The following is a 123,407-nucleotide window of genomic DNA, read 5'->3' on the forward strand; positions in this document are numbered from 1 at the left end:
ACTATTTCCTCAGTACTGGCTGTGTATCGTACGGACTGAACTAGCTGTTAGACATATGGTTGAAACTACAGGCTAGTGGGACAGACAGACAGGTGACCAGAAATTGCACATAAAATGAATTAGTTGAAATTAATCAATCACAGCTGTAATGAGTGCCATGAAGACGACATTCTGGGAGCCTTGCCAGGCAGGAAGGCACAGCCTAGCAGGAGAGAGATCACAAAACAGGGTGACAACACGTTATGAGATACACAGTCCCGAGCACTATGTGGGAGAGGACACCTCAAACTCCACCTTTCTAGGTGGGCTGCAGGTGAGGCCCCGAGAAAAATTTCACGAAGGCCTAGGATGAGTGGGCTGAGTTTTCTTACAATTAGAATTAAATAGGGTTTTTATTTATTTTTTATGGGAACAATTTTTATTGTTAAAATTTAGCAAATAAGGTAAGCATTTTACACCACCTGTAATCCCACCATCCAGACATAGCCACCGACAAGAGTTTGTCACCGAACCTTCTGGATTTTTCAATTTATATATATGTATCATATTAGTATTGCATTATATGATTATATGATTATTACATTATTATATTATAAATGCCATTATATTATATGTTGTTTGCCATTTGCCTTTTTAATTAGCAAACTATCATGGGCATTCTTTCTTCCTACATGTTTACTGAGGCACAGTGTCCAGTGCCCAATGTACCCTGTACACAAAGTGCACAAAAATGTCACCTTCACAGATTTACTGGGTGCATAAATAGAAAGGAAGAAAAAAAGCAGGTACAGTGAGAAATACTACAAATAATCTAGTTTAGGCAGAAGGGTCAGGGAAAGCCTCTCCTGGAAAGTGACATTTCACCTGAGAAATGCAGGATAAGTAGCCGCTACCTGGAGTGACTCAGGGCAAGCATGCCAGGTGAGGCGAGCAGCACATACAAAGCCTCAGAGATGGAGCCTGGCATGGCTTGTCTCAAGGAACTGATCAATGGTGGGGGTGGCCGGAGCATGGGGTTCCAGCGAGGGGGTGGCTGCACCAGGCTGAGGTCATTGTGGTCTCTGGGGTACCTGGGGCTTGAGCCCCCAGGTTAGACAGAACACAGAGCCTCCACTATGCAAGGCCTAGTGGGTGGCAGGAAATTCATATATTTCTCCAAACACAATGGGACGCTACGATGGGGATTTAAGCTGAAGGGTGACACGATTTAGGTTTTTACAAGTTCTCACCCACTGCTAGGGAGACAAGATTTGGAGGGGAGCAAGAGGGATGAAGGGCTGAGGCCAATATGGTTCTAAATACAAAAACACTTGGATCTAAATCAATGTTTGTAACAGCATAGGATTCCATTATATGGATGTGCTAGAATTGCTTTGGGCAATCTGTGGATATTTAAAAGTTTTACAATGACATCTTTGCAGCTCAATTGTTGAGCCCATTCTTAATTGTTTTCTTAGAAAAATGTCTAGAAGTGAAATTTAGCCAACGATCTGCACATTTTAAAGACTTTATATGCATCACCAAATTGCCTTCTGGAGCAGCTGCATCAAATTGCATTCCTGCCAGGCATACAAAAGAGGGTCCACTTCACTGCTCGGGCCTCCTCTGGAAGTAGGAGGAGGCATCCTGAGCACCCACAGAGAAGGACACCCTAAGCAGAAGACTGGATCCCTGGGTGGATGGTGGGCAATGCAGGAGGGCCCTGTGGGCCGTGGGCCGAAGCCAGCGCCTTGTGGTGAAGACAGTGGGTGTTGGGAGCAAGCTATGACTGAGAGGGACGCCCCTCCTACCTAGGAGTGTTGAGGGTGCCTCCTGGAGAACTGGATTGGCCAGGTGACTGGGGGGACCAAGTATCTGTGGGTCGAAAGGGGAGGATGGGGAGAGAGACGAAGCCTGTGCCACACTCATCCAGTGCTCATTTCATTCTAATACCCGGCCAGCTGTCCATCCGCCCACCCCCAAATGTACCCTGCAACTTTTCAGCTCACTTGGAGGGATTTTTCCTATCGAAAATACTGTCCCTTTGAGAAGACAGTGGCAGTGTTCTGGGACTTACTGTGTGAAAAATCATTATATAGTTACAGAGATAATGATGTCCCGAGGGCCAGAAGAGCATAAAATAGGAATCTGGGTGTTTAGGGCAGGAGGAGGGGTAGGCAGCAGGGGACCCTGCTTGGGTAGAGGCTAGTAGAGGAAGGAACAGGGAGACAGACTGGGGTAGCGGGGCTCACACTGAGAAAGCCAGAGCTGGCTGGACCTGAGGGAGGAGCAGAGAGAGACGGGGGCTCAGGGTCTCCCTGCCCACCCACCTCTCTGAGATGGTGTGTTTAAGGGGCTGGCGTCTGTAACAAGGACCAAAGTCAATGCCCACAGCGTGAGCCAACAGGCACTCGCAGCCCCGGGCCAGCCCTGTGCTCTGGATGGGACTTGGCCCCTGGCCCCCAGGGTTCAACATCTCGGGGGAGACAGAGACTTCCCCAAAGCCTCTGGTGACAAGGAGGCTGGAGCGAGGGAGGGGAGGCCTGAACTGGGAGAAATGGCTCCCAGTGCACCAGCCTGCTTGGAGCAGCCCGGGCATGTTTGCTGGGAGAGCAGAGGAATGGCATGAGGGACTAAGACACACAGAGAGAAGTCTGGGGGCAGGGAAAACTCAGAAAAGTAACTCAAAACTGTAAACACTTTACAGTTACAGAGTTTTGCATTTCATCAGTGTCCACATCATGTTAAAAGTGGGGAGAGTGAGGTCGAATGGAAAAGCGCCCAGTCAGCCACCCAGCAGCAGGGCAAAGATGCCATTCTGGGTCTTCAGATGCTACATCCGAGGTCTTTCCCCTGTCCCTGGGATGGTCCCAGAAAGTCGGTGGGAAGGCGGGTGTACACCTGTGCTGGGAAGACGGTCCCTTCTAAGCCATCAGGGACCTCGATGAGGCGGGTAACCATGACAGGTGCATCAGCTCTTAGTCACCACCACTCTGATAGAAGAGGGGTAGGGTCTCTATCCCCTTTGTCCCTTCAGTGACAAGCAAAATATACCCAGTACTGGCTACAGGTTAAAATTAAAATCACTTGGGACACTACAAAAAACTTAGATCCCCAGAACTGAACTCTCACTATGCCAAATGGACAAGGTGGTGTGGTTATACAGCTTTTTATTTTTTAATTCACATATATGATTCAGGTAACCAGAGATGAGGCAGAAACATCTAGGACACTACTCTAGCACAGAAGCAGCCCAAGGGCGAGCGGGGGAGGGAGGGGAATTTTAGACAGTACGGCAAGACCAAGATACTTCAAAGTGGTGAACATACTTTAGCTTTCTTTGCTTAGTAGCATGGAGAAGATAAAGGATGACACATTACACCAATGAGTTCTTATTTTCATAATTATGGAAGTCAGAAGCTGTTGGCACAAGGGCTGATTTTGGCCCACAGATGTATTTTGCTTGGCCTACACTGGATTTTTTTTAACTGAGCCAACATTAAAAAGCTGGATATTTCACATATTTGTTTGGACTTCCAACTTCTTTTGAAAGATCAAAAGGTCTAACACTTTGGGCCCCCAATTTTCTGTGCCAACCATCAGCTGGAGCTGAGTTGCTCCTACTGCCTTTCGCAAGCCAGTAGCCCCGTGATTCTCACCCGCACGCAGGCTGGGCAGAAGCACCAGGCCTTCTGCCTCACACACACTCATGACTGCCCAGCCCTGCTGGCATCTGAGCTTCTGACCTGTTCTAGAGCCTGGTCCCCATCAGCCACAAAAGGAAATGTCTACCCAACCCTAACCTGTACTAAAATCAAGCAGCACAAATCAAGGAGCTCGTGTGGATTTCTGTGGAATACCAGAAACGTTTGTACATCTTCTATCCCATGAACCAGAAGTACATCAACGAGCCAAAAATACAACACTTTATGTCTGCATTTTTAAAATATAACCACAAACACATGGGGAGGGGTACAAAGCTGTTGTCCTCGATATCAGTAACATCCAAGTTTCCTGTGATGTGGTATTTTGTTGCTTTGGTCATCAGTGGAAGACAAGCATTAGGAAAACCTATGGAAGATTTGGCTCAGCCTTGCTTCCTCTTGGTGAGTTCGGAGGAGGGTGTGTATTCGGCAGTCCCCAGGGAGCACACTACCAGCCATGCAGGTGAGGCACCGTGTTATGGCCTTTGGAGTCTTACCTCCTCCAAGAAGTGGCCAAAATGTTCTCTCCTGGGTTAAAAAGTGGTGACTGAGAGGCTAAGTGGAGCTTTCAGAAGACACATGGGGTTTGGGGGACCCTGAAAAGCTACACTCTAAAAATCAGAGTGAAGCAGAAATGAACCAGCCGCCTGTGGACCGAAGCCCAGTTTTGAATCATCTCAATTCTTGGTTGAAGCAAAGTTTTTTTGCCTGCAAAAAGCAAACACAAATTCTCTCTAGAGGAAGACAACATCATCAGAGCCTCAAATTATCTCCAAAATTTTAATATCTAATGTCCAACAAGACAGAGTGAATAAAAAAATAAAACCCAACATTAATGGTACTTAGAAGGGACACAACTTAAAGGATGCAGAAGGTTAAACATAAAAGAATATAAGCACAAGGTGAAGGAAGGTGGTGTAGCTGTGCTAATACCCAAGCAAGGCAGAATTTAAGGCAGGCAGCGCCGAAGAGCACAAGAACCCGTGACGCTTGGATCTGCGTGCCTCTCACTGCAGTGACCTCGGCCTCTGGCGAAAACATGACCCGTGAAAGCAGAGGACTCCGACTAGAGTTCACAGAGGGGCACGAAGCTTAGGGATGTGTAGGTTTTCACCAGGCAGATGAGGCAGGGAAGGCATTCCAGACAGTTAGAGTAAAGTCACGATGGTGCCGTGCGTTTAGGAGCCACAGGTTTCATGCTGACTGGATCGTGGGGTGTGAATGGCAGACGCTGAGTGGGAGAGGCAGCCTGGTTTGGACTACGGAGGGCCTGTGATTCCATTCAACATGCCTGAACTCCTCACACCCACTAGGATGGCTAGTGTTGAAAAATAAATGAATAAATAAATAAATAAATAAATAAACGGAAAATAATAAGTGTTGACGAACATGGAGAAATTGAACCCTCATACACTGCTGGTTGGACTGTAAAATGTAGCCACTGTAGCAAGCATTTTGGTGTTCCTCAGCAAGCTAAACATAGAATTTTCATGACTTGGCAATTCCATTTCTATGTATTTACCCAAGAGAATTGAAAGCAGGGACTCAAACAATATACAGCAATGTCCATGGCAGCGTTATTCACAATAGCCAAAAGGTGGAAACAACCCAAACTTCCATCAAAAGATGAATGGATAAACAATATGTGATAAATCCATGCAATGGAATATTATTTAGCCGTAAAAAGGAATGACATTCTGACACATGGGACAAGACGGTTGAACCTTGAAAACATGCTAAATGAAATAAGCCAGACACAAAAGGAGCCATGTTACATGATTCCGTTTATCTATGAAATATCTAGAAAAAGTAGGTTCATAGAGACAGACAATAGCTTAGAGGTTTGCAGGGGTGTGGTGGGGAGAGAATTGGGAAATTATTGCTTAATGGGTAGAGTTTCTGTTTGGGGTGATGAAAAGACTTTGGAAATGGTATTGATGGCAGCCCAACATTACAAATATAATTAATACCGTTGAATTGCACATGTAAAAATAGTTAAAAGGCAAATTTTGTTATATTTTTGTTACCACAATTTTTAAAAAAAGTGTTTGAACTTAAGCATTAGGGCATAGAGACCAGTAAGCCTCCGGGACTGGGGAGCAGCTTCCTCACACTGATTTATGGGAGAGACCACAGTTGCAGAGAAGTTTTTTTTTTTTGTAACTTGGAAGAGAAGGCACTGCAGAAGAGAAGGAGGAAAGGGTCATGTTCATTGCTGAAGCTCAAAGGAGCATGGTCAGACAGGAGCATGCAGGAGCCAGGGAACCTGTGGTCAAGGTTTGAGAATTCCCCAATAGCACCCTTTGCTTGGAGAATCACGGCTTGTTTCTGGCATATTAAAAGCCCCAAGAAGTTCTGCAGTGGAGAAACTTATTTTACTGTATTTATTTTGGTAGTTCCCAAACTTACTTGCCCATGGATGAAGCTTAAATATATGTATGTATACATTAATACTTTGTAGGACATGACTGATTCAGTTCTTGAATTTGTGGCTCTGGACGCCTGGAAAGCTAAAAGCACAGAGAATCCCTGACTCTGGAATCTTTCCCAAGCCCCATGGGATGCACGGCTCAACTCTGGGCTATGGGATTAGGAATCATTGGTGCCCATCGCTCCTGTCTCTAATCAGCAGTGGACAGCAGAGACACTGGCAAAGTGCTGTGAGAGCTGCTGAAAACGGGGTGATGGAAACATAAGGGGGGGAACCTGGGTGTGTACATCAGGTTTAAGATGGGATTTCTAGGTCCAGAGGTATAGCTGAAGGCCATTCTTGTCCTTAGAAAGTGAGTCCTTAATGGAGGTGGACTCTGAGGGAAGCGAAAGTAAGCTCGAGGCCTGCTCCCAGCCCCGCTCCCAGCCCCCCTCAGCCACAGGGAAGGATGGGGAGGCAAGGGAGAGTTCTTACTGCTCTGGACAAAGAGGGAGACAGCGTCCCTACAACTTGCAGTCCCTGAGGGATTCAGGGTCCTCATTTTGGTCAGTGGAAGTATATTAGCTTCCTAGAGCTTCTACAACAAATTACCAAACACCGGGGGGGCTTAAAACAACAAATTTATTATCTCATATTTCTGGAGGCTAGAGGTCTGAAACCCAGGTGTTAGTAGGGCCATGCTCCCTCTGAAGGCTCGGGAGGCAGATGCTTCCTTGTATCTTCCAGCTCCAGGCATTCCTTCGCATTCCTAGGCTAGTGGCCTCATCAGTCCAATCTCTGCCTCTCTTTACGTGGCCTCCCTCTATGTGTATCTGCTCTGTGTCCTCTCCTCTTCTTATACAGACACAAGTCATTGGATTTAGGGCTCACCCTAAATCCAGAGTGAATTCACCCCAAGAGCGTTAACTAACCACATCTGCAAAGACCCTATTTTCAAACCAGGTCATATTCTGAGGTTCCAGGTGGATGTGAACTGGGGGTGAGGATCGGGGAGATGGTCCATTATCCAACCCACTCAAGTGGGTCAGTGACCCCACCAGCAGCTTCCAGCAGGCTTTCCAGGATGGTGGCCCCTAACATAGGCTGACACCATGTCCATGATCAGGCTGTGGGAGGATGGTCATGAGGCTCTCTTCTTTCTGGAGCTGGCTGGATTCAATCATGGCCTTTCTGAAGGGCCAGGAGCACAGAGACTCACCCAACACTGCAGTTACTTTGTGAAAAGCCACCAGCTTCTCACCTCTCAAATAGGATTTCCTCTCATGTTCCCGCTAGTGTATTAGGATCATGTCATCTCATCGGCTTACAGCTTCAGGCCTACAGACTAATTTAGGGGTTGGTCTAGTGACCAAAGGGAGAAAGTGGCGTCTGCTTGGTCCAGGCCCAAGGCCCTTTGCATGCCACTGGTTCTCTTAGGGCCAAAGCAAGCAACCCCTGATGAGAGCTGAGGCTTTACTAACTTGCAGATTAGCCTTTTGCCCTTTTCTGGGAACTGGGCAGTGAGCTCAGATCACCCTGTGTGCTAGTCGAGACTTGCTTCTCCATTTAAGGTTCCAATGACCTCCAGTGGCTTCAACATGAATCAGTTCACACCCAGCAAGAATCTCAGCACTGGTCAGGCCTCTGGCCAGCCTCACCTAGGCCAAGGTGTGGTGGGGAGGAAGGAGGGGGAAGGGGAGAAGACAAGGAGGGTAGGGGTGGATGTGGGGCAAATGCAAGGGAAGTTGGTATCCTCTCTGGAGCTTTAAGATTCCTCGCCCCACCCATACCCAAGGGCAGGCTGTGTCCTCACCTCTTATGACACAGTAGGCCTGTCTTGTTTTAGTCGTTGTTCATGTTTGGGCCCGCGAGGTTCTTGGAGGCTTATTTATTTAATTTGAGGCTGCCAGGATTCCTGGGTAGACCAAACAGTGAAAGCTGGCCCTGAAAACGAGAATCCCTTAGACCAAGACATGGATGACCTGCAGCCACTGTGGCTCGGTCCACATGAGGAATGGGCATGTTAATGTCAGGAATGGACACCGGCCTTTGCCAGCCCATAACTGAAATCGGCACCTCTGAGGTAGCAGGAAAAGCAGTCAGAGCCCTGACTGAGGAAGGGAGCAGATGCTGTAGCCTGATGTTTTGATTTTCAGCTAACAGGCATTGTTTCAGAACCCTCCCTGCCTCCACCAAAGCATCTGCTATTTGTTTAAAAGAAAAATAAGAAAAAAGATAAAGCAGTGGCATTCTTCAGTAGTTTTTGTACAAAAGGAAGGCATCTTAACTAAAACAGTATAAAAGTCTACTTAGGTATTCAAACACTCTCCATGCAAATAATTTAAAAAAATGTTTTAGAAACTGTTCTTTCCTAGAGCACTCGGCTGAGAGACAATCCTTTAATTCTCACCCCTCCTGATTTCTGTGCCTTCCTTCTTTTTCTTGTGTGCACACTGAACTCACTTTCCCACTCGAGGATGAAGAGAAAGTGCAGGAGTTGGGCCCAGCCGTGGTTCCAACCCCTCTACATTCCCCCTCCTTTAGAGAGCTGGGTAGGGTGGGAACAGCTTGGGCTGGGGTGTCAGGCCAGCCTGTCTTGTATCCCAGCTTTGTCACGTACTAGTAGGGTGACCAATTGTCCTGATGTACCCAGGACTGTCCTGTTTTTAGCATTACAAGTTCTGCATCCCAGAACAACCGCTCCTTCCGGGACAAGCCAGATGGTTGATCACCTACTTTACCTAAACCTCTCTGGGCCTTAGTTTACTCATCTGTGAAATGGGGCAATATCTAACGTGAAGTTGGATTAAATGGTGCAGGGCTTGTAGACAGAGTCCTCTTTTGCTGAGGAGCTGAAACCAGGACAGGACACTCGTTTACAGGTGCAGAGCCACTGGGGTCCACCAGCAGTTTTCCATCTCTGGCCCACTTCTACTGGCCGAACATTCTTCCCATCCATCCCATCCCGCATCTACTCTCGAGCTGCTTTCAGAGCAAATGCTGGCACCTGGGCACATCCAAGGAGAGAGTCAAATCCAGGAGCTGCTGAGGGAACTGGGCCTGAGGCAGAGGTTTCTCTGGGACTGGAAGTGCCTCTAGACGTCTGCATGGCTACTTCCAACAGGAGGGACTGAGGGTGCTTTGCCTGGCCCCCGGGAATAGGAGCATGAACTGCTGAAATCTCAGCAAAATCAAGTTTGGCTCAATAGCTTTAGAGTGCAGGAGTGGGTACGGCTGGTGGATAGGACTTGAATGTTTTCCTTTTGCTCTTTTAACATCAGAGCTAGGTCCTAGAAATTGTGAGCTCTGTTTCTGGAGGCAGTAAGGTCTCCATAATTCACCTTGGGCATAGACTTTCTCTGTTGCTGGACAAAGTAGCCCTGGGGTCCTGGGGGAAAGAGCCTGAGATAATTGTTTAGCTTTACCAGGCTCTGAGATCCTCAGATGGAGGGTGAAGTTAACAGATGATTCTCCTCCATCATTGGCAGCCACAATTTTACAAAAGATCTCCCTAGGAATGGGAAGGCAATGAGATACACAACCCTCGGGATTCCAAGTTACCAGAAAAGTTACCAGTGAGAGCAGAAAATGAGGCCAGGCCCCTAGGAGGCCAAGAACTGAAAGAGAGGGAACGGTGTTTGAGTTGGGGCCTGGGATATGGGTGTGAGAGTTGTGGACAGAGCAGGTCTCAACACAGGGATCTTTAACTGACCTTGTACCCCACTGACCCCAGTGCCATGGCTAGGCCTTGGGGAGATGACTGCCTGGGTGTGAAACCATGGGGCTGTGGGGCAAGGAGACTTAGCACCTGGGCCAGGTAGTTCTGCTGTATTCACGGATCTGTAAATGCTAGGCAGAGGATGTCAGGAGAAAGTGTGGGATTGTGGGTACTTCAAGTCATTGCAATTTAGAAATGAATCCCATCAAACCCTTGGATAGCACCATGCGCTCAACACTGTTGTAAGAGCTTTACATCACTTACTTTATCCCCTTAATGACCCTGTGGGACAGGTACAATGGATGATCCCTGTTGTGAAGATGGGTAAACGAAGGCACTGAGTGGCACGGTATGTTGTCCACTGATACCCAGCTAGTAAATGGAGCTGGGATTCTAACCTGGCAGTCTGAGTCAGGACCTAGCTTCTCAACCACTGTGCTAGCTGCTGCTCCAATGTGGGGAGCTCCCAGGAGTCATCTTGCTGTTCCACAAAGCCCTCTCTGGAGGTGGAAGCTAAGAGTAACAGAAGGGTTGGCCTGGAGGGTGGTGAGCTCCCCAACATGGGCAGTGTGTGAGCAAAGCACAGCTGGGTCCTTCCACCCTGGAGAGCCTAAGAAACGAAAACAGAATGAAAGCTGTGGTGGCATGAATTATTCAGAAATATGAAAAGGCTAAGAAATCTTGTTGTGTTTCTGTTCTCAGAGTTGCTTTTGTTTTAATTTTTTTGGCTTAAGTGTTTTTGTTTTTTTCTTTCCCAAGAAACTTCCAGGCCTGGAAAAAACTTTGATATCTAAATCCCAGCTTCCTGTATACAAAGGATTTAGTTTCTCTCTGGGAAAAGACAGTCAATCCTTTTGTATCAACCAAGGTCAGATCAGTTCAACTTGGGCCCTCAGGCTGTGTTCTGGAAAGGAGCTGCTTCTGTGGCTCAGGTGCTGGCCTCCTGCAAGGCTCAGACCCCCGGATACCCCTGGCCCCGCGAGGCAGGGTGTTCCAGAAATCCTGGGGAGAGAGTGGTATCATTGCTCTGTCCCTGCTTAGAATGGCATCCCATGCCCTGTAAGTCCCTGTGCAGCTCAGGTGACTGTGCCCATGACAAAGCACTCAGCGTGTACTCCATGGCATGCTAACAGGCAGCATTAAAAAAAAAAAAAGAAAAGAAAAGAAAAAAGAAAGAACAAAAGAAGGGAGGGAGGGAAGGAGGAAGGGGGCAGGAAGATCAAATTGAGGAGTAGAACATTCCTGGTCAAATGTGTTTGGCTAGTGTTGGTTCAAACACAGTTAAGCAGGTCTCTTTATTGCAGGACTTCTCAGAGCGTTTAATGCCTTAATGTGCACTGTGAATCTCCAGGAAGAGGTTTTAGAATGCTTTGTTTTTCCAACTCATTTGGTCACATTTTTTCCCCCAAGGAATATCTTGTGGCATTTCCTTGGCATGTGTTTGTAGCATTTCCTTTTGAAGATGATAAACTATAACATTTGGATTATAACCTATCCTCTCCAAAATATTTAAGTACCCACTGTAAGCCTGCACTTTCTGCAGGACACCGGGTAGAGACTGGGGAGAACTCAGCAAAGATTCTTTCTCCCATTGGTTCACTAAGTTCAGAAAAGTGGGGAGCCTTTTCACGGGTCTGTGTTCAAGGATGAGGGACCATAGGCTCGGTAAGGTCTTGCAACGGAGAGTCCCTGAAAGGTCATCTTACTTTCCTCTACCCTCCATCCCTGCCTCCCTTCTTTCTATCCTGCTTCTTAAAGGATTTTGGCTTTAAAATGATGGTAGAAGGACAAACGATTGGAATAAAATGAGACTACAGTCTTTACAGCAGAACATTAGTAGGTGTTTGAGGAAAAAAAATTGAGATTTGTTTTAAAATGTTCTGATGATGAAGCACCTCTTTGATTTGAACTTTCTTGATCATCAACTGAGGCCTTTCATTTCAAAATGTTAAGAATAAGACTAAGGTCAGCATGGGTGATACACTGTATATAGTTTTCTAGAATCACTGCCATGGGAACTTGGGCCTGTGGTGACAGCCAGATGGGATGCAACTCGTAACGTCCTTCTGAAGAGAGGTAGGTACTAGTGCACCTAGTTGTAGAAAAATCACAAAGAGCCTCATACCCATCTGTACCCAACAGGGCAGTCTGGACGTCTGACATCCCAAGGAAGCATTTTGGAACTAGAGCAGGAACCAGCACACTTCTTCTATAGAGGGCCAGACAGGAAATAGTTCAGACTTTTCAGGCCATACGGCCTCTGTTGTAACTAGGTACCTCTGCTGTATGAAAGCAGCCATAGACCACACATAAACAGATGGCAGGTCTGTGTTCCAGTAGATCTCTAGTTACAAAAACAGGCAGTAGGCCAGATCTGGCCCAGAGGCCGTGGTTTGTTGACCCCTCAACAGAGCACACCCTACAAGAGGAACAGAAGAGGCCCCTGCTGGTGGGGCCCTCCTGACTTGGTTTTTAAAATACCATTACTACAAAGAGAAACAGACCCCTTCTAATTACCTTTCTCAGGCAGTGACTGAGGAATGCCTCTTCATCTGATCTTAAATTCTCAACTACTTGCTTAAATCCACTGTTTCTAAAGCAGTACATCACAGTGCCTCGAACAAGTCTCCCTTCTTAACTGTGACTGGCTTTGCTAAACATGGAAAATGGGAAAGCTAAAAATCAACCCAAGTTGCTTATGGAACCCAGAAAGTTACCTATTCCTTGACAAAGTCATATTTCTCAGTTCCCAGGGGAGGGGTTACTTATTTGGTCTTTTTAGATAAGAGAGCCAAGCACTAAAGAAAAATGTCTGAAATTGCCCACAGTGAGTCATCTGAGATCTTGAGAGCCATGGAAAAGCTTCTGAGTGGGACAGCAGTAGGGCTTTCAAGGCATTATTTTGCAAGTGTGTTCTGCATGGCTGACCAAGCAAACACGATGGAGAGAAAATGTTCAGGATCCTTTAATAAAAGGCAATATAATTTGGTTCCAGCACTTCTCAGAACTGCATTCCTAAAGCCAAGCTCCTTCCATTTCCTTCTTTTGAATCACCAGCAACATAAAATGTGATCATTCAAAATGCCTTTACATTTTAATCAAAAGAGTTCTTTCATACACAAATTGTTTTGAATCAGTCAAAATAATTACAAGCACGCTGCCCAAGAAAGAGAGCCCTGTCAGCTGGGTTATTCCCACTTGTCTGTTGCTTCTGCCTCAAAGAATTCTTCTATTTCAGCAGCACAATTACACATTTGTGCATTAATGCTTTACTTCAATCACAGACCTGCTGCTGAGGAGTGAGAATGAAATATCACAGGTAATAACAGAACCCAGGACTCAACTGAAACATAATGCTCTCCTTGTGCAAGCAGAAATCTCCAAAAAATCAGTAAGAGAGAAAATGTTTTCATTTCAGTGTCTTACTATGCTGAGAATTCCTGACCGGGCACACCTGTGAGGGACATGAGGCTTCTAAGATGCAGCTCTGAGATCTATTTTAAAAGAACAAAATGCCCAGCTACCACCTCCCATGTAATGTAAAGACTCAAAGCAAGATTGTGGTGAGGCCTAAAGCATGTTGCCTTTAGCAACAGAGAGGGAAAAAAAGAATTGTGAGGGAATGAGAGGACCAGCCATGAGGAAGCGCCTAGTACTGGGCCTTCCTCCCACTGAAGCCCCCATCTCAGGAAGGTCTGGCTCCTCCCAGGCTTTGTCACAAGGGAAGGGCCAAGACTCCTGCGGGGGCTGGTGCAGGGAGAGGCCTTCTGCTCTTAAGTCATTCTCAATATTCTCAGTCCCAGCTGCTTGGTTCATCCTGTGCAGCCTCCTCAGGGGACTGAATCCTGCACCCTGGGCAAGTCTTCCTGAGTTCCAGGTGGGAACATGGCACTGTGTTCAACCTCTGGAAGCAAGGAAGTGGGCATTTCTGTCTTTCCCCGCCTGGATGTCCAGAATGGCACATATCCTCACACCCACTCGGAGCTACAATTTTAAATAGAACCGTAACCTCTACTCTTAGAAATCAACACATCTGACTCCCTCCAACAAGGAACTGAGATCCATGGAGAGGAAGGGCCAGCCCCAGGAATGCTGGTTCCCAGGCCAGTGTTTCGGCTCAAGCCAGGGTCCACTGATTGGTTCTGTGCTGGCTTACTTTGCTTGCCCCTTCTTTAACTAGGTGGTTTACATCCAAATTTCTAAAGGCCGTGGGCAAACACAGCTCTCTTTATATTGTTTATTATTTAAAATGACTGTTCAGATATATTTTATTTCTCAACTATCAACTAGCTAAAGAAAAAAGAATGCTGGCCGTAGTAAGCAGAGAGGAAAAAGAATAGATTTTCTTCCAGAGTAAAGCATTTTGAAAATTAAATATACTTTGGATTTGAGGCCCAGCAGTAGGTAATGTGGCAGTGCCTGGCTGTGGGAACAAAGAAGCAGGACTAGGCAAAGCAGCTGGGTTAGGAACTTGTTGAGCAGACAAGATCATAAGCCTGGACTTTAGTCACAGTGCTGCTGATTAGTTTAGCAATGATTACCACCCACAACAAGACAGAGACCAAGTCTGTTCCAAGATCCAGCTGAAAGTCCCATCTGAGCAGAACACATCATCTCTCTTGATGGTAAATTAATGGACACAAAGCTGAAATGATACCTCTTTTAAGCACTCAAAATTGGAAGCTGAATAAGTAGGAACCACTTTTCATAATCAGCCTTTCTGAACATCAGCTGGCCTTTTCATGAGGGATCTTTAAGAACGCTGGTCTGTCCTGGCTGCACGATGCACCTGCGGGTTCCCATAGCTGGGTTTCTCTGCCTACACCTGGAGCACCTGGACTCTGGAGGATGGAAGCTGGACACAGCAGCACAGAGCACACAAAGGCCTGGGTGCAATTTCTTTTTATTTATGATTTTTGTAGGTTCCAGACTTTTAAATTCTCAGCAATAATTTATAGCAGCCACATCTGATATATAGTTCAGTTATTAGCAGAACACAAAGACAAACAAAGCACAGAGAGACTTTAAGAAACAAGGTTACTGTAATGCATCACAGGAGTTGTTAAAATCCAGAATATCAAAGACCCCACATACTGGAACATAACATAAAGCTTAAAAACGCCTAGGAGCCTATGACCCTGAAACGATCAAATTTAGCAACTGCCTAAGTCAAGGTAAGAAAACAAAGGATACTCTGGTAAACCATTTTTATTCAAATATTTCTGCCCTGTTTGAATCTGGAATGACTATATATAATCATAGGCATACCACAATTGGAGGATAGGTCTCACAAACTTCTTTTACTATAGAGTTTTAAAACATCTTTAAATTCAGCCAATGAGAAAAGCAATTCAGTCTCGTGAATTTCAAATTAAAAAAAAAAAATTAGAAGTATTTCCAGGGACTCTTAATGCTCTCTCTTGAAAATGTATAAAATGTTACACACTTTAAAAATCTCATGTTTATAATTTTCTCTGAGATAAATATATGATATAGAACTTGCTCCTAACAATGTAAATGCTCATATACTATTGCACATAATGTCTTAGAGACATGGTCAACGGCTCACAAGGACCCTGCCTAAGGAGAAGACGTATACCCACGGACGGTGTCCTCATCAATATCCCCAGGGACGGTGTCCTCATCAGTGGAGACTGAGACTGTGACCATGGCCAGAACAACTCACCCTCCTGCTGCTTCCAAGATCAGATTTTCCTGGCATATATTAACCTGTCACTCTACAGTCATTTCTTCCTTGGGGTATTCAAGTTCATTCAATAACTCTTTGCCAGCTGCTCCAGCTTTTGAAGCAAAAAGAATTGCTCCCTGTTTAAAACCTAGGTTCTTCAAACTCCGGGCATAATCTGCATAAATAGCAAAGATGAGTTTCTGTAAACCACCGTTAAGGAAAAGATGAGCACAAAGGGTTGTGACTGCGATCCACACAGGCTCCTAAGGGCAGGACAGAAAGCCCCAGCTCTGCTGGCTGCTCAGGAGGAGGAACTGAGTGTCCCTGGGAGGGCAGCCCTGGATGAGCGCAAGCCGCCCTCACTGCGGCAGGGTAAAAGTCCCGGCTGGGGGAGGGGACATCTCCATCTGTGGCTCTCCACATCTTGCACCTGGCTGAGCCCAAACCACCTCCTTCAAGATGAAGACCCAAACATGCTCCTAGACTCTTTCACAACCTAAACTCAACCACAGACTATAAAATAAAGATTACAGAATAGAAGAGAAACTTAAGAACATACCCTTGTTCCATTTTAAAGTCTAACAATTTGGGAGTAGATATAGCTTCAGTCAAAGGTTCTATGTACAAGGGCCTGTCCCAAAGCAGGGGCTCCAAATATCTGGGTGTTCAGAGGGTTTTTAGAGGCCTGTTCCTTTGTGTTCTGATATTTGAAATGGCTCATTTGAATCACAGCTATATGATCTTGGATAAATTTAAGCTCTAGTTTTGTGTAAAATATATAGGCAAAAGCAAATACCCAGCATGTAGAAATGTGGCTCAATGTAATAATGCAAGAAAAAGTGCAATGAGAAAAAATAGGACTAGGCAAACACAAGGAATTGGGAGTTATATTCTCAAACCCATTCTTTTCAAAGGAAAAAAAAATGTGCCCTAAGTGACTTCTAGAAAAAATGAAACATTCTCGGCAACCAGTGGACCACAGGGACTTGCATCCATGATATGTGTCTTTGAGGTGCTGTATTTTGTTTCCGATGAGATTTCTCACTATGTATGACAGTGAGAGTCTTTCTTTTTTATTTATTCCAGCATATGAAATACATAAAACTTTATTCCATGAAGTGCATTCCTTTGCAATCATACTATTTTCAAGCATCAGCTCCCTACACCTGCCCTAAACTATTTCTTTCATCTTCATTCTAAGTCCAAACAAACATTACAAAACCTTGGACCCCTGCCTTTACATTCCTTCCTTCCTCCCCTCCCTGTTAGTCAGAGCTAATGCCAGTGGCCCAGCAGCATTCTCTCGGATTCTTTTCCCTCTCATTTTTCCCTCTATTCTGGCTTTGGTGGATCAGGATATGGATAATTCTCAATATAATAAAGTTCCCACCCAAGCAGCACAAATAAGAGGAATTCTAAAACCCATTCATGTCATTCTCTTCCTCGCCAGCATCAACTCCTTGCAAAGGATATCTGTGTCCTCATTGACTTCAATTGTGCCGTACTTCAGACAAGCTTCCAAAAATAAGGCGGCTCTATCAAAATATCTCATGCTGATGAACAGAACAAAATAAGAACTAGGCTTGTGATTCACATCATCTGAGGGTAGAATCCAAATGGGTATTTTTCTCTATAAAGACTTACACACACTTTCCCTGGAAGCCTGGATGCTATAAGTTACTGGCACTTTTCTAAGCCATGGTTTATAGGGGGATTGAGGGGGAAAACACTCACGTGTACCTTCTTCTCCCCAAGCACCAAGCTTTTCTTTTTTAATACTTAAAAAAAAGTTTAAATGTGCAGAAATTCAAGGAGATACAATAAATACCCATGTACCTACTGTCCAGATTTAATATTTAATATTGTGTCATATTTGCCTCAACCTACCTCCCTTAGTTTAAATAAATAGAATGTCCCATAATAAGTGATGGGTATCATTCTACCAGGTTTTCAGAAAGGGGATCCCTCCATCTCGCCCCTTCCGGATGCTCTTCCTACTGCACTCCATGGCTCTTCTTGGTTGCTCCCCTTAAAGCTGAATTGTTATCAATTCTCTGCAAACTTCTTTTAAAATCTTTTTAAAATAAGTATCTATTAGGTTTGACTAATATATTGGTAGGAAAATAGCATAGCTTCTAGGCCAAGTGAAGAATTCATAAATATGGAGAGTTACACTCTCCTTTAGGTTTTTATACAAACCTTAAATGTGTTTCTCCTTTTACCCCACACTTGGATCATACCAACCACCTGGAAGAAGCTCGAGTAACTGGGCAGTGATGAACCTCGAGCAAAGCTGCGTGGCCCGGAGGGCTCCGGGTGTACCTGTGAAGCGTCTCTGCCGCAGTGGAAAAGCAGCCCAGGGAGAGAAGGACCAGGAGGGCCTTTGACTTCTGATTGACTTGTGGAGAACAAAGGTGGTCGACCCACCGCTTTAGAACATCAGCACACTCCTCAGAATTTAAACGGACCTGAGAAAAATGCCCACGATAGAAACAAAAAACATCTTGTACTTTATGCAATGGAGAGATCTGTTCCATGAAATAAATGCTAGACTTCACGTGGTTAGCCCACTGCCCCAAAGCTGCTGCTTCCCCGAGCAGCGGTGTGACCCCCTGGGTCTGCGGGACTTAGCTACCTGGCCAACACCCTGGAGTGCAGTTTAGGCTCACCACAGCATGCAGAGGAGGCAGCTGCTTTCACTTAATCTGCTAGCAAGGCAACCTTCATTTTTCAATAAGAAGAAATGTAACTTATACTCAAAAACAAGAGAAGGAGGATAAAAGTTGCAGGAAATTATCTGCAATGCAGCTATGCAGGCCAAAAAACGCTTCCAAATCATGAGTCAAAAATTCAAGATGGAACTTTCTATCCCAAATACTCAAAGTACTCAGAAAGTACCTACTTTTGCAAGCCAAGCTGCGCGATTCCACTCGCCATAGGTCTGCAGGTAACGGCAGGCATCTGCAGCTTTGTCTATCAGGCAGAGCAACTGAACGCCCTCTGGAAAACAAACAGCAGCCCCACACCCACCCCCAAGTGACACTGCAGCTACTCCCTTGACAATCACCATTTGACTTCATCTAGTCTTGTGACTTTTATACCTACTGGAAACATTAAATTTTAAAATAAAATACTAAAATAAGAGTTCAACAATGTTACCACGCAAGTAACCAGGGAGGAAGCAATATAAAACCCAGAAAATAAAAAGAAATACACATCTCTCTCATTGGTTTTCATCAGTCTAGTTTGCCCAGGATTGTCCAATTTATGCCTACAGTCCTGGCATGGTTATTATGAGTGCTCTCTTACCCTCATAAAAAATGTTCTGGTTTGGACAAATAAATTAAATGGTCATCTTCTAAATAGCTAGCAATAAGCTTTCCATTTTTCTTTAGCATGTATTTTTTAAAAAGTCCCTAACCAGCATTCAATCAATGCTTTTCTGGGAAAGGGTCTGATTTTCCAAAATATTAACAAATATACCCTCAAAACAAGCCTTACCTGCCAACTTGCCATTGGCAATCATATTCGTTGCCACCAGTTTAATGGTGCTCTGGGAAGGACCTGATGAGGTGACAGTTGTGACCAAACAGGCTTTCAGTGAGTCACAATAATAATGTTGGTTATCTGCACTTGTTTCCAACAGCAACTGCACAGCTCTATCTGTCTAATAACAGAAACAGTTTTTCCAATGATGAGAATATTTTCCTTCAACAATACCTTTGTTCCATAACTTAGAACACCAAGGTTTGTAACTTAAAGATTTCCATTTTGAAAAAAACGGTCTTGAATGCTTTGTTTACATATACAAAAATTCAACAAAAGTACTGCACTGCTTCTTTGAGACAAACATAAAATCACAGGCTGGTTTATATAGGGGCTCAAGCAACTGATCATTTTAGCTTTGCAACAAATCAGTGAATTCAGACACAAAACAAACAAAACAAATTGCCAGGCTTCATTTGACATTACGAAAGCCCAAATACAAGCTGGTTAACCATATGCTTTTGTTTCTTATAGATCTGCTGGCAATTGTTTTGAAGGAGAAAGCCTAAATTTACACTTACACTTTCAATGAGGAAATACTTTAAGAGAAAATTTTATGATATATATATGTGGCACTGTTAAGTATCAATCAACTAGCAACTCCACCAAACATGAAAAGCATTATTAAAATTGATGTACTTGACCCAAGAGAAGTAGCTGATCTGTACATTTCCTTGTATGATCATAAGTTGACCGTTTTACTTCCTGCAGATTAACTCTTTCCAGTTGAAATTTCTACAAAGGAAAAATGGGAAATGAAAGGAGACTGAGCCTGGATTATAAGAATTTTCAATTATTATATTTTTTTATTGTACACAAGTTATTTTCATAAATATTACTTTGACTTTTCAACTTATTAGAGAATCAACTCTACAGATATCTAACCATTTGATAAGAATTTGAGAAGGAAAAAAGTGAAATGTAGTATTTGTGTGTATTTTATTAGCTTATAGAAACTGGCACTCAAGTAAAACTGGATGAATACCTCCCTCCCCACCCAGTATATTTGAGTACTCTACTGGAGGTTTAAACAGTTATGAAGCTACCTTTTAAAATTCAGAATAGAAAATTCAAACCATGTGTGTTTATGAGCTTTTCAACTCCTGAAAAGCTTTTGTAATACTAAAGTGCCAAGGAACTTATTCCTATTACATGGATTTTAACTTGGTTTGAAAGTTTCTGAATTTATGAAAGTTACAAAGATAAAAGTGATCAAAATGATTGCTTCCAAGGTTTTAATATATATACCTGAAAATAGGCATTTTCACAGAGTATATCATAGCATATATCAAGTGGGTTGTTCAGCTTTTCCCGAGGAGCATCTTCTTTAGTGGACTTTTCCTGGGATAAGCTGTGTAGGTAGTGGGCAGCCACAGTCCAGAAGTGCAGCTCCGATTCATCGCCATAGAGCCTGAGAAAGGTGAGACCAATATCATGATGCAAACTCTGGCCTGGCTGAGCCTTCTGTGGTGGCCTGAAGTACCTGGAGCACAGTGCTGACACCTGAAAGACCATCTGGTACACTGGCTTTGGGGCCTGGCAGCAGCAAGTTCTCCAGCCCTGCTACTGGGCCTCAAATAAGACAGAGGCCTAAATGCATGGGCCCCTCTGCTCTTCGTTAAGTTTGATACCACAGTTCCAAAATCTGGGCAAATATTTGCCTGGTTTGCCTTCGATACATCTTTCAATTTGGACCATATCTTCACCTTAGGGAAAAGTTCCTCTGAGGTGACTATATAAGGTGTGAAAATAATTTGCTATTTATTCTCTGGGGAGTAGAGAGGAAAGTCTTTTTTTTAAGTGAAACAGTACAGGTTCTTGCTTTTGAATATAGCTTTGTATCTGATACTTTAAAACATATATTTTTAAGAAGTTGCCTGTAGAAAGGAGTCCTTTCTACAGAGATAGCCTTAAGGCCTAGAACTCATTTTACAATTAAATTAGTTTGCTTTCCTATTTGTGTTATTATTCTCAAAATTAATTATAAGTGAAATCAAAAGGATAAACTGATATCTTTTTCTAAAAGAGTTTGGCCTTAAAAACCCTTAATAAGAGAAATGAGTCAATGTGAAATTCTCTGGATCTTACACTGAAAACTTAAATCTATGTTACCTTGAAACAAGCAGGCACCTCTGCAAGAGGGTGAATTCCGGATCAAGCAAGAGTTTCTTTATGTCACTGTAAACAGGAATCCAGACAGTGGGAAGAAAAAAAATTGTAAATCAAACAATAATGCAAAAAATAAATATACTCTTGAACTGGAAAATTCCACTCAAAAAATACTTTTTAAGCTTACAAAAGAAAAGTTACTTTGCCATGACCCTGAAATTTAAAAGATTTACTAGGGCTCACAGTATACTCCTGATTGGAAAAGAAGCACCTGTTACCAACACAGAGGGCTGTGAGGCTCTGATTTTTTTGATTTATATTCTTGCAACAGTTCAACTCACATTTTTGAAAATATAAACAATCACCTAATTAAATGAACAAAGATGTTATTATTGATAAAATTATTTTGCTAGTCATCAGGAGCAGCATATACTTTAGAGTCAATGGCATTCAGAAATTACTTCAGAAACTATTCTAAATATAAAGTAAAATATTTAAGGAAGAAAGGCTAGTGTTTTTATAAACTGGTATTTCTAAAATAGCAAATACAAAATGTTCATAAATCCGAGGGGAAAAATATTCTTTAAATCTACAGTTCCTATTTAAATGTGTGTGTGTGTGTGTGTGATTATATTAACCTTTGGGCAGAGAAAACAAAGTAATTTTGAATTTCCCATCAATAAAACATTCTATTCTGGTTAATTTATTAGGTGTCATCATTATGTGTGGTAAAAATGTACTGTCATGTTTCACCGTGAACTCCTTGTAGACCTATATTTCTCTACTGCCTTTGCAATATTATTCCCAATACATAGTTTAAAATGCTATTGGCTCTACGGAACATATTAATTTCTAGCTAGAATTGTGCACACAGCACCTGAGAGAGAAGACTCACTTTAGAAGAGGAAGCTGACACAGAAGAATCACCCTGTGCATGTCCTCAACCACAGGGGAGTTGTGGTGAGGCAGGCTGAGCTACAATGACGCTCAGTCCACAGCTTCTACTTCGGCCCTGACAGCAGAACAGAGCCATTGGATACTTATTAACTTGTTGAAGACAGATGTCTCTGTCACTGTAACTATTAAATAAATATGGGTTCTACAAAACAAAGATACAAACAGAATATTCTGTTTGGGGCCATTAATATTCTCCAAAACACAACTTATTTTAATTTTAAGAAGTCCAAATTACTGTACTTTCCCTTTTGATAGCCCCATCTTCTAATAAAACATAGCATGCTCACTTAGACAATGAATTCAACTGCTCTTGAAGGAGAGTCTTTATTTCTTCATTTTCTGGATAATCCCTGTACAGAAAAAATTTTGAATAAATTCATTATCTCTTCACTTAAAACTATTTTTTTCTTCATCAGAAAAAAATGTTATGGGTCATAGTAATAAAGCAATAGCTTTTCTGTAGTCCTTGGTTAAAAACCTGATAACAGACCAAAATAGCGTCAGTTTACTCAGGAACTCACCAATCATCTTGAATGTCTGCTTTTATCCTATTGAGTCAAGGCAAAGAAATGAATAAAGAAAGTTTCTGATTTTCAAGAAACCAAAAAATTTATTAGTAAGCTTAAAATCTCTCAGATTTAATTTATTTTTAATAAGGACCTTAATGACAACTAAAAGAATTTGTTCATTCTCCTCTGCAAAAGGAACATTCTGTAAGTATCTTAGACAATATAGACCTCATGACATTATATTTTTAAAATTCCTCCTTCCCATGCTACCTGTGCACTGCATATGGTATAAACTCAGTAAGCATTTGTGAATTTAACTAATAATAGTTTCTGTGATTTTTTTTTTCTTTTTTTTTGTTTTTGTAATGAGCAGGTATTCAATGAGATTTATAAAAACATAACAGATCCCAAAATTCTCCTTGGCCTAAATCGGCCCTATTTATACTCATCCTTTTCTTAATTATGTCACATCCATATTCTGGCTTTAAGACGACCACACATACCCACAGCCCTCCACCCCTCATGCCTCCCCAAAGGCCTCAGAGAGAGGCAGAAATGAGAGGCAGATACGTGGTCCTTTCAGCATGCCTGCCTTCTCCATCTCAGCTTGGTTTCAAGGCTTGTCTCTAATTCCTCTTATGCCCTGCAGTACAGACCACTGCTGATTTTCATGGGTGTCCTTCAACCTCAAGGAAATTAAGACAGGAAAACCAACATAGCAAAAATAACTTACACATGAGTAATGTCCAAAGAATATTGTCCATTCCATGGCTGGTGTAATAAGAAGGCTTTTAAGACTAAGGAGGCCCTGGGAACAAGGAGATATGGGCACCACACAGGCTCTAGGAAAAAAAAATGGTTTTAAAAAAAATAAAGGTTTATGCTACTATCACAGATATAGAAAATTCATAAAGAAGTCAGCAGAGAGCAGTGTATAAATACAGTGGCAAATGACAAAGTATACTCAATGCAATACCTACTTTAAAAACACTGGCTAAAAGCAGAAAGATTCTCTGCATTAAAATCTGACTTCATATTTACAGTTAATATATTTTACTTTCCTTTTCTTTTTTAATTTAAATGTCCTGTGTGGGATAAAACTCTGATCCTATTTGAATAAAAGATACAACAACTCGACAGATATCAATTAAACTCATTATTTTAAAATACTAAAAATAATTAACTTGTATCATCCTATACCGCTCAATGTCTTTGTTCTTCTCAGGCTATTAAACCAAATGGCCCACCAACCTTGAGCTTGTCACAAGGATTAGACTCAGATCACTTCTGCAGTACCATATTTCCCTTCTATAAAGGCCTATCTTATAAAGGTGGTCCTTGAACAAAGTGGCTATCTTCTTAGCCTCTGCCACCTCTCTAGGCCCGAGCATCCCCCACTCCCAGTGGTTGGCTTACACTAACAAACAAGATTTTCCTGTTTTTTAAACATGTTCTAGTACAGAGAAACAGCAGACCCAGAGGCTCTAACACCCAGACAAATGGACTCCAACTACTCTACATAGCCCCACTTGTCAGACTCCTGACCTTAGATACAGTTCTCTTGAGTTCTGCTGGCTTTAACAAACTCAGCTCATTGCCCCTCCAACCTGCAGATCATCTACAGATCCCTTGAATAAATACAATTACATAAAATTTCACAACCCTACAAATGGTATTGACTTATCTAAGTGTCCCACTTTGACTTTAGACTATGTGGTCCAATTCAATAGCCACTAGCCATACGTGGTCACTGTGCATTTGAAACATGGCTCAATAAATTATTTTTAATTTTACTTAATTTTAGTTAACCTAAAATTAAAAACTAATACTTGACTCAGTTATTGGATAACTTTTAAGTATGCTTGGAACAAACTGGACACATGACTTCTTCAATTGTAAATTTTATGAAATTTAAATAGAGTTTAAGTATTTCTACTGAAAATTTGTCCTCTGAATTGAGACATGCTCAAAATGTAATATACACAGTGGATTTTGAAGACTTGGTACTAAAAAATGTAAAATATCTCACTAATAATTTTCAATATTATTATACATTGAAATGATAACACTTTAGGCATATTGGCTTAAATAAAATATATTATTAAAATTAATTTTATCTGTTTCTTTTTTTAATGTGACTCACATTAATGACATATGTGGCTCACATTGTATTTCTGTTGGACAGCACCACATTAGAAAATTTAGTCCTAAGCAGTTAAGAATTAAACCATAGGAGGCATGTGGGAACTTTTCCATTAAAAAGTCAGAGAACGCTCAGGCATATTTCTACTACTATTTTTTTTTCCACACTCAAGAATTTACACACTGATTCAATAAAATCACCTAAAATGCCACCCACATTCAAATGCTCTCTATTCTTCCCCAAATATCCAGAGAGTTGTATTCTTTTTAAGATCCTGGGATCTAGTCAAGGCTCCTGCATTGCATCTGCTTGTCATGTCTCTTGTCATGAGTACTCTAATGTAGAACAGTCCTCCTACTTTTCTATTTTTGGTCTTACACGATGCTTTATTTCTGATGAGTCCTGGCCAGCTGCCTCAGAAAACGTCCCACATTCTAGATTTGTCTGTTTTCTGAGGATCATATTCAGGTTAAACATTTTTGGTAAGAACACGATAGAGGGGATGTTGTGTACTTCCCACTGCATCATGACTGAAGGAACATATTAGTTGGTCTCCTTATGTGTAAAATTAAATTTGATCATCTGGCTAAGGAGGAATTCACCCGAACTCCCTCTTGTCAGGGCACCGTTTCCTTGTAATTAGTAAGTAGCATGCAGGAGAGAGACTGAGAGACTCTGACTTCCCTATTCCCAAACATCCCTTCACCCAAAGATTTAACATCCACTGATGATCCTTGCTGGAATCAATTATTACATTAGGGGATGCACATTGATGATTTTCTAATTCTATCATTCTTTCTACATTTATCAGCTGGTATTCTTCTGTAAACATGAGCTGCCCCCCCCACCTTATTCTGAATATTACTACGGAATGAAAGATTTTTTTGAATCCAACACTTAAATAATCAGTATAATCGTATCAATAATAATCAATAATATTGATAATAATCAATATCAGCTTTACTCTTTGTAATGTTCAGATTGCCCCACAGTTGGCAGTGGGAGCCCCATAAATCTAGGTCATCACTGTTTTTTTTTTTTTTTTTAAAAACACGTCCTTAATTTCTGGCATCACAAGATGTCCCAGGTGTTATCTTGCACCATTTCTGCCTCTAACCTGGATTAAGCTGTTTCTCCAAGGAGCCTTGGCTCCTTTAGGTCAGGAAACGGAATCTACAAATGAAAATCTGGGTGCTAGGAGTGTTTATTGCCATTGACGTGTCACTGCTTCTAGACCCCTTCAGTGGACTGAGCCAGGAAACAGAATTTTTAAAAAGTGTTACCTCCAATTCAAATCCAACACTGGAGTATTCTTCCTTACCAGCCCCATTCCACATCCGCATTTTCCTTTTCCCCCAGTAGGAACCTTGATCCCCCAAAACTGCAATCTATTTACTTTTAATTCTTTCTAGCCTGTAATATGCACAAAACAGTTTCAGAATTACTGGTACCACAGCCAACTACTTAAGTCAAGTCCAAAATTCCTTTGTAGCTCTTTTTGCCCTAGCATATAAATCACTAAAAGGGTACAGTAAGGGTTCTGTGTTTAAAAGTTATTTGAACTATGTGTGTGTGTGTGTGTGTGTGTGTGTGTGTGTGTGTGTGTGTACCGTTATGTAACTAACTGGTTACACATTTAGGCTCAACTGTTTCTTGTATTCAATTTCAGAGTTTGTTTTTCATTCATCCTTCTTATTTTCATTGTATGTTCTAGAAGTGTGAAGATTTACATGGTCCCAAAGTCGAAACCATAAAAAAAGATACACTCAGAGAAGTTTCACTGCTATTCTCTTCACACCTTCCATCTTTCTATCTACTTGCTATAACCATTTTCATTTGTTCCTGGATTATCCTTTCTGTGCTTTTTATAAAATAAACACACACACATTATCTATACACACATATAGGTACTCCTTCCACATTGTGACTTTCCCCATCCCAGTTTTGATATATCAAGGGTAGGCATGAGAAATTAAATGGGAATTGGGGGAGTTTTTGCAGAAGCTGCAGATGACACATGAAGGCCAGCAGATGACAGCAGACAACACAGAAAAAGTTTAGTCACTCAGAAATGCGTTTTATATATATATATATATATATATATATATATATATATATATATATATATAGTATTGTATTATATCAATATATTTTATCTTTTAATACCATAAATATACATAATTTCTTTTTAAAGTTAAAATAAGTAAAAAAAAAAATACATAGATTTTCCAGATCATGGGGGCGCCACACCCCTAACCCCCTTTATGTGGAAGGGATAACTGTATGTGTGTGTGTGTGCATGTGTGTATGTATATATATAATTGTTTGCCCTTTTTACACAAGAAAACCAAATACATTCTTTTATACCCTGCATGTTTCATTTACACATATCCTGTATTATTACTTCATATCTGTTCACAGAGATCTTCCTCATTCTGCTTTACAGCTATACACAGAAGATATAAATTCCCAAATTTATTGAATCAGTTTCCTATGGATAAGCAATTAGACTGTTTCCAAAATTTTGTGATGAATAACTCTGCGTATCTTGGTCACATATATGGATGTACATCTTAAGGTAAATTTTTAGTAGTGTGACTGCTGGGTAAAAAGGCAAATCTCTAGGTACTTTTGTAGATACTGTCAAATTTCCTTCTAGAGGGACTGCACCACCAGCAATGTATGCGAGTACTTGTTTCCTGATAGCCTTGCCAACAGTGTATGTTGTCAAGCTTTTGAATCTCTGCTAATCTGATAAATGAGAAATGGTTTCTTAGCCTTTTTAGTTTCTATTTTTCTTATTATGAAAAAAGTTGGACATTTTTTCATATGCTTAAGGGCTACTGGTATGTCTTTTTTCCTCTGTAGACAGTATGTTAATAACTGGCAAATACTTTTTCCCAGTTTATCATTTGTATTTAACTTTATTTATAATGTCTTTTGCTTCTATGAAAAGTTTTTTGAAAAGTTTTTTTTTTTTTAATTTCCAGTTAGTCAAATTTATCTTTTCTTTCATTCCATCTGGACTTTCAATGAAAGTTAGAGACTTTTCCTTATACCCAAGTTAAAAAGGAAGGAATGTACCCAGTAGGAATGAGGATGACCTACTTACCTAGAGAACCATTCAAAACTTAGCACTGGAAAGGATGAAAGTAGTTACCTTACTTAACTCTTTCTACTCATCCCTAATATTGGCAACCTTTACACTCCTTAAATTTTTAAGACAGCCCCCCTTCACTTTCAGATAGTAGCAGTTGCTGACATTAAGTCACAAATGTTTGGAAATGGGGTATGCCAGGGAGGAAAGAAAATCAACAGTGTAATGGCATCAAGGAAATAGAATGGTTCAAGGAAAGTTTCCATGCTACATGGTAGTTTTTTAATCAACTGACAAATGAAATAACACAAGAAAAACCTCTTAGCAAGCAGCACCCAGAGTGTTTACATAATGTGAGCAAGACAACATTCATCAAGTCTGTTTGAGTAAACTGAGGGAAAAGTCTTATTTTAAAAACAAATGTTATTCAAAATATTGTTGATAGCATTCTAATGAGCACAAACAAATAGAAAGTGATCTCCATTACCTACCCTCCACCCTCAAAAAATTTAAATATTTTTTCTCAAGGGCAAAGATTAGCCATGAAAAAGTAATAGGCAATCACCTCATCTGTTTGTAGATAACATTTACCTGTAAGAGCACATCACTTTTGGAAATCACACAATTAGATTGAAAAGGCAGTTAGCATCCTTCCTGCTACTCTTGGGCACCTACACTTAGTTTGGGCTACAGCTATCTGAGGTGTTCATTATAAACACACCCAGGCTGTTAGCTGCCTACATGATAGCAATGCAGAAAATCAGGAACAAAGCCAAGAAGAAAAGCAGCAGAAAAATTACTTCTCCATAATTTGGAAGTGGCAAATGTCAAGAATAACAGGCAATTTGGGAAGGGGAAGGTCCATGTTTTGGTGATGTCATTCACAGGAGGAAGAAAAGGAAGGAGGGACATTCTTGATACTGTGAGCAAGACAATTCTTCATTTTGCTAGATTCTTCCATGCACTTCATGCTGTTTAGCATCCCTGGACCTTCCTGCACTGACAAGTCATTATAACACATTTCCAAATGCCCCAAATGAAAATGAATGGGAATGAATGTGGTAGCTGAGGCAGTTTATGTACAAACCTGATTTTAGAAGGCTACTTTCTATATGTGCTCACTTAGGAAAAATGGGTCAGCAGTGTCCCTTAAAGTTGGAGAACAAGTTAGGTTTAATAGTCTCTAAAACCATGTCAATATTATTTAAGTACATGGAACTACTGTGTACTAGATGTTATTAAACAAGTCTCAGACTCTTGGATTCCTTTTAGATGTTGCTAAAAAGAATATTAAGATTTTATAAAATGACATGTTATGACCCTGATAAATAAGGCAAAAAGAATACTCAAACTGAAAAACAGGAATTCCAATCTTCTAAGTTTGTCTGGCATACACCCCCACCCCAGCCTGGTTTTATTTGGGGGAGAAGAAGAAGATGGCCTATTTAAGCTGTTCTGAAACACTGGAATGAAGGGTCACATTTCTTCTACTTCTTAACTGCTCATTTGGTTGTCACTTTCAGAAAGAAAATGAAGATGTTTATTATTCTGGATCAAAAGGTCAAAGAAGGACAGTACTTAAGACAATATTTTATGATTTTTCTACTTCATATCAAGGAGAACTGAAGAAAATACATTAAATGCTGATGCATCAATACATATGACCTAAAGTGATTTTATTTTTATCCTACATCAATAAGCCCAAAATACACTTCTAATTCCCTGGAGTAGAAATGTATCAAGCTTACATTTTTCCAAGGCCAAATCAGCCATGTATTTGGAGGTAAACAGACAGACATCTTTTTCCTAACCCCATATTTTACACTACCACCAGTCTTTATTCTTTAACATTTACTGAGTGTTCTTCTGAGTTACAGTTCAATTTGTGAAATGTACGCACAATTTTTTAGTGATCTTTCCACATTACTATTTAAAATTTTTCCTTTTCTGGCTAAGGCTCTACCAACTAAGACTTTTTAAAGAGGGGCTTGGATAGAAATGACTTTCTTTTTTTAAAAAAATTATTATTATTATTATTTTAATTAAATCTGACTACAGGCCAGCTGTTCAAGTACGGTATTTCTAAACATATTTTATAGTAAGTTAAAGAATATGCTACCTTGGCTTTAGGGATTTTTAGATTCCAGTTTTAAATTAAAGGTGAAAGAAAAGCTTTTAAAAACATTTAGGTTATATTTGCACACTTGCACACTTCTGGACCTGGAACTAGCAACTAAATTAAAAAAATCACTCGAAGTTCCTTCAATTTCCCTAATAGCTCAAGGTTTAAAATTAATATCAATGCTTTTCCCTCCTGGAAGTAGGACATGATACTTGTGTACAGCTGGCAAGTGACTCAAGGATGGACACAGGAATGCACTGCTCCACTTCTGGCTTCACTATGGCAATTACTGCTACATAGTTAAGCAGCAGTGGGACCCAATTACAGTGGTAGGAGTGGGAGTGACAAAGACAAAAGCACACCACGCAAAAGTTAGAGGCAAAAAGGCAGCTCAGCCAACAGCAGCAGCAGCTTGGTAGTACCTCATGCTTGAACACAGAGTGAAGGGGCAGGTTTTCAAAACTTTACTGTTTCTGGACACATCAACTACTGACTCTACGAGAACACAGATAATTTCCTGAGCTCAGAATTCTACACTAAAACTCTGGAAATGACTGAAAGGGTCTCTTATGAAAATTCTTACAGATCAGATAGCCTGAAGTGTACAGTAAAGGCCTGCTTAGAGTAATAAATACAGGAAGATCCCAGCTCTGCTCCAGTTAGGATTAGAAAGACTGTATCCCTCCAAAAGTATCTTTCAAGGATGGGCATTGTCATTCATCACACAAAAGTTGCCTTTCAAATTGACTGATGGATGCATTCACAATTTTTATTCTGGCCAAAAAACAAAACAAAACAAAACAAAAAACAAACTAAAACAAAACAAAAAAAAACAAACAAAAAAACCCACAACCCTCAAAACAGCCATACAGTCATCGAATTCTACATTGACTAGCCACTTACCAAGTCAAAAGACAGGCTTTAAAACTCACGATTCTCACTTCCAAAGTGACTTTTCAATGATATATGGTTGCAAAAGATACAAGGCTCACTATTAAAAAGCTAGCAACCAAGAATACTTTATCCAGCAAAGCTCTCCTTCAAATTTGAGGGAGAGCTTAAATTTTTCACAAACAAATGCTGAGAGAATTTGCTAACAAGCGACCTGCCCTACCGGAGATACTAAAGGGAGCCCTACAGACAGAGAAACAAAGAAAGGACAGAGAGACTTGGAGAAAGGTTCAGTACTAAAGAGATTTGGTATGAGTACAATAAAGGATATTAATAGAGAGAGGGGAAAAATATATATGATAAACATAAACCAAAGGATAAGATGGCTGATTCAAGAAATGCCTTCACGGTTATAACGTTGAATGTAAATGGATTAAACTCCCCAATTAAAAGATATAGATTCGCAGAATGGATCAAAGAAAATGAACCATCAATATGTTGCATACAAGAGACTCATCTTAGACACAGGGACACAAAGAAATTGAAAGTGAAAGGATGGAAAAAAATATTTCATGCAAGCTACAGCCAAAAGAAAGCAGGTGTAGCAATATTAATCTCAGATAAAATAGACTTTAAATGCAGGGATGTTTTGAGAGACAAAGAAGGCCACTACATACTAATAATAGGGGCAATTCAACAAGAAGAAATAACAATCGTAAATGTCTATGCACCCAATCAAGGTGCCATAAAAAGCTAGCAGCACCTTATCACTAGATTCATATCCTCTGATAAGGTCTCCTAAGTTCTCAGTCAACCATTTTTATGAGTGCAAATATCTTTTAACTTGTTGACAAACCACTCAGAAAAGGGTCAAAGAAGAAGCACTTGTAAAACCTGAGTTGGGGAAAGACTGACATCTTCAGTTACAAAGAGTACAATATCTCAGCAGTAAAAACACTCAAGCTTCAAGTCAACCTATTCACTTAAAGTCAGTTACTTAGAAAATACAATTGAAATGACACAGAAGCAGCTGTCTCCTCAGAAGACAGCAGCCTGTGGCAAAGAAAAGATAGGCTTGCTTCAATGCACTCTTCCCCTCAGAATTCCATACCGGTCAACTCCTGCTCATCCATTCTAAAACATGAAGACTTCATAGACATTTCCAGGACTCTGATACAACCATCATCTGATGCCAGGATTACTTTATCTGATGTGCACCAGTCCACATCCAATATCCGAAAGGTCACATTTCTTCCACTCCTTAAACTGCTCACCATCTGAACCTTCAAGAGTAAATTTGGTTGTTACTTTCAGAAAGAAAAGATGTTTATTATTCTGGACAAAATGGTTAAGGAAAGACAATGCCTGTGGCAAGGGTGCAGTTCAAGTTTAGAACTGACCAGCCTTTGGAAATCTATCTTCCACAAGTGGACTACATTTCAAATGTTCCAAAGACAGCAATAAAATTAAAAAAAAAAAAAAAAAAAAAAAAAAAGTTGAGCTGTCATTTTTAGAACAGAATACAGTAAAAGAAAAAATTTTTAAAAGAAAATAATTTGTTATAAGAAGCTTGACAAACCCATTATTTAGTTTTCATTTCTAAATCAGGAAGAGAGAAGAAGGAAAAAAAGCAAAGTTCAGGTGACCAGCAGCTTCATTTACATTTTATCGCCATGGAGCTGGGCCTACCTCTTTAGTATCCCACACTTCAGCTCCATCATTGTACATTGCTATTAATTTTTGGTTTCCTTTACCAGGGGCAAAGCGAATCTTCCTCACCCAACTTCGGTGTGTAGGTATTCCTCTGAGGACAAACAAAAAACCAAAACACCAATATAATGTGGCGTGAGATCTGGTCACTGGAATCAATGCTCCATGTCTCTCCCTATTTCTGTATCTGAGGAGGCCTGATGATGGGAGAATTCTTTTACTCTCTGGGATAGGAGCCACACCTGAGAGAAAAGGTCTGCCCATTAACAGCAGATTACATTCTGGCTCTTCCACATGGGCCACCTACAGCTCAGGGTCTCCTAGGAACCAGCCTGGGCTTGACTCAAGGCCCTTCTCCAGCGAGGTGATGAGGGACCTGAGAGGCCAAGCTACACCTAGCCATGTTTCCTGCTCCTGCTTAGCATGTCGCAAGCCTCAAATGGAACTTAATTTATATAAATCAAGAGGTTACATTAAAAAAAAAATAAGATTGCACTCTTGGCTCATACCTGGATACTCTGCCTTTCAAATCCCAAAAATTTAAATTTCCATCCATATCTCCAAGAACTAATGTATCACCTTTCCACGCGATGCAGGTAATACTACCCATACTTCCCTAAAAAACAACAAACATAAACTTCAGTACTTACAAATGGTCGTAACAGAAAAATATTTTTACTTAATGACTACAATGAAGTAATAGGTATTTTAATAAAACTTAATTACAAAGGGTTTTGGTTTTAGTATGAATGCCATTTAATCCCCATGGATAGATTTCAATACTAAAAGAGTTACACAGCATATTGATTTTAACTATATAGAAAAAGGAGAATTCAATTTGACAGCCATTAAGTTATCTCAGCTAAATTTATAGAGAAAGGATACCCTTTGAGGAAGCAACACCTTAGAGAGAAAAAAAAAATTGAGAAGAAAAAAAGAAGAGGAAAGGAAATCCTTCCAGAGAGCTCTTGTCTCTTGTTTGTCATAGCAAAAGAATAAATACATTCCAAGGGAAACTCAAAGCTGTTTCAAAACTAACTGTACAGCAATTTTTCTACTGAAAAAGGATCTAGGACTTCACTAGTACGTTTTGGAACCTATGGGATAATGAAAGTAAAGATACTGTTTAATTTGCACAATTTGAGCTCACAGAAAGCTTTGCAAAGAAAAACATGTATTAAAAAAAGTCAATATTGTAATAAATCTAAAGTGGGGTGAAGAGACTGGCTGGCAGTTCTAACAATTATACAGAGGCACTGTAGAATAGGGCTGAGGAGCCTGGGCCCTGCAGCCAGACAGCACGGGCATGAATCTGTGCTTTAATTTGTTCTGTGATTTGAGGCAAGTTTTCTCAACCTTTTCCGTGTCTGGGATTTATCATCAATAAAATAGGGTAACAGCATAAAACTTGAGGACACTAACTTGATCAGTGTCAGTAATTTAATACAGGTAAAAGGCCTAAAGCAATGCCTGCCAGACAGTAAATAGCCAATACATGTTAGCTATTAAATAATTTTGCTGTTTATTTATTTCTCTCCTTATTAAAAGAAATCATTTTGCATTTACAGTACTATATAAAAATGCATGTGTTTTGCACCCATGCTTATTTATTGGTATGGTAAGGGGCCAGAAAGCTCCATGAGTTAGTCAAATTGATCACTAACAAACTGTCGTATACCCCAAATACTGCATAAATCCTAGTGGCAGTCAAGAAACAAAAGAGAAACTGGACTAAAAATCAGTATTATTATAATGAATTCAATAATAAAAAAATCTAAGATTTTAATTAAGATAACTGGAATTCTGTACACTACAAATGAAGCAACACTCCAAGATAAACTTATTTCTATTTTTCTGACCTTACCAAAAGAATGCTTGATTAAAAATATGCCTTTAAATTTACTTTTTGGTCTTGAAAACTTTCATATTTATAATCTTACTTTCTAATTTCTAAACATTAGAATATTAAAGTTTAAATTAGCTCAGAAATCACAGTGCTACCTGTTTGGAATTAATCTGATACATTAATATAACTGTATAGATAAGCCAGACCTTTCTACCAAAGAGTTTAGAGACAGAATACAAAGCACATGGAGCCACCAAGGTGCTTTTAGAAGTTGTGGCATAAACATATCTGCTTTATTCCTCTAAATAATCTCAAGAGAAGAACAAATACAAAGTCAAAACCCAATAGCATATTTGACTTTGATATGTTGCCTAGGTGTAAAATATGGTATTCAAAAGGTCAGAATGCTAGGAGCCAGGTAGGAATACCCATTCTCTCATTCTTCTGGTTTTCTAAATAAAGGTGGTCAACTATAGACTCTCTAATGTACATAATTCAAAATAGCCAAGCTTTTCTCTTCTTTTTACCATTTTTATTTACTTTATGGTTCTGGAGCTGAAATCAAGAGGAAAAGTTTCCACTCAAAGTGAATGCTGAAGACTTCACATTTGTGAGGAGGGTGTTAAGATAAATACTGGTTTAAAACAAACTAACCAAATGAACCTCTGCCTAAATTCTACAATACAGTCATTAGAAAATACTTCAATTCCAGAAAACAAAAATAATGAACCCAAACCAATTGTCCCTGTATTATATAATGGATGGTCAATTCTCTTTCCACAAAAATAATCTGCTCTAAAATATGTACTAATTTCAAAGGTGGATGCATTCTTATTGCACTGGTCATTCCTTGAGAAAGCTCCTTCTAGATGTGAAACAAAAGGTTCTGGCCGGCAGAACAGAGACTTGCTATATCTTGACTTCAGGCCACCACAAAAAGAGATGGAACCTTAAAAGCTGAGTGGTGCAATTACCATCCTGAAAGAAGCACTTTTTTCAAAAATTCAATTTTATTGAGATATATTCACATACCATGCAGTCAGACAGAGCGTACGTACATTCAATTGTTCACAGAACCATTATATAGGTATGCGTTCATCACCAAAATTAATTTTTGAATTATTTTCATTACCACATACACAAAAATAATAAGAATAAAAATTAAAGTGAAAAAGAACAATTGAAGTAAAAAGGAACACTGGGTACCTTTTATTTTTTTGCCCCCATTTTTCTACTCATCCATCCACACGCTGGACAAAGGGGAGTGTGGTCCATATGGCTTTCCCAATCACATTGTCACCCCTCATAAGCTACCTTTTTATACAATCGTCTTCAAGATTCAAGGGTTCTGGGTTGTAGTTTGATAGTTTCAGGTATTTACTGCTAGCTATTCCAACTCATTAGAACCTAAAAAGGGTTGTTTATATTGTGTGTAAGAGTGCCCACCAGAGTGACCTCTCGGCTCCTTTTGGAATCTCTCTGCCACTGAAGCCTATTTCATTTCCTTTCACATCCCCCTTTTGGTCAAGAAGATGTTCACCATCCTATGATGCCGGGTCTACATTCCTCCCAGGGAGTCATATTCTACATTGCCAGGGGTATTTACTCCCCTGGGTGTCAGATTCCAAACGGGGGAGGGCAGTGATTTCTCCTGCCAAGTTGGCTTCACTAGAGAGAGAGGGCCACATCTGAGCAACAAAGAGGCATTCAGGAGGAGGCTCTTAGGCACAATTATAGGTAGGCCTAGCCTCTCCTTTGCAGCAACAGTCTTCCCAAGGGCAAGTCCCGTGGTAGAGGGCTCAGCCCATCAAACCACCAGTCTCCTTTGTCTGTGAGCACATCAGCAACCATTGAGGTGGGGAAGCCCAATACCCCTGCATTCTCCACCAGCTCCTCAGGATGGCTCTGCATATTTTTTTCATTTTTTTTTTTTAAATTAACTATTTTTTTTTAAATTAACTGTTCACTATATCAAAAAAAATTTTTAAAAATAAAAAAAAAAAACCACTTCAAACCAAAATGAGGGAGTAAGAAAAAGACAACTAACCTAAAATAACTACTTTACTTCCAACATGTTCCTGTTCTACCCCAAGAAAATAACCTAACATAGCAACATTTCTGTGAACTTGTTCCTACTATACCCACCAGAAATTAACAAACCACAGTCATTCCTGGGCACTCCCAGAACGTTAAATTTACCCATGATAGCTTATCTGTTCTTATTGGGTTATAGTTCCCCCTTCAATAATTGCTATCGCTAGTTCCCCTACATTCTACATTATAAACCATTTATTTTACATTTTCCAATGTTCACATTAATGGGAGCACATAATATTTCTCTTTTTGTGCCTGGCTTATTTCGCTCAGCATTATGTCTTCAAGGTTCATCCATGTTGTCATATGTTTCACAACATCGTTCCTTCTTACTGCCGCGTAGTAGTCCATCGTGTGTATATACCACACTTTTTTTATCCACTCATCTGCTGAAGGATATTTAGGTTGTTTCCATCTCTTGGCAATTGTGAATAATGCTGCTATGAACATTGGCGTGCAGATATCTGTTCGTGTCACTGCTTTCAGATCTTCCGGGTATATACCAAGAAGTGCAATCACTGGATCGAAGGGTAACTCTGTATCTAGTTTTCTAAGGAACTGCCAGACTGACTTCCAGAGTGGCTGAACCATTATTCAGTCCCACCAACAATGAATAAGAGTTCCAATTTCTCCACATCCTCTCCAGCATTTGTAGTTTCCTGTTTGTTTAATGGCAGCCACTCTAATTGGTGTGAGATGGTTATCTCGTTGTGGTCTTATTTGCATCTCGCTAATAGCTAGTGAAGCTGAACATTTTTTCATGTGTTTCTTGGCCATTTGTATTTCCTCTTCAGAGAGCTGTCTTTTCATATCTTTTGCCTATTTTATACTTGGGCTGTCTGTACTACTGTCATTGAGTTGTAGGATTTCTTTATACATGCAAGATATTAGTCTTTTGTCAGATACACGGTTTCCAAAAACTTTTTCCCATTGAGTTGGCTGCCTCTTCAACTTTTTGACAAATTCCTTTGAGGTACAGAAACTTCTAAGTTTGAGGAGTTCCCATTTATCTATTTTTTCCTTTGTTGCTTGTGCTTTGGGTGTAAGGTCTAGGAAGTGGCCACCTAATAGAAGGTCTTGAAGATGTTTCCCTACATTATCTTCTGGAGTTTTACGGTACTGTCTTTTATATTGAGGTCTTTGATCCACTTTGAGTTAATTTTTGTGTAGGGTGTGAGGTAGGGGTCCTCTTTCATTCTTTTGGATATGGATATCCAACTCTCCCAGCCCCATTTGTTGAAAAGACTGTTATGTCCCCATTCAGTGGCTTTGGGGGCCTTATCAAAGATCAGTCAGCTGTAGATTTTGGGGTCTATATCCGAATTCTCAATTCGATTCCATTGATCAATATGTCTAACTTTGTGCAAGTACCAATGCTGTTTTGACTACTGTGGCTTTATAATATGCTTCAAAGTCAGGGAGTGTAAGTCCTCTTACTTCATTTTTCTTTTTTAGAGCATTTTTAGCAATTCAAGGCATCTTCCCTTTCCAAATAAATCTGATAACTAGCTTTTCCAAGTCTGAAAAGTAGGTTGTTGGAATTTTGATTGGGATTGCATTGAATCTGTAGGAGTTTGGGTAGAATTGACATCTTAACGACATTTAGCCTTCCTATCCATGAACACAGAATATTTTTCCATGTTTCAAGGTTCCTTTCTATTTCTTTTAGTAGAGTTATGTAGTTTTCTTTGTATAGGTCTTTTACATCTTTGGTTAAGTTTACTCCTAGGTACTGGTTTTTTTTTTAAGTTGCTATTGAAAATGGTATCTTTTTCTTGAGTGTCTCTTCAGTTTGTTCATTTCTAGCATATAGAAACATTACTGACTTACGTGCATTAATCTTGTATCCCACTACTTTGCTAAATTTGTTTATTAGCTCTAGTAGCTGTATCATCGATTTCTCAGGGTTTTCCAGATATAAGATCATATCATCTGCAAACAATGACAGTTCTACTTCTTCCTTTCCAGTTTGGATGCCTTTTAATTCTCTGTCTTGCTGGATTGCCCTTGCTAGCACTTCTAGCACAATGCTGAATAACAGTGGTGACAGCAGGCATCCTTGTCTCATTCCTGATCTTAGAGGGAAGGCTTTCAGTCTCTCACCATTGAGAGTACTATGCGGGCTGTGGGTTTTTCATGTATGCTTTTTATCATATAGAGGAAGTTTCCTTCAATTCCTATCTTTTGAAGCGTTTTTATCAAAAAGGGATGTTGGATTTTGTCAAATGCTTTTTCAGCATCTATTGAGATGATCATTTGATTTTTCTCTTTTGACTTTTTAATGTGTTGTAATATATTGATTGATTTTCTTATGTTGAACCATCCTTGCATGCCTGGAATGAACCCCACTTGGCCATGGTATATGATTTTTTTAGTGTGTCTTTGGATTCAACTTTCAAATACTTTGTTGAGAATTTTTGCAATGATATTCATTAGGGAGATTGGCCAGTTTTCCTTTTTTGTAGCATCTTTGCCTGGTTTTGTTATTAGATTGATATTACCTTCATAAAACGTGTTAGGTAGTATTCCATTTTCTTTGATGTTTTGAAAGAATTTAAGTAAGATTGGTGTCAGTTCTTTTTAGAAAGTTTGGTTAAATTCCCCTGTGAAGCCATCTGGCCCTGGGCATTTATTTGTGGGAAGTTTTTTGATGACTGATTGGATCTCTTTGTTTGTGATTGGTTGGCTGAGGTCTTCTATTTCTTCTCTGATCAGTCTAGGTTGTCCATATGTTTCCAGGAAATTGTCCATTTCCTCTACATTATTCAGTTTGTTGCCATACACTTGTTCATAGTATTCTCTTATAATGTTTTTAATTTCTTCGGGATCTGCAGTAACTTCACCTTTCTCATTCATTATTTTGTTTATATGGGTCTTCTCTCTTTTTGATTTTGTCAGTCTAGCTAGGGGCTTGTCAATCTTGTTGATCTTCTCAAAGAACCAAATTTTGGTGGTATTTATTCTATCGTTTTTTTGTTGTTGTTCTCTACTTCATTTATTTCTGCTTTAATCCTTGTTATTTCTGTTCTTCTATGCGGTTTAGGATTGGTTTGCTGTTCATTTTCTAGTTTCTTCAGTTGCTCCAAAGTTCTTTGATTTTAGCTCTTTCTTCCTTTTTGATGTATGCGTTTAGTGCTATAAATTTCTCCCTCAGTACCTCTTTTGCTGCATCCTGTAGGTTTTGATATGTTGTGTTCTCATTTTCATTTGTCTCTATACATTTAGCAATTTCTCTTGCTATTTCTTCTTTAACCCACTGACTGTTTAGGAGGGTGTTGTTTAACTTCCAAGTTACTTGTGAATTTTCTAAGTCTCTGATGGTTATTGACTTCTAATTGTATTCCATTGTGGTCAGAGAATGTGCTTTGAATAATTTCAATTTTTTAAATTTATTGAGGCTTGCTTTACATCCCAGCCTATGATCTACTCTGGAGAAAGTTCCAAGAGCATTAGAGAAGAATGTGTATCCTGGTGATTTGGGATGTAATGTTCTATATATGTCTGTTAAACCACATTCATTTATCAGATGGTTTAGGTTTTCAATTTCCTTATTGGTCTTCTGTCTGGTTGATCTATCTATAGGAGAGAGTGATGTGTTGAAGTCTCCCACAATTATTGTAGAAACATCAATTGCTTCCTTTAGTTTTGCCAGTGTTTCTCTCATGCACCTTGATTGGGTGCATAAACGTTTATAATTGTTGCTTCTTCTTGTTGAACTGCCCCTTTCATTAGTATGTAGTGGCCTTCTTTGTCTCTCATAACATCCTTGCATTTAAACTCTATTTTATCTGAGATTAATATGCTACTCCTGCTTTCTTTTGGCTGTAGCTTGCGTGAAATATTTTTTTCCATCCTTTCACTTTCAATTTCTTTGTGTCCCTGTGTCTAAGATGAGTCTCTTGTATGCAACATATTCATGGTTCATATTTTTTGATCCATTCTGCCATTCTATATCTTTTAATTGGGGAGTTTAATCCATTTACATTCAACATTATTACCGTGAAGGCATTTCTTGAATCAGCCGTCCTATCCTTTGGTTTATGTTTGTCAGATATAATTTTTCCCCCACCTCTTTATGTCCTTTAATGTATCCATACTGAATCTCTTTAGTACTGAACCTTTCTCCACGTCTCTCTCTCCTTTCTTTGTTTCTCTGTCGGTAGGGCTCCCTTTCATATTTCAAGTAAGGCAGGTCTCTTGTTAGCAAATTCTCTCAGCATTTGTCTGCGAAAAACTTAAGCTCGCTCTCAAATTTGACGGAGAGCTTTACTGCATAAAAAATTCTTGGTTGGCAATTTTTCTCTCTCAGAATTTTAAATATGTCCTGCCACTGCCTTCTCGTCTCCATGGTGGCCGCTGAGTAGTCACTACTTAGTCTTACGCTGTTTCCTTTGTAAGTGGTGAAGTGGTTTTCTCTTGCTGCTTTCAGAACTTGCTCCTTCTCTTCAGTATCTGACAATCTAATCAGAATATATCTTGGAGTGGGTTTATTTGGATTTATTCTATTTGGAGTTCGCTGGGCATTTATGATTTGTGTATTTATGTTGTTTAGAAAGTTCGGGAAGTTTTCCCCAACAATTTCTTTGAATACTTTTCCTAGACCTTTACCTTCTCTTCCCCTTCTGGAACACCAATGTGAAAGAAGCACTTTCAAAAAACAAAAACTCACATGCTTAATGTCCAAAAGTTTTAAACATTTTTTCTTAAAAATGGCATCCCAAAAATTAGTAACTGAGCTCTACTGGATTGTTTCTACATTCTAATCTCAAATGTGAAGTGATGAGAAACCAAACAGACTGAGCTGTTTTAGAGTGGCAACAGAAGAGCTTGATATGGGGCTCCCTCCTCTAAAGGAGGTAAGATATACCTATTTATATATATACACATATATATCTGTGTCAGAAAACTGATTTTCCAAAGGACAGCTACTTTGCAGTGAAACTCTAAGTCTGTACTCTTTAACAATAGTTTTTCTTTTTACATACTTAAAGTTGGGTTACTTTTCTTATTATGACTACCAAACATCAAACTTCCATGTTGCATTATTATTTTCATCCTTTCAAATTACTGGAAAATGGGGCAATATTAGCAATATTTCAAAACAGACATATGGTCTACTGAATCTTCATATACTTCTTCCATTTAATAGTAAAAATGAAATCTCATGGTCTGTTACAGTTTAAAAAGTACTTTCACATAGCTTCAATTTTCCAGGTAAGGAAAGTTGTTTGGGGGACGCCCTCAATTCATCTATGGTGGTTAGCTGGGAAGATGTGGTAGCCAGCCTCTAGGAGGTCCCTACTGATCCTGCCTTTTGATATGGTGCTCCTTTGTAGTCATCCCCCATAAGGAAGAGGGCTGACCTGAGTAACTAGTAAGATACTGCAGAAATGATGGACTGTGAGTTCTGAAACTAGGTCATGAAAAACACTGTAGCTTTCTTCTTGCTCTCTCTCAGATCACTTGCTCTGCAGAAAGCCAACTGTCATGGTAAGGACACCCAAAGAGGCCTGTCGGGAGTTCCACATGTAGCTGAGGCCTCTCACCAACAGCCAGCCTTACTGTGCCAGTCAGGAGTGAGCCATCTTGGATGTGGCTCCTCCTGCCACATTTAACTTCAAATGACTGCAGCCCTAGCCAAACATCTTGAATGCAATCTCATGAGACTCCCCAGCTACCTATAAAATGCAGGGGAAAGCATTCTACTAAAATATTCTGTTTTTAGGTGGCAATTTAAAATAAACAGATTTTTTTTTAATTGCTTCATGCTTACATTTAAACATTATAGTAGTCTGCATTAATCAAAAAATTTTCTTCATTCATTACAAACACCCTGTGAAATTACTGTAATAATAATAAGTTAAAATTATTAACTCCAAAAAACTTAAAGGACTCCACAAGGTTATAAGAAGGATACATAGAAGTTATTAAATATTAGTAATACTCATTACACATAACAGCTGATTGCTATTATCCAAAATAATACTAGACTGTTCAAGTCAGATCCTTCAGGACAGTGCCCAAAAGAGGACAGACTCTTGAGTTAGACAGACCTGACTTTAAAACACTGCTGTGTCAGATAAGTAAGCTGGGTGACCTTGGGAAAGTTAGTTATTCTCCCTCAGTTTCGCCATAGATAAAATGGAGATAATTCCATGGATTATTGTGGGGGATAAAAATGAGTAGCACGTAGTAAGTATTTAATCAAAATAGTTATAAGGCTATTCTCTGGCAGTATGGTACAAGTTTAATCAATTCTCTTAAATAGTAAAGTTAATTTAAATAAAAGTTTTCTGAAAGAGCTTTCCAACTTAACTATGGTTTCACTAGACATGGAACCAACAAAATCTTCAATAAGAATTCTTGATTAAGATTCAGTCAAGGGTTGGACTCACATCTGGTGGAATCCGGGCACTATCTTTCACTGAGTTTCCTTCAACAGTGAGATGATACACTTGCCCATCATTATCAGTAAACACAAAATGCTCCCGGGCAGAGATGTTCTGACTGAGTTCAGATTTACTTTCTGCTTCCTGCAACAAGCTTTGGTACAGAGAAAAATAAGATTATTAATATTTCTTTTCCTAGACTGACATCTATAATTAATTAACTAACCCAAAATAGATGCATTAAGAGATTCAAAACCATTTTAAAAAAAGAATCTTTGCTCAGCTAATAATAATAATAAATATCGTGAGGGATACAGTGATCTATACTTAACTCAAGGAAAAGAACTCCCTTAGTTCTGTTTCTGCTGCAAAACACTCCTCAGCAGAGAGGCCTCACATCTACCCATCATCTCCAAAGCTTTCTATTTGTACAATTAGTGGGGTGGAGATGGTACTTAAATTTAGAATTCCCAATCCATTTTCTCTGGTGTGCAAAACTGGTAATATGGTCTATCTGTGTGTTTATGTTACTTCACTTGAATTTCAGAAGTTGAAGTTTATGGAACAGATGGGCACAGAGGATGATCCTGTTCACTTAATGGATGCTGATGTGTGGATATTTCCACAAATATTATTGATTGTATGGAGAAATACATTAATAAAATTAACATTTGCATAATCTGGACATGTACAGAAATACAAAACAAAGTATGTTCAAAAGCAGATGGCTTTGGAGGACACTTGTCAAATTCCCAACAATCATAATGGTATTATAAATGACAGTGGCAAGAGACAGCGCACTGCACCTGATCACAGACGACTCAGCAATACTCAGCTCTGTATCTGAGACCACAGTCTGGCGGGCCATGGCCTCTCGGGTAGCGAGTTGCTTCTTTCTCAGGCTCTTCAAGTTGTGAGAAGGTGACCACTCCTGTGCAGGAAGGACAAATGGAGACAAGTGCTAGGTTTCCTTCTGTCAAAGAATCCTTCCAGAAAAGCTATATATAATCACCATTGTCCAGCATTATTTATCATTACTTCACATGAATTCACAATTTTATTAGGCTTTATCTATTTATAGGAAGGTAAAACAAATGTATTTTAATTAGCACTTGAGGTAGAAGATTTTAATAATATAAACATTTAGTTGCAAACTTCTGAAAGGTCCAATCTTTTGATACTTTCTTATTCACAAAATGAAAATCATGCATTCATTATGTTATCTCTTATTCCCAACTATTCTCCCCTCCTCTCCTTCCCTTACATGCACAGGGTTGACATATTCATGATCCTCAAATTAGGGCACATTGTCGTCCCCACAAAACCTCTCATTTTAGTTATTCCCTTATATTTCCACCTATTCTAATATATTTAACCCAATACCCTCATGTATGCTTATGTTCTTAATGTATAGTTATTTTACATGCATGCATCTGTAAATTATATATATAGCACTGTGTTAAATATCTCATTCTGTTTCTTACTCTTTCCACTCAGCATGCTGTACCTAAGTCCTATCCCTGTTCTTTTCGAATGCTGCATTACAGTCCATGGGTGCATCCACCACTTTTTAATCTGTCTGTTCTCTCAGCAAAGAGCATTTAGAATGCATTCAAACTCCCATCTTGACAAACATCTGTAGCAGATATCCTTGCAAAATTTCCTTATGACCAGGAGTTGAACAGCTGGAGCACAGAGCATGCCTGTGTTTACCTAGATACTGCCAGCCTGCTCTCCAGAATCGCTGCATTGGTTGGCATTTCTCCCAGCTAAGCACAGATTCCTATATCCCTAGTCCACCCACACCTGATGCTTTACAGCTTCCAAACTTTGGTGGTCTAAAACGTGTATCATGGTTATTTCACTTTATGGATCTCTGAAAAGTGGTGAGTTCAAATATTTTTTCATATTCGTGTTGGCCTTTCAGGTTTCTCTGCTATTCATTAACTGCTCACACACTCTGCCCATTCTTCCGTTAGCTATCTTCTCACTGCTAATTGGTGGGCGTTTCCTAAATAATAATCCCCTAGAAGTATTAGGTAAGGCCGTATTGGTTTTACACAGTGGAGAATTTCTTTTTTAAACCTGAATTCAATATTTCACTTTCACAACAGTGTCTTTCACTGAACATAAAGTATTGATCTTGATGTAATCAAATTCATTGATTTATTTTATTTTATTTTGCCTTCTGGTTTGAGCTTCTGATACCCTATTGTGCTCCCAGGTCACAAAAGTAAGGTTTTTCATTCTGGTGGAGCACAACTTTGTACATGGCATTAGTATTATGTAACCAGTATTTTTCTCAGAACAGTGAGAGTTTTCCCAGTACTGTCGACTAAATAACCTGTCCTTTCTCCACTGATTTGTATGCTATTTTATCATATAAGTTCCCAAATATTCATGGTCTATTTCTGAACTCTTTACTAAGTCAGTCCATTTCCTATCCCCATGTATATATGACACTATTTTTACTGCTATGTTTTTGTACTATGTATTAAAATCTGGTAAATCGGGTCCTGCTGTCACTCTCAACTGCCACATTTACCCTCCTTTTTCAAGGTTAACTTTACTATTTAGGACCTTTATTCTTACAGAAACATGTTAGACTGTATTTATCATGTTCCTCAAAAAATCTAAGTGAAATTTTGATTAGAGTTGAATTAATGTAATATTAGGTTGAGCCATCCAAAAAAATAAGTTATCTACATTTATTTAGATCATCTTCTCTGGACACACATTTTAACAAGAAAATATGTGGCATTAATGATTTCACTTCAAACTAAAAAGATATTCACCATATATACGTATATCTAAATAAACTATTTAGTTCTTAAATTGTAACTTACCAAAGCAGTTACTGCTGGGAAGTTTTTAGACATTTCTCTAAGAAGGGTACAAGTCCTAACATCCCATAACTCCAGGGGTTTATCTTTGAATACAACTGCTAAATACTGTCTAAAACAAAATGAAACAAAACAAATTACTAAATAAGCCCATTTTTGCAATATTTTTACCATGATTTAGCACAAATAAAAAGTTTAGTAAATCAGAAACCTCAAATGACATATTCTAAACATAACAGTTTAACATTTGGCCCCTATAATTAAGAGTCATAAGAAGGTAAAGCTATAAGGTGATCTTTGAGAGCCCATCTAACTTAACATAATTAGGCAAGGAGCTCAGCTCAGACGAAAGAGTGAGAAAAGGTATGGGTAAAAATCCTGACAGAAGGTATTCAACAAATATCACTTTATCCACCATCTGTCAAGCCTGGAAGAGGTACCAAATGAGGTCAATGAATGCAATTCAACAAACATGAACTCAGTGTTGATTACTCAGTAACCACTGTGAGGAATTAAAAAGTAATCAACAAATGACCACTGACGTTGAGGAAATGTGACACAGTAGGAAGATCCCCGTACTTGGGGTATCAAAGAACCCAGACTCTTCTGCCACCTGATAATTATGTGGCTTCAGACAAGCCATGTAACCTTTCAGAGCGTCACTTATCTTTAAAATGGTCTTCATAATACCTGTCTTACCTACCTCACTAAATGCTGTAAGAATAAAAATAAAAATGTACAGTACACAGTTAAGAATTTCAAAAATCACGATGGATTACACAAATGCAATATATTATACTTTTTATTATATCTAATATAAAGGCATTTAAGGCAGGTACACAGATATTCATGTACGCAAATATCTAATATAAGTCAGAGTCTGTAAATGCTATAAAGATTCACTGTGAAAAAGGAAATTAGTTTTGACAACAGAGAAATGGCATTCCAGAGTTATAAATATGACAAATGGCAAAAGACAGGAAAGGACACAACACAGGGTGTTTGGGGTATACGGTACCAGACATGCAGACAGCTATCATGAGAAAGAAGACTAAAATGATAATTTTGGATCATTTTTGAAAGGTCTTAAGTACCATGTTAGGGTATGTAGCGATTTATTCTGCAGAGAATAGTGAATCAATGAAAGTTTTAAAGTGGATGGGGGGTGGGGGGGTATGCAATCAGCTGTTTTAGATGTACTAATTTAAGAGGCATGTATAGAGTTGAGACCGGAAACAGAAGAGACTGAAGAATCTTCTAAAAGATTCACAATAATCCAGTTCAGCAGTTCTCAAAATTCTTCATCTCAGGATCCCTTTACATTCTTAAAAAGTACTGAGGAAACCCAAAGAACTTTTGTTTATATAGATTACAGCAATTGACATTTTGCATATTAGAAATTATAACTGAGCAATTACAAATATTTTTATTAATTCATTTACAATGAGAAAAACAGAAAACAACTAGCAAGGTAACAGATTTAAACATAAGCCATATTGATAACTGCAGTAAATATGAATAATTAAACAATGCAATTAGAAAGCAGAGATTGTCAGATCACAAAGAAAGCAAGCCCCAATTATATGCCGTCTACAAAACATCATCTTTAAATATAAAGATGAAGATAGGCTAGAAGTAAAACGATAACAAAATGATATACCATGCAAAGACTAATCAGAAAAAAACCTGGAGTGGCTATATCAATCTGAGACAAAGTGGATTTATGAACAAAGAATATTACCAGAAACAAAGAGGAACTTTTCATAATGATAAAGGAACAGTTCATCAAAATGACATAACAATTCTAAATACATTTGCACCTAACAGAGCTTCAAAACACCTAAAACAAGAACCTAAGTCCTTCAAAAGAAAAATAAATAAATCCAAAATTAAACTTAAGAGATTTCAACATCCATATCTCAATAATTGACAGAACAGACAGAAAGGAAATTTGTAAGAATATAAAAGACTTGAATAGAGGTTATCAATTAACTTGATCTGACTGACATTAATGGAATACTCTAATCAACAATAACAGAATACACAATCTTTTAAGTGCACACAGAACATTCACTAAGGTTCAAACATATGCTGGGCCATATAACAAATCACATTAAATTTAAAGAGACCGAAATAATATAAAGTATGCTCCCTGATCACAACAGAAATAAACTAGAATTTATAACCAAAAAAACCTGGAAAATCCCCCACATATTTTAAATTAAACAATATACCTTTATAAATATCTCATGGAAAATTTAAAAAATATTATGAAGTGAATTAAAATGAAAGTACGCAGAATCAAAATTTGTAGGATACAGCAAATGTAAAGTAGTACTTATATAACATTAGATATTTATAATAAATTTTAAAGAAAGACCTTAATTCAATTATCTAAGCTTCCACCTGAAGAAACCAGAAAAAGAAGAGTAAATTAAGCCCAGAGTAAACCAAAAGGAAGAGAATTAAAAAAGACAAGAGTGGCAGTCAATGAAGAAAAACCACAGAGAAAAATCAATGAAATCAAAAGCAGTTTCTTTGAAAAGATCAATAAAACTGATTAACATAATTTACTGATACAAGGATAAAAGAGGTCATTACAGATCATACAGACATTAAAAGGATAGTAAGAATATTTTCCAATAAATTACCAATAAATTCAACAATTTCATTGAAATGGACAAATTTCTTGAAAGACATCAAATACCAAAGCTTACTAAAAAATAAAATAAAAAGAATAACCAGAAGAACCTCATATCTATGAAATAAATTGAATTTGTATTTAAAAACTTTCCATAAAGAAAATTTGGGGCCCTGCTTGGTTTACTGGTGAATTTTTCATACTTAGGCAAGAAACAGTATCAATTCTACACAAACTCAACAAGAAAAAAGGAGGGAATACTTCACAACTCATTCTACAAGGTTAGTATTACCATGATACCAAAACCAAACAAGGATATTAGGGAAAAGCTAAACCAGTATCTTTCAGGAACATAGATGCAAAAATCCTTAATAAAATATTTATTAGCAAATCAAATCCGCCAACATATCAAAAGGTTTGGGGTTTATCCCCGGAATGTAATGTCAACTTAACATTTGAAAATCAACCAATGTCATTTACTATATTAGAAGACTTATTAAAAAAACCACACACAATATACCAGATGATCACAATAAATGCAGAAAAAGCATTTGACAAAGTTCAATACCTATTCATGATACAAATTCTCAGCAAACTAGTAAAAGAACTTCTTCAACTTGATAAAGCGCATCTACCAAAAAATTTACTGCTTACATTATACTTAAAGTTCAAAGCCTGAATGCTTTCTCCATAAGATCCATGAATAGAGCAAGCATGCCAACTCTCACCACATCTATTCAATATTGTTTTAGAAAGTGCAGTAAGGCAAGGTACAAAACGCAGATTGGAAAAAAGACATAAAAAAAGCACCTTTATTTGCAGACAACATGATTTTCTACATAAAAAAAGTCCTAAGGAATAAACTAAAACACTAATAGAACTAGTAAGTTTAGTGGGGTCACAAGATAAAAGTTAAATATTCAAAAATCAATTGTGTTTCAGTTTACAAGTAACAAATAGTTCAAAATTGAAATTAAATACAGAAAATACTCCATTTATAATAGCATCAAAAAACAAACAAAAAATTAACAAAAGATGTTTAAGACCTATACGCTGAAAACTATAAAATATAGCTGAGAGAAATTAAAGACCTAAATGAGTGGAGAAATGTACCTGTCCATGAATTGTAAGCAGCAATATTGTTAAGGTGTAATTCTTCCCCAAACTGATCTATGGATTCAATGCAATCCCAATCAAAATTCCAGGAAGCCTTTTTTGGCTAAAAACTGACAAACTGATTCTAAAATTTTTATGGAAATGTGAAAATCCTAGAAACACCTAAACAATTTTGAAAACAATTTTGGAGAGTTTATACTTTATTTGTTCTTTTGATTGGTATTCATTCAATTGCTATTTTTCATAATCCCACTTTACATGGATTTTTCTCTTGGAATAACAAACTCAAAAAATTACTAGAAGTAAAATGAGTCTAAATTATAAATAAAGATAATGAGTTTTTTCACTCAATAAGCCCATAGTAAAGTAGAAAAATCGTAAGAATTTAATTAATAATAACATTTTCTTAGTGGATGATGTGCATTTACAAAAATACAGCAATAGTGGAACAAAAATGGGTTACTGGCTTTAACAATTTAATGAAATGTTAAGATTCATACAAAATTTCCCTCTTTTTAGAAGTACAAAATTAAAAGTGGCAGCAACTTAGTTTTGAGATCAAAATATTTTCTTTGAACGATTATATAATAATGTAGATTACAAGGGGTGACAGTGTGATTGTGAAGACCTTGTGGATCACACCCCCTTTATCTAGTGCACGGATGAGTAGAAAAATCAGGATAAAAACTAAAGGACAAATGGGGTGGGATGGGGGGGATGGTTTGGGTGTTCTTTTTTTACTTTTATTTTTTATTCTTGTTCTGGTTCTTTCTGATGTAAGGAAAATGTTCAGAGACAGATTATGGCGATGAATGCATAACTATGTGATCATACTGTGCACAGTTGATTGTACACCATGGATGATTGTATGGTGTGTGAATGTATTTCAATAAAACTGCATTAAAAAATATATATATTTTCTTTGATATGCTGCACATCACCAATTACTATCACCAAGAAATTCTATATGCATTCTAGCATATTCCCACTTACTTAAAGGTAAATAAAAAAAAGGACCCATGAGATTCCATTGTGATAAAATCATAATTTTTTTAGGGTGACACTTACTTCAAATGAGACACTTTAATCATTTCGATGGGTGATTCCTCACTGCCTCGTTCACCGCGAAAAGCAATGCTCCTACCTTTAATTGCAAATATTAAACAGAGGTGAAAATAGCACATAAAACATTGAAGAAACCAGAAGCCATACACTAATGTAATTTGATCAGTACTACCCTCTGTTTTCCTATTCATCCTTCCATTTGCTTCTTAGCTGTTTCTAATAATCTCTCTCTATATATTTAAATTCTTAAAAAAATATTTAAAGTTAATGATTGATAATATAGTAATTGTATCCAAATATCCATTTTATAAAAGGACATTTTCATTTCATTATAGGATTCCTTGAATTCCTTCTGTGGTTTCTCTCAAATAATTCAATGTTAACCCAATAATATTAATCCCTACATTTTTTAAGCATCCATGGTAAAGCAACCGTCTACTGTCCCATGTTTACAAATACTAACCAGTGGGGGAAAAACTTTTTAAACAGGTATTTCAGACTTTTTTTGCTGTATACAAAATACATAACTAAGATATTTTGACACGATTCTACTTAAAACTCTTTATTAACTGAAACTGGAAAATGACAACCACAATGTTCAAGTGTGTTGTTAAAGAACTAGTTGAGTTAGCTATCAAAAGAAGCGAAACAGTTCTCTAGGAATTAAAAAAAAAAAAAAGTAAATTCTACCTTATTTCCAAATATATTTTAATACATTTCCTCAGAATTTTATTTACATTATACAATAGAGAACATATTCAATTCAAACATAACTGTATAGCGAAATGTCTGCCTGCTCTTCAATGCCATCAAGCTGAAAATCTCATTATGCTTGATATTATTAGATGTCAAACACCCCATGTACTTTCCTAATTCTACTAGCCTGCTTCCTTCCTTTGAAAAAATAGCTATAAAGGTCTATTATCAATTAACACAAATGTTCCACTTAGAGAAGTCAGTAACTGTGACTATAGAAATTTATTCCTCAAAAATAAATCTGTGACATAGGGGACTGGTGGTTTGATGGGTTGAGCCCTCTACCACAGGACTTGCCCTTGGGAAGACTGTTGCTGCAAAGGAGAGGCTAGGCCTGCTTATAATTGTGCCTAGGAGTGTCCTCCCGAATGCTTCTTTGTTTCTCTCTCTCTAGCTAAGCCAACGTGGCAGGTGAAATCACTGCCCTCCCCACTACGTGGGATCAGACACCCAGGGGAGTGAATCCCCCGGCAACGTGGAATATGACTCCTGGGGAGGAATGTAGACCCGGCATCATGGAATGGAGAACATCTTCTGGACCAAAAGGGAGAAATGAAAGGAAATGAAATAAGCTTCAGTAGCAGAGAAATTCCAAAAGGAGCCGAGAGGTCACTCTGGTGGGCACTCATACGCACAATATAGACAACCCTTTTTAGGTTCTAATGAATTGGGGTAGCTGGTGGTGGATACCTGAAACTATCAAACTACAACCCAGAACCCATGAATCTTGAAGACAATTGTATAAAAATCTAGCTCATGAGGGGTGACAATGGGATTGGGAAAGCCATAAGGACCACAGTCCCCTTTGCCTAGTTTATGGATGGATGAGTGGAAAAATGGGGGAAGAAAACAAACAAAGAAACAAAGGCATCCAGTGTTCTTTTTTACTTTAGTTGCTCTTTTTCACTTTAATTATTATTCTGGTTATTTTTGTGTGTGTGGTAATGAAGGTGTCAGGGATTGATTTTGGTGATGAATGCAACTGTGTAATGGTACTGTGAACAATTAAATGTACAATTTGTTTTGTATGACTGCATGGTATATGAATATATCTCAATAAAATGAATAAAAAAAATGAAATGGCAAGACTAAAATAAATAAATAAATAAATAAATAAATCTGTGAGGCCCATCCAGATAATCTCCTGATTTTAAGGGACACTGATTTTGGACCTTAATTACATCTACAAATTCCCTAAGAGCGACATTAGTGTTTGACTGAATCATTAGGAGAAGATATGTACTTATGCCAAGGACCTTTTTAGACATCTGCCTAGCACACTTACCTGATATCAAAACACATTCTAAAGTTAGAGTAATTAAAAAGTGTTTTACCAGTGATGTAAAAGGTGCAAATATCAATGAAAAAAATAGAGAATCTATACAGTAATATATATGATGTATTTGAAGAAAAAACAGAAAACACAGTAGGTAGTAATGGTACTACTGTCCATACAATTCAGGAGAAAAAGTAAAGTCCCAGTATTATTCTATGTACCAAATAAATTCCAGCTTGATTATCATAAAAAATAAAAACATTAACATCATAGTATTTAATAGCATCAGACGAAACAGAAGAGAAAGCATTGACATATTTGCCTACATCAACACTCAGCTCTTTGGAAAGTTTAAAAATATCATAAACAAAATTTGAAAAAAACCATGAGAAACTATATTTAAAACATGTAAAATTATTATTTATAAAATTAAGAGACATTCTAGAATCAATAAACTAATGGTAAACTAATGGCCAAACAGTGTATCCAAAGTTCAATGTAGAATAGAAATAAATAAAACATATACACACACACACACACACACACACACAAAAGGTTCAACTTCACTAGTAATCGGGTAAAGGCACATTTAAAGAATAATGGAATGTTTCTTCTTAATCATTCTGATTGCTAGAGAAAAAAAAATCTGTGAAAGACATGTTTTAAGTTAGCAAACATTTGTGAATTTAAGCTAAATGAAAAAAACAAACAGGCATTTTTTTTTAGTGAATGACACAACAGCATTTCATCCATGGGGTATCAATTAACTAGATAGACAGCGAGTGACAGTTGCTAGCAAATCAGAAATCTGGGGATGTGTCACTGGGCAGGAAACTTCCAATGAGACAAGATAGAAACTATTAAAAATAGGGCTGATTCCTTGAGGTTCAGTAACATACTCTGATAGGTAAGAAAAACTGTACTTTTAAGAAATTGGAAATACATACTGAGAATGTAAGGAAGCAACCATATACTTGATTTATGTTACACACACACACACACACACACACACACACATACCCCTTATTGGTTAAAATCATCTACATATACTCACATCACTACACCATTTTAAGGAAACTCAACACAAATTTTGTTTAAAAAATCTATTTGAAATCACTGCATGCACTACAAAATAATTTTAAATGCTTACCTTATTATATTTTCAAAGTTCTTCATTTTGAAACTCATTGGATTTTAGGTTTTACATCACTCTGGCCAAGTTAATTTACTGAAATGTTTCCTATTGTAAAATCTTCAAACTCCTAAATTAAGTTATTCTGTCTATTCAACCAGAGACTACCGAAAGTTTTAAATTTTGAGCATTTTACAACAATCCTTAAACTTTAAAAGTTTTTAAAAAAGGTTTCTACAAAGGCCAAAACCTTTAACAGAGAATATAATAAAGTCTAACTATAAAGATTTATTTTAAAATTTATCTTTGGACTATATATAACAATGTACTTAAAAAGTAGAACTAGTATCATTTTTTTATGAATCTATCAGTTCAAGCTAATGGTATTCCATTTTTTCATGCACTTGTTTTAACAAAATTTCCAAACAAACAAGGATGAGATTTTTCTAGGGCAATTATTATAGAAAAAATGAACTTATAAACACATAGAAAATGAGAAAAAAATCTAAGGTGAAAGAAAGTACTTTGAAACAGATTTTAAAATAGTTAACACTTTTGATCATTATGAAAAACAACATTTTAAATCTTGTTTTAACAGCCTAAATACACAAACCTGTTGGAAGATCGACTAGCTGAAGTTCATTTCTCACTAATCCCATATTGTTCGGTGTTGAAGTAGCAAAAGAAAGGAAGCCAGTCAAACTTGTCCATTCGATACCTCTACAGAGAGAAATTAAAAAAGACAGATCTAACACATTTCTTTGGTTTGAAAAATTTAATTGAAAATTAAGTTTTCCTTATTAAGGCCTAAAATTTATTACACAACTCAATTAAAATAATATTAGTATGCCCTTACACATTGTTTCCAAGGTAAAAGAAGCTGGTTGGGAGGAAAGGCCCTTTCCAAATTTCTGTTCTATATGAATATATGGTACTATTTTTAAAAAACAACACATTATCTATAACTGCTTTCGCACTGCAATGGCAGAGTTGAGTAGTTGCAACTCTTTGCATGGCCAGAAAGGTCTAAAATATTTATTATCTGGACCTTTACAGAAAATGTTGCTGACCCCTGGTCTAGTCTATTGATTACTATTTTAATTTGAATGTAACTGCCAAATTTAGCATCAAATACTGCTTTTAACACATTTCTCATTTACCTGAGAAGGTACAATGGCTCCTTACTACCTCCTGCATCATATCTGAACTCTTCTCTGTGGCTTTCAAGGCCATTGAGTCATCTGCCTCAACCTACCTAACCGAGAGAACAATCGGACTCTTATTCCCTACTTTAACGACAGTAACTTTCCTCATTGACCCCTGTGTACTCACCTACTTGCCTTTTCTCACAAAGGCAAACATAATCCATAAGAGAACTAAAAATAATATCTTGCAAAGGTAGGGAATTGCTGTAATTAGTAAGGATTTCAAATCTTTCAACATAAAGTTCTATTAAAACACTGATATCAGTCTGCTTAAAACTGGGTATCCTTCGAGCCCTCTATCTTGGGGCTTGCACTTATGGAGCTCGTTACTGCAAAGGAGAGGCTAAACTTGCTTATAATTGTGTCTAAGAATCTCCCCCTGAGTACCTCTTTGTTGCTCACATGTGGCCCTCTCTCTCCAGTTAAGCCAACTCAGCGGGTGAACTCACTGCCCTCCCCCCTACGTGGGACCTGACTCCCAGGTGTGTAAATCTCCTGGCAACGCAGGATATGACTCCCAGGGATGAATCTGGACCAGGCATCATGGAATTGAGAACATCTTTTTGGACCAAAAGGGGAATGAGAAATGAAAGAAAATAGTTTCAGTGGCTGAGAGATTCCAAATGGAGATGAGAGCTCACTCGGTGGGCACTCTTACGCACTATTTAAACCGTTTTCGGATTCAATGTACTGGAATAGCTAGAAGTAAATACCTGAAACTATCAAACTGCAAGCCAATTGCCTTGACTCTTGAAGATGATTGTATAACAATGTAACTTACAAGAAGTGACAGTGTGATTGTGAAACCCTTGTGGATCACACTCCCTTCATCCAGTGTATGGATGGATGAGTAGAAAAATGGGGACAAAAACTAAACAAAAATAGGGTGGGAGGGGGGGATTTGGGTGTTCTTTTTTACTTTTATTTTTTATTCTTATTTTTACTTTTTCTGGTATAAGGAAAATGTTCAAAAAAATAGATTGGGGTGATGAATTCACAACTATATGATGGTACTGTGAACAGCTGACTGTACACCATGGATGACTGTATGATATGTGAATATATCTCAACAAAACTGAATTAAAAAAACAAAACTGGGTATCCTTGGGAATTCCCATGCCTGGAATGACTTCCCTCTTTCCTCTTCAAATACTATTTGAGTTCAAATCCTGGCTCCAGCACTTACTGCATCTCAATTTCTTCTTTTCTTGTGCAGGAATAATACTGAGTGCATAAAGGAAGCCTGCAGCATAGCAGGCATTACAGGTATTGGCAAATATTTTCATCATTATCATTCTTATTTCAAAATCTAACACAAGCCCAATTTTCTTCATAAGGTCTCCCCCATTTTCTAAACACAAACTACACATATTATGAACACTGTGCCGGTTTGAATGTATTGTGTCCCCCAAATGCCACTGTCTTTGTAGTCTTGTGGGGCAGACGTTTTTTGGTGCTGGTTGGATTTGCTTGGAATGTGCCCCACCCAGCTGTGGGAGATGATTCTGATGAGATGTTCCCATGGAGGCGTGGCCCCACCCATTTAGGGTGGGCCTTGATTGGTGGAGCTATATAAATGAGCTGACTCAAAGAGAGTGAACGGAGTGCAGCTGTGAGGGAGGAACCTCCTGGGAGAAAGCCGTTTTGAGGCCGGAGCTTTGGAGCAGACGCCAGCTGCCTTCCCAGCTAACAGAGGTTTTCCGGACGCCATTGGCCATCCTCTGGTGAAGGTACCCGATGTTTTGTGGAGGAGCAAGCTTGCTGGAGAGGAACGTGTTGCTGAGGTGTTACCTTGGACGCTTTGTGGCCTTAAGACTGTAACTGTGTAGTGAAATAAACCCCCGTTTTATAAAAGCCTATCCATCTCTGGTGTTTTGCATTCTGCAGCATTAGCAAACTAGAACAAATACCATATAATTTGTTTAACTATTCATTGGAGAAGTCCTTTGTCTTGTTTTTCCCTTCTTTCTCCTAACATGTAATAGTGCTTATTAATTTTTCAATGTAGAGTGAACAAAAGAAAAAAAAGGAATCTTTTTGGATTCTCTGTAAGTCTGATGGCTTCGATCAGATCTGCTTACCCACACATCTGCAAAGTCTTGTTGCTACCAATTTGAACCAATTCTGCTCCATTAAAGTAATGCACTATCTCTGGACACTAGGAATTCTCGTCCTGTCTTTCCCTCCTTCGTTATTTTTAGAGTTACTGTTAAGTACTCAGTATATGCTAGTGATTGTGTTAGGCACTCGGAATACAGCCGTGAATGAGACTGAAATAATCACTACTGTTCTGGAGCTTACAATCTAGCAGAAAAGAGACATTATGTAAGTGTATTTTGCATTAACTATATTACAAAAGAGAAATGTGCAGAATTCAACAAGAGAATGTATGAGCCACACATAATCCAATGTCTGGGGCCAGGCAACCTGAAGGACTATTAAAGCTGAGACCCAGAGGGTAAAAACAGTTTTAATCTAAACCTGAACAACTGGGGAAATGGTGTGACTGGCTGAGAAACACTGCCCTAGATTGTATTCTCTTTGAAGAGTGGGACCATGACTGTCCTGGGTATGTCTAGAAGGTGGCACAATACCAGGTACATGACAGGTGTTCAGTGAATTCTGTTATATTCAACAAATGATACCCCAGAAAAGCCTAGCATTCCTTTGTGGGTTATTTAGTGCCACACATACTCAGAAGTACTTTCCCCACTCATTACAAAGTGCCCAAATGTACATGATAGTCACAGAACGTGGGAGGCTGCTGCTTTGTAATCTAGCATTAGGAGCATATTGCCTTTGAACAGATTCCAGCAGCAACAGCATGTATATCCAATTCCTACTCATCTACTAAAAAAAATTAAAACGAAGCTGGACTTCAAAGTGAGGATTATCCCTCAAAAGAAAAGAATGAAAATTCTTGTCAAACACAGATGACCACCACCAGCTCTCAGGATTAGGATGCTATTGTCTAGGTTTAACTCAACAGTGAGGCCTATAAAAATATCAAGAACAACAGTTCATTTTCTGATTGGACTAGGATGGTTTTGTAGGATTCCTAACCACGGAACAATTGCAACCTTGTCATCTATCAGCATATATCTGACTTCAATAAGTTTTGACTCCTATAAGTTCTCAAGCTGGGCCAGTTGCCATCTATTGGGAATGCAACAGGGGCTACTTCTCAACATTGGGTAGTTGGGGCAACCACATAACTTCCGAAAGTTCAAGGATTATATGAAATTAACTTTTATAAATTTACAAACAAAAAAGAGATCATTTTAATTTCCAAAAATCATTCAACTTACTCAAAGCAATCCCGAATCCATCAGTGTTTGACACCCATATAAACTACTGCTATAATAATTTTTGACATTCAAAACACTACTGAACTACATTATCGTAAAGTCAATGTACTGGAAAAAGATACAAACTAATATCTAAGAAACAAAATATTCTAAGAAAACCTACATGTACTACGCTCTGTTGTTTACCTCAGTATTTTCCACTAGATGGTAAGAATCACAGGCTGTGTCTATCTATAGGCATATAGGAAATGTTCAATAAATATTTGCAAAACACAGCTAGTTAAAACATCACAGTTTTAAAACACACACACAACTAACTGCAGTAAAGCAGTTCCTGGCCATGTGTACACACATAAGTCAAGTAATTCTGAACATGTACTTTTAAAAAACACATTTAGTGCACAGTAGAAAAACAACTTTCAACAAGTTGGCCTTTTATTTACATATGAAAATCTGGAGTTGTATTGTGTTTATTGCTAATAAGTTCATCAATTTTTTGTAACACATCTGTGAAATTTTTATAATGGTCTTTAATTATAACACTATAACTGCATTAAGTGAAACACAAATACAGCAGGATTTCAGCAGCATCTAAGACATCATCTCAGATATAAAATGTGAATTATCTTGAAAATGGCAATTAGAGGAAAAATTCATAATAAAAAACGGAGCATATCTTTATGATCACTTGCAACAAAATCCCGAATAGCATGTGCCTTACAGTTATTAGGTATTCCAAGTAACACTTTAAACAATTTCAATGTTATTGAACCACCAATATTATCATAGCATATGTAAGTCAAATATTTAGTGGTATCTATGACCTGACTAAATAACTGATTCAGGATAATAAATCTTACCTAAAACTAGTAGTTAGCTGACAAACTAGATATCACATCTTTATTAAAGATTTCACTGACCTCCCCCACCCCCAGCCCCCTCAAATTGAAAGTATACTTGATTTTACAGAAGGATGCTTCAAATCTGTACCATGAATCCTGGCTCAGTCAATATTTATATTTTATAGGCATCATGTTTTCTAGTAATCTACATCCCCTTTCTAGCTGGAGATACAACACACGCACTGTAAGTAAAGAGCTCAGGCTCTGAAGCCAGAAAGGCCTAGATTGAATGCCATCCACTTCTTTCTCAGAATACTCTCCAATTCTTCTGTAAATCGGGAAAAATAATAGGGTTATAGTGGGGATTCAATGAAATGACGTATGTAAGTATCAATACTTAAGTCTAATCCTTGGAGCAAGTACTGATTAAATGGAGTTTCAAGTGGTTGGTATTAGCCATAAAAGAAATGCCATACACAAAAGCCAAAGGTGAAAACGAATGTCAAGAGAGAAGAAACATAGACAAGAAAGAAGGGAAAGGAGAAAATATCAGCAGGGGCAACAGGGATTATTGGAAGCAGTATAGGATGGCAAACTGCAGGCACTTTAATAGAGGAAGAAGAGAAAGACAATGAACAATAGCCTAAAAGGGTCCAGACACTGTGTCACTGCATCTGAAATGCCCAAAGCTTTTGAAGACATTACTATTCCACGGAACAATGCTTGGGGAGATATCAAAGGGAGATATCCAAGGGGCAAAACTTAGGGTGGTAATAAACAGTCACCTGGGCTGCACTACAAAACAATGCTCTTGAATATGGCAATGCAAACTTTTCAGAGATTTCCATTACAATTAGAAGTTGTAACACTTAAAGGGCTAACCCTTTCCCCATTCAGAAAATGCATTTACTCAGAATAATGTGTTCACTAAGAATTTTAGTGTATCATTAAATCTATAATTATATCATGTACATGTATGTACAACTTTACAATTCATCACTGCCAGAGCAGAAAAAGAAATAGGCAACCAGCAAAATAATGTTATCGAGTAGATATGTATGCACTTTAAAACAGCAACACAAAGAGGCACTCTGCTCAATTTAGCCTTCCCTCAGGTATTTCCACATACACAGCGCTCAAAATCAAAGAAGAAATCCTATGTAGCTTTGGTTCTTTTCTGATGGAGTTTAAACAAATAAATATGATTAATTAACAACTAAAATGACTTTTTTGTTTGTTTTTCATGAGTAGTTCTACTGATGGATCTTTACAGAAATGAAAAAAGAAATTAAAGTTGAACAAGAAAGCACAGTGATTCCAGTAAGAAAATGACATGGACTTTAGGAGTTTAAATAAAGAAGATGGAGCAGTAAAACTGATAAAAATGTCTCTATTGCATAATGTCTTTATAAAGCAAACAACTAATATTCCTCCTAAGTCAGCATACCCATCAGTTAGACAAGAATATTTATTATTTAAAATTTTCAGTCAAATAATCACCATTGCAGATACCACTGTGAATATTCAATGAGGAAAAGTATATGAGAACTTTTTTCTGTGTTAGAGAGAATTACTATGGGCTGCTATTTTGTGATCTCAACAGAGAAAAACAAACCACCACCACAGTGACATACTCACTTGACTTCACAGGAGTGGATGCTCAGCTCCTTGTGCAGCAGCCCACTGGTAAGATGGTACACAAGGACAGAACCGTTGCTCGTGCCTGTCAAAATGGCACAAAAGAAAAGTGTGAATTTAGTGCAAATTCCAGATCTTTCCAATAAAATACTTTCTCAAGATTTTAATCATTTTATAATATTTATCTTTTATAAAAGGAACTTGAGCTTTGTGTTAAAGAAAAATGAGTGAATTTCTCTGAACTTTCCCTTATCAAAAATGGGTCTAATCTCAAGTGCTCTAAAATTATACTTAACTCCAGGGATAGATTTTCACAGAGACTTCAAAACCTAACTTGATGCACATACATTTTTAAGAAGTACTTTCTTAAAGCTTTTCCACCTATGGGAGATTGAGACCATTTTATTTGCAGTTGATCCTCAAAAAGGTAACCTTAGCAAAGCTCATTAACCAGAATTTTCTATTTTTCTTTAAAAGGTTTTAGTGTTTGTTTTGTCTTTTATGTTAAATAAATCATAAGCAATAATGAACTGTGGATTTCATAGTTAAAAAAACCTGAGTCAAGCCCTGGCTATGAGTGATATTCTCGGGCAAATTACCAACACTAAATCTGTTTCTGTCTCTTTAAAATGGAAATAACAGAAAATCCATTTGTAGGAGTTTAAATGAGAAAACTGAAGCAAAGCACTTAGCACAGTACAAGGCACTTAGTAAGCACTTGGCTAATGACTACTCTTTCTGTTACCACTGTAATTATAGTTTGTAGTTATTATTATGTCTAAGGGTTTTAGCTGGCAAGTCCAAAATTTAATTAGAAGGGACACTGGCATACTAAGAAAGTAAAGTTTCAGTCCATGAAATGTTTTTATAAGTTAAGCAAGCAAAGCAAACAGTATAATTGTTTGAGCAATCACTTTCTTAAATGGATTAAAGGATACATACAAAGCAACAGAATGGAAGTAACAGTGCTAAGCAAATTCTAATTTTAGCTTACTTGATTGATATATCTCCAAAAAAAATCTATTGCAATAACCTTCTAAAAAAAATACAGTATTACAGTTGTTTACATTTTTCATCTACTATATAATAATACCTTATGGTACTAAGAAAGTAACTAAAGAATTACTGAAATTTTTCAATTAACAGATCTTCAAACTAATCAAATGATTTCCACATTCTCCAAGTTTTAATGGTGCTTAAGGTTGAATACTCTAGAGGCACCACAAGGAGAAGTAATTTTACAGTTGAATTCTGTTTCTCTTCCCTAGTGACTCTAAAAAACTAATTTAGGCACTTATTTTATAATTTTTTACTTTTATTTTGTTATTACAGTCAATCCAATAAATGATTTAATATTCATTATATACCAGTAGCATATTTTACAATGGATATCTCAGACCCTGACATAACTTTTATTATATAACTATTCCAAGACTTAATTTTCCCCAAGAAAAACTGTATGTTGACAAATCCTAATTAAAACCTCTAAAAAAGGTTTAATATGAATCAAGTTTCTAAAGCAGAAATTAACATTTATCTGCATTTATATAAATCTAAACACCTGTACACAAAATGCTACTGAACCCTGAAATTCAAATCACTTCCAGAAGAAAGCAATAGAAATAAATGGGAATAAGTACTGCTAAATATTAATACCCAAATAAACCATTAATATTCAAGAAACAGCCATAAACTGAGACATATTGGCCACAAAATAAATATGACCAAGTTTTCATTTAAAAAATTCATAAATCACATGCTTATGATCTGGGGAGAAAGCCAGAAGCTAAGCTAACCAACAGTATCTTAAGAAAAAATCTTGAAATTTTCAAACAAGTACACTATTTTTCAATAATTTTAGAGAAATGTTTTAATCTTGTATACTTAATAGCAAATTAAATTTTGGTTTTCTATGAAAAGAAAATTAAGTCACCTATGAAATTAATGTGACAGCAAGTTGAACTCAGACAAATATTCCTATCTATAACATAAAAATACACAACTTCAGCCCAAAAGGCAAATCTTAGTTTTTAGAGAACAGGGTCAGCCACTTTAAACAATGTTTAAGATACAATTCTTAGCAAATGAAGAACACTGCTGTTGCTAAACTATAATGATATTATGAAAGACCCAACGTAAAATGACATGCACATAAAGTGACTGGGGTGGGGCTCAAGCACTACCCAGGGAGCACCCTTCTGAAATTTCAGAAATGCAGTGACAGTGTCAGGGGCGCTATCTTCTTGTCTCAGGTAGATGAGTTATCATTGTGATTAAAAATAAATTTAAAAAGCAGGGGGATTAGTAACAAATACTATGGGTCAATAATGGGGGGGGGATGAGGGATATAAAGGGATTTGGGTTTTCTTTTTTCTTTTTCTTTTTTTCTGGAGTAATGAAAATGTTCTAAAATTGATCATGAAGATGTAGGCACAACTAAGTGATAATACTGTGAGCCAGTGATTGTATACTACGCATGGGTTTTATGGTGTGTGAGTATATCTCAACAAAATCGCATTAAAACAAAAAAGGCAGGGAGATTAAAAGAACAGGGAAAAAACAGTAAGAAGAAAAATGGTATTTGAAGATGAATACTTTACAAATATAATTTCATTTAGACTCTTCCTCCTTTAAAGCATTCTCAATGAGAATCAAGGATTTTCTAGTAACCACACAACCTAAATGACTTACAGAATGTAAGCCAGGCATGGAAAATTATGCAAGGAATAGATTAACACTCACCAACAGCCAGCAGTGGCTGATAAGTCTTGATGTTTTTCGTGGTCAGCGGTGGGCACATACGGACAGCAAACTGCGGTGAGGGCAGTCCCGACAGCAGTCCCGTCAGCAGGAATTTGAGGTGCACTTCCTGCAGTATGGAGCCTTTGGGATGTTCTTCCCCAGCTATTGCGCTCTGCCCTAATTTGTGATAAAAATGCAAACAGACTAATTTTAATGTATACTGACCTTAAAATTTTAAAGAACTTTTCAGTGGAAATACTCTTCAGGTCTAGAAGAAAAGGTACAACATAGCATACAAAGGGCTGCAGCTATTAGGGGCACAAAGGCTCTGTACTTGGCTACGGAACTTTAATCACATCCTCGTAACACCATGAAGGACAGCTTACCCCAGAGGACTGATATCCAGAATTCTGGGACCTGTGTCTTTTAAGAAACACTGTTTCAGCCAAAGTTCTTGGTGTAGGGCACCAAACAAAAGCTTCAGAACAAATCAAGAGGACTGGGTTAGAGAAGTTTCTGTGGAGCTGGAGGCTGTAATTCATTCCTCTTATTGCCTTTCTAAAGGGTTACTTTTCAATCTGATGTACTTTGTAAACTGCACATAAAACTGGTAATCACAAACAGCAGATTCAAAGAACTCATGAAACTTTCTATGTGTCAATGTAATTACAAAATTTAAACTTTACAAGAAAATACTTTATATATAAATATATAAAATAACTATAAAATAAATAAATACATAGATAATATATAAAGGGTCACTGTCAATAGTTAAGTGTTAAACAGCATTATTTTCAGATACCCTGATGCTTTGAAGCCTCAAACTAAAAAGGTGACTCCAATAAAAAACACTGAAACAAAACATGAATTCAGTAAATATCTTCTTACTGAACTATTATCAAATACTTGGATCAACTTGTCAAAAAAAAAATAAGGAATATAAATATAGACACACATTTATATTATGAAAGGGAAAGATGGAAATTACTGTGAGAGATGGGATTATGAATATAACTTTTTGAGGCTGTAAAGTTGATTAATATTTAGTTTTAATAAAATAATTGCTTTAAATCCATAAGATATATTTAAAAAATGGCCATTAATTTAATCAGATTAAAATGTCCCCTTTGGGATGGTATTTGGGAAAAAACATAATCAAAGCAAACTGGAATCTGTGGTCAACAGTAACATTGTAATATGCTCCCACAAATGTAATAAAGGCAATAAACCAAAGTTAAATGTGTACGAGAGGGGGATATAAGGGAGGGATATGGGATTCTTCGTAGTGGTGCTTTCTGTCCTTACTATTATATTGTATTGTATGATATTTTACTTTTCTTTTTCTTATCTTTTATTATTTGTTAAAAAAAAACTTTTTTCATAGTAATCAATATGTTCCAGTGCTCACTGTGATGATAAATGCACAACTATATGATGATACCATGAACAACTGACTGTACACTGTTGATAATTGTATGGTATGTCAATATAGCTCTATAAAATTGTAGGAAAAATACAAATAGGGAAAAAATGCTGGAGGAAACATGGAAAGGGATGTAGGTATTTGCTGTTAGTTAGGAGGCAGAATGGTGTAGCCTTTCAGGAGGACAGTGTGGTGGTTCCACAAGAAGCTAAGTATGTAGATGCCATAAGGCCCTGCAACCTCATTATGGGGTATATACTTGGAAGATCGAAGAGCAGGGCATGAATGGATATTTGCACACTGGGTGTTTATGGAAGCAGTATTCGTGATTTGCAGTGGCTGGAGGTGGCCTAAGGCACACTGACTGAAGAACAGAATGGAGAACTGCGGTGTACGCATACAATTGGAATACTGAGCAACTATAAGAAAAAGTGATGCTGTGAGACACACAAGGTGAATGGATCCTGTGGACAGCATTTTGAGTGAAGTACACCAGAAACAAAAGCAAACACTATAATGCCTCACCAATATGGACTAACTACAGTGTGTAAACTCAGAATTGAATCTTAGAGCACAGCCTAACAGGGAAACGATTATTGTAATGGTCCCTAGATTGTAAAGCTCTTACAGCAGTCAAATCTATTCCTGAATTGTAATGGCTATATCCAAACTCTGAAATGTTGATCCCTTTGTGTATAACCTGATTGGTCTCTGGAACACTGGGTATCTGTGTGACACCTGAAACTCAGAGCTAGAGCTCGGCAGATATGAATGTCAGTATAACATATATAGCAACTGTTAAAAAAAAAAAAAAAAAAAAAGCTGAAAAAGATCCCAGACTTCAATTAAAGATATGAATGAAGCAGATCGGGTTAAGACTAGGGCAAATCGGGCCAAAGGGTAAAGGTTGAACCTGACTGTGTGTTAAAACTTCAACTTCTATGGGAGACCAAGGGAAGAGATGTTTATCTGGTGAAGGATTTATATTTTCTAAATATAACTTCTACAGTCAGTTTGTTCAAACACAGCAATTACATGGAACTTTGAATAGGAAGCGAGATATGGTAGGTCTGTATAGGTCAGAGTGAAATAGCAATACATCCCAAAGTAATTTGGGTGGAAAATAAAAATATAAATTTGGGGGCCCCCTGAAGAGCTGGGGGAGGATGCGGAGTTGTTGGATTTTCTCACCTGGATTGTTGCTGATGTTCTCACAAACATTGTGGACTGTTGGCTTGATATGTTGAGCCCTCTGTCTTGGGGCTTGCCCCCAGGAAGCTTGCTACTGCAAAGGAGAGGCTAAACCTGCTTATAACTGTGTCTAAGAGTCTCCCCCGAGTGCCTCTTTGTTGCGCAGATGTGGCTCTCTCTCTCTAACTAAGCCACCCTGGCAGGTGATCTCACTGTCCTCCCTGCTACGTGGGACCTGACTCCCAGGGGTGTAAATATCCCTGGCAATGCAGGATATGACTCCCGGGGATGAATCTGGATCCGGCATTGTGGGATTGAGAACATCTTCTTGACCAAAAGGGAGATGTGAAACAAAACGAAATAAAGCTTCACTGGCTGAGAGATTTCAAATACAGTTGAGAGGTCACTCTTGTGGACACTCTTACGCACTATATAGATAACTGCCTTTAGGTTTTAATGTATTGGAATAGCTAGAAGTAAATACCTGAAACTACCAAACTCCAACCCAGTAGCCTTGACTCTTGAAGACGATTGTATAACAATGTAGATTATATGGGGTGACAGTGTGATTGTGAAAACCCTGTGGATCACATTCCCTTTATCCAGTGAATGGTTGGATGAGAAGAAAAATGGGTTTAAAAACTAAATGAAAAATAGGGTGGGATGGGGGGAATGATTTGGGTGTTCTTTTTTAATTTTATTTTTTATTCTTATTCTGATTCCTTCCGGTGTAAGAAAAATGCTCAAAAATAGATTGGGGTGATGAATGCACAACTATATGATGGTACTATGAACAGCTGATTGTACACCATGGATGACTGTATAGTATGTGAATATATCTCAATAAAATTGAATTTAAAAAAAAATCCCCTTTGGATTTTTCCACATTTCTCTGTCATTACTTTGGTAATGAAAGACAGGGTAGAAAGAGATGGAAAATTCAACATGTAGAACCATGTATACCAAGATTATTAGTTTGGAGTTGACTCCTGGGAACTGCCACATTTTTCTTCAAGCATCTTCCATACAAGGCAATTCACCAGGTAGGGCAGATTATGCCATAATACACAGCAGCCTTTACCCAATGAATATAAATCAGGTTTCTGTATTTAACTGAATTGATTTCAATTATCACTAGATACATACTGAATTTCAAATTAAAAAGTTTAATTAAAAGTTTTAATTAAAATGTTTTCAAGTAGCAAAGCTTTATGTATTTAATACTTTTAAATCAACGACACTGTCAAGAATTGCTATGCAATCTGTATCATTTTGTTTCTTTAAAATGTAATTTATATCATTTAAGATACATAAACAATATAAAATTTTAACCTTCTATGGGGTTCTGTGCATGTGTGTCTTATAATTCTTTTCACTTTAATATTTTAAATTTATTACAGACACGGTCAATTAACTCAGAATATTGTGTAACCAATAAACTGAATTGTGCAAAATAAGTATGTGCTAAACTTCCTCATATGGATTTAAGTCTGTAGAGTGACTGAAAAGAATTTTACATATAAAAGTTAATGCCATTGAGTAAAAGGATTTTACGACCAGCAGGAATCATAAGAAAACCAAGGCCTGGAGAGGTCAGGGTCTTGCCCAAGATGGCAGTAGAGTAGCCAGGCCTGGGGGCCACTGCTAAGGAGCACAGACTCCAGACCCGGGTGACTAGTTCACACTATGGCTCTTCTACTCATGGCTGTGATTTTGAGTAAGTTATTTAATCTCTTGGGGCCTCAGTTTCCACATCTATAAAATGGAGACAATAATATTACCTACCTCGCAGAGTTATGGTGGGGTAATATGTATTTAGCACAGGCACTCAACATAGTATGAAGTGCTTAATAAAGGTCACTTCTGATTAAGATGATTAATAAGGTAATGCTCTTTCTAGTACATCATCTATCTAGCATTTAAACAAAAAACTACTAAAGACTATCCTGAAAATGAAAATAATTGAAAATATTATACAATGTAAGAATTAATCATGATATTGAAATCCTTTATAAACCACAGCCACATTAAAAACAAAAACGATACATCAAAATTGCTTAGGATATTTACTCATTCTTAAAATTTCAACTAGTATATTTAAAATCACAAAATCTCATTCTTCCTTTAATATAAACTGGCCCCACAAATAACCAAATAACTTTAAAACAATATTTTATCTGCAAAGAAACATCTGTTGAAAGTTAAAATCCCCAACTTTATAATAAGAAAATTTTTGTTAAAAAAGGTTAAAATAATTTTTCTAATACTTCAGTCACTTTATTCCTTCAATAAACATTTACTGAGCATTCAGAATGTGCCAGGCTCCATGCTGGGGTATGTGAGTATTGAATAAAACACTCTCCCATGTCCCCCACCCCCCCCAGGACACCCACCCCCTATAACTTGTGGTGCTCATAATTCCTTGGAGGAAATATACAAAAGGAGAACATTTAAACCAGGCTTGGGAAATTGAAGAAAGCAACACAAGGTGAATTTTGTATTACAAATAGAAAGGGAGAGAGGAAGAGGGTATTCAATTCCAAGCTGAGGGCCCAGCAAGTGTGAGGCCCTGAGGTGGTCTGGTTTGGCTCAGTAAGAGCTATACACACAGTATGCCAGTACCTAATTTCATCTCTTTCTTTCAGATCAGAGTCTCAGAGTCTCTCAAAATTGAATATTTTCTAATTCCAATAACTGTAAAGCCAATCTATGCTACTTCAGGCACTTCCATGCTTAAATATTTTATACTCCTCATTTATTTAAGAGCTATTCCACATTTCAGTTTTCTCAAGTATAATTGGACTTTATAATAACTGAAAGCCAGTGACTCTCTTAATTTTGCCCTTCGAAAAGCACACCTAACATGAAAGAAAAGAAAAAAAAAATCCAGCTTACCAATCATGTTATCTAAGGAAAGGTCTGGAAGTTTATTTTGTAGCACTCCCACAGGAATTCCACAAAAAGACACTGGTGAATATAAAGGCGACACACCAGAACTACTGCAAATACATAATAATTATATAGTTTTTACATATTTAAAATCTGCATTACATGTTAGAAACCCAAATTATTAATTCCAGATCACAGCATTTTTATTTTTATAGTATTTATTAATCTTATCCTAGGTGAGACAGCGTTAGAAAGTTTACATAATCCCCTAATGATCTGAAGCCTGGATTATCATTTTAAGAATATTTTTATAGAAAAGCAGCCCCTGCTGTTTGTATATGATTCTGGTAACTTTTAAAAAGATGAAAAACAAAATAAAACAAAATCAACAAAAAAGATCCTACTGATTTGTTTACCTGTTCCGTGAATTTCTAGTACAAACAGCCGACTTCAGCTCCCAAATCATGACCCTTCCATCACTCACTATGAGGGCAGCTGCATTCTCATTGACAGGACAACACACCATACTGAACGGACGAACAGTTTTTGTCACCCTGATTGCATCACACTGGCTTCGTAAATCATAGGTAAGCTCCTGAACGGGATCGGGATCTTAACAAAAATAGTTTTCTTTTAAATATCAGAAAGAAACCCTATCAATGTCACTACTATTTGTTTCAATTTAAAAAAAAATGTCATCTAAAAAGTATATCATTCCTTCATCACTGCAAAATTTGTCAAAGATGGCTTCACTTTTTACAATTATTACTCCTTTCTTCAGAGTTTAAGAGTAATTAACTTCATGACCATATACACCAAGTTTAATCTCCCAGATAACAACTGTGATCAAGATAGCTTGTTTTGAATATTTTTAAAATAAAGAAAATGCTTTGAAAAAGGATCAACAGTGACATATGATTAAATAATGAACAGTGTAATAAAACCTTTATAATCTGCAGTGGTCTGCGATAAATCTGAAATTAACCATCCTTTACAAAAGATCTGAAAGTCACTGCCACCTTTACATAGCATATCATTTCCAAAAACATTATTTCTGTTATCCAGGATAAGACTGTAACTGATAACTGAATGCCCTGGAGACTTACTTATTAACATGTTACTTTACACTGGAAATTCCTAAAGTAAAGGAAGAAGTCAAGGGAGTGTAACTTGTTGGACTTGTGCTGAAGAATTCACAGTTTAACATCCGCTTGGATCATGGACACAGTCAAGAAGAAGTTATAAAATATTACTTTCTTTGTTGTATATATGAGGTATATTGTTACAACATATTTATAACACCAAGAAATGAAATCTTGGGTTTGTACTTTCATGCCTTTTATTGAAACAATATTCTAACACTTTCTCAAGGCAAGAATAATTATTAGGTTTATGGCTTGGCTGGTATTGGCCATATGAAGATTTATAAAATAATTCTAAAGAAAAACAATATTATTGTGAGATACAAACTCACCTGGTTCCTCATTTGAAGTGCTGAAAATACTATTATAAGATCTTCGAACACGTAAAGTTATACAACCATTTTCATGGAGGCAAAATAAACCATCACGCTGAAAGCAGGGTATTACCTTTAAAAAAGATGATATATTTACTTAAAAAACACAATAGATTAATAGAGCGTATACTGTGAATCTCATAAACTCATACTTAGAGAATATGTGCGAAAATACAAAAACAAAAACACACATACATCTAAGTTCCCAAATTTAAAACTAAATGAACATTTTAAAAAATCAATTAATAATCCTAAACAATCTTTACTTTATCCATGTAACTTAAATAGCTCAGTAAACACCTCCACAGAAGTCACAAGAATTTCCAGGGCAAAAGCAAATTAATCAAAAGTGCAGAAAAATTAGGCATATAAAATAATGTTGCTAACCTTCAAATGAATAAAATACAGAAAGTAGAACTAAAGACTTCTGTAAGATTATGGTTTTTTTCTAATAATAGTTTATTTATAATCAACTTTTGGGAACGTAATCTATAAATTATAGGTACCTGTATAAATGGAATTCCTGTTCGTTCAATTGCAATCACACCCACTGTTTGATTCACTTCAAGGTCAAGGATTAAAATCTCTCGAGGATAGAGTAACAACATGTGATTCCTTTTGGAAGGCAAGTATGCCAACTGAAGGCAATCATTAAGCGTTATGAATTCAGCACTGAAAAAGCAAACATTTACTTTAGGTATCATGAAATGAGTCAAAACTATTCCTGTTAGAAAAAGGTAAAAAAGAATATAATTTTTCACTTTTGACAAAAATTATCAATGAAAAAATACAACTACATACTTCAACGACTGATATGGGCCGACCTCCAAAACTCAGACTTGCTCAAATCCAAATTATAATGATAATTTTGTATGGATTGGGCAGAGACTTCAGTATTTCTAAAGTTTTGAAAAATTTAAAATAAAGTAGTAAGACATTATATCTGTGATATAATACGGTGACACGTACTATAATGGCATCCAAAAGGTACCAGTTTTATTTTACTTTTGTTTTGCAATTGTAAGTACTAGACAGACTGGGGAAATCAAGACTCAGAATTAAAACAAAAACATTTATGGTATTCAGGGCCACTGGACTAGTAGTCAATCTATATAGCTTTGGGCAAGTCTAACTATCTCTATGGGCCTGGGCAAGTCACTTCCCCTCTTTTGACTGCAGTTTTCTCAATTATAAATTGAAAGGATACACTAGACTATCTCTGGGATCCTTTCCAGGTTCATAAATCCAATGGTTTTCATATTCTACCTCCATTTATGTTTAAGCTATCTTAAAATCTTTTTGAAAAAAAGTAGGGTATTTATTCCCCTATATCACAGCATTCCCTTTGGTGTGAGTAAAAGAGATATAACAATATGAGGATAATAAAAGACTGTTAAAGAGACTCAAAATATCATTTAGGTAATTTGTGATTATTGCATGTTCAATCACAACCTTTTTATATTAAATATATTTCAACAAGAATAGACATAATCATTTACTATTTTCTTTTTACATAATAACTTTATTTAAAGGGTTGAAATTAAAAATAAAGTTAATTTAGAGGACTGGGAAGACAGTTTTGAATTGCATTAAATCCTGGCTCTGCTACTTCCTAGATGGAGGAATTTCAGTAACACATTTAAAACAATTTGGGACTCAGTTTCCTCATCCGTAAAATGGAAACACTACTTCTAGCCAGGATTCTGGTAAGACCACATGAAATAATGTATGTGAATGCCCTCATAGTAGTTCTATATGAAGGGGTAAATAATGTATTTTCCCAATATTCAAGAGGAACAGATGATTCATATCAGAGAAAATAAAACATATACAAATCATAACTTACAAAACTATTTATACTGTGAAATAATTATTTATGACAAGGAATCAATGAAAAATAAATAGGAAGTTCTCTTAAAACATTTAAGGGCCAATCTCAAACCATTTCGACACAGGGTAGGGAATAAATAAATCAGTAATTTTAATCAGCCTACAATTTAATATACAAAAATTATATTCACATACAAGTTCAGAATTATTTGTAGAGCAATTTATATTTTTGCCAATTATTTTTCAGATAACTGCACACACAATCTAGATAGAATAACCTTAGCATATTAAAAATAATGACTATTTTAAAACAAAGACCAAAAAACCTGCTGAAGCAATAAAAATATAAGAACAATTAGAACTCAAGGTAAAAAAAAGAAATTCATTTCTAACGCATAAAATTAATTACCTGAAATAAAACTTCATTCAGTAGCAATTTCTTAAATAATAATAGCTAGCATTTACAAAATGAATGCTTATTATCAGCCTCCACTTTAGCTTATGAGACAGCATTGCATTTAGGTCAGAAAAATGTATTTAAAAAGAAAATCCATCTGTTGTTCCAAATTCTTAATATAGTCAATAACCTCAACTTTAGACTCTTCAACTCATATTTTAGGAAGTAAAAATCAGAAGTCAAAATTTTTACTCGGTAAAAATAAGAAGGGGGAGCTCAGTACAATTAGAGCAAACAGAGGAATCAGGTTAAAAGATAAGTCTCCTCTTTAGAGAAGATCAAAGTGAGTATTTTTTCCTCATAAATTCAAAATCAGAAACAAGAAAAGGTGAGATGAAGAAAATCAATCTTAGTACAACTCTAAAAATATTTTGGCATCTGATAAGTAGATGAAATGTTGTTCGTTTTATATGTGTAACTTACCTAGGTTTCTCTTGAGTGATTAAAATTTTTACTTTATTAAGAGCTTTCTTGGCACCGGTGGCTGCAGCCAGCTTGTTATGAGCTGGGCTAGAGTGTGGGCTGGATATATACACCTTTTTCCCAGGGCCAGAAGGAGGCTTGGATGGGGAGAAGTCTGAGATGAATACAATACCCTCGCTGGTGAGTACTACATTGAGAGAAGCAAAACTCTGATTAAAGTTTAATCAATTTTAGGAGAGAGTTTTATTCCAATGTAATTTTGAGAGCAAAGTAATGATAATTTTAATAATACAGAACTGGCATGTTATACACTCATAATGGGAATGTTCTCCAAGTTGAAGAGAAACAGGTGGTCCATTACAATTCATCAGAGGCCTTCAAGCTCAGCATCCTAAATTAATTTTTTACATTGAAAAGATACCAGAAGGTTATTGGTAGAAAGAACAAATGTTTTTTCTTCAAAATAAATTCAGTGCACAGACTTTCATTAAAAACCTCCCCTCAGTACATCCCATAACTTTAAAACCCAAAGACTTTTTGGAATATTCGAATATTCAGAGAAAAAAAAAATCCCATATGGAAGAGGTTCTCCTGTGATTAACTAGATTCAAATATTTGATTTGATGACACTAAATTTTTTATTATCATTACAAGCTACTCACTCAGTCTAAACGTATTTGCTTTTTTTCTCTGAAGCATCAGATTGAACCTTACAATAAAGTGAGTACTAGTTCTTTTATACATATATATTTTAAAGTAGAGTGCAACAGTGGCTTACTAAATGTACATGAAACAAAAACACACAAGGAAGGCAGCACCACGTTCAGCAATACAATGATGCCATTAGAGAAAAAATAATCCCCCTCAAAACTGGGGTTGACTAACATAGAAATATCTGAGAAGAAAAACCTGGCTCCCAGCAGTTAGGGAGGCTGCTTTCAACACAAGGAACAAGAAAGTTTCCAAGAGTTTTGCCAACCCTAGCACATTCAATATGAGGAAATCAAAGACTCTGGGGAACTGATACTTTGAACTATATAGTACTTTCATCAACCAAACTACAGAGATGTAAAAAGTTGATGTGATGAGTTAACCTAAAGCTTTATCTCTCCTTTTCAAATCATAGAATTCACCCTTCAGAGTCTTAGCATGCCTTTAAGTGAGCAAATGAGTGAGAGTGTTTGCAGGCATACAATTATAGACATACACTTATGTATGAAAAAGCACTAACAACACTGTACTGCACTTAATTCATATAGCCATGTTTCCCATTTCAATTTCTATTTCTCTGCCCTTTTCTTCCTCCCTCAACTCACATGCCCTTCCATAAATGCTGGTGGATAAAAGTCAGGTGTCTGAGTCACACAAATCCAGGGAAAACAATCTTTACTAAAGGTGATTCCCTCACCTCCTTCAAGTTTTTGATCAAATGAGGCCTTGCTTGACACTTTATCTAATCAACAACCTGCCCACTCCTCATCCCCCTCCATTCACTTTATCCTGTTTTACTGTTTTTAATACCACTTACCACCTCTTAAGATGCTAGAACTTATTAACTCATTATTTCCTACTGTCACTACCTGACTCCCTCTCACTAGAATGCAAACTCTGTGAAAGCAGAAACCCTCATCTTGGTTCACTGATACATCCCAGGCTCCCAGGGCAGTGAGCACTACTCAAGAAATATCTGTTGGATGACTGAATAAAGATTGTCCTGAATAATTTAGCTACATCTGTCTAAAACAAATATAATTTTAGATCAGTAGCTCAGTAGAACATCAAAAGCACATCAGCATAAACAACTTCTGCAAGAAAAAATTCCCTTGGGCTTCTTCTGTTCCTTACATGCATCTGTTTACAGTACTCAAAACTAAAGACATAAATTAAAATGATTTTTTTAAAAGGAAGAACTAAACTTGGCCACAGACTAAATGATACCTTTGATTCAGTTTCTTTAGATGCTCCAGAAAAACAAATTTACTTAGGTCTGAATTAGAATATCACTGCAACTCTCTTTCTCCCGCTAATCTAATTCTATTCACAAAACAATAGAGGCGTGGCTTGCTAATTTAAATCTCTAACTATTAACATACTTGCAAATGATATGGGATTATTATTTAGGGTCTTTATTAGAAGCTACAAATACATGGCCTAGATGTGCTTCACTTTGCTCAGCTGTTTTAATATTACAGATGTATCATGTACATAAACATGTTTATTTATATAGCATTAACTATATTATAAATGCCTCATTTAACTCATTTTACACAGCAACCATTACTCACAAGTTAAATGTGAGGGATCAAAAGGGTCAAAGGAAAAAGAAAGAATGTTATCTGCATAGCTCTTCTTCCAAAGTTTGGTGCCAGTATCTGCATTCCACAGCACAATGTAATTTGGTGGGTGTATAGCAAGCAGTAAATCTCGGGAAGCATCCTGATTCCACAACCACTGCACATCTGTAAAGCCAAATAAATAAAAGTGAAATTCAAAACCCATCAACTAAGGCAAACTCATAGAGTTAGAATCTGGAATACAGATTACCATGGGCTGGTTTGGGATAGGGAATAGGGAGCTTATTCTTAAATTGTACAGAACTTCTAATTGGATTGATTATAAAGTTTTGGAATTGGATGGTGTGACGGTAGCACAACATTGTGAGTGTAATTAACAGCACTGAATTATATATGTGAATAGTTAAAGAGAAATTTTAGGTTGTATATATATGTTACTAGAATAAAAATTAAAAGATAAAACATAGGACTGTAAAACACAATGAACCCTATTGTAATTGACGGACTATAGTTAATAGTACAATTATAAAAATGTTCTTCCAGCAATTATAACAAAGGTACCACACTAATGCAAAGTGTTAATAATAGGGGGATAATTGATAATGCTGTAATTTTTACATGCTTTTTCTGTAAATCTACAACTTCTCTAATTAAAAATTTAAAAAAAAATCCACTTCAAAAAAAAGACTTTGATATTTGGGTGTTTTTTTGTTGTTTGCTTTTAAATATGCAGTACTTTAAATCTGAATGTCCCCACTCAACAAAACCATGACATGAATTGCAGAGGAAAAGCTAATTTTATATAAAAATGAGCTGTCTTGTTAAAATCTCCAAGTCAAATTTTCAAGCACTATGGAATATGACTTCAAAGAAAATAAAAGGCAGTTTACACTAATAAGTACTTTAAATGTTACAAAATCAATATTTCAAAGAATCTCCTAATAATGTTTTTGCAGACTTAATGTGACTTTGCAGTTTTTCATGATTTTTCTCAACAATAAACTAGATAAAGATCTAGTTCAGTACCTAGCACATGGTAAGTACACAGTAAAATTTTCTAAGTGACTGAAGACAGTCATTCAAAGTCCTGAGTCTAAAGAATACAGTATTGGTTTATATTAGTAATATAAATAAACAAGCAAGCGAACAGTCTGTGAAAATTAAAATAAAATTCTGACCATCTCTATTAATGGAAGTAAGCACTCAGGGCTAATTCAAAATAGCAGTTCAGGCAAGTTTACTTATAACTTAGATTACAAAATTGTTTGTAGCAGCTTAATTTTCATCACGATGTATGACTGAGGGTGACGTTGAAATTAACACGTATTATAGCCAAAGCACTATCAGCTGAGATTTCAAAAAAATATGCCCAGAAGTGTATTGCTAAGGAAAAGAAAGCTCGATTCAGATTAGTAGAACAGGCTAAACACAATCAAGAGTTGACAGTAAAATGACAAAATTTCAAATGAAGAGGCAAAACAAACACAAAAACATCCCACATCTCAAGAGTGAGTATTATCAATATAAGCACTTAGCAGAGCTTAGCCTTTCTTTACCCTGGATAGGTTTGGTGTGCTCTTGGATCTCACACTGAGCTACTCCTGCTGCCACATCCCACACGATGATCTTCCCATTGACATCAGCAGAGGCTAAGCGCAAGGAATATGGTGAGCCAATGTTATGGTGATAATTTTCCCTGGCCCATTTAACCTAGTATCAAGAAGAAATCAAATCAAATTAATATCTGCATCAGATAAAACAAAATTTTTGCAAAACATCAACTAGAACCCATACTACATTTACATTACAAAAATATTATTTAGTAAGAATAAACAGGAAACTGGTTTCCATTTTGAAAGTTACACATTTTAATTAGTTTAAGTTGCAGTTTAAATATTTTTGAAAAAAATCACAATGTTCCTGCCTTTAAAACATGAAAAACAATGCCTAGCCTTAGTAGGTTGGGAAATTCAAGGAATACTCCAGAATACTACAGAAATTAGTTTTCCTAAAATCTAATTATGATAGAACATCTAAAATCCTAAATTGCTAAGAATGTTTTTCTGTATTTCATTCTCCCAATTAAAAGATGACAACTTAGATTTATAAAAACCTTGCAGGGGTGGGGGGGGGCAGAAGGAAAAAAATCTCTGGTGATTGTTCTTTCATAAAATTGGAAAAGCTGTAACTACTTTTTCTCTTAAAGAAAGTATGCCTTTATGCTTCTAGAAACATCACAAGAATAGAATTTTTAAACTAAATAACACAGTAATCCCAAGATACCTGGTTAAATTCCTGAACAATGAATACTGAGAGTTGAGAAAGTAGGGAATAAAATACAAGTCCTCACCATGAGCCATGGCCCTCCCTGGCTGTTCTAAGAGAGGGCACTACTTCCTCTCTTCTCTATCTCAGCATCCTGCTTGTTTTCTTCAGAGCATTTACCATACAATTTGTAATTATTTTATGATTGATTGATTATCTTATCACCAACCCATGGACTGTAAGCTGCACAGGGCAGGAGCATTTAGGCTTTGTCCACATTTCTATTCTCAGACTTTAACATGATGCCTCACGCTGGGGTTCAACGAATGTGTTTAATAAATGAGCTCAAACATCAGAAAGTCTTCAAATAGACGTGTGTGTATATATACACACACAGACATATATATGTGTGTATATATATGGGTACACACACAGACACATAATGGAGGAAAGTAAGCTAACCAATTGCAATAAATATTTGTGAAAAAGATAGAAACAGAAGAGTTTTCTGAACCTCAATGTTAAAAAGCCTTAAGGTTTTACTGTGTTATAAATATATCTTTTCCTCAGGCAAGAAATTTTTAATGAATTGTACATGTATGCATCTATGTATATGTACATGTATATGTTCAAATGTGTGTGTATGTATGTGTATATATATTTTGTATCACATGTGTAATGCTTGGATTATATTTATACAACCCCCAAGCAGGGTGTGTGTGTGTGTGTGTGTATATACATATATGTGTGTGTGTGTGTGTATAATTTTTTTCTTTTTTTTTAAAGACAAAAAACAACCTAAACACATCATGATCAAACTGCTGAAAACCAAGGATGAGGAGAAAATCTTGAAGGTAGCCAGAGGAAAAAAGATGCATTACATACAAAGAATTGAAGACAAGAATAACAGCAGTCTTCTCATCAGAAATTATCCAAGTTGGAAGACAGTGGAGTAACATCTTTAAAGTTAATAAAATAGAATAAAATTGTCAAGCCAGAATTCCATACTCTGTGAAAATATCTTTCAAAAATGAAGGCGAAACAAAGCCTTTCTCAGAAAAATAAAAGCTGAGAAATTAACCAACCTCTGACCTGCACCTCAACAAATAAAGAACTTCCTTAATTTATCTGGCAAAGGTAATACCAGGCTGAAATTTAGATCTACAAAGAAATGAAAGCTCCAGAAAAGGGAGGAAGGGAGGGAGGGAGGAGACAGAAAAGGTAAACATAAGATTTTTTTTTCTCAAATCAGTATCAAAAGCAAAAACCTATTCTTAACATAAAATTCAGCAGTGAAAGGTGAACATTTTCCCCCTAAGATCAGGAACAAGGTAAGGCTATCCTCTCACCACTCCTATTCAACACTGTCTTAAAGGTCTTAGCCATTGCAACATGGGGAGAAAAATAAATAGACATGTAGATTATTCATGAAAAAATAAAGTTGGCTTTATTCCCTGATGACACAATTGTAAAATAATCCCAAGAATCTACCAAAACATGACGAGATCCAATAAGTGAATAACGCAAGATTACAGAATATAGTCAATATCTTATACTGTATGTTTCCCAACCTTACACCACACAAAATAATTAACTCAAAATGGATCAAAGATATAAAAGTAAGAGGTAAAATTATAAAACTCCTAAAAGAAGACATATGTGCAAATCTTGATGTTGGAACAGGCAATGGTTTCTAAGACAGGGCATCAAAAGGACATGCAACAAAAGAAAAAATAAGTAAGTTGTACTACATCAAAACTAAAATTTTTGTGGTTCCAAGGATACCATTAAGAAAGTGAAAAGACAACCCAAAGGATGGGAGAAAATATTTGAAATTCTGATAAAGTACTTGTATATAGAATACAGAAAGAACTCTTACACCTCAGTAAAAAAAAAAAAAAAAAAAAGATCCAATTTAAAAATGGACCAAGGATCTGAACAGACATGTCTGCAAAGAAGATATATAAATGGCCAATAAGTACATAAAAAGATGCTCAATATCACTACCATTAGGGAAATGCAAATTAAAAGCACAATGAGGTACCACTTCACACACACTAGGATAGCTATAATTTAAAAAGCCAGATAATAACAAGTGTTGACAATGATGTGGAGAAACTCAAATGCTCATTCACTGCTGTTGTGAATGCAAAATGGTGCAGCTGCTATGGAAAACAGTCTGACAGTTCCTGAAAAGGTTAAACACAGTTACTATATGAGCCAGCAGTTCTACTCCTAATTATATATTCAGGAGAAATAAAGACACATGTTCATACAAAAAACATGTACATGAATATTGATAGCAGCATTATTCATAATAGGCAAAAAGCAGAAAATACCCAAATACCCATCAATAAATAAAATGTGATATATCCATACAATGAAATACTATTCAGCCATAAATAGGAATGAAGTCCTGATACATGCTATAACACGGATGAACCTTGAAAACAATGATACATGAAAGTAGCCAGTCACAAAAGATCACATATTATAGGACTTCTTTTATATGAAATGTCCCAAACAGGCAAATCCATAGAAACAGAACATAGAATAGTGGTTATCTATGGGCGGAGGAATGAGGGAAATGGGGAGTGACTGCCAATGGACATGGGGTTTCTTTTTATAGTGAAGAAAATGGTCTAAAATTGATTGTGGTGATGGCTGGATAACTCCGTGAATATACCACAAACTACACCTTAAATGGGTGAATTTTATGTTATGAGCTATAGCTGAATAACGCTGTTACTAAAAATAAACAAATCAAAAACCTGACCCCAAATCCCCATATCCCACCCTGATCTCTGACTCCTAAACTTTGGATCATTGTAATTCAATTGCCCCAGGCATCTCAGACTCAGCACCCTGAAAGCTTAAACTCACTGACTTAACTGGCAACACTGTCAGTTACTCAAACTAGAAACCTTGGAGTTTTTCTATTCTTATGACTCTCCCTTAAATTGATCACTAAGACCTATCAAGTTAACCACTTAAATAGCTCATAAGTATTTCTCCTTCATGCCTCAGCCTTGTTTTAGGCCCTTAGAATTTCCTGCCAAAATTCCTGCCAAAGCTGCCTAAATGATGTTACTGCCTCTGGTCTTGCCTTTTTCCAGCAGATCCTCTCCACTGCTGCCAGAGTGTTTTCTTTTCCAAAAAGGCAAGTATGATCATATCAGTCACCCAAAGAAAAATCCAAACTCCTGCTTAATCTTATAAAACCTTCAGGATAGGTGAATCTCTCCAGCCACTTCATTTCACCACTCCTGCAAATATACCCCATCTTTTTGCTGTGAAGAATTACTTACCTTTGTGTTTGTACTACCTTTTGCCTGCAATACTTCTCCCAATTTTTCACTTGCCTAACTACTGTTCAACCATTCCTTAAACTACAAAGATTTCTGTGACCCTGCCCTAATACTCACAACTAGGTGATATGGCACTTAGTTGCCTTCCCACATATCATGCCTGTCTCACTTATCACACCATAAGTATTTGTGTATTTTCTTTTTGATAATTACCTGAGGGCTTTCATTGCTATCCTCAGCACACAGTAAGTGCTCAAAACTAATCAACAGAGGAATTGTGGGAAGATGGCCAGTAGGAAGCTCCAGGAATCAGTCTCTCCACCATGACAACTATTAAATAGGCAGGAACTGTCTGAATCAACTATTATGAAACTCTAGAGTCTAGCAGAACACTGTACAGCAACCAGTGAAGAGCAGGACAAAGAGACTGGTAAATGGTAGTAAATACCAGTAAATTACTGTCTCCATGCAGCAGTTATGGGCACGTATCCCCTATTCTTGCAGCAGGCAGCAGTGGGATCCGGCCCCTGGCATAGCTTGCTGGTGCCATAGAAGGACATAAAAATCCATTTCCCCAAGATCTGGGTTGAGGGGCATGGGCTGATCACTGATCACTACTTTTGACTAGCTACTTCAGTCACTGGAGTCCCAGCTCTGAGGGCAGCCAATGTTCCAACCTGCCCCAATAGCAGTGGAGGAGACTTAAAGACACATGCTCCCTTAGAACTGTGGAGGACAGCTGAAGGGCAGCATTGACAAAGTGGTTTATAAGGGTTAGTACAAAGACATACCCATTTGAATGTCTTTGTCCTAACCCCTATAAACCACTCCCTGGCACCCCCTCCTTTTGCAGAATATCTTCACCTTGACCTCTGAACACGATGCCATTCAGAGCAGCTCCTGAATTCAGGGCAACGTGACCAACTTCCCATCCTGTAGGTAAGCCCCAAAATAAAAGCTCATGTCTCAGAATGTGCCCAGTGCTTTCTTTAGTCCTTCTGTCGCAGAAGCCCTCTTGGGCCGTGACAGTATGTAACTCCTGTTCTTACTCCCTACTGGTGCTAAAATGCTAATGCATAAAAACTAATGATAAATCTATGATTTGGACTTACAATGTACCAACATATAATTTGTTAACAAGTCCAAGAAAAGGTGGGGGGACAGAGGGTTATAGAAACTGTATATGTGTGTGCTACTGAAGTCAAATTGGTATCAAATCATATATGACTGTTATATATTTAGGACATTAAATTTTAACCCCATGGTAATCACAAGGAAAATATATGAAAAATACACCCAGATAGAAATGAGAAGGGACTCGATATGGTACAATACAAAAAAATCAAATAAATATTAAAGCAGGCATTAACAGAAGAGTTGAGGGACAAAAAAGATACAGACTTACAAGGACTAAATAGCAAAATGGCAGAAGAAAGCCCTGCACTATCAGTAGTGACTTTAATGTAAAGGTATTAAACTCTCCAGTCAAAAGAAACTGATAGACAGGATATAAAAGCATGATCCAACTATACGTTGTTTACAAGACTCACTTTAAATTCAAAGACACAAGTAGGTTGAAAGTGAGAGGATGGAAAAAATACACCACACAAGAAGTAACCAAAGAGAAGAAAGGCAGCTATACAAGTATCAGATAAAATAGACTTTAAATCAAAAACTGTTAAGAGGGACAAAGATGGGTCATTATGTATTGATAAAAGGGTCAATTCACAATGAAGACATAACAATTAGAAATGCATATGCACCTAATAGCAGAGCCCCAAAATATCTGAAGCAAATACTGACAGATTTGAAGGGAATGGTTCTATATTGACAGCAGGAGACTTTAATACACCACTTTCAATAATGGATAGAACACTTGGACAGAAGTTCAATAAGGAAATACACGACTCGAATGATACCATAAACCAACTAGATCTAACAGACGTATATAGAACACTTCACCCAGCAATAACAGAATACACATTCTTCTCAAGTGCACATGGATCATTCTCCAGGACATGCCATATCTTAGGTCACAAAACAAGTCTCAATAAATTAAAAAATATTGAAATTACATAATGTATCTTCTCTGACCACAATGGAATGAAGGTATAATCGATAAGAGAGGGAGAAATGGAAAATTCACAAATACATTCACAAACATACTCTTAAACAACAAATGGGTTAAAGAGGAAATCACAAGGGAAATGAGGAAATACCTTGAGGAGAGTGAAAATGAAAATACAACATACTAAAACCTATGGGATGTACCAGGCCTGTGACAGGGACTTGTGGCTGCATTGTAATATCTGGGCCATGTCTGGGGAGCCCTTCCCACCTGCCCAGTCAGGGACTAGCCACTCCTTTGAAGAGGCCTGCATTTCCTTCCTATGCTCCATGGGATAGGGAGCACTACCTCCCATAAACTCCACCTTCAGGGGCTCTGGTGGCACATGTATCCATGAGCCTACCCCTGGACTTCCCCAGGCCCACCTCCACCCACAGTCGTGTGTAAAAATCGAGTAAATGGGATGTCTCTGAGCCCTTGTCCCCAAAGGGCTGGCCAAGGGCTTCCCACCGGCCTAGCTCCAACAACCATGCATGACCAAATGATAGTCTGTGGGCTCTGTGGGCTACAGGCCCTCTGCAACCTCCCACCAGCTGGCAAGGGATGAGCTCTGTTCTGTGAATTGCCTACCTGTGGAAATGTGACCAATTAGTGTGAAACGCATGTTTAGAAGTGTTAGGTACTGTATTTGAACCAATTAATGTGAATCTTTCTAAAAAAAAAAAATAATAATAATAATAAAACCTATGGGATGCAGCAAAGGTGGTGTTGAGAGGAAAATTGACAGCTCTAAATGCTTACAGTGAAAAAAGATTTCAAATCAGAGACCTAACCTCAAAACTGGGAAACTAGAAAAAGAACAGCAAACTAAACCCAAAACAAGTAGAAGGATGGAAATAACAAAGGTTAGAGCAGAGATAACTGAAACAGAGAATTTAAAAAAAAAAAAACAATAAATCCACAAAAACCAAAAGAATCAATAAAACCAAAAGCTGGTTCTTTAAAAAGACCAGTAAAATTGACCTTTTTGCCAGACCGACGAAGGAAAAAAGAGAAGACAGAGGTAACTAGATCAGAAATGAAAAGGGGGATATAACTACCGACCCCACTGAAATAAAAAGGACTATAAAAGGATACTATGCCAATAAATTAGATAACCTAGATGAAATGGACAAACTCCTAGAAATGCACAAACTACCTACACTGACTCAAGAAAAAACAGAAAATCTTAACAAACCAATAACTAGTAAAAAGATTGAATTAATAATCAAAAACTTTCCAAAAAGGAAAAGTCCAGGACCAAATGGCTTCACAGGAGAATTTTACCAAACATTCCTCAGAGAGTTGGGTAGAAAATTACCATATGATATAGGAATCACACTTCCAGGTATATACCCAAGATTACTGAAAGCAGGGATTCAAACACTATTTGCACACCAACATACACAGAAGCATTATTCACAATTGCCAAATAATGGAAGCAACCCAAGTGTCCGTCAATTGATGGATGGATAATCAAACTGTGGTACATACACACAATGGACTATCATTCAGCCATAAAAAGGAGTGAAGTTCTGACATATGCAATAACATGGAAGAACCTTGAAGACATATTGAGTGAAGTAGGCCAGACACAAAAGGATATATTCTGTATGATCTCATTTACATAAAATAATTAGAATATTCAAATTTATAGTCAGAAACTAGAATACAGGTTACCAGGGGCCAGACTGGGGATAGGGAATGGGGAGTTAATGCTTAATTGCTACAGAGCTTCTGTTCGGGGTGATGGAAAAGTTCCGGAAATGGATGGTGGTGACACTAGCACAATACTGTGAAAGTAATTAACACCACTAAATGCAAGACTACCCCAAATAGACAACTATACTGAACGTTTTATACATATGACTTAATGAGAATTTAGTGAAACTTAAAATTTTGGAATAGAAAATATAATGTACTACAGCCAAAGTGGAATGTGACTTACCTTGACAACATCAGCTTTATGTTTTTCTAAAACTTGAAGAGTCTGGGCAGTATTTGAATCAATCACTACCACAAGCGAATGACATCCATAAGCAATTAAACCTTGCCAGCCCCTAACAAAACAGTAATGTTAAAATTTAAATATATATATAAAAAAGCAAGGCAACAGCATCTTAAATAAATGATAAATTTAATTAAAATGTACTACCACTAATAAAACTATTATTTAAGCCTAAAGCTCAGTATTAAATAATAGGTCTAACTAAATTCACAAATGTTTGCTGTAATTCATTTTTCACTTGGATAAAAAGGTTTCTAAGGGATATGCATATACAGCCACGAGGACGTATAAAGCAACTGATGGAGCTGTCTATTTTTCTTTGAAGGCATAACCCTTGTCTTATTTAACTTTAAATCCTTAGCATCCACAACTTGCCTCAGACTATGCTCCATAAATAGCTAGTCCAGTCCTTCCAAACAGATAAAAAGACAAACACAGGACCCTAGAGGAGGTTTCAGTTCCCTTGACAACATTCCCAGAGGCCACAGGTACAGAATTTTGCTTTTACATTTGTCTAATTACGAGTAATTATTAATCTGTCAGAGAGTAATTTTACAGTGAAAAAGACAAAAAGTAATAAACACGATCTATTATGGATGGGCACGTCCTACAGAGGAGGAGCAAGATAACGGTGAGCTGAAGGACAGGTAAGAGAACAGATGGGCGCCAGGCACAGGGTCTGGGATATCTTTGAATGACACACTGCCGACTGAATTAAGAGAAGAAACAGGGACAAGACAAAGAGAAGACAGACAGGGGAGAGTAAGTTAGTAGGTAACTGAGGGTAGAGGAAGAGAAGCCTGGAGGTTGGAGGAGAGGTAAAAGGAGGGGAATGAGATGGTAAGGAAGGAATGCGGAGAAAGAAGGAAAGAGAAACAGGGGAAAGGGGCAACTGTATCTGCACGGGAAATTTCCCACACGGAAAATTCATTACTTTTATAATAATAACAACGACAACAACGAAAAGCCAGCATTTAAAAGAAAATCTCCATAGTGTGAAGGTGGCACCCCGCTGTGACGAGGCCAAACTTAAGAATGGGGTGAAACCTCTTGCTCCTTCCCCTCCCCTCACAAGCTCCGCGCTCGGCCTGGGAGGCCTGGAGCCCCGGCGCCCTCACCAGTCCACCGCCGACTTGTTGTGGGCGTTCAGAGCCCCCGTGAGGGTGCGCGCCGACACCTTGAAATTCACCGTGTAAGGCAACATCGCCCCGACGCAACCTAGCCCAGGACGCCGGCCGACAACCAGGAAGCAGGGAACGTTGAGCTTCCGTTCCAAGCAGCGTCCGGGTGGCCCCGTAGGCGCCGATCTCAGGTTCCGCTGGCCCCGCAGTGCTACAGTCCCCGGATTCCGTCGCCTCCAGGTTCCGCCGCTCTGCGCAGACTGAGGCTTTGCCTTGTCGGGAAGAAGTAGTACTTAACGCCATCATGTCTGTTTTCTCCAGGGTGGGACCGCGTAGGCCTCGGTGTCCTGCCAGAAATCATGAATTGTAAGGGATAAATTCCAGGCACTGTTGTAGGCGTCGGGAATGTAGGAACCAACAACATGGATTTACGGAATAAGTGAATGAATGGGAATTTGTTGCATGAAATGGAGAGAGTAAATGAAATGAACGGGCCAGATATAAAGGATTTCCAAATATGGAGAACCGAGGTCTAGAAAAAGCTCTCTTTGCACTTGATGAAAAAATAGCACTACACCTGAGGCCAACTGGCCATTTGCCTGTTTGTTGACGAAGCTTATTTTGCAGTTTTTCTTCTGCCCACTCGCTTGCAAGTCAACTCCCTCCCTTTATCCTCTGCACTGAGCACTTCATTTGTATCCTTTAAGACATATCCTTAAGAATCCTTTAATGATTCCTTTCCAGCAGTATCTTTGCAGATGTCAGTCTCCCAAAAGATTGTTCACTCCTTGATTAAGAAAGAGGACAAAATATTGCCAATTCTTCCATCAGAGGTCTTTGTAAAACAGCTTTCTCTAACATTATCTCCAATATCCTTGGTTGATAAAGCCAAATGAACACATTTTGACTCTAAGTTGTATTCTTTTTATCTAGACACTGTTGCTGCTCCCTCTGCCTTAACTTGCCTTGCCCCATACCCTCCCCCAGATACTTTCAGCAGCCATCCCCTATGCCCATAACCACAGATCTAAGTATATCACTCCCTGTTAAAAATCTTTGATGCTTCCTATGACAGAGATTGCTAATTGCCTCCCACAATTTATCCACTCCTTCTTTCATAGGAACAGAACTACAATTTTTACCTGAGTATATTGTTGCTGAGGTAAAAGTCTTTATTTCCCAGCTTCCCTTAAAAACTAGGTCAGGCCACAAGACTAAATTCTGGCCAATCAGATGTAAGTGGAAGTGTTATTTACTGACTTCCAAGAAGTCACTCTTCTGTGCTTTTCTTCGGTTCTATATCAATATTTATCTCCCTTCACTATAGTTACTTACAGATGTGTCTGTCTAGTAGGTGATACTAATGCATTTTTAGGTTACTGTAATGTAAGGGAATAAATACATTAGAACTGCTTTCAGAACAGAACCAAATCCCAGTCTTCCTTTCTCCTCAATGTCTGGCATTCTTTCTGGCATACAGTGTTCAATAAATGATTGATGGTACAAGAGCTCCAAATATTTCTTAAGCATAAGGTCAATCAGTCATGAGGTGACAATGAGGATTCAGTGCAAGAGCTCACAGATGGAGGGGGAACAGCAGGTGACCAGCCCTATTATGCCCCTGGTTAAAAAAAAAAAAAGGCTTTTGGAAAAGCAGGGATTAATTAGTTTAAATCTACAAGCTACCTTCAGGGCAAGAAGGGATGCCCAGTTAGGGTTGGGAGAACAATATGGCTCCCGTGGTACAAGTGTGTACAATTAAATATCTTAATGGATTTTTATGGCCTTCTCTGAAGCAGCTGTCTTGGCCAGTGTGGAAGACAGACTATTGGACACACTGGACAATTGATATCTTTAATAGAACAGAAACTATGCCCCCTCTGTATGCCTTAAAAATGACCCATTTTACCCCATGCGTGATCACATCAGCTCCAAAGCCTGGTAATGTGGGCTCAGGGCATCCTGCAACTACTATATCATTTGCATCCCTATACTGGGACAAGTTCATTTTTCTCTTTCTTTTAAAGTTGGTGGAGATAAGAGTATGTGACATTTCTGATTCCTCCTCTGCTTGAGTGGAAGGAAGAAGATGAAAGGAATGAAAACAGAGAAAATAGATATATAACAAAACAATCATTTGGATTCACAAGTAATTTTCCCGTAATTCTATCATAGAGAGCATTTTGGTTACTATGTTCAAGAAAGAATGGAGATTTTGAGGATAAAGATGATGAAGTCAATAGTTTACTATTGAACACTCACAACAAGGTATTTTGACAGGCCCTTTACATGTATCATCTCATCTACTTACAAAGAGTGTATCATCACAAGTATCCTATAGATGATAAAATTAAGGCTCATAGAGTTGCCCAAGATCATACAGCTGTTAGAAGGCAGAACCGAAGGTCAGAACCCAGGAGTGCCTGATTCTTCAATCATGCTTTTAACTACTGACAATACCATGTTGTTCACCAGGTCAGAGTCCACTCCATTGTCTGGCTGGCATGTACTTAAGCTGCCTTCATTGAGATGTAATTCACATACCATACAGTCCTCCTACTTAAGATGTACAATTCAGTGGTTTAAAATATATTCACAGAATTGTACAACTATCATCACAATCAATTTTAGAACATTTTAATCACTCCCAAAAGAAACCCCATATCCATGAGCAATCATTCTCCACTTTCTGTCCCTATGGATTTGCCTATTTGGGACATTTCATATAAATGAAATCATACAATAAGTGGCCTTTTGTGCCTGGCTTCTTTCAGTTAGGATAATGTTTTCAAGATTCATCCATGTTGTATCAGATACCAGGACTTCAATCCTTTTTATTGCTGAATAATATTGTATTATATGGTGTTCTGGTTTGCTAATGCTGCCATTTTGCAAAACACCAGAAATGGATTGGCTTTTATAAAGGAGTTTATTTGGTTACAAAGTTACAGTCTTAAGGCCATAAAGTGTCCAGGGTAAGGCATCAACAAAGGGTACCTGAACTGGAGAAAGGCCGTTGGCATCCAGAAAACCTCTGTTAGCTGGGAAGGCATGTGGCATCTGCTTGCTCCCAAGTTGTGTTTCAAAATGGCGTTCTCCTAAATGTTGCTCTTGGGGCGTTTTGTCCTCTCTTAGCTGAAGCTCCTCTTCAAAATGTCACTCTCAGTGTTCTCCAAAATGTCACTCACAGTTGCTCCGAGTTCTTTCTATCTGTGAACTCCTTTATACGACTCCAGTGAGCGGGGTAACACCTCCATGGAAATTATCCAATCAAACGTTTTACTCATAGTTGATTGAGTAACATCCCCATGGAAACACCCAATGAAAGGATTCCAATCTAATCAACACTAACACATCTGCCCCCTCATGATTGTATTAAAGAATATGGCTTTTTCTGGGGGACATAATATATACAAACTGGCACATATATATACACCATCTTTTATTTATCCATTCATCAGTTGGGGGCATTTAGGTTTTCACTTTTTGGCGATTATGAACAATGATGCTATGAACATTCTGTACACAGTTTTGTGTAGACATGTATTTTCATTTCTCTTGGATATACACCTAGAAGTAGAACTGCTGGTTCATATAATAACTCTATGTTTAACAGTTAGAGGAAATTCCAGACTGTTTTTCAAAAAGTCTGTACAATTTTACATTGCCACCAGCATTGTATGAGGGTTCCAATTTCTTGACATTCTCCCCAACTTCTCTTCTTTTCCTTTTTACAAAAAACACTAGCCATCCTTGTGTGTGTGAAGTGGTATCTCATTGTGATTTTGATTTGAGTTTTCCCTAAAGGCTAATGATGTTGATCATCTTTTGATATACTTATTATCAATTTGTATGTCTTCTTTGGAGAAATGACTATTCAAGTCCTTTGCCCATTTTTAAAATTGTGTTGTATTTATGTTATTGTACTGTAAAAGTTTTTTATGTGTTTTAGATATTAAGCCCTTGTCCTATATATGGTTTGCAACTATTTTCTCCCATTCTGTAGATTCTTTTCACATTCTTAATAATTTCCTTGGGTGTACATAGGTATTTAATTTTGATGAAATCAAATTTGTTTATTGTTTTTTTTATTGCTCATGCTTTTGGTATCATATGTAAAAACCCATTGCCAAATCCCAGGTCATAAACATTTTCCCCTATGTTATCTTCTAAGAGTTTTATAGTTTCATAAAGATCTTTGATCCATTTTGAGTTGATTTTTGAATATAGTGTGAGGTAGGAGTCTAACTTCATTCTTTTGCCTATGGATATCCAGTTTTCCCAGAACCATTTGTTGAAGAGATTATTCTTTCCCTGACTGCATGTACTTAGCGCCCTTGTTGAAAATCAATTGGCCGTGGATATATGAATCTATTTCTGTACTTTCAATTATATTCCATTTGACTCTTTGGCTATCGCTACGCCAGTGCCACACTGTTTTGATTACTGTAGGTTTGAAACACAATTTGAAATCAGGAAATGTGAGCCCTCCAACTTTGTTCTTCGTTTTCAAAATTTGACACCCCTTGCAATTCCAGATGAATTGGAGGATTGGTTTTCCCATTTATGCAAATAAGGCTGATGGAATTTTGATGAGGATTGCATTGTATTGTATATTGCTTTGGGTAATATTGACATCTTAACAATATTAACTCTTCCAATCCATGTACTTGTGCTTTCTTGCTATTTATTTAGGCATTCTTTCATTTCTTTCATCAGTGTTTTGTAGTTTTCTATATACAAGTCTTTTGCATCCTTAGGAAAATTTATTCCTAGATATTTTACTATTTTACATACTACTGAAGCTAGAATTGCTTCTCAATTTTCCTGTCAGTTTATTCATTAGTAAGATGTAGAACACAATTGATTTTTGCGTGTTGATCTTGTACCCTGTCACTTTGCTGAACTTGTTTATTAGTTTTAATAGTTTTCCTATGGACACCTTTCGATTTTCTCTATATAAAATCATGCTGTCAGCAAATAGAGTTTTACTTCTTCCTTTCCAATGTGGATACCTTTTATTTCACTTTTCTTGCCTAATTGCTCCGGCTAGAACTTCTGGTGCAATATTGAATAGCAGAGGTGAAAGCAGGCGTACTTTTCTTGTTCCTTATCTTTGGAGGAAAGCTTTAAGTCTTTTCAGCATTGAGTATGACGTTAGCTGTAGGTTTTTCATAAATGACCTTTGTCATGTTGAGAAAGTTCCCTTCTATTCCTAGTTTTATGAATGTTTTTATGAAAAAAAAGGTGCTAGACTTTGTCAAATGCCTTTTCTAAGTCTATTGAGATATTAATCGTGTTTTTTTCTTTATTCTATTTATTTAGTGTATTACATTGATTGCTTTTCCTATGTTGAACTACCCTTGCCCACTTTTTAATTGGGTTGTTTGTCTTCTTGTTATGGAGTTTTAAGAATTCTTTACATATTCTAGATATGAGTCCCTTATCAGATATATAATTTGCAAAAATTTTCTCCTGTTCTGTGGGGGGCAGAATGGACTGTGAACCATTGACTGAGCAAACATTCCCAATAACTTCAAGAGCTGCAGTCAAGGTCATATTTCCAAAGATAAGAAAGCTAGAACTTGGCTGTGGCCTGAGGAGAGCAAAGGAAATGTAATTATGGTGCATTTTTGGAAACGTAATTATGGGAACATAATTATGGTGTGTATAAGAAGAATGGGGTGTTGTCCCAGGAATAAGAAAATTAGCCAAAGAAAACATGAGTAGATCATTTTTGTTTTCTTTGTTTTATTTTTATATTTTATTGTGTGACTTTTATTTATATTTTTGTTTTATTTTATTTCACTTGAAATGGCAGGACAATGAGCAATTTCAGGCACCCTGTTGGCAGTCCTGCTCAACTGCTCCAGGTAAAAATTCATGTGACCTTCACTCTAGCCAGTTGCCTTCCTGCACCAAGTGCTTCTATGTGCGTAAGTGCAGGAAATCCGTGCACTGTATCTGGTCCTTAAAAGGTGTTGGGATGCTCTTCTGTTACTACTACCAGATATAACTTGTTGAGCACTTAATCATGTGGTAAGCAGTGAGCTTAGCACTTTCCATGCAAGTTATGCCTTTCTACTCTTTAATCCTCACACCAGACTTTATTCTCCTGACAATAGGGAGTCATAGAAATTTAGTATTAGTAATAGAAGGGCATTCACTGTGGCTTTGGGCAGATTGCTTGACCTCATTGGGGCTCCTTTTCTTCTTCAATTATTTCTGAGTGTATGTGGGGGTGGGGGGTGGAGTGGCTGCATGATTGAAAGCATTAAATAAGATAATATATTAAAAGGGCCCAGCACAGCACATCTTTTATCAGCACCTTATTATTTGTTGGCAGATTTGGGGCATAAATCTAGGCCTCCTTTTTTCAGTAATAGCACTGCACCCCCTTGAACTTGAGGAAAGATCTTTCTCTCTGTAAGCTGTGGCGTGCAAGAGAAGAAGTAAAAATAATTTGGGTAGAAATGGAGTTGATTTTGTTGGGTCAGTCACGGGAATACCAAAACCATAGCACCAGCTTTAAACCGAGAGCCTTAAGGTGTCACAACAGTGAACCCAGCAGCCAGCATTGGAGAAGTCACTGTCCGGGACAGACTGCACTGACATTGACCTAGAAGGGCTCAGTCAGCTCTTTCTAAAAGGTCAGGCTTTGTCCTCACACAGACAAAGACAACAGCTGTTTGAGCTACCTGGCAGGACCCGCCCTTCTTCCTTCAGCAGGCGCTGCTCAGGGGTTAGCTCTAAAGGGGGTGGACATGCTTGAGTGCCTTGGAGCAGGACACCACCTCAGGGCTCTTTCCAAGTCCCACCCACCCCCACTCACCACCCGCTAGCCTTCCTTTCCCAGAACTTACCTCCACTCAAAACGTCCTCCTGACTCTCCACTGCTCGGCCTCTCTGCATATCAGCAACCCTCACCATTGACAAAACAGGAACGCAGCCTCCAAGAGGAGGTGTGACTTGGGCCCCGCTCTCTCCTTCCAAAGCCAGTGCTCTGCCCAGGGTAGGGAGCTGCTCCCCTGGGAGGGGTGAAATAGGGACCAGGAGTGCACCTTTTGTGCAGTCAAAACATTTTAAAGAAAAGGCACACGGCCACATTGAAGGCAAAGTTATCTGCAGAGCAGGTAGCTGGCTGAATGAAAGAGAGGAGAGAAGTGATAGCTTAGACTTGGCATCTCTTTGTCTTTCCTTATGTTTTGCCTTAAGTGCTTTCCACCCACTCCTTACTTTGTTGTGATAATCATCAATCTGATTAATTATTCGGCTACACTCATTATTAATCTCTTTTTATTTCTCTATATAATACGGGTAATAATTACAGGGCAATGGATTAGCCTGTGTACTTTATGCCATGATAATGGAGGTTTATTAGACCAATGGGTGTTTCTGAGAGAAGTCACTGATGAAATAGATTTGTCCTGAGTAGGCTGAGTAAGGCACATACTTCACTTACATCCTTAGCATAAGGAGAGGCAGTTGGGTGCTGCTGGAAACAGCGAGGACCTTGCAATTAGACAGATAGGGAGGAGCCCTGCCCTGGCCCTGCTACCTCCTAGCTCTGAGACTTGAGGCAAGACTGTATGGATAAAAATATCACACCATGGTGTCATTGTGAGCATTACACGAAATAATATCTGCAAGGTGCCAACCTAAAGTAAGTAATCAATAAATCATGGTTAATATAATGTGGAGAAAGAGGATCAGGTTGAGAGCTAGGTGGCCAGAGTGCATCGCTTGCTGTGTGATGTTGGGAAAGTAACTTAACCTTGCTGAGTTTCGGTTTCCTCTTCTGTACAACAGGGCTAATAATGGCATCTACTGGTAAGGCGGTCATGAGGAGTAAACGAGTTCAAGTATGTAACAGAGTCTCTGGCAGGGGCTAGTGCCAGGTCAGTGTTAACGACAGTTGTTACGAGGACAGACGCTGGTCCTGAAGTTCAGCCCACATTACACACCTCCGGCCTGCTCCCTCTGTTTACAGCCACAGGCTGGGATGCTGGGGGTAGGTGAATTCTCCAGGACCAGGTTACTCTGAGTAACCACACCTCCACATCCTGCTCCCACTCTCTCATCATAACCCTTGTCCTGGGTAAAAAGGACCAGCCCCCTCAGCTCCCACCCACCCATTCTGGCCTTTTCTCTCTTTCCAGCCAGCCCCTGTAACCAGCCTCCCAGCACACCTCATTCCTGGGCCCACCAGGGGCCTGCCAGTGCATGTTTCCAGAATTATTGGCTGTTTTTAAAGGAACAATAAGCTAGAGGACTTTCTCATTTGATTTCTTAATCAGAATTTGATTAGTCCAAATAAAGGATGTCTAAAGGTTGTGCTCGTGGAATAGCATTTCACGAATTAGGTGAATCTACCAAGGTTTCATCTCGTGTGTGATCAAGATTTCTGGAAAAAACATTATTGCATTGATTTCTCTTTCTTAATGAGCTGGACCTTGGTGAAAATAGGTTGTCAGACACTCTAACAAGCTTAAAGAATTTTATAATGTTTGTCTGGTCCTTCACAGAAACCTCCAATTGTTGTGATTAAAATTAAATATCAATTTGCTGCTGTTATTTTGAATCCCCGAGTGTCCTGTTTTCTACAAGGGTAAATGACTGACTTATAAAAGTGTGTCCTATAACAAGCCTGGGTGCTAAGAGACTGAATCAAGAAGCCAACATGCTAGCATTAGCTAAAGCAGAGGATTCATGGCCTATACTGAAAAATATTGGCTTGAAGACCATATCCTTTCCCTCTTTTTCAAATATGAAGAACAATAAAACAAAAATATTTTAAGATAAAAATTCATTCACAATCTTCATTTGCTAATATAATTACTTTTATATTTACCTGTTATCTCCCAGTTCTTGACCAAAGGAAGATATATTTTACATAGTTGCATAGATTTCACACATTTTGTTAATCTTTTCCTTTGAATTCTTTATCATTATCACAGTTTAAATTTTATATAATAATCATAATTATCATTTGAGTGATTTCATAATATTTGGTGGAGTAGATATATAACAACTTATTTAGCTTTTTCATTATTATCTGACATTTGAATTATTTCCAATTGTTTTTACTAATAAGATAAAGCTACAGTAAATATCTTCATGCTTGTAGTTTTTTAAATTCTATTATTTTATTTCCTTAAGACATGAGGAGAACTATCTTTTTACCATTATTTATTTTTGAATTAGAAAATATGTAAGTGCTTATCACAGAACATATGGAAAGCTCAGAAAAGCATAAAGACGATAATTAATTACATTATCACTGATACTGATGACTTCTTTTAAGTAGCTATATTATTCCTTTTTACAATTCATATATATGTTTTTCTTATAAACTTGAAATCATACTGTAAAAATTATCTTACCCGATCGGAGGAGCTAAGATGGCGGCATAGAGAGGAGTGGAAGACTGTTAGTCCCCCCTGAAACAGTTCATAAATGACCAAAAAAAATCAGTAAATAATCTGGAATAACTGCAGGGAGACAAACGTGACTGTCCACTCATCATCCACCAACCTGAATTGGGAGGAATGCCCGAGATCGCAGCATAAAATCTGTAAGTAAAAACTGTGGACCCGTGTTGAGAGCTGAGAGCCTAGAGCCCTCCCTCACAGATGCCTCACAGTATTAGAGAGCAGAACTCTCCAAACAAGCTAGTGTATGTCAACCTAGATCCAACTGGGGTTTTAATATTAACCACTCAATGCAGACAGCAAATCCCCAACAAGCACACTGAGGCTTTTGGTGACAACTGACCTTGGGAGAGTCGGGGGACATATCTGTCTTAGGACGGGGAGCCCAGAGGATCAGGTGCTATCTCTGGCTGATGGGTGAATCTGAGAGCTTTCTGTCCCTTTCTCTCTCTGTGGAGAAAACTTCAGCCATTTTCAGCCCATGGTGCTTTGCAGTAAAGAAAGCCTCAGCCATTTTAAAATAAAAACACTTTGATCAGCAGAGTCAGAGATACAAAGAATTTATTGATATGAAGATGACCTCTCTGGAGGGGGCATAGCTTCCCAAGAGGAAAGGGAGGGGCACAGCTCTACTACCTGCCTTACTGGAACCAGATCCCAAAGCCTGGGGGAGGAGAGCCACAGGCCACACCCTCTTATACCAGCCAGTGACAGGCTGACAGGTGCACCTGCCAGACAGAAAAGCACAGGTGTGTCAATCCTCTAAGAAAAACCATCAGGGAAACTGGATACTGAATATTTCCTCATTCTGTGACCTGAGCCTGTTCTGGTCTGGGAAAACCTGATTGGGGTGGCCTAGGAGGTCAGATGCCTAGACAACAGAAAACAACACAGCCTACACTAAGAAAAATGAAGTTATGGCCCAGTCAAAGGAACAAATGTACACTTCAACTGAGATACAGGAATTTAAACAACTAATGCTAAATCAATTCAAAAAGTTTAGAGAAGATTTTGCAAAAGAGATAGAGGCTATAAAGAAAACACTAGGCATACATAAGGCAGAAATCGAAAGTTCAAAAAAACAACTAGTAGAATCTATGGAAATGAAAGGCACAACACGCGAGATGAAAGACACAATGGAAACATACAACAGCAGATCTCAAGAGGCAGAAGAAAACACTCAGGAACTGGAGAACAAAACACCTTAAAGCCTACACGCAAAGGAGCAGATGGAGAAAAGAATGAAAAAATATGAGCAACATCTCCGGGAACTTAAGGATGAAACAAAGTACAATAATGTACGTATCATTGGTGACCCAGAAGGAGAGGGGAAGGGAAAAGGGGAAGAAGCAATAATAAAGGAAATAATCAATTAAAATTTCCCATCTCTTATGAAAGACATAAAATTACAGATCCAAGAAGGGCAGCGTACTCCAAACAGAATAGATCTGAATAGGCCTACGCCAAGACACTTAATAATCAGATTATCAAATGTCAAAGACAAAGAGAGAATCCTGAAAGCAGCAAGAGAAAAGTGATCCATCACTTATTAAGGAAGCTTAATAAGACTATGCACGGATCTCTCAGCAGAAACCATGGAGGCAAGAAGGAAGTGGTGTGATATATTTAAGATACTGAAAGAGAAAAACCGCCAACCAAGAATCCTGTATCCAGCAAAGTTGTCCTTCAAATATGAGGGAGAACTCAAAATATTTTCCGACAGACAATGAGAGATTTTGTGAACAAGACACCTGCCCTACAGGAAATACTAAAGGGAACACTACAGAGTGATAGGAGAAGACAGAAGTGCGTGGTTTGGAACACAATTTTTTTTTTTTTTTTTTTTTTTTTTTTGAGCTACATTTGTGAAATACATGTTTATAAATACTCTCTTTTTTTTTTTTTTTTTTAAATTCAGTTTTATTGAAATACATTCACACATCATACAATCATCCATGATATGCAATCCACTGTCCACAGTATGATAACATAGTTATGCGTTCATCACCACAATCTATCTCTGAACATTTTCCTTACATCAGAAAGAACCAGAACAAGAATAAAAAATAAAAGTGAAAAAAAAACACCCAAATCATCCCCCCATCCCACCCCATTTGTCCTTTAGTTTTTATCCCCATTCCTCCACTCATCCATACACTAGATAAAGGGGGTGTGATCCACAAGGTCTTCAAAATCACACTGTCACCCCTTGTAATCTACATTATTATATAATTGTCTTCAGGAGTCCAGGCTGCTGGGTTGGAGTTTGGTAGTGTCAGGTATTTACTTCTAGCTATGGAACACAATTTTGGGAGATGGTAGCACAGCAATGTAAGTACACTGAACAAAGATTAACTATGAATACGGTTGAGAGAGGAAGGTTGGGAGCATGTAAGACACTAGAAGAAAGGAGGAAAGATAAAGACTGGGACTGTGTAACTTGGTAAAATCTAGAGTGTTCAACAATTGTGATAAAATGTACAAATGTGTTCTTTTACGATGGAGAACAAGAAAATGTCAACCTTGCAAGGTGTCAAAAATGGGGAGGCATTGGGAGAAGCATGCAATCAACGTAAACTAGAGACTGTAAGTAACAGAATCATTGTATTATGCTTCCTTTAATGTAACAAAGGCGATATACCAAGGTACAGATAAGAGAGGGGGATAGGGGAGGCATGTTAGACACTTGACATCGGTGGTGTTGTCTGACTTTTTAGTCTACTTGATTTAAGGTTACTTTTCCTTTTGCTGCTTCCTAGCTGTCATTTTTTCCCCCCTTTCTTTTGCCTCTCTACCTTCTTTGACTCTCCCTCCTGCCTTGTGGAAGAAATGTAGATGCCCTTATATAGATAGCGGTGAAGGTGGTGAACACATAAATATATGACCATACAGAGAACCATCGATTATTTACCTAGGATGAAATGTATGGTGTGTGAACAAAACCATCTTAAAAAAAAAAAAATGGATTGATGACAAAACCTCAAGGGCAATATACTGAGTGAAATAAGCCAGACACATAAGGACAAATATTGCAGGGTCTCACTGATGGGAACTAATTATAATATGTAAACTCATAGACATGAAATATAAGGTACCAAGATATAGGACGAGGCTTAAGAATGGGGAGCGGTTGCTTAGTATGAGCAGAATATTCAACTAGGATGAATTTAAATGTTTGGAAATGAACAGAGGTATCTGTAGCAAGATGTGAGAATAACTAACAGTGCCAAATGGTGCGTGAAAGAGGTGGAAAGGGGAAGCTCAGAGTCATATATGTCACCAGAAGGAAAGTTGGAGGTCAAAAGATGGGAATATATAAAACTGAATCCTATGGTTGGCAATGTCCATGATTAACTATTCAAACATTAGAAATCTCTTCCATGAACCAGAACAAATGTATGACAATACGACTAGAAGTTAATAATAGAGGGGCATATAGGGAAAAACTATTTACCTATTGCAAACTATATACTACAGTTAGTAGTACTTCAACGTTCTTTCATAAACAGTAACAAATGTGCTATACCAACACTACGAGTCAACAATTGAGGGGGGTTGGTTAGGGATATGGGAGGATTTGAGTTTTCTTTTTTTTTTTTTCCTTTTTCTTTTTCTTCTTTCGTCTTTCGCTTTATTTCATTACTCATTTCTGGAGTAATGAAAAGGCTCTAAAAATTGAACAAAAATTAAGTGTGGTGATGGATGCACAACTGTGTGAGGGTGCCAGGGGCAACTGATTGTGCACTTTGGATCTTTGGATAATTGTATGGTATCTGAACAATCCCAATAAAAATTAAAAAGGAAAAAAAATTATTTTACCCTCCTTTTTTCCACTCAATAATCCAATGTAATCATTTGCAAATATTTTCCTCATTTATCACCTGCCCTTTATGTTGTGTATTTTTTTAAATATATATAGGAATTCAAGATTTATGGAATCAAACGCACTGACCTTTTGTTCTGAGTGCCTTTCATGGCTCAAATGCTAGACTACCATTTGACAACTCGGTGTTCTGCATTTGTGATACTACATGGGACCTTAGGCCAGATGTTCATCACAGAAGCTAAGGAAAAGGAGCCCTTTCTGAAGTCCCAGATGATTCCAAATCTGGAGCCAAGCAAGGTGCATGTTTGGAAGGAGTCACTGCCTCCTTACTTCTAATCCTGCATCCCTCCCTGTTCTGCTCTCTTTCTCAAGGGGGCTTAGGGGTGGGCCCCACAGGGAACGTCATCCTGCTTGTACCGGTCAATTACTAGCATCATTTAACTCAACACCTAAATGTTGCCAGTCCCACCCAGCTGCCTCACCAAGGTCCTGGCCAATGGTTGCAGAACAAGCCCACGACTGTGAATTTGGCTCCCATCCCTGAAGGATGCTCTTTTGAGGATGGAGTGTCATGCCCAGGGGTTTCCAGCCAAATTAATTCTGAAAGTCATACCTGACTTTGCTATGTGCCAAGTTCCTCACATTTGTCTCATCTGCATGGAGGGTTTCAAGAGAGAGTAGAGATGGAAAACAGCAATTAATCTTTCTCATGACAGAGTATAGTGTTTATAAAATTAATTCTCTGTAGGAATCAGGCTTAAGTTTTCCTTTGAACACTTTTAAAGGGAAAACCATTATGATTCTTACATAATCGTAGAAAACGTGGTGCGCTGAGTAACGGTGCTGTTTGTTGAGCGGCAGTATAATAAATGAAAAAGTGTGTTTGTGATTGTGTGTGTGTATAAAATGGTAAGCACTGACATTTTAGTTCCTCCTACCTTGCCAACAAGTAAAACGGTAGAGCTTTTTCTGTCTGCTCACACTCTAGGGGCTCTGGAAGTGAAGGGTGTGAGTTACTGCTGAGAGGCAGAACAGAACAGGCCCACAGAGCAGCCGTTATCAATGACATTTATGGTGTCTGTGATTGAGGACACCATCGATTCTCTGCTTTATTTGGCCCATAAGAACAGTCTTTCTTTGGTTATATATTCATGTCAGAGTTTTATTGGTATTGCAGAATTTGCATTAGCGCTCATTAATCTACAACAGGAGGTAGTAGGTGCCCTAATATGAGGTTTAGTGATTCAAAGAAGTGATATCAATGCAATTGCAATTTTTAAACTGTGAGGAAATCATCCACCCAGAACAGTACCTATTCTTCTAAAGCAGAGAGTGCTAAGTACAGTAACAATTTCTTTTATGCTCCAAAAACCAGAGGACCTCCTAACAACCTCCTGAATCAAATCTCTTCTTCTGGGGAATGCTGCTTTCCCCAACCACTGCCCTTTCTACTCCCACCGGGACCCTGTCCATCCTCATTCAATGTTCCATACACTCTTGTGAAGCATCTGTTAGGTCTAGGGTGCAGCTGGAGTCCATCTGACCATCCGTGACTATTGGGGATTGTATTAGTTAGGGTTCTCTAGGAAAACAGAATCAATGAGAGATATCTATAAATATAAGATTTATAAAAGTGTCTCACGCAACTGTGGGTATGCATGAGTCCAAATTCCGTACGGCAGGCAGCAAACTGGCAACGCCAATGAAAATGTTCAATGAACTCCTCAGGAAACAAACTGGCAACTTCGAGGAATGCCTCAGGAAACACTTTGCTGGTCAGCCAAAGAAGTGAAGGTCCTCTATCTGTCTCACTTAAAAGTCTTCAACTGATTGGATTAAATCCAGCTGACTGCATTTTCTCATTGTGGGAGACATGCCCTTCGTTGACATCATCAGTCACAACTGCAGTCAATTGACTGATGATTTAATAAACCAGCCTGTTGGTTTATTAACCAACCACAAACGTCCTCGCAGCAACAGTTAGGCCAGTGTTTGCTTGACCAAACACCTGGGCACCATCACCTGGCCAAGTTGACATCACAGGGATGTTGCCGTGAAGCGGACAGACTTCGAGACAGGCTGCCTCCACCCATCCCTGGGCTTTTGCTTATGCTTCTCCCGTGGCCAGTTCTGTCTTTTGTCTTTACTTGACTGAGTCTTACTCATCTGTTAGAAAACAGATCTAGTGTCTTCTTCTCTGAAAGGTCTTTCTAGAATCTCCATATCAAAGACTAAATACCACTACTTAATAGCACTATCATATTTTTCTTTAAAAAGTATATATTTCCAGTGTTCTTCTGATTATATAAATAGCCTGCAATTGTGAATGAGATGTTGGTAAATTAAAAAATGTGTAAAAGAGAAAAAGACCCCTATTAATCCTATCTAAAAGTAACAGTTATTTTTACATATGTCTGTTTCAAATGTCTGTTCCCTTCACAGCTCTGGGGAGGGGGCATATAGTCATGCCTTATTTGTCTTGTGCCATCCTGTACCCACCCCTCTGCCTCTCATATAGTAGGCCCTGAATCCACGTTTGTTAAACTAAACCAAATTAATTCACATAAATGCCTTTATTGCTACAAAAGAAAAAGAGAAAAATGATCAAATTGAGACTTTTACTTAGGGTTTTAGAAGAGAAACACAAATGTCTTCACCCACCTCCAATGAAAGAATATAATGAAAGCAAAAGATAGAGTAGAAAAAACACGTAATTAACAAATCAAAGCACTCTTTTTTTGAAGATATAAGCAATAAATGAGTGGCCCTCTGGTAAATCTTTAAAATAGAAAAAAAAAATGCCACGAAATTCAAAACAAGAAGAGATTATAGTAATGGAAACATTAAAAAAAATCTCAAAGTACCATGAACATTTGTACGTTATTAATACAAAAGGGTCAAGAAAATGGATTTCTTTTTCTGAAAAAATACAAATTGGGATCAGAAGAAAAAAGTTTTTAATCTGAAAAGACAAATAACTAAGGAGGAATGAATCAAAGAAATACAACTAACCTCTTGCACCTTCCTGCTCACTACTGGCCTGGATTATTATTTTACTGTCAAGAAACTGATAAATACTATCATCTAGAAACCACTGTAAAATCTGCAGCCAAAGATAGTGTTTTATGAATGTTTTCAGTTGCAAACAACAGACATACTCTGGTTAACTAAAACAGAAAAGGAATTTTTTCCAAGTGTGTTTAGTCACCAGGACACTCCATAGAAAGGCTGGAAAACTAGGTTTGAAAATGAAGTGAAATGTAACCAAGATTGCATCAGGAATCTGCTCAGGACTCCATTGCTTTCCAGCTGGCACTTGCTGCTGTTGTCCCTACAACCCCAGGACATCTCCCTCCCTGATGCAAGACTCACCCCCCACCACTGGACTCATCAGTCTGCAGAAGCTACTATGAAAAAAATCACTGACTGCCTCACTCCTTCAAGAGTCAAAGTTCCAGACAGAAGTATCTGATTGGTTGTTCTTGGTCCTGTGCTTGGTATGCCCATAACATAAGAAGCAATTTTGGATGTGAGACCAAAAAATTAAAAAAGACATATTATCATAATCTGTTCCTATGGATGCCCTTGCATGCTTTCATGCTTCTTCCTATACTTATACTTCTAGAAAACTGCTTTTGCCCAAAAGTTCTATTATATCTCATAATTCACAATGCAGTAGTCCATCCACCAGTTATTGGATTGAATCATAGGTCAAAAACTGGTTGAATATCATAATTTCCATATGGTTCAATGTAACACTACACTCAGCTCCAATTTGTCTAAAAGAGCAGAACCCAGGGTGGTGGATGGGACGATGGGGCTCCTAGGACCAGTGCCTCCCATGGGTACTTCTCTCACCATGAAGGAAGTTCTTTGAACAGAAGCCATGCTACCATGATGGGCTACCATGATGTATCCAGTAAGTCCATGGACGATGGTGCTGGCAAAAGCAAGATGGGGAGGGTGAGAAAATCCAAATCCACAGGGAGGGCCTATTCCTGTAAGGGGAAGATTTCTGCCCTTCCATGATGGGAAGAGACTGGAATAGAAATCTACTGCCAGATTATTGTACCCTATTGTGGTTTAAGGTTTGATGGATGATGCTATGAAATTGTACAATCATGAGTTAATTTTTGATGAGGTGTGGGGTTTAGGTTGAGGTTCATTTTTCGTTTGTGTTGATGGATGTCCAAATGTTCCAGCACAATTTATTGAAAAAGCCTTCCCTCCTTAATTGAATTGATTTTGCTCTTTTGTCAAAAATTAATTGGGTATATTTATATAAGCCTATTTCTGGGTTCTCTATTCTATTTCATTGATCTTGGGTCTATCTCTCCACCAGTGCCTTGCTGCATTGATTACTGTAGCTATCTAGTAAGCCTTAACTCCCAGAAGAATGATTCCTCCACTTGATTTTTCCTTTTCAAAATTATTTTGGCTATTCTAGAGTCTTTACATTTCCATATATATTTTAGAAAAAGCTTATCTATGTCTACAAAGAAACTTGCTGAGATTTTGATAGGAATCATGTTGAACCTATAAGATTAATTTAGTTATTTACTATCTTTACTATGAGGAGTCCTCCAATCCATGAACATGGCATGTCTCTACAAGTATTAGGGTCTTCATTGATCTATTTCATCAGCATTTTATAATAATTATCAAACATATCCTGTACATGTTTTGTTAGATTTATACCTAAGTAGTTCATTTTTGGAACAAATGTAAATGCTATTGATTTTGAGTTCAAATTTCAGTTTCTACTTGTTTGTTGCCAGTTTACAGAAATGCAATTGATTTTTGTGCATTGATCTTGTATCCTACAACCTTACGAATGCACTTATTAGTTCTGAGTGTCTTGGTTACTAACTTCTTTGGGGTTTTCTATGCAGATCCTTATGTTGGTTGCAAACAGAAACTTTTATTTCTTAGTTTCCAGTCCTTATGTCTTTAACTTTTTTCTTGCCTTATTGCAGCAGCTATAACTTCCAGTGCTATGATAAATAAGAGTGGTGAGAGCAGACATCCTTATCTTGTTCCCAATCTTAGTGGTAAAACATTTAGACTTTTACCGTTAAGTATGATATTAGCTATAGGTTTATGTAGATGCTATTTATGAAGTTGAGGAAGGGTTACTGAAAGTTTTTTTTTAAATCATGAATGGATGTTGCATTTTATCACATGCTTTCTCTGCATTAATTATATCATCATATGATTTTTTTTTCTTTTTAACTTGTTAATATGGTGGGTTACATAGAAATACTCAACCAACTTTGGATACTTGGAATAAATCCCACTTGATCATAGTGTATTATATATTTTTTGTACATCCTTGGATTCAATTTGCTAAAATTTTGTTGAGGATTCTTGCATTTAAAGTCATGAGAGATATTGGTCTGTAGTTTTCTATTTTGTATGTGTGTTGTCTTTGGTTTTGATGTCAGGGTAATACTAAGTCTTCTATTTTATGGAAGAGATTATATAATTGACATTCATTCTTTGAATGTTTGAGAAAATGTTCCAATGAAACCGTCTGAGTAAGCCTAGACATTTATTTTTTGGGGAAGATTTTAAATTACAAAATCAATTTCTATAGTTGTTATAGGACTATTCAGGTTTTCTATTTAATCTTGGCTGAGTTTTGGTGGTTTGAAGTTTCTGAGATCAGCTTCCAGCTTCTGGCAGATCTTGCAACTGCTGGGGTCTAGGTTATAAAGCAGAGGCTGAGATTCTCTAGTAGGCCTGGGTTGGGCTTTCCATTTCCAGGTTCATTGCCCAAAAGGAGAAGACTTTTCTTTTCTTGTCTTTCTCCTTCTTTCTTTCTCTCTCTCTCTCTCTCTCTCTCTCTCTCTCTCTCTCTCTCTCTCTCTCTCTCTCTCTCTCCTATATCTGTTGGTGGTTCCAGGTTCTGGGATAAAAATAAAACTCAGGGAACTCATCACACTGTAGTCTCTGAAGTTTTAAGGGTCCTAATCTGACCTCCTTCTTATTTCCAGTTCTCAGAATCCTTTTACCATTGTCTGGTGGATCATTTCCAGGGTATAAACTGAATTTAGAGGGACAAGACAGGGAGAAATAATCTATGCCCTCTTGCTCTGGAACTAGAACTCTCAAACTTTTTAAAATCTTCTGAATTTTAAATCTCCCCCAAAAGCCTAATATAAGCCCCATACACTATAGTTGCTCAATGAATGTTACTACCTAATTGATGAACTCTACACAGACCAACGTATGTTATCTCGGAATGATATACGGTAGCGAGCAGACTTAGGGACAATGACTCACTAGCTGCCCCACTGGGTGATCTCTAGCACCATCATAGGCTTTGCAGAAGCAGCAGCAGTAGCAGCCATAGGCTTAGAGAAAAAGACCACACTTGAAACTGAACTTAGTGAGTCATTATACATTCTAGAACCAACATGATGTTCTCAGCTTTGTGCCTATAGATTGCCCAGTGTCCCAGATACCTGCAAGGTCTGGTCAAAGATATTCCAGAAGTAGCCTAACTCTAAGAGGGGTAGTTTCATCTCAGAAGGATGACAACTGTGTTGTCACCAGGTTTCAGAGAATCCTTAAACCAAAATATAAATGCCAATGGCAGAGCCTCTGGTTCAAAGGGAGAAGGGGAAGCACATGGGTCTCTACTGAGCCACAGATGTACAGGTGGGGCCCTATGCTAGGGTTTTATACATGATTTCTAGTTCTTGAAAAGATCCCCTTTTCCCCCAAAGGGATGTTTATAGTCTTCACCTTGCAGCATCAAGCAGAACCTGCAAGTGGCACATGAACAAAGATGTTCAAATATTTATCAGTCAGTTATAATCTCTGCACAACCCATAACTGTAGAATCTGAAGGCATCTGAAGTCGGTGATGGGGAGGGCACATGGTGGGGTTTACTACTGGCCCAAGTCTCCCAGGGGCATGACCTAGTCTACTCTGAGTCTAAAATGTAATTGTCTTCTACAAGTTTGGCTTGAAGAAACTACTTACCTCATGGTGCTCACCTGCAGCACACTGCAAGAATGGTTCACAGAATTTAAATTGGCTTTTAGAAAATTCTACATAATTGAAACCCCTCTCATGCATTTAAAAGATGCTTTATTCTGACGTAAGGAAAATGTTCAAAAATAGATTGGGGTGATGAATGCATAACTATATGATGGTACTGTGAACAGTTGATTGTACACCATGGATGATTGTATGGTATGTGAATATATTTCAGTAAAACTGAATTTAATTACAAAAAAGAACAGAAAAAAAGATGCTTTAAAGCTTTTTTTTAGGAACAGGCTATGCCTTAAAATCGCCTCTGGTCCCTCAAAATTGCATATCGCTTATCTAAGTGTGTCCATTATTATGAATTCGTGGGAGATTGAGAGAGAAAGAGACAGAGGAGTGAAGGAGAAAGAGAGAGAATACGAAATGTGTAGGACTTTATGTAATCTGGTTTATACTTTGCTGTAAGCAGGATTATGGTGGTGTGGTTAAGAATGTGGGTTTTGGAGCCAAGACAGAAACATTCTTCCTTGCTCTTCTGGAAGGCTTCCAGAAGCAACTGTCCCTCTCCCCTGTTGGATGTGAAGAAGGGATTATGTCGTCCTGGTTGTTACAAGAAGCTACCCTATGAGCAAAAGGAAAACCAGCTTTCAGATGGAGTGATCCAGGGCAGCAGAGCAGAGTCACAGGATGAGCCTGGGTGATATCAATCAACCCAAAGCCCACCTACCCTTGGACTTCTTCATATGTAAGTAATGGGTGTTCAAATTGTCTCGGCGAGCTTGAGTTGGTTTTCTGTTACTTGCAGCCTGAAGCAAACGGATTAATATACTTTGACACTGGAAATAAAACACACTTAAAACGTTAAACCATGACATAAAATAATGGTGCCAGCAATGTACTCTGAAGGGAATCTTTGATAAGAGCAAACGAGCAGCCCAGACTCCCTGTCAGGAATAGCATCAAGTGCAGAAAGCCCAACTGTCTACTGTTGGGGGCACCAGGGTCCTGTAAAGGTGGCGTGTGTTCCACGTTGTTTGAGCTTGGCGGACCCCGTTTCGGCCAGCATTCAGCCACTAGGGTAGTGTCCGGACACTTAGCCTTGAGTTGCTCCACTGATTCCCTTAAGATCTTGTTCTATTCTTGATTTCTCCACTGCTATCCCAACAGAAGGTCAGGGCAACAGCCACTTACCTGGAGAAGCACTTCCATTTATATTCATGATTTATTTGTGGGGATCTAGCCAGAAGACTGCAATTGAAAAGCTGTTTCCTAGGAAACAAGATTCTTCTTGGAGCTTTTCAAGAACCTTTTTTTTTTTAATTAGAGAAGTTGTGGGTTTATAGAACAATCATACGTAAAATACAAGGTTCCCTAATATTAACACCTTGCATTAATGTGGTACAATTTGTTACAATTGATGAAAGAACATTTTTATTATTGTACTATTAATTATAGTCCATGGTTTAACTTAGGGTTCACTGTGTTGTACAGTTCCATAAATTAAAAATTTTTTTTATTCTATTAATATACATACAACCTAAAATTTCCCCTTTTAACCACATTCAAATATATAAGTCAAAAGCTGTTAATTATTTTCTCACAATGTTGTGCTACCATCATGACCATCCATTACCAAACTTTTCCATCATCCAAAATAGAAATCCTGTACATTTTAATCTTTAACTCCCTATTCCCTTTCCCCACCCCATCCCCTGGTAACCTATATTCTAGATTCTGACTCTATGAGTTTGCTTATTCTAATTATTTCTTACCAGTGAGATCATTCAATATTTGTCCTCTTGTGTCTGGCTTATTTCACTTGACATGATGTCTTCAAGGTTCATCTATGTTGTCTCATGAATAAAGACTTCATTCTTTTTTAGGTCTGAATAATATTCCCTTCTGTGTATATAACCACATTTTGTTTATCCTTTCATCAGTTGATGATCACTTGGGTTGCTTCCATCTTTTGGCAATTGAGCATGATGCCACTATGAACATTGGTGTGCAAATTTTTATTTGAGTTCCTGCTTTCAATTCTTTGGGGTATATACCTAGAAGTGGGAGTGCAGGACAGTTTTGGGTACTGTCAAATTGTTTCCCAAAGCAGCTGCACCGTTTTACATTTCCACCAACAATGCATGAGTGTTCCTATTTCTCCAGACCCTCTCCAACACTTGTTATTTCCCACTATTTTAATAGTAGCAATTCTGAAGGGTGTGAAATAGCATCTCATTGTGGTTTTGATTTGCATTTCCCTAATGGCCAATGATGTTGAGCATTCTTTCATGTTCTTTTTGGCCATTTGTATATTTTCTTTGGAGAAATGTCTACTTGAGTCTTTTGCCCCATTTTAAAAATTGGATTGTACTTTTATTGTTGATTTGAAGGATTTCTTTATATATTCTGGATATTAAACCTTTTTTGGATATGTGGTTTTCAAATATTTTCTCCCTTTGTATAGATCCATTGGATTTTTGATGCATCACAAAACATTCAGCTTCATCTAAGGGCTAAGCCACCAGGATAGCCCTACCCAACAGTGCCAGCTTGCAGAATGCCAGTACCTAAAGAAATTGTTGACTTTTTTTTTTCCTGCCTCAATGTTTTCAAACTTATGAGTGGAAAAATTTACACTCTCTTCTCAGAAAGTTGGATAACTCTAATAAACTCTGCACTTACAGACAGTAACTGAAAGCAGCAAATTTTGAGGGATGCCAGACACCAGTGTCTCTCCACCCTGCTGGGCTGGTATTGACTTACTCTCTGGTATGTCTCTATTTTTCAGACCTTCCCAGAGAGGGTATCTGATAGCCCTGGACATGTTAGGCTTATAACCACCGAGAATTTCCAGTTTTCCCCTGAGGTGACAGCATGTTGCAACAGAGGGTGAATTTCAAATGTAGCATAACAGTAGGTTTCATAAAATATTAAAAAACCATGTCACCCCAAATAAAATTTACTAGATCAAATTAAAAAGGCACTCAACCTCTCTTAGGTGCTTGCTTCCAAGAAGACAAAGAAAAGAAGGAATAATAGTCATACCAAAAAGGGCTGCAGCCTCATGTAGTGTGTTAGCTGCCACACTGTACCAGCTGCTTGCCCAAAGATAAGGCCATCAAGAAGTTCATCATTCAAGGCCTAGGTGACGCTGCAGCCACTGGGGACATTTCCAAAGCACGTGTCTTTGAAACATACGTGCTTCCTCAGCTATAGGCAAAACTGAATCTCTTCATTAGTTGTACCACTCACTGCAAGATAGTCAGGAACTCTTCCCAGGGAGACCGGAAAGACTGAACATCCCCCCACCCAATTTAGACTACGGATGCTAAGCCAGGATCTCCACCAAAGCCCACATAAGGAGCTGAGATCTTAAAGATTGAAGGAAAACTAGTCTCTGGAAAAAAAATAAAATGGAAATTAAACTTAAAAAAAAAAAAAGGCACTCAAAGTCAAAGAGGATTTTTGGTTGCAAGTGACAGAAACCCAACTCAAACTAGCTTCAGCACAAAGGAAATTCTTTACTCATAGAATCCTAGGAAGGAATCATCCCTATTGCAAGGAGGAGAGTGGGCCTCTGGGGTGACTGGGACTGGATATCCAAGAAGTGGCTCAACTTTCTCTCTGCTTCTCTCAACTCTGTTCCTCTCTCTGTGTTGGCTTTTTCTTGCTCACTGCAGCCTGTTTTTCCCCAAATGGCTGGCAATTCGGCTGTCAGCAACTTTTGAGCTATATTTCATTGCTTCCCAAAGCTCTTCCTCAATTGCAGATGGACTCATGGGGAAGGGTGCTGACTCACCAGTCTGTGTCAGGTACCTGTTGAATCATCTCTGTGGCCATGTGGGGGACAGGGAATATATTTCTAGAAGAAGCTGGGGTCGGGCAAACAACCCCTTAATGGTTCACTCTTCAGAGCCTGGGCCAAGCAGGAAAATCAGAACACCAAATGTCAGAGCTGGAAGTCTCTGTAAGGCTCAGCTTGTCCAAGAACCAAGAATCACACTGACTCAGAGACTTATTGAAGGTTGCACAGCAAATTAGAGGAAGAGGTGAACTGACGTCTCTTGCTATTGTATTATTTGTTTTTCTCTCTGTATTAGAAATACAATAAAGAAAAACTGAGTGGTTCTCTTCAAAAGAGACATGTTTCTCAGCTTCTTACAACCCCCCCACCCCCCAACCCAGGACACAGTAATTTGTGCCCTATGATATTTTTGCCATTGCTGATTAAAGCGGAATTGAGAATCTCTTTCTTCTAAATTAGAAAGGGGGAAAGGGGTGGGGGGGACAACTCTCAAGAGCAGGTGCCAGCTCCATGCTTCATGATTGTCATGTCATTTAATCCTTACAGCACACCAGGAGTTGGCATCCCCGTTTTACAGATGAGGAAACTGGGGCTCAGCAAGATAAGGTAACTTGCCTAAGATCTCCTAGTGAGCAACGGATGGAGCTTGCTGGCACCTCTCCAGGGAAACGCGTGTGTGTGTGTGTGTGTGTGTGTGTGTGTGTGTGTGTGTGTGTGTGTGTGTGTTGGGGGAGGGGGGCAGCTGGCCAGGCACCTGCTCACTCTGATGTGGGAGACAGACTCCTCTCAATCATCCCTATTGTAGATTCATGATGTGTCTCTGGGGAATGTTTACAGATTAGGACTTGTCTCTCCTGCTTTTATTCTCCCTTCCCCACCTGAAGAGATAGCAGACCTTGGCAGAGGACATATACCTGGGCTTCTTCCTTCGTTGCCCAGGTAACCAGAAGGCACCTTTGGCCCCAGGCCCCAGAATCTTCCTGAGAAGGCTCTCACCAGCCCACTGTGCTGCCCGGGCCAGGAGGTCAGCAGCAACGATCCAAGCCAGTGTTTGAAAGGTTGTTACATATATATATATATATATTTTTTTTTTCTCGGTTAATAATGGATAGGCCTATTTTTTTTTTCATTTTTACATATTTGACTTTCAACCCAAAGCACATCATAATTGAAGTAGTGGGTTATCTACACTGGACCTTATTGTAATGTCTTCCAAATTATATTAAAATATGTATTTATTCCTTAATAGACTACAAGGTTGCTAAAGCCTTTCATAATGTCACCTTGTGGCAAAAATGACCATACTAATGAAATAACCCTTCTCCCTACTGCCCCTTCCCCCAAAGCAATCCTATTCTATAATCATGTCCCAGACTCTAGTCACACACAGTCATCTGAAATACTTTTGGGGATTGTATTATAAGGATGAGTTTGTGAGATAAGCGCAAAATTCAATTTATATCTTTTCAGTTGGTTGTATAGGTAGAAGAAGACGGCTGTCCCAGTATTGAATGGAGCCAGCTGTCTGTAGAAATAAGCACTAATCCAATGTGACATGTATAGACCTGTGGTTCAGCCTCATTTTCCGGCATAAGCACCCAATAAAGAACAAAAGGCTCTGGTATTAACTCACAAATGGCCACTTTTCTCATGGAGATTGTGTGACTGTCCAGGGAACCACAGGAAAGAGCCCGACTGTACGTTCTCATTGTCAAGGCACATACATTCCTGGTCTGGGGAATTCCCTTCTGTGTAGTTCTGAATTCTGAATTCTAAGTTCTGAATTTAGAGCTAAGGATGTCTGCTATTTAGACTTAGGAAAAACCCTGGTCAAGATTGTAGCTCTATCCTCATAATCTTACAGCAGTCACTGTTGCTGTTATTTTTACTTCAGTTTCTTATGGAGAAATGTACAAAATGCTTTATTGTCATTTTCTGCAGAAAACCAAGAGCTGACTATTGCTAAAGAAGCATTCAAAAATTGCTGACAACTAAAGAAAGAGTCACTCTGGCAAAGATGTAAATAACCAAAGCTGATTCTAGAAATCTAAGAAGAGATGATGTTGTGGATATTAATAATATTTGTTAATATCACCAAGCACTTACTATGTTCTAGCTAAGCAGTTTGCATCACATATCTCATTCAATCCTTGCATCTGCTGGGAAGGCAGATATTACTGTTATTTGCTTTTTTAATTTTTTTATTTTTTTTAAATTACCTTTATTTATCAAATAAAAAAACATTTCCAAACAAAACAAAGCAAAGGGGGGAAAAAAGGTTTCCTCCTTGTACAGAGGAGGAAATCAAAGCACAGTGATTTACTCAATGTCACACAGTCAGTTATGCAATCTGCTGGGTTTTTTGTAGTATCCATTTCCCCCTTGGGGAGTCCCCATCCCCCACTCTCCTTGCCTGGGGTTTGCCTGAGGTTGCCAACTGCCTCCTGCCCTCATTCTCCCCAGCTGTTGGGGTGGGCATGTGACTCAGGCCTGGGCCAATCACCCTGTCACCCACCCTGGCCACAGTGACTGGCTCAGGGCCAGCCATGGACTCATTCAGGATCAGAGTCAAGTTCAAAAATTCTATGGAATGTTAAGAAACTAGCATTTCTCTTTGGGCGGGACTCAAAGTCTGGAAGAAGTAACCCTGGGGTTCCAGGAGCCCCTGAGTAGAGGCTGAGTGGGACCACCCAAAGGAAAGCTGAGCTGCAGACGGAGAGAGGTGAGTGAGAATGAGATTGCTGAGGCCCTGGATCTAGCAATGCCCCAAGTTGCCCCGGAACTTGTCTCACTTTTTTTTTTTTAAACAATTCAGTGGTTTTTATTACATTTCACAATATTGTACAACCATCACCACTAACTCCAGAACATTTTCATCATACCAAAAGCCCTACACATTAGCAGTCACTCCCCGTTTCTCCTCCTACCAGCCCCTCACAACTACAAACCTACATTTGTCTCTATGGATTTGCCTATTCTGGACCTTTCATATAAATGGAGTGATACTATATGTGCCTTTAGGTGTCCAGCTTCATTTACTCAGCATAATGTTTTCAAGGTCCATCCATGTTGTCGCATGCAATAGGACATCATTCCTCTTTATGGCTAAGTAATATTCCACTGTGTGGATGGCCCACATTTCATCCATTCATGAGTTGATGGGCTCAGCATATTCTTGTGAATAATGCTGCCATGAACATTTGTGTACACATTTCTATGTGAACATACATTTTCATTTGTCTTGGGTATATACCTAGGAGAGCAATTGCTAGGTCAGAGGGTAATCAAATGTTTAAATGATTGAGGAACTGCCAGGTGGTTTTCCAGATCAACTGTACCCTTTTATGTTTTCACTAGTGGTATAAGAGGCTTCCAATTTCTCCACATTTTTGCTAACCCTTTTTATGATATTACTTTTTGAAAATAGCCATCCTAGAGTGTGTGAGGTGGTTGTGCTGGTTTGAATGTATTATGTCCCCCAGAAAAAGCCATGTTCTTTGATGCAATCTTGTGGGGCAGACATATTAGTGGGGATTAAGTTGGAATGTTTGGATTAGGTTGTTTGCATGGAAATACACCCCACCCAAATGTAGGTGATAATTCTGATGAGATATTTCCATGGAGGCATGGCCCCAACCATTCAGGGTGGGCCTTGATCAGTGGAGCCATATAAGTGAGCTGACAAACAGAAGGAACTCAGTGCAGCTGTGAGTGACATTTTGAAGAGGAGCAACAGCCAAGAGGGACACTTTAAAGAAAGCACAGGAGCGGCAGATGAGAGACAGTTTGAAGATGGCCGTTGAAAGCAGACTCTTGCTCCAGAGAAGCTAAGAGAGGACAAATACCCCAAGTGCAACTAAGAGTGACATTTTTGAGGAACTGCAGCCTGGAGAGGAACGTCCTGGGAGAAAGCTGTTTTGAAACCAGAACTTTGGAGCAGACACCAGCCACGTGCCTTCCCAGCTAACAGAGGTTTTCCGGACACCATTGGCCATCCTCCAGTGAAGGTACCCAGTTGCTGATGTGTTACCTTGGACACTTTATGACCTTAAGACTGTAACTGTGTAACCAAATAAACCCCCTTTTATAAAAGCCAATCCATCTCTGGGGTTTTGCATTCCGGCAGCATTAGCAAACCAGAACAGTGGTATCTCGTAGTTTTGATTTGCACTTCCCTAATAACTAATAATGGTGAGCATCTTTTTATCTGCTGATTGTTCCTTTGCCTAACCTTCTTTGGAGAAACGTTTATTCAAATCCTTTGCTGACTTTTGAATTTGTCTTTTTGTTGAATTTTAAGAGTTCTGTGTATATTCTAAATACTAGACTATTTATTATCAGATGTGTGGTTTGCAAACATTTTCTCCCATTCTGTGTGGTGTTTTTCCCCTTGCTTGATAGTGTCCTTTGATGCAAAAAAGCTTTTTTATTTTGATGAAGTCCAATTTATCTGTTGTTTTCTTTTGCTTATGCTTTAGGTGTCATGTCTAAGAAACCATTGCTAATCCATGGTCCTGAGGATTTATACCTTTTTTTTTTCTAGGAGGTTTATGTTTAGCTCTTACATTTATGTCTTTGATCCATTTGAAGTAAATTTTTATATATGATGTGAAGAGTCCCATTAATTATTTTGCATGCATATATCCAGTTGTTTCAGCACCATTTGTTGAAAAGACTAGTCTTTGCCCTATTCAATTACCTTTGCACCCTTGTCTCAAAAAATCAATTGACAGTAATATGAAGGTTGAGATGGATTTAAATGACACAGAGGTTTTTTACAGTCACGCAGCCACAGCATCTCCAGGCCTCTTATTAGTGGCCTCCGTGCCCACCCTGGACACCTGATTACACAAGGTAAGTAGCTTTTCCCTCTCCAACCCACATCCTACCTGGGTTTGTGCCTCCATAAACTTCACATAAAAACTCCTCCATCCTCACTCTAGCATGACCAACTGCCATGGCTCCACACAGGTAACATTTTGAAGGCACAGTCCCCAGGCCCACTGTAGCCTTTGCTCCCTGCCTTTTTGGTTGAGACACCCACTCCTTACAAGGTCCCCAGGTGACCCTGCAGGGGGTGCTGCTCCTCTGTTCTGGAACCTGTGAGGACTAACAGGATTTTCATTCATACATCTCTAGTGTCACTCGTCCTTGCTGCACCTGACCATATAAAAGATCCTTACAACACAAAGGTTTATTTCTAAGCCCCCTCAACTCTTTTCCATTAACATATGTCTGTCCTTCTGCTGGTACCACACTCTTTTGATTACTGTAGCTTTGTAATATGTTTTGAGACTGGAAATTGTGAGTCCTCCATATTTGTTCTTCCTTTTCAAGATTGTTTTAGCTATTCTGGGTCCCTTGCACTTGTATATGAATTTTCGGATCAGCTTATCAATGTCTGCAATAAAGCCAGCTTGGATTTTTAAAAATTGTCATATAACATATATATCATAAAATTTTCCATTTTAACCACTTTTGAGTACAATTCAGGACTAATAATTCCCTATTCCCCTTTCTTCCCAGCTCCTGGTAAGCTCTAATCTACTTTTTGTCTTTGAACTTGCCTATTCTAAATATATCATGTAAACAGAATCATAGACTATTTGTCCTTTTGTGTCTGGCTTATTTTACTTAGCTCAAAATTTTCTAGGTACAGTGATGCTCTAGCATGTATCATAACTTCATTCCTTTTTATAACCAAATAATATTCCATTGTATGTATATACCACAGTTTGTTTATCCATTCGTCTGTTGTTTATCTATTCACTTGTATTGTTTCTACCATTTGGCTATTGTGAATAATGCTTCTATAAACATTTGAATACAAGTATCTGTTTGAGTGACAGTTTTCAATTCTTTTGGATATATACTTTTGGAGAGGAACTGCTGGGTCACTTGGTAATTCTATATTTAACTTTCTGAGGAATCAACAACTATTTTCCACAATGGCTCCACCTGTTTACATTCCAACTAGCAATGTACTAGGGTCCCAACTTCTCCACATCTTCACTAACACCTGTTATTTTCTATTTTTTTATTAGAACCATTCTTGTAGGTGTGAAGTGGTATCAGCTTGGATTTTGATAGGGATTGCACTGAATCTGTAGATCTGTTTGTGTAGTATTGCTCTCTAAAAAATGTGAAATCTTCCAATCCATGAACACAAAATGCCTTTCCATTTAGTTAGGTCTTGTTTAATTTCTTACAATAATGTTTTTAGTTTCAGTTATCAGTCTTACACTTTTTTGTTAAATTTGTTCCCAAGTATTTTCTTATTTTTGGTGCTTTGTAAATGAAAGTATTTCCTTTTTGAATTGTTCATTGAAAGCATACATAAATACAACCAACTTTTGTGTCTTGATCTTGTATTCTGCAAGAGCTAAACTTATGTAACTCATTAGCTCTAATTGCATGTGTGTGTATATCCCTTAGGATTTACTATGTATGTGATAATATTATCTGCAAATAGAGATAGTTTTGCTTGTTCCTTTCCAATCTGGACCTTTTTTTGTTTATTTTCCTTGTCTAATTGCCCTGGATTCAACCTCTAGTACAATGTCGAACAGAAATGGTGAGAATAGACATCCTTATCTTGTTCTTGATCTTAGCAGGAAAGCATCCCATCCTTCATTGAGTATGATGTTAGCTTTATCCGGTTGCACTTAGAGCTGATTTTCTAGTTCTTTTATGTATTATTGAAAGTGGTGTGTTGAAATCTCCAACTATTATTCTTGGATTTTTTTCTCTTCCCTTCAATTATGTCAGTTTTTGCTTGAAGCATTTTGGAGTTCTCTTGTTTGATATGTGTGTGTGTGTGTGTGTGTGTGTGTGTAATTTTTATATCTCCTTTATGGATTGAACCTATTATCATGAATGTCTTTCTGTGTTTCTAGTAACAATTTTTGGACTTAAAGTCTATTTTGTCAGCCATGCCAGCTTCCTTTTGGTTGCTGTGTACATGGTATATTGCTTTTCATCCTGCGACTTTCAATCTATTTGTGTGTTTGAATATAAGGTATGTCTCTCTAGGCAATATATAATAGGATCATGTTTTTTTTAATCTATTCTGCCAGTTTCTGTATTTTTATTTGGAGATTTTAATCCTTTAACAATTAATGTAATTACTGATAGGAATGCCTGCCATTTGCTATCTCTTTTCTTTACATTTTTGTTTCTCTATTCCTTCATTCCTGCATTCTTCTGTGGTAAACAGATACTTTCTACTGTACCATTTTTTTCCTACCAGATACTTTCTACTGTACCATTTTTTTCCTGTGTATGGGCCATACTTTTTGTTTTTTTGCATGTGTCATGCTTTTCTGTTGAAAATAGGATATTTTAAATAATATAATGTAGTGACTCTTGAAATCAGATTCTCCCCCACCCTCGAGTTTGTTGTTGCTGCTGCTAGTTGTAGTTGTTTTGAGTATGTGTGTTTAGTGACTTCTCTGAACCTATTTTGTAATGTCTATGTTCTTTGTTGTGTGTGGCCACTGAAACATCTAGTTGATTATCTTAGCTAATGCCTGGAATAATAAATTGCCCGTCTTTATTGAGGGTCTCTGTGTGCATGCTGGGGCACACCTGTAACACTCAGCCAGGCAGTTGACAAGTCTACCTTAGCTGTCAATTCCTGCTTGTGCGGAGCCTCAATGTCAGGCAGAAGTGAGAGCTTAGGGCCTCCTCTTGAGCACGTGCATAGCCTTATACATATGCTGAAATTTTAGATTCCCAGGAATATATTAGAAGTTTTCAAAGCCCCTATGGACATCTTATTTTTCAGCTTTGGCTTTGAAGCATTTTGGTTAGTCTATAGTTTGCCCCAACTATTATCCACTGCCTTAAGCAGCCATGAAGTTAAATATCTGTCTGTAATTATTCTCAGCAATGTCTCAGGGGAAAAAGGCTTTCTGCAATGGGCAAGCTGCAAGTCAGGTGAAATAAAGACAGTCTTGTAAATGGGGTCTTCCAAGAAACATCACTGGTCCCAAGTGTCATGTCAAAATTATTAACATATTCTTCATGTTTATAAGGGAAGCAGTCTTATAGTAGGACAGCTCCAAATGTATAAAGACAATATAGAAATATTTTCCTGTAAAGGGCCTGTTCTTAAGAAATTTTATTTGCTTATAGTACCTTTCAGAACATAGCAGCCCATTCAACTACCATCTGTCCCTACTCAGTGTCTAATAACCTCAACCATCACCACTATACTATTTATTGGGTGTGTATTGAGTTCCAGGAACACATTAAATGCTTTATATATTTTGTCTCTTAATCTTTATAACTTCCCTGAGAAATAGGACTTTTTCTCTCCATGTTACAGATGAAGAAACTGAGGCTCAGAAAGTTGAGTAAACTGCACAAGTTTACACAGAGAGTAAGGGACAGAACCAGATTCAAACCCAAATCTGTCTGACTCTAAATCTGGATCTCATGACTCCCAGGATATTATTTCCAATGCTGAAGGCACTGAAAGGGCATAGCAACCCCTCGGGTGCTCCTTCAGGCACCACAACTGACCAAGGCTGAATCTACTTAGATTTGTACACTGGATCCTGCCTGTAGGAAATACTACATCAGCTGTTCTCAGCCTGGGGTATTTTTACCTTCCAAGGGACATTTTACAATGTCTGGAGATACATTTTGGTTGTCACAAATGGGGGTAAGGAGAACGTTACCGGCATCTAGTAGGCAGTTGGCAGTGGCCAGGGATGGTGCTAAGTATCCTACAATGCACAGAACAGCCCCCATAGCAAAGAATTATCTGACCCAAAATGTCAATAATGCTGCAGTTGAGAAACCCTGTACTGTATAAACTCGGATTCCAAGTCAGAACAGAACAATCATACTGTTTTAGCTTTCCCCTTGCCAAGGAAGCACCACTGGATGTTGCCTCTGAAATGAATGGCTCCACAAGGGTCTCACTAGGTAGGTGGACTAGACATTTTATCCTACAAACAAGGGCACTCTGACAGTGAAAGAAGACACTATTTACATTTATTGCATGACATTGGGCATGAATCTGGAAGAACAGCCTTCCACCACAGAGTTCACTGGTGAAAATGGGGCTAATGGCAGAGGCCAATGCAATAGTAAGGTTCAAATGCTGACATTAAACCCTCCCAGCCTGAAGTAGTTTTTTCTTCCCCAAGAGCTCGCCAACAGGTTCAGTTTCCAAGGCTCTTCCTCCGTCCCTCTGTCCTCTACATGAGTGACAGCTAGCGCCGCCTGTTGGCGTCAGGCAGAGCTGAAAGCTTTTGCTATGCAGCCACTTTTTTTTTTTTTTGAAAGTTCCTAATTTGAATTTCAAGAATGCAAGGATCTTCTATGGTTCATTTTATCTTGGAAAAACACCCTGTGAGGGAGGCCAGGTGTTAGAGTCATTTTACAGATGGGGAAACTGAGACACAGGGAGGCTGGTGCCTAGGATTAGCAAAGCGAGTTAGCAGGTCCAGAATCTGAGTTTCTAGGTAGGCAAAGCTCAATTACTTTTTCTGACATAAGACCCATGACAGATGGTGTCACATGGTAAATACACCCCACAGATATAACCAGACTTCAGGGAACAGCTGAAAAACACACTTTTTACTACATGCATCTAACCACCCCAGTTGCTAACGGGCATCAGTAAAGCTGTGTCCGAAACCAAGGGTGAGCTAAGGTGATTGGAGGGCTATGAGAGTGCAAGCTGCACTCCACTCCTTTTTTCCACTTAGGAGATCAAATCAGAATGTAAACGAGTGAAACTTTTTATTATAAGGATATGCCTGGATACACTTTATTAGAAAAGAAATTCATTCACAGACTTTAATTGGTAGTGGTAACCTTACAACCTACCATGGCTCAGCAGTGTCTGGGGCAATACACTTGAGAATTGGGCTGGCCTCCTTGGTGCCCTGCCTCTGGGGACAGAAACACAAACAGCAAACCATAAAATAAAACACTGCCTGTAGTTTTGGTCTTATCTTAGAATTGTTTTTCTCGATTTCTCTTTTGAATGCAATACCAAATCCCCTGGTTAATACTTAATGGATAATTTGGGCAGTGGAGAGGCCTAAGGTGTCTGGCCATGTTTAGGCTAATTGTGGAGAGATGGACTGGTGTGTATAACATATTCAAGAATGACAAAGAGGATACATGCAGGTGCAAAGGAGTGGGCTTCCCTCCCCCCATCAGGAGGATGTGATACTGTGAAAAAATCAGGAGGCGATCTTGATGAAGAGCATTATCACTCATCCTTTTAATTCTGCAATTAAAAGAGGGAAATAAGTGTGCCGTCTTTCTCTTTTTCCTCTGGAGAGACGGTGGCAGCTGTAAGCAGAAAGTAGCTCTGGCAGGAGCCACTGACAACTAGAAGAAAAAGATGGATGAGCCTGGCTGCTCAGAGAGCTTGTAATGGAGTTTTCATCTCCATTGCATTCCATTTTCCTTGCCACAGGTCTTGAGTTCTCCCTCTCCCTGCTGAAGTACACTCTCTTTGTTTGCAGAGGGCAAACCCGACATCACAGTGGGCTGTGGGTTATAATCCAGTCTCACAGGCATCCAGGTCTGTGACGGCCAGAAATAGCTGGAGCAGAGATGCCAACCATGGAGCTGAGGAGGCCTCTTGGAGTGCTAGAGAGGCCCTGGAGGGCCTTGAAGGCTGGTTTGTACATCAGCTCTCTTCTTCTTATCTTCCATTCTTCAAGGGTCCTTTTGTTTCCTTTTCAGCTCCCTTTCCTTTTATCCTTTTCCCCCATGAGATCATAGTTGCAGCACTCCAGGGATCCCCTAAATTGACTGCTGTTTAGGAATCATGGGAAGAAGTGTCTCCCCCATAGAACCTACTGGTCAGCGGATGCAAGGAAGCTGGGTGGGGGAGATGTGGAAAGGAGAGAGTTGGGCATGGGGCACATGTGGGCATGGGAAGGAGAGGATGGACATCAGAACTTGGTGGAAGGGGTGGCCCTTAGGAAGGAAGAGTCTGAGGAAGAGGGGTCAAGGGTAGCATTTATCTGAGATGTTGGGGTACAGTGAGGAGGGCCTGCAGGGGCACTTACACCTGAGGCCCCCTTTTCTCTGTGGGTGGGCAATCCTCACCTGCTGTGAGTGAGACACCAGGCCCAGGAAGCCGGCATCCTGCCGTTCTGATCGCTCTGCCCTGATGCCTCCTTGCCACCACTCCAGATGAGTACGCACAATTCTTGAATTCTCCCATAAATTGAAGATGAAGAATATAGTGTGTTTAGAAAGTTACATTTCAATCATGCTTAAAACACATCTGCTTTGCAGCATGACTGGGTGAGAGTTCTCCATCCAGGATTGATCATAATAAAGGGATTTGAGCTTTGAGTATGAACCCATTTTAGAAGAGCAAAAATGGAGTGTTCCCCTTCTGCCCCCCAGTCCTGTAAGCAGCTTTTGCTGCTGTTTGGAAGCAAGGTTTTAGGACGCTTATAAAAATGCATCCCCAAAGCATTACTGTGTTATGTGACATGATCTCGAAATAATCCCTTAAAAGCAAGTTTTCTGATTACAGATCCAGATTATAGAGAAATAAAAATAAACTCTCTTTCACAAAAGCTGCTATTTTGGGTATGTAAAAATGCCATGAGCAAGGAAATAATTTCAGAAATAGGCATGGCTTCAGCAAATTACAGCAACTGCTCTTGTTAAACATTTCCCTTTCATAAGGCCAGAGCTGAATCACAGCCGAGGTCAAGAACAGTTGATTACCGAAGCATTTTCCCATTTACAGTCTGTGAATAATATCATTTCTCAAGTGACCGCAAGAGTTCTAGGGACTCCGAAGATTTTACCCAGAATAGTTTTTCCCTCCATTGCCCAGAAATTTGTGCCATCATCCACATTGCTAGCAGACAAGTCCTAAAAGACAATCTCCTTGGATTTAATTAAGATGTCATCAAAATTGATCTGGGGCTGCCAAAATATCTATTTTACAGATAGAAAAACTTAGGTACTTAGTCCCTTGCAGAGGTGTGATTAGGCAACCAGACGGAAGCCGAGCTCATCTCTGAACTTGGCCTCAGAGTTCTAGGGACTCGGGCACATCTCCCCATTGATACTGAAAGGGGTGTCAGATTTGACGTTTTCTGTGGGTCCTGGACATCCACCCTGCAGCCCCTGGCGAGTCTTCAGGAGTGTTCACCCTATACCATCTGTTCCTACTCGATGAGTGATTATTCAGAAATAGTTGCCTTTGCATGATTTAGTTTTGAAATCATGGCAGCATGCTTTCCTTTCTAATTAGCAGCCACCACCTGCTGTTTGAATTCAGCTCAGAGGATCTGGCTGATGTTTAGTGGAAATCTGTCACCATGTCTGGCAGAAACTCTTTCATCATGCTAAGAGTTCTCCAGGTGATGCACCTCATCCTGCCCTTCATTTTCACTTGTCTCTCCTGTATGCAAGGAGAGAGCCACAGAGGGGAATTTAAGAAGGTGAGGAGCAGAGATGAACAAAAGCCGGCTGGTAAGAAGGAGCATGTCAGTCTTGGAGGCCTCAGGTTCCTTTTAATTTCTGCTTCACTTAGTGCAAACCACTGGCATTTTGCTTTTAGTTATTTTAAAATTGAGATACATTTCAGATACCATAAAATCCACCCTTTTCAAGTGTACAATTCAGTGATTTTTAGTATATTCACAGAATTGTGCAGCCATCACCGCTATCCAATTTCAGAAATTTTCATCACCTCTAAAAGAGACTCCATACCCATTGCTAGTCATTCCCTGTCCCCCGGCCCCTGGAAGCCACTAATCTGCTTTCTGTTGCTATGGATTTGGGCGTTTTGTTCTTTAAGGTTCTGCTGATATGGTTCATTGTCACCTGCCCATTAACAGCCAAGAAAGAAGGAGAAATGAAAGCCCAGGGAAAAGAAGGGAGACCAAGCTAATGACATTTTTACTTGGTGGCTTCTGAAAGGTTACATTGCCCTAATCTTTCCTCTCTTGTGGCACTTTATGCCTTTCTTGTGTATCCCAAGCTGTGCAAATGCCGCGGCTGCTCTCCAATGCTCATCTGTGCATTGCTC

At 38.2% G+C, this 123,407-nt stretch overlaps 1 protein-coding gene across 2 annotated transcripts; it reads right to left on the reverse strand.

Annotated features, from left to right (window-relative positions):
- Positions 1–4,491: 4,491 nt before the first annotated feature.
- Positions 4,492–86,425, reverse strand: WDR11 (WD repeat domain 11). 2 transcript variants are annotated; one of them, XM_037804498.1, is made up of 29 exons: positions 86,307–86,425; positions 85,129–85,240; positions 77,057–77,210; positions 75,492–75,665; positions 73,207–73,393; positions 71,003–71,168; positions 70,455–70,569; positions 69,397–69,592; positions 68,987–69,090; positions 63,478–63,654; positions 60,736–60,820; positions 54,356–54,462; positions 50,582–50,657; positions 45,760–45,868; positions 43,720–43,844; positions 42,920–43,067; positions 33,094–33,200; positions 32,564–32,678; positions 31,986–32,157; positions 23,355–23,463; positions 22,400–22,462; positions 21,159–21,224; positions 20,295–20,457; positions 19,686–19,781; positions 19,002–19,167; positions 18,403–18,500; positions 17,823–17,968; positions 16,974–17,053; positions 14,698–15,702 (listed from the first exon to the last, which is right to left on the reverse strand). In XM_037804498.1, the coding sequence occupies exons 1-29, from the start codon at positions 86,390–86,392 to the stop codon at positions 15,545–15,547; spliced, it is 3,660 nt and encodes a 1,219-aa protein (XP_037660426.1). In that variant the 5' UTR covers positions 86,393–86,425; the 3' UTR covers positions 14,698–15,544. The 2 variants fall into 2 exon arrangements, with proteins under 2 accessions (XP_037660427.1, XP_037660426.1); XM_037804499.1 differs by lacking the exons at positions 14,698–15,702; positions 16,974–17,053 and adding an exon at positions 4,492–5,001.
- Between the last annotated feature and the right edge of the window lie 36,982 nt (positions 86,426–123,407).

Source organism: Choloepus didactylus, chromosome 15 (assembly GCF_015220235.1).
Source record: "Choloepus didactylus isolate mChoDid1 chromosome 15, mChoDid1.pri, whole genome shotgun sequence".
Lineage (NCBI taxonomy): Eukaryota > Metazoa > Chordata > Mammalia > Pilosa > Megalonychidae > Choloepus > Choloepus didactylus.

What these genes read in the sequence shown, in the direction of transcription:
- WDR11 (XM_037804498.1), bottom strand. Translation starts at nt 86,392, where the DNA reads ATGTTGCCTTACACGGTGAATTTCAAGGTGTCGGCGCGCACCCTCACG. An exon ending in TCCCAGCAGTAACTGCTTTG is followed by an intron (nt 43,845 to 45,759) that starts GTAAGTTACAAT and finishes CTTCCTGCACAG; the next exon opens with GAGTGGTCACCTTCTCACAA. An exon ending in GCGGCAGAGACGCTTCACAG is followed by an intron (nt 17,054 to 17,822) that starts GTACACCCGGAG and finishes TCTGTTCATCAG; the next exon opens with CATGAGATATTTTGATAGAG.